At 46.2% G+C, this 127,899-nt stretch overlaps 1 protein-coding gene and 1 long non-coding RNA gene across 6 annotated transcripts; one reads left to right on the top strand and one right to left on the bottom strand.

Annotated features, from left to right (window-relative positions):
* Positions 1-17,040: 17,040 nt before the first annotated feature.
* On the bottom strand, positions 17,041-119,033 carry Ube4b (ubiquitination factor E4B). Of its 5 annotated transcripts, none has more exons than XM_013120007.3 (28): positions 118,278-119,033; positions 88,401-88,587; positions 78,281-78,416; positions 76,478-76,565; positions 75,177-75,321; positions 73,059-73,287; positions 72,019-72,630; positions 63,557-63,698; positions 62,023-62,123; positions 59,904-60,018; positions 56,412-56,495; positions 49,389-49,445; positions 48,491-48,607; positions 48,320-48,418; positions 47,584-47,697; positions 46,102-46,300; positions 44,352-44,490; positions 39,507-39,606; positions 38,136-38,263; positions 37,321-37,419; positions 35,927-36,162; positions 30,993-31,119; positions 29,644-29,788; positions 25,699-25,833; positions 22,260-22,451; positions 19,868-20,042; positions 18,730-18,876; positions 17,041-18,355 (listed from the first exon to the last, which is right to left on the bottom strand). In XM_013120007.3, the coding sequence occupies exons 1-28, from the start codon at positions 118,299-118,301 to the stop codon at positions 18,294-18,296; spliced, it is 4,134 nt and encodes a 1,377-aa protein (XP_012975461.1). In that variant the 5' UTR covers positions 118,302-119,033; the 3' UTR covers positions 17,041-18,293. The 5 variants fall into 5 exon arrangements, with proteins under 5 accessions (XP_012975461.1, XP_012975460.1, XP_021088198.1 ...); XM_013120006.3 differs by having other exon boundaries at positions 73,059-73,290; positions 118,278-119,032; XM_021232539.2 differs by lacking the exon at positions 72,019-72,630 and adding an exon at positions 65,366-65,539 and having other exon boundaries at positions 73,059-73,290; positions 118,278-119,030.
* On the top strand, positions 108,622-115,595 carry LOC110342675. The gene is made up of 3 exons (XR_002384816.2): positions 108,622-108,714; positions 113,441-113,552; positions 115,437-115,595. It is a non-coding gene; the product is annotated as an uncharacterized LOC110342675 (long non-coding RNA).
* Positions 119,034-127,899: the final 8,866 nt, after the last annotated feature.

Raw genomic sequence — 127,899 nt, 5'->3', positions numbered from 1 at the left:
GGGGTACATAGTGAGACCCTATCCCAAAAAAAACAAGCAACTAAAATAAATCCTCAGTGGACGTAGTGGGACAGTAAAAACAGACCCGTTACTAAAGGCAGATGAGGCTGCCATGTGCAAGCTAGACCCTCTGACGAATGAAGCCGTTCTGCACAGTCATCCAATTGCTCAATTGCTCACCTCTAAAATCACAAATACTGGGAGAGCGAATGCACCATGGCCTGATGGGGCTATCCCTGAAATGCAAGGAAATAAAATTACAAAGAAAGCCAGAGAAAAAAGCCATTTGCCCGTAGTTGAGAGACTCTACGTTGCACAGATTAGAACTCGGTTGTGCTGACACACAGACACACACTAGAAAGGGAACATAGGAATCAGAGACCCACAAGCCGGATACCATGATAGCAGCAGGGTTACAAGTCAGTCATTGGGCAGTGTCAACCTATACATGATAATGAACGATGCTGGAATAATCGAGACGGAATATGGCATAGCAAGACATGATGGTGTTGCAGACTGACTCTGGAGGCTGAGTAAGAAGGACCAGGAGTTCAAGGTCATCCTTGAGTTTGATGACCACATAAGCTACATGAAGTTCCATCTCAAAAAGCAACCATGAAAAATGTAGAAAACTTGATTTTTTTATACCATACAAAATAGAAATTCACGTAGATTAAAACTTTCAATAAAAGCCTAGTACAGTGACTCAGGCCTTTAACCCTAGCTCTCTGGGAGGCAGAGACAGAAGTGTTCTCTCTGAGTGCTTTCTACACAGTGAGTTCCAGGATAACCTTGGAGCTACATAGAGAGCTAACCTTGTCTGGAAACAAACAAACAAAAAATAAAAATAAAAAAACCTAAATAAAGAAGAAACAAAAAGATTAAAACCCTAAGTCAAAAAAGGCAAAGATTTAATTATTTTACAAATATCTTTATAACTCTGAAATAAAACATCTTTTTTTTTTTTTTTTTTTTGGTTTTTCGAGACAGGGTTTCTCTGTGGCTTTGGAGGCTGTCCTGGAACTCGCTTGGTAGTCCAGGCTGGTCTCGAACTCACAGCGATCCGCCCGCCTCTACCTCCCGAGTGCTGGGATTTGAAATAAAACATCTTAACAAACCAAAGACACTGGCTGCAAAAGACTGGTGAATTCTATTACAATAAAAACACATTTATGTTTAATCCCAGCACTTGGGAGGCAGAGGCAGGCAGATCTCTGAGTTCGACGCCAGTCAGGACTACATAGGGACAGTCTCCAAAGCCACAGAGAAACCCTGTCTCGAAAAACCAAACCAAACAAAACACATTTATGGGGACTGGAGCACAGGTGGCTCAGCAGTTAAGAGCACTGGCTGCTCCTCCAAAGCACCAGGTTCAATTCCCAGCACCTGCATGGCAGCTCACAGCCTTAAATAACTCCTGGCCGGGCGTTGGTGGCGCATGCCTTTAATCCCAGCACTCGGGAGGCAGAGGCAGGCGGATCTCTGTGAGTTCGAGGCCAGGCTGGACCGACAGCCTCCAAAATAGAGAAACCCTGTCTCGTAAAACCAAAAAAGAAAAAAAAAAAAAAAAGAAAAAATAACTCCTGTTCCAGGGGATCTGATGCCCTCACACAGACATGCCTGTAGGCAAAATACCAATACACATAAAATAAAAATAATTTTAAAAACCCACATTCACAAGATAAGCAAAGCAGAATTGCAAGTCCCTTAAGGAAGTTCATGCCTGTAATTCCAGGCTGTAGAGTTCAAGGTTGTCCCTGGCTACATAATTAGTTCCAAATCAACCTGGGAGACAAGAAAGCTTGTTTTAAAAAGGAGGGAGAGAGGGAGGGAGAGAGGGAGACAAGAGGAGAGGGGAGGAGCTTCAAATTGTTTAGGACATTCGCATCAAGTAAAGACCCAGGAGAGCCATAGTCACCAAATTCAGGATGGTGTTACCCCTGGAGAAAGACGAAAATAACACCATGGAGCAGGGCATAGAAAAATGCATTTTACCAACTGAGCTATGTCCCCAGCCACTAATGTTTTATTTCTTCAGAGAGAGAGGGAGGGAGGGAGAGAGAGAGAGAGAGAGAGAGAGAGAGAGAGAGAGAGAGAGAGAGAGAGAGAGAGAGAGAGAGAGAGAGAGAGAGAATGCTCAACGGGTGAAGTGCTGCCCCACATGCATAAGAACCAGAGTTTGAATTACATATGGCAAACCAAGACAGGAAACCCCCAAAGCAGGCTAGCTAGGTTCTTAATGAATAAGGCAGAGAGTATAACCAATGGAGGTCTCCGACCTCAGCCTTGGTCCTCCAAAGGCATGTGCCCACACACACGTGTGAACACATACACACGTACCACACACAAACACATTAAACAAGACACATGGGCCGGCTAGATGGCTTGGTAGGTAAAGGCACTTGTTTGATCCCAGGCCCACACGGTAGAAGTAGAGAACAGTCTCCCATAAACTGTCTTCTGACCTCCACAGAAACACAGAACCCACTCCCTCACTAAATAAATAAACATAATTTTTAAAAATTACTTAAAGACCAGGCATAGTGTTCATGCCTTTACACCCAGTGCTCAAGAGTCAGAGGAAGAGCTTCATGAGTTCAAGGTGAGATTGGTCCACAGGTGAGTTCTAAGCCAGCCAGAGGCACAAAGTATGACTCTGTCTCATAAAAGAATTAAAGTTTTGTTTTTTTGAAAGTGGAGCTGGAGGCCTGGGGAGATGAGTCAGTGGTTAAGAGCACTTGCTTCTCAGGAGGAAGACCCAAGTTCAGTTCCCAGCACCCACATGGCAGCTCACAACAGTCTGTAATTCCAGTTCCAGGGGAACTGACACCCTCACACTAATGCACATAAAATGAAGTTAAATCAATTATTAAAGAAAATAGTTCAAGCCGGGCGTTGGTGGTGCACGCCTCTAATCCCAGCACTTGGGAGGCAGAGATCTGTGAGTTCTAGGCCAGCCTGGTCTACAGAGCGAGTTCCAGGACAGCCTACAAAACAATGAGAAACCCTGTCTTGAAAAAAAACTAAAAAAAAAAGAAAGAAAGAAAACAGTTCTTGGGTTGCAGGACATAGCTCAGTGGTGGAACATTTGCCTAGAGAGTCTGAGGCCCTGGGTAATAAAAACACCACAATAACTTATGAGCTATATTTGTCCAGAAGCATCTGAACCATGACACCACAGTAATCCTCCGTAGATTAGGACAGCCACTGGATCACAGTGCTTGGGGGCCATGGCAGCTGGGCCGGGCCTGAGAGGGAGACAGAAACTATAGCCCTCCTCTGATGGGACTTTAAGGCACACGAGGCCACCAGCCTACACTGTAAAAGCCTCTGCATCGTGCCCAAACATTTAGTAAAATGTGATGGGCGTCCCCATCCCTTCTGATCACGGAAGGGACACAGATGTCCTCCCTGGAGCTCCAGGAACATCTGAGAGTGGACTGAAACAGGGGCCTTGGCGTTTCTAATTTTGCTTTCACCCTAAATTGACACAAGCTGCCACTGCCACAACCATTTGAAAAGCCTATTTTTACTTTGGGGAGGGAGGATTTTCAAGACCTCTGCTGAGCTATCCAGGCGCCTGAGGAGAAAGTATCCTCCAGTCACTTTACTGAAGGTCAGGTAACACATGTTCACTCTTGGATCGTGTTGCATACTTAAAATAGGAACTACTTGTATTTTTGGACCTAGGAAGCTAGAAATCTCTACCCTGTTAAGTCCCCAAACTTTACTTTACTATACAAAGTCTTTATAAACATTACCCAATAGTGACTCTATGTATGCACGACTACCAATTGCATTAAGCCCTGTATTAAATTATCAGGAGCTCCTGGGCATCAGTTAGTTAGTGTCCCAGTGTTTCCAGTGAGTATTTTAACAACAGAATGTAATTTGGGTTGACTCATTAATATTAACATATGGTGACACTACACATGCCAAGGTTATTTGGAACCAGAAAATCAAAACCTGAACATACTGTGGAACCAGTTAGTCTACTCTATCAGAAGAGGAACGATGAACAGAGCAAGCCTCTAGGGTATGGGCCTCTTCTGTTGTTTTTTTTAATTTATCATTAGTGGGGTGTGTGTGTGTGAGAGACAGTGGTATGTGAGTGTGTGTGTGCATGTGTGTGTGAGTGTGTGTGCTGTGTGTGTGAGAGAGTCTGTGTGTGTGAGAGTCTGTGTGTGTGTGTGTGTGAGAGAGAGAGAGAGAGAGTGTGTGTGTGTGTGTGTGTGTGTGTGTGTGTGTGTGTGTGTGTGAGTGTGTGATATGTGGACGTCAGAGGACAGCTTTCAGGAGTCGGTTCTTTCCTCCCATCATGTTGAGGCAGGATCTCTCTTGGTTCTATTGTGCTGTATACAGGAGGCTGTCTGTCCACAAACTTTGGGGGTGATTCTACTGTATCCATTTCCTATCTCACCGTGGAAGTGCTGGGGTTACTGATGCAGGCCACTGAGTAAGAGTGTGTTTGTGGGTTCTGTCAGACCTCACCCACCGAGCCATTCCACTGCCTGCCCTTTTCAGCTTCCCTCCTCCCCGCTCCCTTTCCTCCTCTCTTAGACTGTCTCACTATGTATCCCTGATACCTAGAACTCAGTACCCACTATGCAGACTAGGTTGACCTTGAACTCATAGAGACCCACTTGCTGGGATTAAAGGTGAGCTTGGTTTTCTTCTGAGACAGGGTCTTGTTAAGAAGCCCAGGCTAGTGTGGATCTCATTGTGCAGTGGAAACTGGCCTGGAAGCCTGGCATTGGTGGCGCCCACCTTTAATCCCAGCACTCGGAAGGCAGAGGCAGGCAGATCTCTGTGAGTTCAAGGCCAGCCTGGTCTACAAGAGCTAGTTCCAGGACAGTCTCCAAAGCCACAGAGAAACTCTGTCTCAAAAAACCAACCCCCCCAAAACAAAACAAAACAAAAACTAAAAGTGTTATTATTGGGCTGGAGAGATGGCTCAGAGGTTAAGAGCATTGACTGCTCTTCCAAAGGTCCTGAGTTCAATTCCCAGCTACCACATAGCAGCTCACAACTGTCTAAAACTCCAGTTCCAGGGGACCTGAAACACATGGCAAAACACCAATGCACATGAAATGAATAAAATAAAAGTAAATAATAAAAGAAATCCATTAATTAATTAATTTGAAACTGGGTCACAAAGTAATATCTCAGGGTGATCTTACATAAACAACAGACTCAGAGTCTGTTTATCAGTGTTTCAACACCTCTCTCTGTGTGTCTGTCCGTCTCTTCTTCTCTCTTTCTCTCTCTTCCTTCTCTCTTTCTTTGGGCTCAAAGCAAAGCTAGGCAACTACTCCACTACTAAGACCTGTCCCAGCCAGTCTGAAATTTTAGTTAGGTAAGTTAGAAGGAAACTAAAGATGAGAGAGTTTAATGTTAGGAGAATTTAAGATTATTTACAAAGATTGACCTTAATTTAATTTTTCAAATAATTTTATGTGCATGCCAATGTATGTCTGTGCACCATGTACACGAAGCGTTCACAGAAGACAGAAGGGGGCATCAGATCCCTTCAGACTGGAGTTACAGACAGATGTAATTGTCCATGTGGGTGCTTGGAACCAAACCCAGGACCTCTGCAAGAGCAGCCTGTGCTTTTTTTTTTTTTTTTTTTTTGAGACAGGGTTTCTCTGTGGCTTTGGAGGCTGTCCTGGAACTCGCTTGGTAGTCCAGGCTAGTCTCTTTTTTTTTTTTTTTTTTTGGTGTTTCGAGACAGGGTTTCTCTGTATTGTTTTGGAGGCTGTCCTGGAACTCACTCTGTAGTCCAGGCTGGTCTCGAACTCACAGAGATCCGCCTGCCTCTGCCTCCCAAGTGCTGGGATTAAAGGCGTGCGCCACCAACGCCCGGCTAGCAGCCCGTGCTTTTAACCTCCCAGCCATCTCTCCAGCCCCAACAGAGACTGACATTTAAAAAGCATATAGGGAGCTGGGGTGTGGTGGTTTGAAAGAAAATGGCCCCCCTAGGGAGTGGCATTATTAGGAGGTGTGGCCTTGCTGGAGGAAGTGCGTCACTGTGGGGGCGGGCTTCGAGGTCTCCTATGCTCAAGCTATAACCAGTAGGAACAGACTCCTGCTGCCTGCATATCAAAATGCAGGACTCTCAGCTCCTTCTCCAGCACCGTGTCTGCCTGCACGCTGCCATGTCCCGCCATGATGATAATGGACCAAACCTCTGAACTGTGAGACAGTCTCAGTTAAATGGTTTCCTTTATAGAGTGGTCGTGGTCACAGCGTCTCATGACAGCAACAGATACCCCAAGATGTGGGGACACAGCTCTGAAGCTGGAGAGCCTAGGTCAGTCACCAACCAATAGGACACGGGAAGGCAGAGGCAGGAGGATCAGGGTCTACCCTGGTGACTACAGTTTAGGGTAGTCACCAGGCATTGGTGGCACACGCCTTTAATCCCAGCACTCGGGAGGCAGATGCAGGCAGATCTAGTGTCTCTAGTGACAGAAGACCCAGTTTCAACAAAAAAAAATGTCACAAAGAGCACATGCAAGGCCTCAAAAACAGCCATCTGGTGGCATGCAGGTACAAATGATTTTGTTATTTCAAAATCCAAATTAATGCTGAATGTGGATGTCTGGTGCTGGCTAAAAGAGTTACTTTACTACCACGCTGCAGACGGAAAAACACAGCTCTGGAAATTTTACTGCAAAACCTGTTGAGCAAAGGGGAGACATGACACCTTCCAGAAAGTAGAATTTTGTGGCTGGCAAGATGGCTCAGTGGGGAGCCGGGCGTTGGTGGCGCACGCCTTTAATCCCAGCACTCGGGAGGGAGAGGCAGGTGGATCTCTGTGAGTTCGAGGCCAGCCTGGTCTACAGAGTGAGTTCCAGGACAGCCTCCAAAGCCACAGAGAAACCCTGTCTCGAAAAACCAAAAAAAAAAAAAAAAAAAAAAAAAAGGATGGCTCAGTGGGTAAAAGCATCTGTCACCAAGTCTGGTGACCCAAGTTCAATCCATGGGGCCCACATGGTGGAGGGGGGAAACAGCACGCGGGCGTACACACACACACACACACACACACACACACACATGCACGCACGCACGCACTCACACATGCACACACATGCACAAGCACTAGAGTGTTACTAAATCAATAGGTAGAAAGACAAAGCATAATTAAAAAGGCTAGTCCTCGGGCTGGAGAGATGGCTCAGAGGTTAAAAGGACTGACTGCTCTTCCAGAGGTCCTGAGTTCAATTCCCAGCAACCACATGGTGACTCACAGCCATCTGTAATGAGATCTGGTGCCCTCTTCTGGCCTGTGGACATACATGCAGACAGAACACTGTATGCATAATAAATAAATAAATCTTTAAAAAAAAAAAAGGCTAGTCCTCTAGACAACCTTGAAGAGAGGAAGTGTTTGGCTTCTTGGGTCACATGTTCTGACAACCCTGAAGGCAACAGCAAATTCAAATGATGACAGTTCCTCCCTGTTCCTTCAATGCTACACAGTGAGTACAAGGTAAATCTAAGATATGTAACATGACCCTGTCTCAGAAGAGGGAGGGAGGGGGGGTGGGAGGGAGGGAGGGAGGGAGAATCAAGACCTAAACTCTAGGGTTGGAGAGATGCTTCAGTGGGTAAGAGGACCCACATTCAGAGTTCTTAGCACCCATATTGGGTGCTATACCTATGTTAGGTATATCTACACCCATGTTGGGTGCTATTACCTATAATTCCAGCTCCGGGGGTCCAATGACCACCCTCTTCTGGCTTCCAGGGATGTCTGTACATAAGTGGCACTCACATAGACATATACACATATACAAATACAAATAATTTTTAAAAGAGTAAAGAATCTTTGATGCTTTAGTAGATATTAAGTAAATGGTTTTTGTTTGTTTTTGAAGCAGGGTCTTACTCTGTAGCCCTGGCTGGCCTGGAAGTAGACCAATATGGCCTGTGGAGAGCTGGGATTGTAGGCATGGCTGCCTGGCCTGGCTGGATAGGAAGTTTTAATGTGATGTTTTCCTCCACAAGACAGGGTTTCTCTGTGTAGCCATGGCTGTCTGGGACTTTCTCTGTAGACCACACTGGCCTGGAACTCAGAGATCCACCTGACTCTGCCTCCCAAGTACAGAGACTAAAGGTGTGCTCCGTCACCACATGGCTTGATGTGTTTTCCTGATTTCCAGCGATTTATTCAGGATTTTATTCTAATCAGCTATTGGCTCTCACATGCACTGTCAGCCTCTGTAATCAGTGAGACTTTTGAATCTTGTTGGTTCCGACTGGGTATCTATCATTTCAGCCAGATAAGGGCACTCTGCATAGATTCCCCTCTTCTGAATTGTGGTGTGTGCATTATTTTTCCCTAACAGGCATTTTTACTAATTAGGAACAACCTTGTATCAATTAACTTCGCTCTTAAAGCCATGATTTGAGAACGAAATTGTTGTTTACTGGGCTTGTGCCGGTGACAGATGGCCCTGGAACACGTGGGCAAGCAACTGTGACTGAAATGGGCTCCCTGCAGCACCAGGAGAGTTCAGCCACCAGGAGGGAGCCCTGTGACACAATGGGTAAAGGAGGCTGGACCACACACACAGATGTGAAGACAGATCTCTGGAGCAAAGACTGCAGAGATGGGGACACAAAGGGATACAAGCAGCCCGGGGAGCTGGAAGAGGTGAGGAGCTTGGGGAAGCCGCCTTAACCCTGAAATACCTTTGCTCCAGCCCAGCCATGCTGGTTCCTGGCTTCTGGTGAGATGGTAGGTGAACCCTTGCGAGCCTGACAACCTGAGCTGCATCCTTGGAATCCCGGGGCAGAAACAGAAGGACTGACACCCAGAAGTTGTCCTCTGACATCCAAGTGCACACACACACACACACACACATGCAGGCATACATGTGTGCACACACAGACAGGAACAGAACTACAAAAGAATAAACTTAGGTTAATCGGGCTAGTCTGTGGCAATCTGCTACAGCGGCCACAGGAAATCAACACAAAGGTCATTTCTTGAAGGTCACAATCAACCATGGTTGTAGGTCCAGGATTCAGACTCAGGGCACCGATTCACGCTCTGAAGCACAGCACTGGATTCATTATACACAATACAAACAGAAACGAACCATTAGCCACAAAAGAAGTATCACCATCTCCAAACTCCATCAGTAGCCAGGTAGCGAATTGATCGTCTGCCACGCAAACACTAGACTTTAGATGCTCATCCTCCCACGCCCTTTGCTGCAGAATTAGGTCACCACCGCATCACTGCCAAGAACGTGTGCACTTAAACAGGAAGATGCAATTTGTACAGAGAAGGCGGTGGATATGTTTAGTTCACAGCTGAGAGTGCACTTGGCAGCAATCTCAGGCTCTTGAGGCCATCAAAGAAACCGAAGAAACAGGAGTTTCTTACCTTTTCAAAGGGTTTGTTCCTCCAAAAAAAAAAAGCCGGGCGTTGGTGGTGCACGCCTTTAATCCCAGCACTCGGGAGGCAGAAGCAGGTGGATCTCTGTGAGTTCGAGGCCAGCCTGGTCTACAGAGCAAGTTCCAGGACAGCCTCCAAAGTCACAGAGGAACCCTGTCTCGAAAAACAAAACAACAACAACAAAAAAGTTTGTTTCCTTTTGTTCCCTCCCACTGGGATTCTGTCCTTAACTTTCTCAAAAGAAAATAAGGGCTGGGGCTTCAGAAGCACATTGGCCTCTCACGCTGTGCCAGGCCCTGGCCTCAGTCCCCAGCACCGCACGTACAAACCCAAGAAACTGGTCTGACTGCTTGTCAAGAAAGTCGATTAATGGGGAAAGGGATGCAGGGCTGAATTCAGTCCTGATCTATAGATTTGTGTGTTTTGACACAGGGTCTCACTGTGCACCCCAGGCTGGTCTGGAACTCACTATCCTCCTGTCTCTTAAGTGTTGAGATTTTAGATACTCATTGACATGTTTGGACATGTTTGGGTACATGTGGTTTGTGATGTGTGTGTGTGTGTGTGTGAGTGTGTATGAGTGCACACGCATGCCCAGGGCCTCACTCTACAGTGTTAGTTTCTGAGACAGGGCATCATGTAAACGAGGCTGGCCTCAAACTCGTTATATGTCTGAAGTTGACCTTCAACCGTGCATCTTACCCCTCCACTCCACCCAGAGCTGGCATTACAGTGGTGTGACACTACACTTGCCCATGCCTAGCTTTTGATTGAATGACTTTTGTTTGTTTTTGAGACAGTTTCTCTGTACAGCTCTGACTGCCCTGGAACTCAACTCTGTAGACCAGGCTGGCCTCGAACTCACAGAGATTCACCTGCCTCTGCCTCCCGAGTGCTGGGATGAAAGGCGTGTGCGACCACTGCCCAGCATATTTTTCTATAAATTCTTAAAGTCCCCCCTTTGTCTCTGTCTCTCTCTTATCTGTCTCCACCACCTCTCTCTCCTTCTCTGGCACCAAGATGGCGCCCAGGACCTCATGCATGCCTAGGCAAGCACTTTCTCACTGAGAAACACACCCAGCCCTCATGCCTCATTCTTCCAGTGCGTGTCCTCCATTGCCTTTGTTCCTCTCATCTCCTTTCCAGTCTTTTCCGATCTTGCCATTTCAGTATAATGCAAAGTTTTTTTTTTTTTTTTTTTTTTTGGTTTTACGAGACAGGGTTTCTCTGTTTTGGAGGCTGTCGGTCCAGCCTGGCCTCGAACTCACAGAGATCCGCCTGCCTCTGCCTCCCGAGTGCTGGGATTAAAGGCGTGCGCCACCAACGCCCGGCCATAATGCAAAGTTTTAAGGCCAAGTTTTAAAAGAAATAGGTCACTACAGGAGGATGGTTCTACATTAAATATTATTTGCATCTTCGGATTATGGACATGAAACAGTGACCTTGGACAGCTATCCAGACATGGTTTCCATGGCCTTTACCAGGGAGGTACACAAGGACCATGAACACAGCCTTTTAAGACAGGGTGTGGGCGTTTGAATGAGAAATGGGCTTCCGTGTTTGAATGCTTAGTGTTTGGGAAGCATTGTGAGGTGTGGTCTTTTGGAGGAGGTGTGTCCAGGACACTCCTCTTTCTGTCTCAGTGCTTGGGGATGAGATGTGAGCTCTGAGCTGCTGCTCCAGTACAATGCCTGCCCGCTGCCATGTTCCCAGCCTTGATGGTCATGGACTAACCCTGCGCAACTGTAAGTAAGACTCCAACTAAATAATTTCTTTCTAAGTTGTCTTGGGCAGGGCGATGGTGGCAGAGGCAGGCGGATCTCTGTGAGTTCGAGACCAACCTGGTCTACAAAGTGAGTTCCAGGACAGGCTCCAGAGTACATAGGGAAACCCTGTCTCACAAAACCAAAAAAAAAAAAAAAAAAAAAAAAAGAGGAAGAAATAAAATTCAAGAGGTTATATAAACATGTAGACAAGGAAGGGTGTGGATATGGGCAAAGTACAGTTATATGTTACATATATCTGAAACTGAAAATGTCATAATGAAACCCAGTGTTTTGTATTTTAAAAATGTAATAAGAATTACAGGAATTACTGCCTGTAATTCCTAGGCTCCTAAGACAGAAACAGAGGATCCAGAAGTAAGTTAGCTAGCCAGACCATATTGGCAAGTTTTGGGTCCCGCTGAGAGACCCTGCCTCAATAAATAAGATGGAAAGCCATCCAATAAGACTGCTGCCAACCTGAGGCCTCCTCGTGTGCTTACACATAGGCACATGTGCCCACAAACACATGGAAACATGTATACATGCAGACATGTGAGTGCATATGATACATAAAGACACATAGAAAAAGAAAACAGGAGCTAGACAGGGTGGTGTTCACTTTTAATCCCAGAACCTGGGAGGCACAAGAAGGCAGATCTCTGTGAGTTCAAGACCAGCAGGGTCTACGTGGCAAGTTCCAGGACAGCTATGGCTTCATAGTGAGGCCATATCTAAAGAGAGAGCGAAAGAGAGACAGGGAGGGAGGGAGAGGGAGGGAGAGGGAGAGGGAGAGGGAGAGGGAGAGGGAGAGAGAGAGGGAGAGGGAGAGGGAGAGGGAGAGGGAGAGAGAGAACCAGAACCCCCAACAATCACTCATCTTTGTCTCTGTCTGATGAACACAGGCAAGCATGCGCATGCGCGTCCCTTTACCAAGAGTCTTAAGTTATAAGAACTGTGAAATGCCTCTGTCCTACCACAATGCAGTGCTTGCCATTTCCTGCCCTTCCCTCAGAGGCAAGTTCTCTCACATGCTTAGCTTCCAACAAAACGGCATAAATAATTTAAGCCGCTATAAAGTGATACACGATCCAAAAGGATGGAAGGTTTAGAGACTGCCTGCTGGGAACCAGTGCTGGCACAAGTCTTCCACCCGCCCTGGATCCCAGGGGGTTTGGAAATGACTGAAACAAGGCTCCCGTCCGTGTTTCTTTATTATAACGAAATACTCCAAAGAGTAGCTTAGAACTGCAGATCCCTTGCTTAGTATTTGTGGAGCTTTGGGTTTTACCCCTAGTACTCAAAGTCAAAACAAATCAAAACAAACAAAAAAGCTCCTTCGATTTCTCAAGCTATTTTTAATCCATGACATCACCACTCCTCCTAATGAGAAATGGTTTGTGTCCTCCAATCTTTGCAACTAAGGCTGTCTGTGACTGCAGCAGTTCGAGGTTGTGGAGGTCACTGCAGGTCTGTTGGTTCAGAGCCAGATGGATGAAAGGAGGCCTTCGAGATCTCTCCAGCTCCAGCTCCCGTTAGACCACAAACACATACGTTCCCTCAGCGAGAACTTCCTAAGCTCAGTCAACTCAAACCATGGTTTATGGTGACAAAAATCACAGTTCCTGGCTAAAATGACAAAAGTTAGGTGATCTGTTTAAGAATGAGACTTAGGTCCCTAGAACTGGGCAATAAAACCTAATGTAGGTGACACTGGCTTGGGACCGAGAGGCAGACAAAGACAGGAACTGAAGCTTGTTTTGTTTGGGTTTGGGTATTTCCAGACAGGGTCTCAGGCAGCTCCAGATGGCCCTGGATTCTTTATGTAGCAGAGACTGTCCTTGAATGCCTGATCCTTCGGCCTCCACCTCGTAGCAGGTGATATTCCAGACATAAGCCGTCCAATGTTTAGCTTCTAATGCTGATACTTACTTTTCTATTTCCTTTGACATGGTCCCATGTAGCCCAGGCTGGTCTCATCTTGAACTAGCTATGTAGCCAAAGATGACCCTGAAGTCCCAGTCCTCCTACATTGACCCCGGCATGTTTGGACTAAGGTGCTTCCTTCCTTGTTCCTTTCATGCACTGATTGTAGTCAGATGCCTTCAGTCTGATAGCTTTCTGTCATTCAAGAACTATCGGCCCAAATTTATGTCTCCAGTCCAGACTTTCCTATACTGCAGACAGATGTCTAGAAGACTTTCCACTTTCTTTTTGACTTTTTTTTTTTGAGACAGGGTTTCTCTGTGGCTTTGGAGGCTGTCCTGAAACTAGCTCTTGTAGACAAGGCTGGTCCTTCAATGTCACATGACTTTCTTCCTGACCCCCAGTGCACTTCCTCGGATCATTCACAAATCTCAACTCCATAACTAAACCTACCCCAGAATCCAACCTCTCTCCTGGGTCCACTCCCACTGCTTGGTTCTGAGTCATTTGCAGTTGGCTAGCTCCTGGATTATGATCAGAGCGTCACAAATGCGCACTTTATCCTCTTGTCTTTTCTATTAATAGCTGCTGGAAGGGGAGGCCCGAGATGTAGCTCAGTTGGTAGAGCACTAGCTTAGCCTGGGATTTGATCGCCAGCACTGCACAGACCAGATAAGATGGTGTAAGCTTTCAACTCTCAAATTTGAGAGACGGAGGCAGGAGGATAAGAATTCCAGGGCATTCCCAGCTGAGTAGTGAGTTTGGGGCCAACATGGATCACACAAGACCATTTCAAACAAACAACGTTTGGAAAACAACAAAAAGCCCCGTTTAGGTGGGTTACAATACCTACGATTTCATTTCAGAATAGGAACAGCTTGGCATTAGCACCATGCTGGCTGTAAAAAATAAAGAGGAGTTGGAGAGATGGCTCAGTGACTAAGAATGTGTATTGTTATTATTCTTCCAGTGGACCCTGGTTCAATTCCCAGAACCCATGTCAGGTGGTTCACAACTGACTATAACTCCAGATCCAGGGGATCTACCAACTTTTTTTTTTTTTTTGGTTTTTGAGATAGGGTTTCTCTGTGGCTTTGGAGGCTGTCCTGGAACTAGCAGGGGATCCTACCAGGCTGGTCTTGAACTCACAGAGATCCGCCTGCCTCTGCCTCCCAAGTGCTGGGATTAAAGGCGTGCGCCACCACCGCTTGGCGGATCCTACCAACTTTCTAGCTTCCATGGGCACACACATGCATGTGATTCACGTAAACTCACAAAGACACACACATAAGCAATAAGTAAATAAATATTTGAAAATAATAGGGCAGACTGTCTGCCTAAGTGCTAAAATCTGTACGTTTGCATTAAAAAGTTCTTGGTGCTGGGCATGATAGCGTGCACCTTTAATCCTAGCACTTGGGAGGCAGAAACCAGCCTGGTTTAGAGTGAGTTCCAGGACAGCCGGTGCTGTTACACAGAGAAACCCTATCTTCAAATGCACCCCCTGCAAAGGAAAAAAAAATCAGCAGCAGCTCCAGGCACCTTTTGTCAAGCCCCAGCCTGGCTCATTCAGCCTCCTTCACCCTGCAGCAGAGGAGATTCTTAGCCTTTGAGCCATCTCTTAACCTTACATTTTCCACAGGCCATATCTGGCCTACCATAGTCCAGCTCGTGCTATAGAGGAAAACTCTGTCTCGAAAACAAACACAAAAAGAGACCATTAGGCTGAGGTTTGACCTCAAGGACAAAGCCCCTTCCACGACGCTCCGCCTTCTCCTTCGTTGGGAACTATTCTGAATACAGACCTTTCTTGTAACGCATCCCCCCATGCAGCAGGAAGGGTGACGATACCAGATGAAGGCAGATGTTCTAGATTTGTGTCTCAAGGCTCATTACACCATGTCCTAACTACGACTTCTGAGGATTAAATGAGTTCTGCACACCGAACGTATTCAAGAAACGCCAATCACCCGCCATCGGCTCATGAGTTCCCATAGCTGATACAAAGCTGGGCTGGGTTCCTCAATGAGGAACACTGGTGTGGTCCCTAACACCCAGACAGCTCCAGGGGATCCTACGCCCTCTTCTGGCTTCCGTGGGCACTGAACACATGTAGTGCAGGCAGTACACATAAACATAAAGACAAATGCTATCTTTTAAAAACGTAGCTAGAAGGTGCTCAGGTCACTTTAGGGGACGAACCAAGCAGCAGGGAATTCACTATTCAACGTGCTAAGGCCAAAGCAAACTAGAGAGGCTAGGGATGTCGCTCAGCTGGGTGCTAAGTGCCCACCTAGCACGTGTGTCCCGAGTGGGAGCTTCAGCGTCACCAGGAAGGCAGAAAAGGTTTTCTATCCAGTCCCTTTTAGAACCCACACAACAGTGACTCACAGAATGAGCCTGATGTGTGTTCTTCCTCCTTTTTCTCCAATTAAAAAAAAAAGCCACCAAACAGCTCCCCCTGAGGCAAGGAGATTGGCTACATCCTTGCCCCGCCTCCCATAACATTGACGGAACCAAAACAGCACCTCCTAGGGGTGGAAAGGAGAAGAGCAATCTACAGCTGTGAAACCAACATTAGGCATGGTTCTAATATAAACACAGTCACTTGTGGATAACAAGGCTCGAAAAAAGCAAACAGAACAGAATCACCTGAATGGTGGGATCACAGGTAATTTTCTTTTGTTTGTATTGTCTAACTAATGAATTTTTTTAAGATACTGGAGATAATTGATCCAGATGTTCACACATGCTTGGCAGATCCCTTTTTTTTTTTTTTTTGGCAGATCCCTTCTGAGCTACATCCTCACCCAAATTGATGGGGGAGGGAGAAGCGAGTCTAACGAGCTCAAGAGGAGTAGGCGTTAAGGTAGTGAATGGCATGGGCCCTTGAGCGCGGGGACCTGATAGCTGACAATGGGCAAGGTACCTAATCCACTCTGCGGCACTATTCTGACCTCTTGAAAACAGCCAAACAAGCCAGAGAAAACAGGGAGTTCTATCTCCCTGAGGCTGTCACTACAGATACAAAGGCTTTCGCCCAGTGGCACAGCACGGGCTGTGCAGGGAGTGCCACCGAAGTGCCTCCTGTGGCTGGTGTCATCACTGCCGTGCTGGTAGGAATGACTTTTCAAACTGGAGTACTGGCGTTCGGAACGGGTGGGACCTGATTAAGAATGCTGGCCCTGGCCGCCGAGATCTCTGAAGCACCATGAGAGACAGGCAGAGGGCAGAGTATGACAGAGCTGAGGCCCTTCGAACCAGCAGAGAGTGAGGAGAGAACCCAGTGCTGCATCAAGGCAATGAGGAAGATTTTAAAGTAAACATTTCTTACCTTTACTTACTGTCTGTATGGTAGGGGTGTGCTTCGGCATGCGTGTGGGACAGAGGACAACTCGTGGGCATCAGTGCTCTCCTACCAGCAAATGGGTCCCAGGGATCAAACTCAGTCAGGGCAGCAAGTGAGTGAGTGCCTTTATCCCCAAACCATCTCAGGCCCAGAATGTTTTATCTTGTGTCAATTCCTGATGGGCTCCAGAAAGTTCTCCAGGGCACACCCACTTGGTTCTTGTTTGCCCTCATTCCTTTATTGTGTGTGCCCCAGTGCCCCTGGGGGTCAGATGTCCCTGGAACTAGAGTTCCAGGCAGTGTGAGCTGTAGGTGCTGGGAACCAGGCTGCCTCTGTAAGAGTAAAAAACAATTGTCTAACTGCTGAGCCATCTCTTCTGACTCATAAATTTAATTTTTGGTTTTTCAAGACAGGGTTTCTCTGTGGCTTTGGAGCCTGTCCTGAAACTCGATATGTAGACCAGGCTAGCCTCGAACCCAGAGATCCTCCCGCCTCTTCCATGAGAGTCCTGGGACTAAAAGTGTGCGCCACCACGCCCAACCTCTCCCCACCCATTTCCTTCCACAAAAAGACGACGCACAGAGGACTCCTTCCGAATGGGCATCACCGTTTATTGGAGTTTGTGTTGGGAACTGAACAGAGCACATTGTCTGTGGAGAAGAGGAGAAAGGGGAAGAAAAGAAAGTATGTTTCTAAAGATTTCATTTCCTTAAAACACTTTATGGTTTCAAATCCTTTTTGTTACTCCAAAGGAAATCCAAAGAATTCAAGTATGTTGCGTAGGGAGCGCTAATACAAAGGGTGTGGTGGCATTTGTCCAGGCATGGAAACAAGTAGACAGATTTCCACATTTCTCGTACTCCCCCCCCCCTTCCCCTTTTTTTTACTTTGGTAAGGCCAAACCCCAAAAGGACACAGCATACAAATGACCCCAAGGTTGAGGAATCTATTTACCCTCAGAGGATATTGGTATAGTTTTTGGAACTATCACATAGGATGAAAAAACAAAAAAACAAAAAACACAGCACAGCCCTCACCTCCCCAAACCCACCAGTCAGTCTCACAAGTCCCGATCACTTCAGCCGTCCTGTTGCTGCACCTGGTCTTCAAGATCTTAATCCAGGGCTCAGTAGAAGGGCCAGGCAACAGGGCTCTCTTCATTGTATTTATAATAAAAAAAAATTTCAAAGGGCTATTTCAAAAGAAAAAAAAAAGCTGAAATTCAAATTCTGAAAATATCTTGCCTTTTTTATTAATCATGTCATCTAACACCAATTAAAAAAACAAGTATGTGAATATGATATAAAAATACGATCCCAAGATTAACACTTTGTCGCAGGCACAGTTATCTCACAGAATACATGTTTGGAGGGCCGGGAAAGGAGTCTGGTTCTGTTTCTCTTTAAAAAACCCACAGCAGTGCAGGGGTGAGGAAGGGGGAGATTCTTTAGCAGCAAAATGTCCGAGTTCTCTAGTCACATCGAAAAAACGAAACGAAACGAAAGCTCAGGGGATGCTGCCCAGACCCACTGCCGTCACTACAGACTTGCGTTGCCACAGCCCCAGGATGTGACAGGCGAAGGACGGCTTTACTACACAAGCAATCGTAAAACTCGTCCCTCAAGCTTTTGACTGTTTGTCACTTAAATATATGTACAGCATTCGGGCTCCTCTTCTCATCGTGTCCCTCAGATCTCTACGGTTTGGTCACTTGGGGTGGGCTCTCGGGATCTGGCCACATCTGGTTGCAGGTTTGAGCAGCAGATTCGAGATGGATGCTGCTTCGGCCTGGCTGGCTGGCTGGCGTGGCTGTTTCTAGCAGAGACGTGCAATGGGGGACAGCTTAGTGGTCACTGCTCTGCTTCTCTCTCATCCATGCCTGAATCTGCTCCTTCAGCTCTGGCACTGAGGGGAAAAGACAGGGATTAATGGCCCAGACGGGCAGGTTCCTCGACTTGAAACTCTGTCTAAGTGGGAAGAAAAGGCCATTCATTCTCTCTGCGCACTGAGGACTGTGGAAGCAGCAGCCAGAGAGGGCGGCATTTACAGCAAAGGCGAGCTGAGTGCTTTGTGTCTTTTCCATAAAAAGAGCTTCCACTGGGTACTTTCTGGATTCAAGTCCCTGTTTTTGATGGTGGTGCTGGGGACTGAGCCGGGGGACGTACACGCTGGCAGGGAGCCGGGACTCCAGGTGGCAGCGCACCGGCTTGCCCCCAGTCTCCCTCCTGCTCTGCTGCACACACTGGAGTCAGTGCTGCAAGGCAGGCTGAGCCTCCTACCTGGTTCAAGCATGCTCTCAGTCAACATCTGGCGGTTGAAGGGGTCAGTGGGCGAGTTCAGCAGATGCCGCAGGATGATGGAGCGGTCCATTACCGTGCCAGAGGGCAGCCTCACTGGGTCAGTCATCAGGGTGTCCATCAGAGGGTCTACAGAGAGAGACAAGGCAGAGCAAATTAACCCAGTGGTGGAGGCTGACAGTAGAGCAGCACACTATTCCCACCAGGGAGACAGCCAGGGGAGCTGGGGACAGCCCCGCAGGCCCCGGCATCTGGGGGGAAAGCAGCTCACGATGAAAGCATGCACCTTGCTTTCTGCCACTGCGAGGAGAAAACAGCAAAGATGGACAGCCAGGCAGCAGGCCCCTGGGACAGGACCCTTTGCCTGAGAACAAGGCTCTTCCCTTTACAGAAGTAGAACTCCTTTAAAGTCTTCATGGCTATCTGGTGAAATCACACCAAGGATGTTCATCCTTTTAATCTACAACATGATCTAAAATTTGTAAAAACAGTTTTAGAAAACTCTCAAGAAACATCCACAGTACACCAAACCATCAACACATTGTTGGGGCTTTCGAGGAGAATGGCCCCCATGGGCTCATCTGTTTGAATGCATGGTTCCCAGTTAGACCTGTTTGGAAAGATGAGGAAACCTAGGCCGGGCGTTGGTGGCCCACGCCTTTAATCCCAGCACTCGGGAGGCAGAGGCAGGCGGATCTCTGTGAGTTCGAAGCCAACCTGGTCTACAGAGCGAGTTCCAGGACAGCCTCCAAAACTACACAGAGAAACCCTGTCTCAAAAAACCAAAAAAAAAAAAAAAAAAAAAAAGGATGAGGAAACCTAAGTAAGCCCCCAATTAAACACTTTCTTGGGGTCAGGCAGTGGTAACACATACCTTTAATCCCAACACTCAGGAGCAGGGGGATCTCTTTAAGAGTTCGAGGCCTCCCTGGTCTACAGAGTGAGTTCTAGGACAGCCAGGGCTACACAGAGAAACCATCTCAAAAAACCAAAAAGAAAAAAAAGGATTGCCTTGGTCACAGTGTCCCTTCACAGCAGTAGAGCAGTGACTAAGGCAGCCCTCCTGATGTCACACACTTCAAATGACACCGAAGATGAGAACATGAGCACACAAACTTGCCTCTAAACTCATCCGGGGCATCGCTGTAGTCAATTTCTGCCCGTGCATTCTTGGCCACTATTTCCTCCACTTTCTCAGCAAGAAGCTTAAATTTCTCTATTGCAATAGTGGATTTGATTCCTGCCTTCCGCATCTTTGAAATGACTTCTTCAAACAGTTCCTTGCTGTAGGATCTCTGTGGATGAGGAAAGTGAGATGAGAATATATGAGAAGAAAAATGTCCAAGTACAACTCATATGATCTTCTGCTCCTAAAAATTATATTATAAATTCTGCAGTCATGTCTTTCCCTTACACAGTGCCGTCTGCAAGGGTGTACTGAATATAGCTAAAAATGCATACAGAATGACACGTGCCAACTGTTCAGGGTCATCTATGGAGAGGGCTGCAGGACCCAGAAAAATTGGAATTTTAAGACTCTGGCATCCAACAACCATTTAGTTTAAAATTTAGCCACTAAGATGAGAAAGAAACCTAGTTTGTTTAAATCTTAGTGGGGCACTGTTCCCAGAGCCCATGAAAGAGGATAAACTCCAGTTTCCTCACATGATGGTGAGCCCAGATAAAAATCACACAGGCCACTGCCCCACCCCACCATTGCTCACGGAGTTGCTTTGTTGTAGTCACTGTGGATTCCCAGGCTCACTTAAGCCTGGCACGGTTGCCTCACTCAAGGGAATGAGTCAAATGGCGAGGCCCTATCTCAACAGATTGCACTAACAAACAAAAACCTAGGAAAACCAAATAACCACCAAGCACAAAAGCACACCCATCACTGACTCCAACCCTGCTTAATGCCAGATTTCTACAGCACTGAACTACAGCACCACAGAGCAGGTGAGGGCTTGGGAGCAAACACATGTGTAACGGAAGTGGGAAACGCGGACAATCACCAGTTCAGGAAAGCCCGAACCTGCCCAAGCCAGATTCCTCAGGTGTGAGGAATGGACAGGGAGTGACTTACCTCTGAGGGACCTAGTATGTATAAAACACTGATACCACAAAACATACAAGTGTAGCATGTTTTACAGTGGCCATTGGCTGACTTAGGACAGGACACAATCTCTAATCACATAGGGCAAGTGATGACACAGGAAGGAGCTGTGTGCCAGACAACCCCATGCCACCTTCCCCAGATGGCCTTCCCTACTCCTCAGTGAAGAGCCACGGGCCAGCCTGGCTTGCAGGAGCTTCTGCTTCCCTTGGGGGGGGGGGGGGGGGGCACGGGACATGACTGTCCTGGACCTCCTGCTCATGGTGTGAACTGAGCAGCATCTCCACCGACAGCTACACTGGAGTCATCACACAGCTGCCCTTCCCTCCAGGACTGGACTGAACTCCTTCCTGTCTGTCTTCTCTGACTCTCAGAGATCTACCTACCCCTGCCTCCCTGTGTTTCTTCATGACTGCACACGCTCGCTGTCTCTGCACACCCACCCTTCCCTCCACTCACCACCCCTGCAGCCCCAGCACTGGGGGAAGCAGCAGCTACACAGACAGACCGTGTCCCAAGAGAACAACAAACAGCACCAACACGTGAAGTACAGCGCAAGAAGGGCATTATTAAAACGACAAAAACAAAAGGTAGTGGGTGTAAGGTAGCACTCACTTGTGATTCTAACACTCAGAAGGCTGACACTGGAGGATCTGGGTTCAAAGCCAACCTGCCTCAAAGACTTACAAAAATAGAAGTATATACAATCCTTGTATTTTAGTATCACTCCTTTGGATGTGATACAGGTAGAGAAATTTTTAGAATGTGTAAAGATGGGTAACATGGTGTGAATCATACTGGGATATTTTATGTGCTCACAGATAGACTTGGGAACCAACATCCCAGCTTCTGGGCTTTAGATAGGTAGGAAGAATATGGATACAGGGCCAGACTGCTGGCCACACGGCCCCTCTACTCCATGCTCTGTGCTCCTCTGTCTGTTTTACAACAGAGAATTTGGTAGAAGTGATGCACGGCTAATAAACAGGAGTTGCTACTATGTGGAAGATGTCCCAGATGCCAGCAGTTCAAGGCCAGCCTAGTCTACATGAGTCCTTATCTCAAAAGACCTGGGATAAAACAGAAGCAAGACCAGAGACTACAGAGAGGGAGGAGCCCTTTGTTTTCCTGTTTAACAACTCTCAGGCTGGACCAAGGACTGGGTGGAGGCTTCGCTCATTCAGGTGCATTCCCAGCTCAACTTTATGTTCAGAGATGGTTTCAGCTGGGCACACACCTTTAATCTCAGCACTCGGATCTCTGTGAGTTCGAGGCCAGCCTGGTCTACAGAGTGCCAGGACAGGCTCCAAAGCAATACAGAGAAAAGGTAAGTTCCACTTTTCCTGCGCAGCTAAGTGACAGGATCAGGCCCCTGTGAAGGGCCTCCCTTAGCTCTCACCTGGTCATCAGCGATGGCTTTAGCAAAGCGAGCACAGTCCAGCTGCAGGTAAATATCCGTCAGTTGGTCCAATAGCTTCTTTGGCTCAAAACCGTACTTCTCAGGGTTTTCGACCTTCAGATCTCGGCACTTGGGTCCACACAGCTGCTGTAGGTTAAAGTTCAGCATGGCTGCTAGTCGTGGTCCAAGTTCCTAGGAAATGACAGGATAACAGGACAGTTCAAGCTGCTGAGAATGTTGGGGACCAGAAACTCCCATCTCATTGGAGGAACAGGAATTGGCTGGTTTAGTCTTCCGACATCCCTTAAATGTTCTGAGCAGCATAAGCTAAAGGAAGCTGGCATTGTAATCAAACTTTTTTCACCACCATTTCTTATCTGAAGACCCTTAAAACAGAATGGTATAAAATGTATATGAATGAAAGTCCATGAAACTCTTCTGTAAACACAAAAACTTTTTTTGTTGTTGTTGTTTTTTCAAGACAGGGTTTCTCTGTGGCTGTGAAGGCTGTCCTGGAACTAGCTCTTGTAGACCAGGCTGGTCTTGAACTCACAGAGATCTGCCTGCCTCTGTCTCCCAAGTGCTGGGATTAAAGGCATGCGCTACCAACTCCCAGCTGACAAATATTTTTTTTTTCTTAAGACCTATCACGTCTTTCTTTTTTTTTATTGTTTAACTTTTTCTCTTATGTGCATTGGTGTGAAGGTGTCAGACTCCCTGGAACTGGAGTTACAGACAGCAGGGAGCTGCCATGTGGGCACTGGAAATTGAACCCGGGTCTTCTGGAAGAGCAGTCAGTGCCCTTAACCACTGAGCCACCTTTTCAGCCCGACAAATACTTTTTTTAAAAGGTATTTTATTTATTTTTATGTGTACATTTATCTGTGTGAGTGTGTCAGATCACCTGGAACTGAAGAGCTGCCCTATGGGTGCTGGGAATATATTTAAAAAATAATTTATTTAACTTTATTTTATGTGCATCCCTGTAAAGGTGTCAGATTCCCCAGTACTAGTTATAGACAGTTGTGAGCTGCCCTGTGGATGCTGGGAATATATTTAAAAAATAATTTATTTAACTTTATTTTATGTGCATCCCTGTAAAGGTGTCAGATTCCCCAGTACTAGTTATAGACAGTTGTGAGCTGCCCTGTGGGTGCTGGGAGAATTGAACCTGGGTCCATGGAAGAGGAGCCAATGCTCTTAACCACTGAGTTGTCTCTCTGGCCCCAAGGTACACACTTTAAATTATGAGCATCACTCCATATTCAGTCAGAGAGGTAAAGGAAGGAAGATCACCCACAATGCTGTCACTCTGCACTTATGAAGCATTAGTTCACAATGGTCCTATAAACTTCAAAAGTCCCCGACATTCAACTATATGCCAGTCTCTCTCTCTTTTTAAAGATTTATTTATTTTATTATGTATACAGTGTTCTGTCTTTATGCGTGCAGGCTAGAAGAGGGCACCAGATCTCATTACAGATGGCTGGGGGCTACCATGTGGTTGCTGGGAACTGAACTCAGGACCTGTGGAGGAGCAGTCAGTGCTCTTAACCTCTGAGCCATCTCTCCAGTCCCAATGCCATTCTTATTTATTGCTGAAGAGAGCTCCAGAAGAAGGAGGTAATGTTTGTCAAGAGTTTCAAGTCTGGGGGCTGGAGAGATGGCTCAGAGGCTAAGAGCAGTGGCTGCTCTTCCAGAGGTCCTGAGTTCAATTCCCAGCAACCACATGGTGGCTCACAACCATCTGTAATGAGATCTGGTGCCCTCCTCTGACATGCAGGGATACATGCAGACAAAACACTGTATACATAATAAATAAATAAATCTTAAAAGTTTCAAGTCTGGTCGGTGTGTTGAATTACACAGCCAGAAAAATCAGGACAAAAGAAGACCAGAGACCCACAGGACAACAGTCTGCTACAGCTGGGCAGACACGGCTTCTGAGCTCAGAGAAAAGCTGCTGTGGTCAGGGAGTAAACATTGACCAAGAAAGAGTCTTTAAATAACGGGGTTCTCATGAAATGACTGGACTTACACAAATCTGATGAGACACACAGCACTCCAGAGCCTCCTGGTCTACAGAGCACAGCTACAGTCCAGTGTGGAGAAACCGGGACTGAAGCTGTTAGAGCTGCTGGGTTTCTCTGCTGTAAGAAGTGCTTAATCCAGCCAGTAAAGAAGGTACAAATAAAGACTGAAGATGGCTCTTAAAGAGGACAGAAATTCAGTTTCCAGAACTCACATCAGGGAACTCAAAACTGCCAGTAACTGAAGCTGCAGGGGCTCTGACGCCCTCTTCTGACCTCCAGAGGCACTGGCAAACAATGCATGGTAACCTGCCGTACATCAACTACACCACACCCACACATCAGTAAAATCAAATCTTAAAAACCAGAGAGAGCAGCCTGCTCTACAGAGATAGTTCCAGGACAGCCACCAAATTTTGTCTGAATGCAGTGATTCTTTTGTAAATAAAGCTTTATTGGAAAACAGCTAGGCTTGTGTATGTCCAGGCTGTTAACATGAGCACAGCTGGAGAATTGCCCAAGACAAGCAGTCTGCAGCAACCTTAGAGGACTTACTCTCTGGTCTGTGTAGGAAATCCCCTTTGACACCCTCCAGGGAAGCAGGTATGTGCACGGTGAGCTGTTTCTCCCCTGCTTCCCTGCTACTGTGTGGAAGTCTGCTTATCAGGAGACAGGAAAAGACCCAGGTCGCAGGCTGTGGACAGGCCACTGTGTTACAATGCCTCTGCTGGAGGCAACACAGTGAGTCGTGTGACGGGGCAAAGAAGAAACGTGGAGAACTGGAGGAAACACACAGCAGAGCTCCACATGTGCAAACAGCCGCTGACAGACCTTGGCTCCCTCTGACTTGCGGTCTCCCCTTGGACTGCCACACCACAAAGCTTCTCACTGGGGCGGTCACAAGCAAGGTCTCTCAGGGTATCCTGATGTTTCAACCTCAGTAACAGGACCCAGTCTTGGCAATCAGGTCAAACAATGAGCCTGCCGTTAGCCTCAATCATGGCCTTCAGCTTCCTCAATGTTACAGAGCCGCTTTAAAAGCAGTAAAGACCTTTTTACCAATCACTCTACTTAAGTGTCCTCCAAATTGGCATGTTACCTTACATTTTTCCAATACATAAAACACAGAAATCAGTAACAATGATGTCACAAATCCATAACCCAGATGTGCTATGTAAACAGAAAACAGAAAGCCATCTAGAGTGAGCATTTTAGACTACACGTCAAGAGGCTTCATTTCAGACGGGTAGAGTACCATGTCATGTGTCTTAATTGATATACCTAGGAACAAAACCAAACTAGAAAGAATTTCACTACTGACCACTGTGGTTAAAGCGCTCAGCTGTGCTGAGTTTTAAGTGCTGCCTCTGCCATCCCAAGATAACACGAGCACCCCACTTTCTACTCACTGGCCGGAGGAAGGGCTTCTGGACTTGCTTGGTGAGGAGATGGAACATGTCCACGGTTTCCGTTGCCAGGGCGAGATAAGAGCGTGAGACACGCTCATCCTGAGAAAGCTGAGACTGCCGGGCCTGCTGCTGATCCTAGGAGACATCAAGTGACAGTTGCCACGGAATCTCAGTACCAGCCACCCACTCAGAAAAATACCAGCACGAAGGACGAGCTCGGCCGCCTTACAGCTGCAGTGTGATAAAGCCACACCGGAGGAAACAAACAAACCGGCACTCTGTCCTGACAGCCTTCCAGGACATGTCTTCTGGCGGCCTTGGATCACACCCAGGACCTATGCATGCTAAGCACAGGCTCCACCACTGACCTACACCCACAGGCCTGGCCATCCTGACCTCTCATGAGAACACACGCTCGAGCTATAGAGGGGGTTCATTACTCTTAAAAACAACTTTCACTTAGTCATCAACATTAACAAAAAACATAGCCAGGAGGAGGTGGAGCACACGGGAGGCAGAGGCAGAGGAACCTCTGAGTTCGAGGCCAGCCTGTCTCGAAAAATGAGACAAGGAGAGGGAGAGAGGGAGGGAGGGAGGGAGGGAGGGAGGGAGGGAGGGAGGGAGGGAGGGAGGGAGGGAGGGAGAGGGGCACACACTAGGCTTGGAGAAATGGCAAGGTGGTTAAGAACACTGGCTGCTTAATCCCAGCACTTGGGAGGCAGAGGCAGGTGGATCTCTGTAAGTTTGAGGCCGGGCTGGACCGATAGCCTCCAAAACAATACAGAGAAACCCTGTCTCGTAAAAACCAAAAACAAATGTGCAGCTTGGGTAGAAAGGCCGCACACACCCCTAATGACCTTCCTGCCTCTATAATCTGAGTATTGCAGTTAGGGGGCATACAACCACACCCAGCTTATAGGATGCTAGGGTTTGAACCCAGAGCTTCATGTATGCAGGACAAGCATTCTACCAATGAAAGCTTTAGCCCATGGAGATAAAAAGGCAGTCACAAGATGGGGAGAGGGCATAGAAGAATCAAGGACAATCCGGCTACCATAGAATGAAGCTGCCATTTATTATGGTTGTTGATTGTGACTCAGAGGATTTAAAGGACACGGCAGACAACTCAGGATGAAGACAGTAACAAGACAGCCAAAAGGCAAAGCAAGCCAGCACTGCTCAGAGGTCTGTAGGCAGACATGCTCTCAGCCACGGAGCTATATTTTACAGTCTTTAAAATACAGATATTTAAAGCCCTGGAAAAGATGAGATCACCTGGCAGTGATTTCCAGTAGAGACATCAGAGAATGTGGAGCAGTATATTTGGCTGTGTGAGGAGTGGGGGGTAGGTGTGTGTGTGGGGGGGGGTTGGGTGTGATCTCGATGGAGACATGCTAACACGGGCAGACACATCACTGGTGTTAAATGAACACAGTGTCAGGCAGTTTCTTGTCACAGAGCTTGCTAAGACATCAGACATCATGGCTTCAATACATTTCAGCACTGAGAAGCACTGCCTGGGGCAGGGATGCAAACCACTTAGAAGAAACAAGGGAGTGAGCTCTGAAGCTACCACTGCTCAGAGGCTGGGGGATGGGGAAGTGAAAGGCAGCCAGCAACCTCAGGGTCAAGGGTCAAGAAAAAGTTTGTGAAAAGACACCTTAGAGATCATTTGTGCCTTAAAAAATCCTTTAAGAGAAGAATCAATAGTATTTATTTGTTGTCTCAAACAAACGCACTAACTGGACAAAGTGAATGTACTTCAGGCCTGAGCCCAACTTTAAGAGATTAGCGGTCTCCACGGGAGGAGGGCTTACAAGCACTGAAGAGGAGCAGCAGAGTGAGGTGGGGTGTGCAGGACACTGGCTAGGAACAGCCAACCATTCGGCAGGGTTTGGACAGAGTGGGGAGCAGTCTCACAGATAAACTAAGGATAGGATGCATGCTGTCTGGAAAGACCAAGGGAGGCCGAGTCTGTCCTGGCTACTGCTCACAGTGTACCTGCAGGCCACAGACCCAGTCCGCCATGGACACAAGAGCTGAGCCTCTTTTGGCTTTGCCTTGTCTGCTTCCTCAGCATGGTTCCAACAGTCTGGAGACTGACTGGAGCTGGGGCTTCAAGAATTCCCTAGAGTCACACTAGGAAGGTGTGGGGCAGCAGGCCTGTGTAGATTCTACCCCAAGAGAAGAGTGTTTAGAAGTGGGTCAGCAGTCAATGGGCAGGAGACACATGGGACAAACATGGTCCAGTGGAAAAACAGCATCAGGGGCAAGGGCTGTGGGGACACGGATACCGGGAGACAGGCATCCACGGAGCCCTGGGCAGAACCACGTGGAAGGAACAAGATCTGAAATTCCCACCATAGCTGCAGGGATGAAAACCTTCCCTGACCTGGGATGACAGCACACACCTTAACATTAGCCATTAGAGAGGCAGGCAAGTGCACTTCTGTGAGTTCCAGGCCAGGCCAACCAGGCAGGGACCAGGGTCATGGGGGGGGGTGTGCAGAGAGAGAGGGGGAGAGAGAGAGACAGAGACAGGTTTCCATAAATGTCCTTCAGTGGCCTACAGTGGTAATGCTTTGGACTCTATAACAGGACGTCAAAACTGTCACTGTGAGCTCAGGCCCCCACAGGTCTCTCAAAGGGACGGAATCCCGTGGAAAGTGGCTTTGACTCTGAGCCAATCCATCTATGACATTCTCGGGAGTTGTCAGGCCTACTAGGTGTCAGAAGAGGGATTGTCACTGGTACAGCATGAATTTCTCATGGAACCTGGCAACTAGGCCTTTTTATTAATAGTAACTGAACGTGAAAGCAAAGATCAACAAAAAAGAAAAAGCCCCAAGAGAATCCTAGGAGATTCTCAAATGTGTACAGAAACCCAAAACAAGGCCAATTTTCCCAATAGACAGAAGCCTGGAGATTATTTCCTGGCTACCACACAAGTCAAAAGCCATAATATATACAATTAAACATTTCTCTACACAGCCCTTTACATTAAAAGGCAGGGAAGTGTCCATGACACATTGGGAAAGGCTCCTCATTTCTTGGACTTAAGATTTTATTTTAAAAATATTTTGGTGGGAGTTTTAGAATCTAGAATGTTCCCACAGGGTAAGCCTGTGTCCTACCTCTGAGTTTTACCTTCACCCTTTGATAGCATGTATATATTGACACGTATATAAATCTGTTTTTATTTACACGAATACGTGTTTGCCTGCGTTTATGTGTGTTTCGTATGTGTAGGAGTCCCAGGAAGCCAGACGCTCAGAGCCTCCGAACTGACTTAAAGGCATTTGTGAGCTGCCTGGTGAAGGTGTCGGGAACTGAACCTTGGTCTTCTGGAAGAGCAGTAAGTACTCTTAGGCGATGAGCCATCGTTCCACTTCTCACACTAGATTACTTCTGACAATGAGAATCTGGCTTTGAGGAAAGGCCCGACAGCCACTCTTTTTTTTTTTTTTTTTGGTTTTTCGAGACAGGGTTTCTCTGTAGCTTTGGAGGCTGTCCTGGAACTCACTTTGTAGACCAGGCTGGCCTCGAACTCACAGAGATCCGCCTGCCTCTGCCTCCAGAGTGCTGGGATTAAAGGCGTGCGCCACCAACGCCCGGCCTGACAGCCACTCTTACTATGGTAGGGAACATTCTTGCCTGAAACTCAAAGCAGAGCGTGAGCTTTCTTTCTGGGGCTTGGGGGACAGAACTGGGGATCAAATGCAGGACCTAAGGCACGCTAGACAATCACCCTACCACTGAGCCACAGCCTCCACCCCAATTCTTAGCTTCTGATAAAAACCTTTAAGCGGCTGTCTCCTATCTCAAACCTGAAAAGTTACTTCGCAGCCGCCTACAGGTAGGAATGTCCCAGCAATGAGTCAGATCCAGCGTCTCCAGGTAGCCCCGTGGGTGCAGCCCGGAGGCGGTCCCCAGGCAGACGCTCACCCTCGGCAACTGGTCCCACTGCTCTTTGTTCTTCATTTCTTCCTGCACTTCATGGATGCGCTTCAGGGACTCCAGACTCTCATCCAGCAAAAAGGTCGTGTCATTTATCAGCATATTGATGTAGCGGACAAACTGCTTTCCAGAACTGAAAGGGCAATGACACTGTGTGGTTACACGTTTGGCTGGTCAATGAGAAAGTGAGCTTCTGCCCAGTACCAACCAGACGGCCTGGGAGACTGCAGACCCTGGCGCCTACACCGGGGTTTAAGGACAACCATATCAACTCTGCTTAGATTTTTGTTGCTATGTTGCTTTGTTTTGTGAAGGGTCTATGTAGCCCAGGCTGATCTCAAAGTACTCTCCTGCCTCAGTATCACGGAGTTAGGACAACAGACATGGGCCAAGCTCCAGCCCTACTATTCTTTTAATTCACTGTGATAAGCTCCTTCTAGTGGCAGGCTGAACCAGCCCTGGATGGCTGGAATGAACCAACTGCTAGATATGCCAGCATGTTCTGAGCTGATTTCCCTGGCAGTTTGTATTTGGCAACAATTTATACAGTTACACTACTGAAAAGTAGCAGATGTTGAAATTGCTCCCCCTGGAGGAGGCTCCCAGCACAGCACTGGCTCCACTCAGGGTTTTAGTGGAGGACACACTCTTCCAGGCTGGAAAGGGAATGAGCTTGACTCAGCGTGACAAAGCCAGCACAAACAATTACCCAAATACATAAGACAAGGAAGTACTGGTAAAGTTACTCCTTATCACAAAGAAGATTCACTGAAGAAAAACAGGTTCTGTAACATCGATAAAGGAAGACACATTCCATAGAAGCCAAAGCTTCAGGTCCAAGGGGTCCCCGCCGACTACACTGTAATGATCAGAGACAGATGTATGGAACAGCCCAGTGTACCGTTACATTATGAAACTGACAAATTGGTGGCAAAAGAGAAGGCCCAGGTGTACTCAGGGGTAGAAAGCACAAGCTGGCACATAAAGAGTTATTAACAAGGCTTGGCACCTGAGCACACCCAATCAACATTACTGGCAACCTTAACCTAAGTGCTTCTAAATCTTGTTTTCTCAACATTTCTGGGTCAATCTGATAGCATCATTCATTTAACAGCATCACCTCATATGTGCATTTCCCAGGAACATTCCCTCACATAAGTCATGCCTGGAGCTGATAACTCTAAGTAAGCAGGTAATCACATAAGTGGCCACAGCGAGCGGCTCCTTATGGGAGCTGAAACCAAGAAAACCACCGCAGGAACCTCTGCCAAAGCTTCTAGCAGTTTCCCATGTCATTTGCAGACAGCAAGCTGTGCCACCAGGCGCCCAATACTCACTTGAACTCCTCCATGAAGGTGCCATGGTGAGCAATGTTTTGCCAAAGGCTCTTAAAAATAGTGCTGATGTGATAGCGAATTGTGAACTTGTCATAGAACTCACTGGTGGCTCCAGTATGCTCGACATCTGAGGAGGGAAGACAAAGAGAATCAGACACATGTCTGTCTGACCTTCCAGATGCAGTCACACTAAGACAATGACAGGAAGGACGACAGAGCGGGTGAAATGTTGCCTGTATCTCATGTGGGAGGCATAGGAGAAATTATGACTTCATCTTCTCTCCTCGTCTTCTTTTTAAAAGACTGGGTGTCACTCGATAGCCTTGGACAATCTGGAGGTCATAGACAGTCAATTCCCTCTGCCTCCCAGAGTGCTGGGATTAAAGTGTATCTCTCCCCCAATAACCTGATTTTAAAGACCAACGTTTCATGATAAAAGTCTGCAATGGATACATCATCTTTCAGAATGTGAGAAAGATGGGCACTGGTGGCGCACGCCTTTAATCCCAGAACTTGGAGGGCAGAGGCAGGCGGATCTCTGTGAATTTGAGGCCAGTCTGGTTTACAGAGCAAGTTCCACGACAGGCTCTAAAACAATACGGAGAAACCCTGTCTCGAAAAAAAAAAACCAAAAAGAATGTGAGAAAGTCAGCATCTTTGGGACATTATCAACCTGAATGATGATAAATGGTTATTTATCACATCTCCACCCCATTTTAAGCCATTGGTTTAAGGAAACTCCATAGCAGGTTCATATATGTATCTCTGAGCAGAAAAAAATAGACTAAATTTTCTATGTACCTATCACATGCCTATTATTTTGAACATGTTTTCCAAGCACGTCCTAAAGCAGAGAGAGGTACAGTGACTGCCCACACATGGCTCATGTCACTGGCACTCCTGTAATAGAAGACAGTGAAAACCAAACATGGTTATGCAACTTGCTAATTATCATAAGCATGAAAAAACTACAGTTACAGCTTAACAATGACAAAAAAGGGAAATTAAAACGAGCTACATTTGAAAGCATTGCTTATTGGCAGACATTAAAACATAAGACTGGTAGGGTGACAGTGGCACAAGCCTTTAATCCCAGCACTCGGGAGGCAGAGGCAGGAGGATCTCTGTTGCAGGGTATCTGATCACACTATGACACTTCAAAAATGTGCTAATGACGTTAACCTTGAGTCAGGGGGCAAAACCAGTGACTAACTGACCGGAATTAGCCATAGAGAAGCCAGGAATATGGACAGAGAAGATGGGACTTGCCTGGTCTACAGAGCAAGTTCCAGAACAGCTAGGGCTGTTACACAGAGAAACCTTGTTTCAATCAACAAAAACAAACAAAGGATAGTAATAAGACTGAAAAGGGGTGGAAGTTTGGGAAAGCAGGGACCCTGCACATGCTGGGGGAAACAAAGAGACGTCATCTCTCTGGAGACAATTTGGAAGCAAGGTGTGGTGGGCATGCCTGTAACCCTGCACTGAGGGCAGGCAGAGCAGGAGCTCAAAGCCAGCTTCTGTTACACAGCAGTTTGGAGGCCAGTCTGGGTACATGAGACTGTGTGAATCATAACAATGACTTTGCAAACTGTAGCACAACAATCAGTATACTTTCCACTGGCCTCTGGATTCACTCCAGAAAACACTCACAGGTATGTACAAAGATGGACTTCCAAGCATGCCCAACAAAATACTACATCTATTTTTACTTTTACAATACTGGGGATTGAACCCAGGGTGTTGACATGCTAGGCAACTGCTCTATCACTGCACAGAAATACTGTTTCTGACTAGAAAAAAAAATCAATAATCCAAATGTCTATGAGACAATGTTATACACACTGGCTGAAAATCAGAGACTACAAAAACAAACGTGCAGCTTGGGTATAATGACAGCTTTTTAAAAGTGGCTGAGGGCCAGCAAGATGGTTCAGTAAGAAGTGCTCGACACCAAGCCTGAAGACCTGAGTTCAATCCTCAAGACTTATACGCTGAAAGGACAGAAATGAGCCTGCAATCTGTCCTCTGACCTCATGCAAAACACACACACACACACAACAGATCTGCAGTAATGTATTCCACAGACTCTAAGCGCATATATAATGTAGGACCTTTATATTCTGCTTGGTAATGCGTTTGCTGCGCTGTGGGTTGAACCCAGAGCCCAGTATGGATCACAAAGCACTCTAAGCACCAAGCCCGCCTTGCTTCATAGTTTCTGCATTTTCCAATGTTTACATTTTGCAGGATGAAAACCAGTTTTTTAATATTTAAGGAAAAGGACAAAGATAGCCCTCCCATGCTAGGATCTGAAAGTACTTATGTATACTCATTAAGCCCACTCGTCTCTAGATGAACTAGGTGCCAGCAGTGACTCAAGCGAAGCTAGCAAAAGACAGAAAACTGGAGGCCAGCACAGCTCCATTAGCATCTAAAGCAGCCCCATTCTGGGCTGCGTCCCAGACACACCCCAAGCAAAGCCACTAGTGTTAGCTCACCGCCCACCAGTAGCATCTCTCCCAACACTTATGTTTCTTATTTTGCCTAATGTTTCCTCAAAAATCATTCCTACCCAGGTTCTAATTACCAAGGCTTTGCCCTTAAATGAACTTGACCCTTGCTAACCTCACAAGCCCTGCCCTATCTGAGCAAGGCTTCTTTTTTTTTCAACTCTTTCTGTAGATCAGGCTGGTCTGGAACACAGAGGTCCATCTGCCTCTGCCTCCTGAGTCTGGGATTAAAGGCGTGCGCCATCATGTCTAGCTTGAGCAAGCATTCTTGCTGCCTTCTTTCCAGGTTCACTTTACTGCCTTGTTTTTCTGCCACTCTGCGGCTGAGATCTACCGGTGCTCATGTGTCTATCACTCTGCGGCTGAGATCTACCGGTGCTCACGTGTCTATCACTCTGCGGCTGTGATCTACCGGTGCTCACATGTTTATCACTGGCGGCTGAGATCTACTGGCGCTCACTTTGCATCACTTCCTCAGAGACCTTACCCAATCACCTTTCTTGAAGAAGTACATCTTTTGCCACTCCCCCAGATCTCCCAAGTCGGCCTCCCGATGAGGGATTCTGGAGTCCTCCCACAGACCTTGCTGCATTAGTGACAGAAGCTGCCCTGCCTGTAGGCTTTGAGCTGCCAGTCAGCTGTGGGGAAGGAGAAGCCTTGAAATACGTCGAGCACCATCCAGAGCCTTCCTGTCCTAGGATCTGATGTCTAATTTTCCTTTTGAAACAAGAGTTCCTACGCGGGCGGCTCTGTGGCCCGAGAGGTGCTGGCTCCAGCAACCAATCCACAACATAACGAGATCCAATGGGCAGATCGTGGTGGGGTGCTGGGCAGAGCTGTGGGGAATCTATGTGGGGCACCCTGCAGGGACAAAGCTCCTGTTACCATGGAAGAACAACAGAGCAGTCAGGCACACTTGTGCTGGCACCCAGCTGCTGGGCACCTGCCACTCACTGGCCGTTAACCTTCAACAGGCTTCTTGACCTTTCTAAGCTCGAGTTTCCTCAGTTGTAAAATGCATGTATTTATAGCACACATCTCTGCGACAGCTATGTAGATCAAGTGAAAGTGACCATTGAGTGGCAACTATTTTTAGAAAAGGTGTCGTCTATTATGACTATGAAGGGGGCTCAGGCCAGAGGGGGTACACTGCTCCATGACAAAGGAAAAGAGCAAATAATACCTACCCAACCACATGCTTCTCAAGTGTGTCTCCTCCCCGCGCCCCCCCTCAAATTCCTTATGCAGACCAGGCTGGAATCTAACCGGCAGTATGTACTGCTTCACACCTGTCCTGAATACACACAAGGCATCATTTGTAGCTAAATAACCAAGTCAACCCTGGCCAGGACTTATACCCCAAAAGGGGCCTTCTATCCATCAGTGGACTGACTGGACTATCTCCATAGGAACAATGTTTACAAAACATACGAGGCAATGTGTGCATACTTTAGACTTCAGAGTCTGAGTGGGCTGAGAAGAAGCTCTTGTCAGATGGAACAAAGCACAGCGTAAAGGGGAAAGCAGGAGGGTCTGGGACCCCCATTAGAAGTTGGGAGACACCACTAACACAGTCAAAACAGACAGAGGGCAATCACTGCCCCTGAATATTGGGCGTCCTCAATCAGGTCGCCCCTGTCAACAGCAAGGGCATGTATTGTAAGCAACTGTATTTTCTATAGAAAATGGTGGGGTCTACTGTTGTGGGATTTCGATCCATTTAGCCAATGATTTTGGGGACAGTAAGCCCTAAATAATAAATATTAGACTCAGGAATCTCATTTAAAACTGAAAAGACAGGGGTAGATAAAATACGCCAGTAAGATAGCCGAGTGCTGGTGGCGCACGCCTTTAATTCCAGCAGAGGCAGAGGCAGGCAGATCTCTGTGAGTTCGAGACCAGCCTGATCAATGAGAGTGAGTTCCAGGACAGGCTCCAAAGCCACAGAGAAACCTTGCCTTTGCCTCTGGAGTGCTGGGGTTAAAGGTGTGCACCCCCCACTGCCCAGCCCAAAAGTCAAATTTTAAAGAAAGTGAAGAGGCGGAACCCCTCCGCTTTATCCAGTTTGGAAACTCAATTAGAGGATGGGGCTACATATCAAATGCTATAAATTCAAAGGAAATGACCCAGGTAATTTTACTCAGATGAAAACACCAACTTGAGCTACTGGAGTCTGCTGAATCATCAGAAGCCAGCACACGCAGTGCCTGTGTCATCTCTCAGACACATGAGGAGAAGACACAGGACAGACAGCACATGCTCTGAACTGGGGCAGGTAATAAGCGGATGCCAGAGTCCAGAAGGCAGGATTATTTATCTATCTATTTATGGATTTTAGGTCACAGGTTTAGGTTTAAGTTCACTCTGAAACAACCTTATCTGCCATGTGGCCACATGCCAAAGATACAATCGAGAACCTACCTGTATAGAACTTCATGAGGGAAGGTACCAGCAACTTGGTAGAGAGAGGATGGTTCTCAATCATCTCAAAAAACTTCTGAGTCCGAGGCTGGACAGAGGGGTTGGTCATAAACATGACCTCCACCAGCTTGGCCACTAGGTACGGGTTGCGGATGTAGCTCTGGTTGCACAGCATCACAACGAGGAACATCACAATGTCCTGAGTGCAGGGCTCATAAAGCACCTGAGGAGAGTATCTGAAGAGAGACAGGGACACGCCTTGAGTCGCCGGGAGCCACGGGAGAGTTTGTTAGGCAGGGAAGGAAGGGGGACAGGGCACAGCGGAGGACAGACACTGGGTCCCTTTGAATGGTTCCAGTGACATGCACCCTGGAACGACACAGATGCAAAGCCAAATGTGTGTGCTGGCTGCAGCAGGCCATGCTAACTGCGCTTCACAAAGTTATTTGAAAGAAAATGTCTCAAAAAGCTCACTACACAGCTTAGGCCAGCTTTGAACTTGTTATCTTTTTCTCCACTTCCCAACCACTGGGATCACAGGGATGCTTGACCATGATGAGCTTTAAAAAGGTTTTGATGGAGTTAATGTCTAACCTGAAACCTTCTAGAGCCAGCAAGATGCTGAAGCTGGTGTGGGCACTCCTCGGTGCAAAGCCTGACAACTCAGTTTGGTCCCCAGGACACACAGGGCAGCAGGAGAGGGCTGGTTCTCACAAAGAGATGCTTGGCAGCATGCAAGGTACCATGACACACAGGAGTAAGTACATGCCATTTTAAATAATTTATGCTATTGTGCTTGCAATAAATGACTCAAGATACTTAAACTCTTTTTTTGTTTGTTTGAGATAGGGTTTCCTCCTTGTCACAGCCCTAGCTGTCCAGGAATTGTTTAGGTAAACCAGGCTGGCTTTGAACTCACAGATAACCGCCTGACTCTGCTGGGATTAAGGGCATAAACCACCACTGGTCAGCCCAAGCTACTTAAATTCTAATGCTGGATTTACTCAGAAACTGAACTCTAATCAGCTTTTAAATTTCTTGCCATTCATGTATCATTCCCCACTGACTGGGCCTGTCTGGGAACAGTTTTTCTGTTCTTCTGTTATCGGAGGGATGGTGTCACTATGTAGACCTAGCTGACCTGGAACACATTCACCTTCAAACAAGCAGCTCGTATTTCACACGGAGCTGGCCACCTACACTGCTTATCCTGCTTTTGTCCTGGAGATGGTATTGCAATTGACTGCTACTGAATATGGTTTACATTGCCAATTTTTAAGCAGCATTTGGGTAAAGGAAATCATACAACCCCAGGCTTAAATGAAGGTTTGAAACACAGCTCATAGCACCATGTACAGCATACAAGCAGAGCATACATTATGTGAAGTACTTACTGTACAATAAAAAATAAAAATTCAGCAACATCTTCTACATAAAACTCAGGCAATGCTGCAAAGGCCTTGGGGACTTCTGAATTTAAAGGCAGTGTTACGCTGTAGAAGAGGGGAAAAAAGCACAGTTACAACATGAAACCATGGAGTGTTGAGTACAAGGAGTGTCAGTCACACTACTCAACAGCTCATTTTGGAAGGAGGAACCCAACTGTGTGAAGCGTGCACAGGCAAACAACTGTGCCTTTCAGAAGTGAGGAGAGAATGAAGGAGACGGGCTGACTGAAGTGTTTACCTCATCAGAATTTCTAGTTAGAATTAAGGCAGTAGGTAAAACGGGAAGCATTCCAAAGTTCGTATTTGGTCATTTTGAGCAACTCAAACTGAGTCCACAAGTCATGCATGTATTTTATACAACCATCCCACTATTAGGGGTGCAGGCCAAACCTCACCAATACCTGTGACCCAGGAGTTCAAAATGAACATAAAACAGCCATAAATTAAAGAGCAGTGGCTATCAATGTCTGGCTTTCCTGGACTTGGTGCTTAGAAGGACTCAGTTAATTCTAGCATTGTGCTTCTAATTTATAGATTTGCTTTTCTACCCATCCAGTGCGAAACCAAAGTTTTTAAAATGCCACCAATTAAAAAACACACAGGAAATGTTAATACCGCTTCATCATCTATGTAATAGATATAACCTGGGAAATGAAAGGCAAACCCTTGAGAAGGTAAGGGTCTGGCTTTAGCTATGTCTGAAGAACAGCAAGGACGACACGGCAAGCACGGTGAGACGGGCAGAGGGAAGACACACTCACTCGGGATACGCAGGGTCCAGGACGCGCAGCATCAGCTGAATGAGAAGGCCATAGAAATTCAGACATCTTCTCAGGAAGCTCTCGTCAAGTAAGCCAGCGTCAGCACAGGCCTTGCACCGTACCAGTTTCTGTGGAAGCAGGTGTGCCCCCACCCAGAGATTAGCCTGGAGCCAAGACACCCTTTGCATGACTAGGCAGGGAGAGGGGCTAGGAGGTCAGACACGTAGGTTCTAGAGTCTCCAGAACATTTTAACTAGCTACAGGACACTGACTGGTGTGTCAAGATCTTTCTTTTCCTGTAGGAATGCCATGCAAACCACTGAGCACGAAGGATGGATGCAGTTAGTGCCTGAGGTGGTGCACTGATACCAGTTCTCAGTAACTTGGATGGGGATGGGGCTGACAGGGAGCCCTCTGGGTGTCAGGACACTTAGTGGAAAAAAGCCAGACAAACTGGGTCTGCATTTCAATACTACCACTTTATGTGCTACCCTCAAACAAAGCGCCTGCCCACTAGGACTGCCACGAGAATAAGATAACAGAAGCACACGTGATGGGAGGATTCTAACAGCGTATTACAGATCCCTTGAACACAACTGGAATATAGAGGGGGCTACGAAGCTGAAAGGGGAGCCCTGGCTTATTCTGCATCCTGTAGCCCAGGATGGCCCCGCATCTTGACCTCCCAAGTGCTGGAGGTATAAGCAGGAGCCACTATGACCATCTCTATTTTGTTGTCTTAAAAGCAGTCTAGTTTATTAGCAAGCGAAAACCTGAACGTTTAGCTTGTCACTTTGCTCTATAATCCCACTAAGCACAAGCAGCTAACATAATCCGAGCATAAGCACAGAAAACATACACACATGCTTCTCTGCCTTCCCACAAGGCCAGCCAATGCTTGTGCTTAGCTGAGTTTCACCAGTAGGGATATTTCCATTTATAGGTAGGTCTATGTAATAGATCATTGTCAATTAGAAATGAAAAACAAGGGGTAAGTGAAAGAGATCTGCTACCACAATGTGCTCTGTCGAACACCGTGACAGTGTGTGGCTGTGTGTGCTGGAGCAGGAGTGTAGACAGCTGAAGGGTCTTTCACAAGGTTGGGCAAGGGAGGAGAGGCTACAGTGAGGATGAGAACACGAATTAAGAACTCACAGGATAAGCATACGTGTATTCTCTACTGGGATTTAAATAATTATATACAGAAATATGCAAAGTATCAACACTTTTCAAATGATCCTATTTTACCTTGAGGGAAAAGAACAATGAAGAAACAATAAGGACAAACACCTGCTCATCAAGGTGCTTACTCTGGTGGAAATAGCACGGTTATGATGCCAGCCCACAACTAGGCCTATTAACCATACCAACCTTAAGCTGAGTTTTACAGCGTTTCAGCATTTCTCGGTGTCTGGTGGCCAGTGGGGAGTCTTTCCACTGGCTTTCATTATTCTTCAAATCTTCCACGGTTCTGAAATTAACAAACAAAACATACTAACAATCAAATCAAAGAAAATCGTCAAGTCCATTTTACCAACTCACTTCACAGACTCCCTGATATAATTCTCTTCCCACATTAAGTATTTTAAAAAGTAGAGCAGAGGCAGGTGAATTTCTGTGAGCTTGAAGCCAGCCTGGTCTACAGAGTGAGTTCCAGCACAGACTCTGAAGTTGCACAGAGAAACCCTGTTGGGCGAGGGGGGTGGTAGAGCACACAGGCCAGGCATGGTGGTACATGACTCCAATCCCAGCACTTGGGAGGCCCAGGCAGGTGGATCTTTGTGAGTTCAAGGACAGCCTGGTCTACACATAAAGTTCCAAGACAGCCAGAGTTCCATGGTGAGATCCTGTCTCAGAACAAAATAAAATAAAACCAGATCACATTCCACTACAGTGAGTTCTGGTTTAATTGACAGCATTAATAATAATAATGATAATAATAATAATAATGTGTATTTTGGGAGGAGGGATGTTTCAAAACAGAGTTTCTCTATGTAGCCCTGGCTGTCCTGGAACTCACTCTGTAGATCAGGTTGGGCTCAAACTCAGGGAGCCTCTATGCGTGTTAAAGAATGTTTGTCACAGAACTTGGGAGGCAGGTGCAGGCAGATTTTTGTGAGTTCAAGGCCAGAGCTACCTGGTGAGATACCATCCATCTGTCTGCTGTCTACATCTACCACCCCCTGGGCAAAAACGCACGTTAGACATGATGAAATATCATCATCTTCTTAGTTACCCTGCTGCTCCGATAGGTTAAAAGATCGTTCATGTAAAAATTCTAAGCTCTTCTGCCTCATGAACTATCAAAGCAAATGGCATTTTCCTTAGAAGGTCCTCTCTCTGCATGGAGTGGTCCTCCCTGTGGCTGCCTGGGTCCCTTCTAGGTGATGGCTTAACATCTATCATGGAGGGAACATCACCATTACACACTGCTGATATTAAAAACTTGCTTACTTCCCAGGATTCCACAATTTCCTCATGGTATTGTGTAGAAACTCAGAGATTGTTGAAGGTCTAACATCACAGTTCCCTGACTCCTAAACTGACGATTCTCATGAAGGCAGAATCACTTCTAGCAGGAAACTTGCTGGAAGACTTCTGAAAGTATGGGGCAGAGGGGGTTTGGGCTGAGGCTATGGCAGAGGTCCCACTACTAGGCAGAAGTAATTTCCCTGTCAAAGCATCCTCTAGAGAACATCACCAAGAGCCCTTTCCACTATGCTAGAGTTCAGAAACAAAACACTCCACACTTCCCTTTCTCATTATCTCAGAACACCTGGATTCTTTGGGCTAAGACTAGAATAGTAGACAGAACAATGGCTTCTTTTAACAATGTCACATCCAAGGACTGGAGAGATGGCCTAATGGTCACCAAAATCCATGCTCTGGCAAAGGATATAGGTTCAGTTCCCAGCACCAACATGGTGGCTTACAGCAAAACATCTTTTTTTTTTTTTTGGTTTTTCAAGACAGGGTTTCTCTGTGGCTTTGGAGGCTGTCCTGGAACTAGCTCTTGTAGACCAGACTGGCCTCGAACTCACAGAGAACCGCCTGCCTCTGCCTCCTGAGTGCTGGGATTAAAGGCATGCCCAACACAGTACAAATTCTAATTGGGTATTAATAATAAAAGCACAGACAGAGACAGATATCAGGGTTAAAGCTGAAGATCAGAGATTCAAATCACTAGAGTTCTCACCTCTACTAATGCTCAGACCACAGGATGATCCTGTCCTCCTTCCGCCCAGCCATACCCCTTCCTGTCTCTACTCCCTTGGTACTGGGATTAAAGGCGTGTGATCCCAAGTACTGGGATCACCTTTGTGTGAGTCAGTCTGTGAGTCAATCTGTGAGTCAGTCAGTCTGTGAGTCAGTCAGTCAGTCAGTCAGTCAGTCAGTCAGTCAGTCTCTCTCTCTCTCTCTCTCTCTCTCTCTCTCTCTCTCTCTCTCTCTCTCTCTCCTCCCTCCCTCCCCCCCTCCCTCCCTCTCTCTCTGTGCTGGGATTAAAGGCGTGCGCCACGTGTGAATTCTCTTTTAGACTTAGTCACTCTCATGTAGCCCAGGCTGGTCTTGAACTCAGAGATCCGTCTGCTTCTGTCTCCTGAGTGCTGGGATTAAAGGTGTGTGCCACCACTGCCTGGGCTCTATGGCTAACTAGGGTGGCTGCTTTGCACTCTGATCTTCAGGTAAAGCTTTATTTGCTAGGTCATAAACAAAATATCACCACAGTGGCTCACAACAATCTCTAACTCCAGTTTCAGGGGATCTGATTCCCTCCTTTTGACCTCCAAGGGCACTAGTGGCACACAGTCACATACAGGCAAAACACTCATACACATTAAGATAAATAAATCTAAATAAATTATATAAAGACACTGCACCCTAGTCCTGGGAGCCTTCCCTTACACAAACACACACACACACACACACACACACACACACACACACACGAAGAGAGAGAGAGAGAGAGAAAGAGAAGAGAGAGAGAGAGAGAGAGAGAGAGAGAGAGAGAGAGAGAGAGAGAGAGAGAGAGAGAGAGAGAGTTAGTTTACATCATACCACTGCATCTCCAAGTGGCACAATACTGTTAGCACTGAAAGTGACCGGTGGGATCAGCGGGAGTCATGGGATCGCAGATGACACACTATCCAGAGGGGAAGAAATATACTAATCTACAATCATAGCTTGACATGTACGGAAACCTCTCTTGGTGACTGATTTTTAGTTTTCATTATCTTATTTGCTTATTGTGTAGGCAGAGGACACCTAGGAAGGTGTCAGTTCTTTCCTTCCACGATGGGGTCTGGGCACTAGAGTCCGTGCCAGGCTTGGTCACAAGATTTTTCATCCACTATGCCATCTCCTCAGCATTCAGTGGCTGCTATTAGCCAGGGTGAGGAAAACTTGAGAAAGAGATGAACAAGCTTCAAGAGGCCTAAATCACACAGACCATAGTGCAATTCAGCTAGAAAATATAACAAGAGACAACCCTGACTATAAATGCAAAGCACTGTGGATTAAGTAAAATAGGTTAAGTTAGACACACCTCTAATCCCAGCAACGTGGTGTCAGAGGCAGGTGGATCACTGTGAGTTCCAGGGCTATAAGTTAGACTCCTTACAAAATACAAGCAAACAAACAAAAAACAAAAAGGAAAGGAAAGAAAGGAAAGGAAAAGAGGAGAGCATAGGCAGAGGCACTGGCAGAGCCACATTTACCACCCAGCTTTAGGAAGTCGTCGGGTCCGTGCTGCCACTGAGTACAGGGCAGCTTGCTGCCCATAAACCCAACTAGGTGTTTGGTGGCAGTGCCTCTGCTGTTAGTATCAAGTGCACCCGAGAAAAGGAGGCTATCAGGATGAACATTTGGCCCTGGTTTTGTATGTTTAGAACCTTTTAAAAGGCTCTAAAGCTTTCTGTGAATGTAGGTGCCCACATTCGGTGCCATATGTAGGTGGAATTAGCATTCCATCCCCAGCACCAAAATAGAGGGTCACAAGTGTCTGTAACTACACTGAGAGGATCCAATGCCCTCTTCTGGCCCCTGAGGGTACCCAGCACACATGTCACGCACATACATACATGCAGGCAATACATTTATACATATACTTTTTTTTTTTAAAAAAACAAAACTCAAAATCCTGGGGCAGGAGAGGTGATCTTTGCAAAGGATTTGGTAAATTCTCCAGCATTCACCTGTAACCCCGCTCCAGATCTGTCACCTCCTGTGACCTCCATGGGCACTGCACACATGTGGTACACAGACACATGGAAAGAAAGCATGCGTGCATATCAAATCACACTAAGTAAGCCTTAAAAACCTAACAAGTCACTTCAGAAATTAGGAACCAAGGAACTAAACATAAAAGTATAGAAAGAAGGACTGTGACAATTCCATGTGGAAACCAAACTTTTGGTTTTCTTTTCGTGACAGGGTTTCTCTGTTTTGTTTTGGAGCCTAACCTGGAACTAGCTCTTGTAGACCAGGCTGGCCTGGAACTCACAGAGATCCGCCTGCCTCTGCCTCCTGAGTGCTGGGATTAAAGGTGTGCACCAATGGCAGATCTCTATGAGTTTGAGAGTGGTCTACAGAGTGAGTTCCAGGACAGGGGAACAATGGAAGCCCTGTCTTGAAAAAACAAAAACAAAAAGAATCTACAGTGTCGGTATTAGAGTGAATGGTCTGGGATGTGTATTACAGACATGCAACGACAGTCTCTCTTTGTACTGGCCCAGAAAAGAACTGGACAACGCATGCGTGTTCCCTGGATGCACATGTTTGCAGAAGCTACAGCATCAGGACACAGAGTCACAGCAACCGCTGTCATGATTTGATGACTGACAGCTAGAGCTGGTGGACAGTGTTTGGGCTTCTCAGAGACAACAGGGCAAAGGGCAATTACAGGGTTCCTTGATTATCATAGGAAAACAGGGTTTGCATTCTAGGGCAAGAAGGTAAGCAGAGAAGGCAGGGGATCCCGAAAGTGGTTCCTGGTAATCTTCACATACAGAGACGAACACCAAGGGTTCTGAAATCAACCTCTGCATCACTTCATCACGGGAAGGACACTGGACAAACGAGAGCCCCTGGCATGGCAATAGAGGCAGACAGCATGTGCATGTATACATCCTACACCCAGAGCTACTGACCCCATCCGACTGCTTGTGCCTAAGAGGCAGCAGTAACAACGCCGGGACAGAGACTGTGTGTGGCACATACCGATTGAGCTCTCGGATGGCTCGGAGTCTGCGGATGTAGCGACGACAGCTAGGCAGAATAGAGAGATGGTGAGCATGCAGGGTCAGAAAGAAACACTCCGTAGGGAATTTTGGCTCAGAAAACGGAGACTGATCTCCATCTAGAAAAAGAAAAGGAAAAAAACCAACATGAATCCTAACTAAAATCAATTATAAGAAACAAGGAAAGGGTTCTATTCTGAAGGAAAATAAATTAAGAGTATTTTCTCTCTCTGTGTGCGTGCGTGTGTGCATGTGTGTGTTGTTGTGTAAGGACATGGTTCTGCATTTGTATATGTGAAGTTATTTGTGTCTTTCTATATATTATTTTTGAAACTGGATATCTCAATGAACTTAGATGTCACAAGTGACTAGGCTAGACAGCCAATGATACAGGGACCATGCTGTCTCCTTCCACCCAGTGTTGGGGTGTCAGATGTGTGCTGCCACACCCAGCTGTTATGTGGGTGCTGGGAAGCTGAGCTCAGATCCTCATGCTTGTGTTTCCACAGTCGGGGAATTTTCACATCGTGTTGTTTTTTGAGACAGGATCTTTTTACATAGCTCTGGCTAGCCTGGAACTCTCCACGTAGATTAAGCTGTCTATGGAGCTCCGCCTCTGCCCCCTAGTGCTGAGATTAAGGGTGGGTACCACCACTGACCAACTGTAAGTGTAGTAGTTTTCAATCAGCACAGAACTGGACTCCTTTACAGGGCAGAGTCTGCACAGCATGTCACACGCAGACAACTTCCACACTGACCATTTCTTTGTGTCGGAAACATCCAAATCCCCTCGGCAGTTTTTATGAAATACATACTGACTGTTGCTGACCATGGTCATCCTCCTGTGCTAAAGACCATAGGGGCTATATCTCCTTTGCAACTGTACCCCTTAACCAGCTGCATTGCTACAAGGGCACAGTCTTGTTATTTAGGAGACTGAGACAGGAGGACTGCTTGAGTCTAGGAACTGAAAACAAGCCTGGGCAACACAGGGAATCTATGACTCATAAAAACTAGTGCTGCCCAGTCAACTGCTGCTTTATTAATCATTCTCTGTGTATCCCTTAACCCTTCCACAGTACTATTTTATGTCAGATACTGCCAGAATTCACTTAAGACTGAGGAAATGAGTGTATGAAACAATGCGTCTTTCTTTTTTTCTTTTCTTTTCTTTTTTTTTTTTTTTGGTTTTTCAAGACAGGGTTTCTCTGTGTAGCTTTGGAGGCTGTCCTGGCACTTGCTCTGTAAACAAGGCTGGCCTCAAACTCACAGAGATCCTCCTGCCTCTGCTTCCTGAGTGCTGGGGTTATAGGCATACACAAGTAAGACTGAGCACCAAGTAATTACTTTTCTAGAAGGTGTACATTCGATCATGGTATTTCCACTTTGAGGTAAATAGGAATTCATCTTATTCCACACATAATTTTAAAATACCACAATAACCAAATTGGCGTGGGATTTTGATTTTGGGAATTAAATGTTATCAAGAAGCAAGATCATTACCATCACACCTTAAAATAGTGAGTGATATTTTCAACTACTAGAACACAAAATCTACAATAAAGTTGTTGTTTTTCTTTCTTCTTCTCTTTCCCACCCATCTGTTCCATATATCTGTGTTTAGGAACTCAAGGAAGAAATTTTGCTATGTCAATTTTAACTATGCATCTCTATGTCCCAGAGCCATACAGATGAAAGAGAAGGGACCTAGCGACAAACACATCACTCACAGAGCTCAGCCAGCCACCCATTCACATCCTCCATCGTTGCATTTATCCGTGTCTCATCATTTGGGAGAGTAATCCGACATTTCGGGTGGAATATGTAAGTGGGGTCAACTGTTTCTAACTTGATTTTTGTACTGAGTTGCTGCAGGACCCAAAGGAGATTCAGCATAAAACCATCTGTTGACACCAACCGATCATCCGCCTGTGACAAAAGACAAGAGCAATGGAAACAATTGTTAAGTACAAATCCCGGACATTTCCTTAAAAGCAAATGGGACATTCAAATGTGACCATGCCCCAAAAGCAGAGACAGGGGTGGGATGTGTGGTGACCACTGTCAATCAGCTAGTAGACGCTAGCCAAGGAAGGTCCCGCCAATCCACTACCCTGTCCTACAGAGGAACTGAGGGTCAAGGAACAGGTTAGTAAGCAAACAGAGAATGAACGTAGCTTCCTTTCTCGCTCTCATTTCTCAAGAACACCAGCACAACTCCATGTGACAGCTTCCCCATCTGAACAGGGGCCACCACACACTGGGAACTCATCTAATGCTGTACACATGAGAAGCCCACGGGCTAGCTGCCACTATCAGCTGCATTTGCGAGGTGAAGAAACCGAGGCATACAGGAGTGACTATCAGGTGTGGACAACTCACAGACCACATGCAGCTGAGGCCAGTCGTGAAGTGGCTCGATATAAAACTGCAAACTCACATAAAACCTGATGAAAGTTTGTGTGATCTCTTCAGACTGCCTGATTCTTGGGTGCTTACTTACAGATGACAACACCAAGTGACACTGTCAACTGACTAACACAGCAGACATTGTGAGCAGCACCAGAAGTCGCAGGGTTCTGCTCCTCTCTATTCTTTTCTTCTTTTGCTTCTGAGTTACTATAATCTAGAATTTCCCCTCTCTTACCATGAGCAGTCTGCTCGGTTGCCATTCCCTGTGGCTTCCTTGCTGACAGCCCTCCCATTCAGTGGAGTCTAGTATAGTCCTCACCTATAGACTCAAGCCCATGGCTTCTTTTTTACCTGCCCGTTTGCCCCTTGTCACTAATGCCCGTGTCTTGGGCTTACAATAAAGCTGGCTCACTTCTGCCCTGAGACCATAAATGTATCAAGAAGGTTCTATTCTCAGCCTCGTAATGACCAGCTCCCCAGTCAAGGTTTTAATAAAATGCCACCTCCTTAGAGAGGGCACCCTGCTACCTGAATAAAATTCCCTCCTGCACCTCCTTCCTTCCGGTCTCCACAAGTACTCCCTAACCCTCTGCACTCACAGCAAGACTCCATTATTGTCTGAACACTGACTGCATGACCACTCCCTGCAGAGAACTCATGCTCCACACAGCGGCAGGCTTGCCTGTCTGGTCGCATGCTGTCTTCCGGGCGCCTAGAACTCAGCCAGGGAGGTGTGGCATTGAGGCTGAGCTGGAAAAACAGGTGCAGTGAGCAACTGAGCGCATATCAGGGGTTCCTACCTGCATTTGGGCTTTCTTCATGTTGGCATTGACGACGGCTGCCATGTAACTGAGAGCTGCTTCACGAGTTTCACCGTTCAACAGAATACTATGCAGAATCTTGAAAAGCTCTTGCTGAATTATTTTCAAAAAGAAAAACACAATTGGCTTCTTTATTAATAACAGCCTCCCACGCCCCATGTCTGTTTCTTGTGGCAAACCCAGGACAGTCAACACACAGAAGTGTGCCCATGTGACCAGGAGGAACACGGAGAGCAGCAGCGGCTGTGGGGAGGATATTGAGCAGCCCGCTTTAATAAACCAGCCTCTGACACTCTCTCCGTTCCATGACCAAATGCCCTCCCTTAGCGAGGCACTTCACAGTTACAGGACAAAGGACACATTAATTAGATTTGGGACCAGTGGTTCAGCAAAGGGTGCCTCACACTAACAGCTTGTGCTCATCCTCATGATTTCCACGGCTACAGGAAAGATGGAGGGAAAGCATGGCCACAAGACATCACTCCAGTCCCCAGTGGCATTCCCAGAGAAATAACATAGCTGGGCTCATGTCACGGGTGGGGCTCTCTGGGCTTCATCTCTGCCCAGAAGCAACAGCAAGTGCTAACAGTGATAGGGGTTGGCTCTACACGGAGTACCCTCTGTGACTGAGTGACCTGGGCAGCACTGGCTCTAGGAAACACGCCTCTCCTCCCTAGGGAGGCCCTCCCCTCTGGCTTCCCTTCTGAAGACCTACCCGTCCCAGCTCCAGGTAGTGCTGCAGTGACTGGCTGACGACTCGGGTGTTCTCCAGGGTAATGGTGGGCCCCGAGAAGTACTTCTCAACCACCTTTGCCTGGAAGGAGAGGGCAGCCATTCAGTCAGCATAAGTGACTATGGGAGGCTCAAGTGCATCAGGTATACTCACGTCATCCTCCGCGAAGACCGAGAAGCTGAAGAAGACCCCTAGGTAGGACAGTCTCTGCAGCTCCCGCCCGGATCCAGGGCTTAAGGACTTCGGCAGCCACAGGGGCAAAGAGGCGACCTAGACACAGCACAGAGGACCAGTCAAGCTGCTGGGGAGGCTGTCCTGGCAGGAGCTTAGAGTGCCCAGCCAGTTCTGGTCAGCTAGCCCCCCCAAAACACAAGGCACAAACAAGTCAGGTTCCTTTTCATATTCTTTTGACCCACAACAGAGGTCTCCAACGGTTGTATAATAAGTGTGTGTGTGGTCTGAGGTATTTCTCCTCATTGTCCCTTTTGATCATCTTCTCCCTCACAAACTCCTATTCCAGTGTTTTCTGTTTCTGTGTAGCACACTGCACCTAAGTGAGGATGTTTACTTACATGGGCATGCGTGGGGCATCGTTTACTTTGTGGCAAGGTTACCATGGCAGTAGGTAGACTACTGAGGACTATGACCCCCCCCCCCCCAAACCATTAACTGCCTATAAGAGGTCAAGACACACATAAGTGAAATTTCAAAGGACCCTTCTGATGCTACTCAGAGTCTGCTCATTTTCCACAGCACCTGCTACTCTCACAGTACAGTACTTATCCCCCCAGAAAAATCAGACAAAAGGGAAACACATCACCACAGAAAATACCACACATAACAGACATAGTCACAAAAATACCACATGACAGATGTGAGCATAAAAAATACAACATATAACAGCAATTTAAAAGCTTAGCCCCACACCCTGCCTATATGCAAGTCTTTATGAGAAATCTGTAGCTGACACTACTTTTAAAATGGCCTCTGCGTGGTGACAAAGCAGCTGCCTAGAGAATGTCAGCACACAGGCTCGCCAGGTCACACTTACCAAACTGCACACAGGATGTGTCTTCCCAAACTTGGTTTCACAGAGCTCACCTAGTGCCTGGAAAGAAGACAGGATAGAATCACTGGGATGTGTTGTGTCTTACACTGCTGCCACCTGTAACAACGAGGGACAGCTTCCATTTCCACTGCTAATGCTTGGCGAAGTTCTTTGTAAGGTCATCCACACCTCACTACTTTTACCACTTAGTAACTGAATGCCCAGCACTACAAAAACAAACAACAAAAAAGCAGTATCCTGCCTAGGTGGCCTGGCGCACACCATTAGTCCCAGAACTCAGGCGACAGGGGCAGGCTGATCTCTTCGAGGTAGAGGCCAGCTTGGTCTACAGTGTTCCAGGACAGCCAGAGGTATACAGAGAAACCCTGTCTCAGACAAACAAAACTATCTTTGTGGGAAGGGACGCACTTGGAGGACAAATACAAAGCGCACATAGAAACCACTCACACTTCATTTGTAGATATAATGCCCTCTGAGGCCCTTTCCAAAGGTGTGCACCTAGCTTGAAAAACTGAATTTTTGCTTCATATTATGTCATAATACAAGACTGTGTGTGTGCTAATCTTACCAGCACTACCCAGGGCGTTACTCTGGACCCCAGAAACTATCAGATGCAGAACACATGACTACCAGATACAGGGAGGGTGCAGGAACTCGTCTTCAGTGTTGTCTTCGTCCCACGGTTAGTCATGATCAACAGTCTAGCCTGGCAACTGATCTACAATGAATATGAAATTACTTTCTCTGTGACTCAACAGAAGCTGCGGAACAGCCATTGAGTTTGGAAGTCACTGATGTAGAGAACTGCTGAGAAGTTGAAGTTTTCATAGAATAGTGGGATATTCCATTAGTACCACAAGGAGAGCCTAAAACAATCTCAACATAGGGCAACACACCATTCACGATGCCTCCTGAGTGCCACCAAAGCCCAGCAGCTGTCATCAGTTTTTGATCTTAACCATTCTGACAGGTTTAAGATGGAATCTCATCGTTGTTTTGATTTGCATTTCCCTGATGACTAAGGATGTTGAGCATTTTCTTAAGTGTCTTTGCACAATTTGAGATTCTTCTTTAGACAACTCTCTATTTCCATTGGACTATTTGTTGTTTGTCTGGTGTCTAGTTTCTTTAGTTCTTTGTATATTTTGGAGATCAGTCCTCTGACAGATATGGGGTTGGAAAAGATCGTTTCCCATTCTGTAGGCTGATGCTTTGTCTTGTTGAGGTCTTGGATCCATTTGGACCTGAGTTTTGTGCATGGTGATAAATAAGGATCTATTTATATTCTTCTACATGTAGAAGTTATTTGTTAAAGATGCTTTTCCGCCCATTTTATAATTTTAGCTTCCATGTCATCAAAAATCAGGTGTTCATAGGTGTGTGGATTAATATCAGGGTCTTCAATTCCGTTGGTCTACCTGTTGGCTTTTAAACTAATGCCGAGCTGTTTTCATTACTGTAGCTCTATAGTAGAGCTTGATGTCAGGTATGGTGATGCCTCCAGAAGTTCCTTTAACGTACAGGATTGTTTTGGCTATATGAAGTTGGGTGTTGTTCTTTTAAGACCTGTGAAGAATTTTGCTGGGTATTGAATTGAATCTGTAGATTTCTTTTGGTAAATTTGCCATTTTTACTATTACTGGAGTGAATTATGTATGCTATCACATCATCAGCAAAAGACTGACTTCTTTTCCAATTTGTTATCTCTGGATTTCCTTTTGTTGTCTTATTGCTCTAGCTAGGATTTCATACTGAATAGATATGGATAGAGTGAACAGCCTTGTCTTGTTCCTCATTTCAGTGAGATCGCTTTGAGTTTCTCTCCATTTAGTTTGATGTTGGCTTATGGCTTGCTGTATATTGCCTTTATTATGTTTCGGTATGTTTCTTACAGCCCTGCTCTCTTCAAGACATTTATCCTGAAGGGTGTTTAATTTTGTCACAGGTGTCTTCAGCATCTAACGAGATGATCATGAGGCTAGTTTTGTTTCTTTCAGTTTGTTTTACATGGTGGATTAGAGATTTTCATATGTTGAACCATCCCGGCATCTCTGGAATGAATCCTACTTGGTCACATTGGATGATTTTTCTGATGCATTGTAGGTTTCACTTTGTCAGTATTTTACTGAATTCTTTTGCATCAATGTTCATGAGGGAGATTGGTCTGTAATTCTCTATCTTATTTTTGTCTTTGTGTGGCTGAGGTAACTGCAGTCTCATAAAAACAGTTCGCTAATGACCCGTTTCTTTTTCTTTTTTTCCGAGACAGGTTTTCTCTGTGGCTATGGAGGCTGTCATGGAACTAGCACCTGTAGACCAGGCTAGTCTGAAACTCAAAGATCCCCCTGCCTTTGCCTCCAGAGTGCTGGGATTAAATGTGTATACCACCACTACTCAGCGATCTTACTGTTTCCGTTATGAAAGAATGAAGAGTATTGACAGTAGCTCTTCTTAGAAGTTCTAGTAGAATTCTGCATTGAAACCACCTTGCCCTGGTCTTTTTTTGGTTGGGAGACTTTTGATGACTATTTCTATTTTCATAGGGGTTTATAAGTCTACTTAATTTGTTTATCTGGTCTTGATTTAATTTTGGTAAGTGATGCTTACTTAGAAAATTGTCCATTTTCTTAAAATTTTCTATTTTTGTTGAATAAAGGTTTTTGAAGTGTGACTTGATTTGTTGGATTTCCTCAGTGTTTTATGTCTCTGTTTTCATTTCTGATTTTCTTAATTTGGATCTATCTCTCTGCCTTTCAGTTAGTTTGGATAAAGGTTTGTCTATCTTGCTGATTTTCTTGAAGAACCAACTCTCACTGAGTTTTTGTAGTTTCCTTTGTTTCTATTTTATTGATTTCAGGCCTCAATTCGATTATTTCCTCCAGGGTGAGTTTGCTTCTTTTTGTTCTAGAGCTTTTGTTAATTTCCTAGTGTGGGATTTCGCTAGCTTCTTCACGTAGATATGTCATGCTATGAACTTGCCTCTTATCGCTGCTTTCATTGTGTCACTTAAGTCTGGGTATGTTGCCCTGTCATTTTCATTGAATTTTAGGAAGGCTAATTTCTTTACTTCTTCCTTGACCCAGTGTTGATTCAGCTGAGCACTGTTCAATTTTTATGAATTTATGGGCTTTCTGCAACTAGTGTTGTTGCTAATTTCTACCTTTATGTCATGGTGATCCGACATGATACCTGGGTTATTTCAATTATGTTTGTATCTGTTGAAGTTTGTTTTGTTAATAAGTATGTGGTCAATTTTAGGGAAGGTTTCATGGGATGGTATGTGTGTGGTTGGAACGTTCTATAGATGTCTGTTATAGGCCCATTTGAATCATTACACATTACACATTAGTTCCTTTATTTCTCTATTAAGTTTCTGTCTGGAAGATCTGTGCAATGGTGAGAGTGGGGTGTTGACGTATAGGACTTAATGTGTGACTTAACCTTTAGTAATGTTTCTTTAATAAATGAGGGTGCCCTTGTATTTGGGGCATAGATGTTCAGAATTGAGAATTCATCTTGGTGCATTTTTCTTGTGATGACTATGAAATGCCCTTTATCTTTTTTCATTTTAATATTCTAGTATCTAACAAAAAAGTCTATTTTTGTTAGATACTAGGATATCTACACCAGCTTGTTTCTTGGGTCCATCTGATTGGAAAGTCTTTTCCCAACCCTTTCCTCTGAGGTAACATCTATCTGTGAGGTTGAGGTGTTTTTCTTGTAAGCAACATCAGGATAGATTCTGTTTTCACATCCAATCTGTTAGCCTATGTCTTTGAGTTGAGTCCATTAATATTAAGGGATAATAATGATCAGTAATTGCTAATTCTGTTGTTTTTGTTCTTGGTATTGTGTGCGTGTTTCTCTTCTTAGGGATTTGCTGGAGTGGAATTACCTTTGCCTGTGTTTTTGCGGATGTAGCTTAACTTCCTTGGGTTGGGGTTATCCATCCAGTTTGTTCTGTAGGGCTGGATTCGTGGATAGGTATTGTTTAAAACTGGTTTTGTCATGGAATATTTTGTCTTTTTGGTCTATGGTGAAAGTTTTGTTGAAGATAGTAGTATGAGCTGGCATTCCTAGGTTTGGGTTTTCTTTGTTTCCTCTACCTCAGTTTACAAGTCTTGAACCATTTCCTTCATCTGTTTGATTGCTTTTTCTTTAAGGGCTTTGCTGAGCTCTTCCAATTTTTCGTTTGTCTTTTTCTCCACTTATTTGTTTTTTTTTTCTTTCTTCTGTACATTTCTTTAAGGGAAATTTTCATTTCCTCTTTAAGGGCCTCAATTATCCTCATTAAGTTACTGTTTTTATTTTTCTCTTTCTGGTTTTTCGAGACAGGGTTTGGAGACTGCCTTGACACTCACTCTGTAGACCGGGCTGGCCTCAAACTCACAGAGCTCCGCCTGCCTCTGCCTCCTGAATAAAGGTATTTTTAATGTGTGCTTCGTCTGTGTTGTTGTGGAACCACTAGTCTGGTGCTGCTGTTCTGCTCATTAGGTTGTAGTCTTACTTGTCTACTCATCTCTTCCTCTATTCAGTAGAGGTGGAGCCTGTGCTTCAGGGGACCCCTCTCCTCCTCCAATTGGTGGAAAGCTCCTTCAGGTACAGGGAGGGCTGAGCCTCTGGTGGAGATGGGCACAAGGGTCAGAAGGTTGCTCTTCATGGTGCAAATGCGGCCACATTTTGCCCACTTGGCTGCTGACACCTTCTCTTACCCAGTCAGCTGCTCTTGTTTTTTTTTTTTTGTTTGTTTGTTTGTTTTTTTAAAGACAGGATCTTACTATATAGTCCAAGCTTGTCTGGAACTCATCATGATCCTCCTACCACGGCCTCTTGGGTGTTAAACTACAATACACATGTTTTTTGTTGTTGTTTGTTTTTCCTGGGACAGGGTTTCTCTGTACACAGCCTTGGCTGACCTAGAACTTGATTTATAGACCAGTCTGGGCTCTAACTCACAGAGATTTGACTGCCTCTGTTTCCCAAGTCCTGGGATTAAAGGCGTGCACTACCACCGTCCTGCATTCAAACTTATTAATTCAGAGAGGACTGTGAAATATTCCTTAACACTTTATGAATATATGTCGTTATGATTGGTTTAATAAACAAGTTGACTGGCTGATAACTGAACAGGATAAGTTGAGTTGGGAGAGAAAAACTGAGAATGCTGGGAGAAAGAAGGGTGGAGCTGGGGAGTCACCAGCAGATGCAAAGAGAAGCAAGATGCACATGCTATACCGAGAAATGGTAGCAAGTCACATGGCGACGGATAGATAGTATGTGCTAATTTAAATGTAAGAGTTAGCTAGAAGCAAGCCTGAGCTATCGGCGAAGCATTTACAATTAGTAGTTTTTCTGAGCCATTATTTGAGAAGAAACCTCCACCAACACAGGATTTCTTGTACCAGGGTAATCTCACCCACTATGCAATCGAGGTGGGTGACCCTGAGCACCCGATCCTCCTGCGTTGACGTCACAGTGCTGGCATCCCAAGTGCACTGATACACCTGGTTCGCTTTTTAGTCTAGGTTGGCCTGAACTCACTGAGTGGCTGGGTTACATGAGATGGCTCCCACACTTGGCTAATTCTCACATCCTCATTCCAGCGTTACTGTGAACTTTGACCTTGTTATGATATGACAGTTCTGAGTCTTCTAAATGCAGATCTTTTGTCACCTCCTTGAGCACTTATCACATTATAACTGTCAAGATATTTTGTTGTGATGTCACTCTTACCATGAATCATGAACAACCTAAGGCAGCAGCTCTCAGCCTGTGGGTTGTGACTCCCTTGGGGGTTGAAATGACCCTTTCACAGGAGTCCTCTAAGACCTTTGGAAAACAGGTATTTACGTAACAGTAGCAAAATAACAAGGTCACAACAACATGAGGAACTGTACTAAGGGTCACTGCATTAGGAAAGTTAAGAGCCACTGTGTTAAAGGACTGCAACATTAGGAAGGCTGAGAACCACTGTGTTAAATAAAGGGTCACAGTATTAGGAAGGTCAAGAACCATTGTGTTAAAGGATCACAGAGTTAGGGAGATCAAGAACCACTGTACTGCAGCATTAGCTACAATGGCAGAGGGCTTGTTCTCCTAGCTCTGTGATCTGACACCAAGTACAGGATGCATTGCCAGATACCAATCAGTCATGACCCGAAAGAATCAAATCAATAGATACCTATTGTTGACAAAATTTTAAGTATACATAAAGTAAAGGAGTTTCGTGGTTTGGCATTTTTTTCCATCACAATCTTGTAACAAAAAGGAATACCTGAAGGCATTTGTCTTCCAGAATTTCAAATTCCAAACAGAAAGAGCCTCTCATTGGTTTTTTCCATTTTTTGAGGCAGGGTCTCTACAGAGCCCTGGTTGTCCTGGAACTCACCCTGTACACCAGGCTGGCCTACAACTCACAGAGATCCACCTATCTCTGCCTCCTGAGTGCTAGAACTAATGACATGCACCACGATGTCTCTCACTGCATAGCTGCCTGATCCAGGGATCCTCCAGACCCACCTTACAAGGCTAGAATGGAAGGCAGGGCATGAGACACACCCAGACTTATGTGAGTTCAGTCTTCCTGCTCTCATGCAAGCACCTGGATTGCTGAGTCATCCCCCAGTCTCTCTTAATAGACAATTAAGACATTCTTCACCTAGTGTGAGGATTTATTTTTAAGATTCATTTTTGTTAATGTGCTCATGTGTCTATGCCTCCTGAGTACAAGTACTGGTGTAGGTCAGAAGAGGGGTAGAGCACAGAAGGCTGGACAGTGCACTCAGCAGCTCAGGACACAAGTGCACGCTGTGCCCCTGATCCACAGCTGCACTCAAGCAAGCACTTGAAAGGTGAGGCAGTAGGATCAGATTAAGGGTTATCTTCAGTCTGGAAGACATGAGACGATCTCAAAAAACTAAAAATTTTGAAGACAAGATTGAACACAGATCTAAAAGGAAAATATCTACTTAACTAAATCTTTTAAAAAAGGAAAAGGATTTTTACCATGAGGGGATACTTGAAGTAGTCACTATCGAGGGAGCACTCTTTGGCAGCAAGAGCCAGGCCTTGTAAAATAGGGATAAAGATCTGTAAGGAAAAAAAGAAAAGCACAAGCATTAGGTCTAAGGAAAATGAAATCTACAAGCACATCAGACAAGGTCCTGGGTGTGGGGGTCCAGGAATCCTGCTCTTTCCCCAAGGAGAACCATACCTTTCTTCTGTAAAAACCAATGTGGAATTTTGAGTGTTGACCCATTGGACAATCAGGCTCACCATAAAGGAATGGAGCTTGATTTTCCAGAAAAGGATGTTGACGGACACTAACGCTACTTTTTAGTAGAGTTATCCACTAATGCAAAAAAGAGCTAAGCTGATAACAGACAGGGAAAATATGAATAAGCATAAAACATTTCCCACCATCGAGAATTTATCTTTCAGGACTCAGTACTATCCTTCTCTTGTGGGCTCAGGAACCAAACTCAGGTCATCCGGCCTGCACAGCAAGTGCTTTTCTCCACTGAGACAAGCCAGCCAGGCCTAGCATCATATTACTTTTGTGACCTGCACAATGCAAATAATTCGTTTATTTTCCGAGTAAGTACCTACTGGTGTAAATAACCATTTCGGGTATTCATCTCCAGTCTTACATGTGTTTCTGTTTGTTCATCTAGAAGCATCACCCAGACATTAAAAGGAAGAGGAACGTCCAGTTGAGGACTTAGCAAATTGTGTCAGTCATCTTGTTAGGTGGAAAGGTAGACTGTGACCCACAGTGGCCTGAAGCCAGCAGCTCCCTGTCATGCAACACTTCCCTCCAGATAAAACTCATGGTTTGGTAGCGCACACCTTTAATCCCAGCACTCAGTAGGCAGAGGCAGGAGGATCTCTGTAAGTTCCAGGGCAGCCTGGTCTATATAACGAGTTCCAGGACAAGCTCCAGAGCTATAGAGAAAACCTTGTCTCAAAAAACAAACAAACAAAACAACTCACGGTAACACAGGAAGGACAATGGCATTCAAGCCAGCTAGCCCAAGAAGGCACCAGCCTCCTGTAAGCCATACAGACCTATCTGTTCTGTTAGCTGCTACTGAGTTCAAGCCACCTTCTTGATAAAACCGCCAAAGGTAACTTTGTAGCCTCTGTATAGCATGTCCCTTTCAGGTGGCTCTTAGCCTGATTTTAAAACTACTCTGGGTTCCTTCAAAAGGAAACGTATTGGTTAATGTTGATCACACCCACAGAGCAAGTTCCAGGACAGCCTCCAAAACAGGGAAAAACCCTGTCTCAAAAAACAAAAACAAAACAAAAAACAAAACAAACAAAAAAACAAAAAAACAAAAGAAAACAAAACAAACAAAAAAAAACAAAAGGAAAAAGAAATAGTATAAATAGTCATCTATGATAATAGTTAACTTATACTCAGGTTTGTCAATTTTTCTAGATGTACAGAGATATATTTCAGATGGATAGGTACTTTAGAGACCTATAGAACATGACATTCAAAATGTTGAAAGAACTTAGGCTTTCCATGAAAATGAGACATGTCAGCTCCTAGAAACACCAATCTAATTCAATGAAGATGATGGGCAATGAAGAAACTACATATGGAGCTGCTTTCTTTATGGCAAAAGCTGGCCAGTTGGACAAGAAACTGCTCTTGCCTGGACTGCTTGACTGTTGCTGTATAAACTAGACATGCAGGACCGACATGAACATGACCGCTAAACAAGATGGGACAGTCCTTCGGGGTTCTTGGCTATAAAGAGTCTGCCACACATTCTACAGGACACAGAAGAAATCAACTGACAAACTGCCAGAACAAGGCAGAAGAGATATTCAAGCTTCACTGAAAAGTCTGCCAGATACTCTGGGGCCATCGGCTCAGGAGGGATGCCCAATGTTGCAGGTGAACTCTGGGTGACTGTCAAGGCAGCCAGATGTTTTGTCATTTTCAGAACTTTGGAAACTGCTAGCAATGTACTTCCTGTTTACTTATGTATACCCTTCTGGGGTCTTTGGTGGAAATGAAGATAGTTACAATTTTCCTTTGGTATAAGAAGATAAATTAGATATAAAACTTTAGACTCACAGAGATAGGATAGATGATAGAGTATTTACTTTAATTTTGCCAAAGGAAAATTCTTGCTTGATAACTGTTTTGTTATATGTAATTTTACTATGTCAAAATTAAAACCCTCCTTTTTTTAATTAGTTAGAAAAGGAAAGATGATATGGGATGTCCTTTTATATGCTGTGAACATGTGTGGCTTTTATTGGTTGATGAATAAAGCTGTTTTGACCAATGGCCAGGCAAAATATAGGTAGGTGGGAAATCCAAACAGAGTAACTGAGAGAAAGAAGGTGGAGTCAGAGAGATTCGGAAGGAATATCATCCTGGAGCATCTCCAGTAAGTCACAGCCTTGTGGCAATACACAGATTAGTGGGTTAATTTATAAGAGAGAGCTAGCCAGTAATATGTCTGAGTCATTGGCCAAAACAGTAACCCATATTCCCAGGCAGTAGTACGGGGGGTTGAGAGAGGATCTCAGTCCCTTTGGACGGAGGAAGGGTAGAGGTAGAAAGCCACTGTGGCTACTGCCTGCTTCTCTAATCTTTGATGTTTTTACCCCAATATCTGACTCCCCATTTTTATTGGTAAGGATTAATTAGACTTATGTTTCAATGACGTTCTTTTTTTTTTGGTTTTTCGAGACAGGGTTTCTCTGTATTGTTTTGGAGGCTGTCGGTCCAGCCCGGCCTCGAACTCACAGAGATCCGCCTGCCTCTGCCTCCCGAGTGCTGGGATTAAAGGCGTGCGCCACCACCGCCTGGCTTCAATGACGTTCTTATTGGTTTCCCTTATAGCATACATATTATTATGTATGGATTTCATTGAGGTTTTCATGCACACACACAATAATATATTTTATTGTATTCACCCCATTACACTCCCGTCTCCCTTTCCCATTCCTACTAGTCCCTACCCTATTTTCATGCCCTGCTGACCTCCTTTCTCACACCCCGCCCATGCACATTCTTTCTTTCTTCTTATGACCCAATGAGTTTACTTAGGGGCTACTTGCAGAAGCATGAGTGAAAGCTGTTCATAGGAGCATGGAGACTTTTACCAATGGCTGTATCACTCTGGGCGTTGGTGGCACACGCCTTTAATCCCAGCACTCGGGAGGCAGAGGCAGGCGGATCTCTGTGAGTTCGAGGCCAGCCTGGTCTACAAAGTGAGTTCCAGGACAGCCTCCAAAACAATACAGAGAAACCCTGTCTCGAAAAAACAAAAAACAAAACAAAAACAAAACAAAACAAAAAAAAAAAAAAAAAAAAAGAAAGAAAGTATCTTTCTAAGCCACAACAACATCTATTGCATGGGAGGGGTGGAGTTTCAAGAGCCCCTCCCCTACTCCATGACATGATAGATCTGGACATCAGTGTAGACACACACTTACGGAAAAGCTGGAGTATTGATTGGGCCACTGTACCTGCTTGAACACCTCCTCATCCTGGTGAGTGGTCCTCACCAGTTCTTGAATGAAGCCGTACGGGAGATTCCTGCACAGCATATACGGCACAAGGAAGGAAGGCTGTTGCAAGGACCTGCGGGGCCAGGAAAACCAAGGGCTGTGATGGAAGCATGAGGGATGTCATGGCCACATAGGCCACCCAGTCACGTAGAACCTAACCAGTATTCTGCGCAACCATTCCTTAGGCAAAGCATGACCTTTTCTAACACTGGGGACATCTGGAGTTCTAAATGAGACAGACACCAGGAGAAATCACAAAAACAGCTTTTCTTTGCAGAGAGCTTTCAAAAGGAAACATCAGGGCTGGGAGGTACTTTGGTGACAAAGCTTTGGTCTAGTGTATGGAAAGCCCCAGGTTAGATCCTCAGCAATGGAAAATAAATAGTTCTTTAAAAATGAATTATGGGGATCAGAGAGACGGCACAGTATTAAGAGCTCTTGTAGAGGACTTGTTTGATTCCCGGCACACAATTCAGAAGACCCAACACCTTCTTCTGACCTCCAAGCGCACCCCAGGCATATGGTACAGCTACACACAAGAAAGCAAACGCCACATATGCACATGCGGATTTAAAACCCCTTTGAATAATGAAAAGAATTATTTATTGCCTAGTTTATTTGTTAATGCCTCATCCACACTGGAAAAAAAAAAGATTAGCAATAAACTGTTTCACAGTTTTTCTTTTTTAATACTTTTTTTTTTAATTTGGTTTAGTTTGGTTGGTTTCTCTGTGTAGCCCTGACTGGCCTGGGACTCGCAGAGATCTACCTGCCTCTGCCTCCCAAGTGCTGGGATTAAAGGCATGAGTCACCACCATGCCTCTTGCTGTGGAGCTCAGGAAGGTTCAAACTAGTAAGGGATCCTAAACCTCCACCTCCCAAATCCTGGGATCACAGGCACATGGCACCACACAGCCTAATTTTCCCTCATTTTGAAAAGATTTTAAAAACATCAGTTACAGTACGGGGGGGATAGCCAGAGGGAAAAAATGCAATCTTTCCATATTTTTGCATAAGAAATATAAAACATAGGGCTGGAGAGCTGTGATATCAGTGACTTCAGAGCACTGACTGCTCTTTCAAAGGATCTGGGATCAATTCCCAGTGACTAACAACTGTCTCTAACTCCAGTTCCAGAGGGATTCAATGCCTTCTTCTGGCCTCTATGGCCACTGGACATGCATGTGATACACACATATACAAGCAGATAAAACACCCATACACATAAAATTTTAAAAAATATGCAATCTTTTATTAACTGTGAAAGTTCTATAGAATTTTCTAAAAACAGGCAAATCACAGCATTTTTGCCAATTTCCAAATCATTTTCCAACTACTGTATTTTGTTTCATCTTGTTTTCATGAGGGTGTCTCACCATGAATCCCGGGCTGGCCTAGAACTTACTGCACAGGTCAGACCGACTCAGCATTAGCAGTGCTCTGCTCTTGCTAGCATTACAGGTATGTGCCCCTCACCTGGCTTCCTCCCACTATTCTCCAATACCCATAACAGAAACCAATGTAGAGACACATGGAACATGATCGTTTTGTCACAAGCATCAACTAACTTCAAACATTAGGTTTTAAATTAAATTATTAATATTATGCTTTGTTTTAATATATTTCAAAAAGTACACAGAGCTCTTCAAATATAAATTCTTTTTAAAAATATGCTCTGTACTATTTAGGAGATGGAGAAAACACTACTTCACAGTATCAGGTACAGGTCATTAGATGCAATCTACTTTTATCTTATGTGTCCGTCTTTTCCTGCATGAGTATCTATGTACCACTCCACATGCATATAGTGTCCTAAGAGGCCAGAAGAGGGCATCAGATCTCCTGGAACTGGGGTTACAGGATACCATGATCCACTTTTAGATGCTGGGAATCAAACCAGCAAGAGCAACCAGTGCTCTTAACTTCTGAACCATCTCTCCAGCCTGAGGCTTGATAACTGAATCAAAACGCATTCCCTGTACAGGTCAGAGTTAAACTGACACAATGTAGAACAATTAGAAGATGACATCCTGAGACAGTACTCTACCAACAGCAGAAACGTGAGTGTCCGGCATACCTGGGCTGCGTGAGGGAGCCTTGCAGCACTAGTGCGGTGTGTGAGATGCACTGCGAACGGATGTTGCTCAGAAGCTGGCTGACGGCTGGCTGGCTGCACATCTGGAGAAGAGAGCTAACAGTCAGGACAACACAACTGGAGAGGGTTAGAGGAGAGTGATGGCTAGAAGATGCCCTGCGTCCCTCTCCCTAGGCTCACAATGGACAAACCACAGCAAGCGTGTCACTGTCCTGTGTCCCCGACCCGTGCCACCTGTCCTGAGGTGTGTGAGGGACACAGAGCAGCGAGTACGGCACACCCATCCTGCTTCCTTTTTGGGGGGTGTTACACCATGCTTTGAGGCAGGGTCTTTTATACCATAACCTAGGTTGGTTTCAAACTCACAGCAATCCTCCTGTCCCAGACGACCAGAGTGCAGAACTGATGAGGGTGTACCACACCTACCTAGCATTTCTTTGATTTTGCTAAGATTAGGGACATACCTGAAGAGGCCACCACAACTTTGAATCTACCATGGGGCAACTGATTTCTTTAGTGGGACTAGAATTAGACCGAGAACCATGAATGAGAAGATAAGGAATGAGATGGTGCTGGGCATAGTGATGCATGCCATTGATCCCAGTTGCCAGAGGCAAGCAGGTCTCTGTGAGTTCATACAGAGCTACATAGTTGAGACTCCATGGGGGGGGGGGTAACACTTCTTAGGTTTAGTATAGTCCTGCAGCTTGTTATTTTATAATTCTGACAATGATAGCTCAGAGGGTCACCACTTACTCATGCATGGCTGATCGGATTCACTAAGCAATGGTGAAAATCCAAGCCCATGGTCTAATTACACGTTCTGCAATCCACAGCATGGATTTGGATGTTTTCATAATGATTATATCAGGCAACTGGCATTATTGATTCAATATAAACATGCTCCTTGAAGGCGCCCATGCCACAGGCTTGGCAGCAAGCTGATGGGCCTTGTAGGGGTGAGGGGCCCAGGGCTGTGGCTCCAGCTTCAGCAATGTGCTGACTGTTAGGCTGGCGAGTGAGGTCTCCCAAAAGGAAGTTGGTCAGAGTGTGACTGAGTAGGATAGCTCATCTGGGACTCTTCCTCTGTTTTGGTTTGCTTCCTGGCCACCATGACAAGAGCAATGTGGCTGTCCACCATGATGATGTTCACCACATCCCCAAAACAACACTCAGCTGATTATGTGTGCGAGCAAAACACACTTTTCTTCCTTGAAGGTTCCTGAGTATTTTGTCCTAGCAATGGAAAACTGACAATTATGAGCAATTACCAGGAGCATGTGTGACACAGGCAACACCCGTCTAAAGGACAGACAAAGGAAAGGACTCTGGGGCCAAGGCTCTCAGACTCGTGACGTGAGCTCTGTGGTCACGGACAGGTCCTAAGCTGCCAGCACACTGCCTGGTCCCAACAGCCGCTCCATCACTCCTGACTAATGCACAGACAACTTCTCCTTGGCAAGCACACACGACACAACAGGCTTTCTTTCTTTCCAGTCAGTCCACCTCCCATTACCTTTGGTGCTTTTTTTTCTTCTATTCCAACTCGGTCAAAGCACTCGATGAGGTAGTTCAGCATGTCTGTCTCCTTGCAGGGTTCAATGGTGAAATGATCACTGTATGAATCCCAGTTACTTGCTCCGCCAGAGGCTCCCAAACTTTGGACAAGAGAAAAAACATTGACAATGCTTACCTCTTCTCGACCATCTTCATGGAGAAACTTGTCACTCTGCAGCAGAAAGCCTGTTAGGAGCCCTGCATCCACGGCGAAGCACAAACACCCATGCAGCCAGACTGGAGTTAACTCATGTTTTATCTGCTCCCAGCCCAACCAGTGGTCGCTTGTAAACCTATTCTAGCCTGTCAATGGGGCTGGGCCTTTCTGGGGGTGGCAACTTAAATCTGAAGGAGTTGGAATTGTTGCTGACTACTGAGCAGCTAGAAACAGCTACAGGCTCCAAAGTCAAATCTAGCAGCATCCCTTGGGCAGACATGAGCGGCCAGACAGTGGACATTCTCAGATACTATCTCTCACCCTCAGAATGTCTACACAGACCTGAACAGACTTTGCTCAGCACTGACAACAGGCCGGAACTTACACAAAATGCCAAGGCAGAAGGAGACATGAATGTTTCTGCTATTAAAATTTCAAATGAATAAGGAAGAAACAAAATAAACAAAGGTCGTTCACAAGGAGTAAGATGCTGTCATTCTGAGTTTGTTACCTGCACTGTTCTGAACCTCCACATCACCAGCAGGGGGCAGTGTGACACAGTCATTTATAATGACTATTACCAAACAAAGGCCAAACATCACACTGGTTAGGTTCAAGGATATGGAGTAAAGCCGAGGTTAACCTTGAACAGACTCAAACCAAACTGGGTGTTTAACTGCCACACTCATCTGTTCTATACAAAGATTACAAAGAGATTAAGACAGAGGAAGAAGCAAAGGCATTTAAAATAAACAGAGTTAGCAAAAATGTCACATATCACTTAAGGAAGATGATAAGGGAGGAAGCATACCAGGACTCTGATAGACACAGCTAGCTCTCCTTCATCCTCACACAGACAAAGCGGAGGACCTAAAAGGCCCAAAACTGAGATAGCAACAATATGCTATACACCCTGAGGTGTACTGGCATGGAGAGGAACTCCTCAGAGCAGGCGTGAGATGAAAGCAGGGTGTGGAAATAACTTGGGGCACAGGAAGACGTTTATAAAGCAAAGGCTTTCAGCTGAGAGTCCAACAAACCCGAATATTATAACGTAGAACCCAGTTTGATAAAAACTTTAAAAGAAGGGAGGAATGAGGCCAAGGGGCAGTCCAGATGAAAGGAAAGGGCAGGCCTCTGGGCTGCAGGGCGGGGCGCCTCACTAGACCCAGGACAAAGGCAGCCTGGGGACCTGAAGGAGTGGGAGTTTATGAGCAAGGCAGCAGTGAGTTTTTGGTGCGCCTTAGTCACCCATGGCATGTCTGGTAGGTCCTGACCAGCTAGACAACGGAAACGCGCAACATGAGACAAAACACAGGAGAAACTCTAGCAGCAACAGATGAAGACCTGTCCCTTTGTGCGGAGTGAAGGAGTCCTGGGAATAACCGAGGGACCCCTGTCTACCCACAGCAACCTCAGTTTATCTGTGACCCCCAGTTATGTTCACTGCACAATCCAAAGACGAGCTTTGCAGCAGCTCTCACAGATGTCAGTGAAAACACACACTCAGGGTTTAAATTGAAAATTTTAAACTATTTTCCCCATAAGTCCACATTTCAAACATTTTCTGAAATTAAAAAAAAGGTACATTTGCTACCAACAGCTCCTTACCAGCTGCAAGCAGTCAGTATGATGCAATCCCAGACTAGCACGTGATCCTGTGCCTGAGGAAACGCAGCATGCACGGTGCTGGTGCATGCAACTGCAGCTGCGTCACTACACATTGCCAGCAACACACTCCAACTGACATTCACTGTTGCTTCAAACATTTCTACAAGTGTCCCGCTGGAATGTGAAGAGCGACAGGGGACAGGGACATTAGCATACACCTGTAATCCCAGCATTCAGATGGCAGAGGTTCCTAGCAGTCTTGGACAACATAAAAGCAGCTAAGAATGTATCAAGGGATTTCCAAAGATGTTTCATGAATCAGACAGCCAATTAGCTGGTTTACATCAGAAGAAAGAAGTGAGATGAACCTTACCCCAGCACAGAAATATGCAGAAGACCCTGTGTCTATCAGTATGGTGCTTGATGTGCCCGAGACAACCATGACCTCAGGGTTACTCTCATCAACACGGAGAGTCAGTGGTCAAGATGAGTGTAAAGATTCTCAATGCATTCAGAGAATGAATATAGCACCAAAAGAGAAAGTAGTGTAATTATATACCTGGATTCATGACATCACTAAACACAAAAATATTTAGGCGAGGTTCAGTGGTCTGGACCTTTAGTCCTGACTGTTTGGAAGGCTGAAGAGAGAGGATAGATGGCATCCTGGAGTTGAAACCCAGCACCAACAACACAGTAGATTCCCCCTCCACCACACTAAATAACTCACTTTTATTACTAAAAGGTGGTGGTTTATAATTCTTTCAGAACTCTGGCATTCTAAAACCTGGAAACATCCCATATTTAGTTACAAGGACAACTTAAAAACTTCCAGCACCATTTAAGAAGCTGTAGGTCATTTTCTGACAACTGAATTAATCAGGTAATCATCACACATGACAGGAATGTAGCAGAATGCTCTAAAAACAATGAAAATATTTTTGAAGAAAATAATACATGCTCCATATCCAGACAGACTGAATTACACTTCAAATGCACAAACACCTGCTTCTAATTATTTTTTTTTCATTTTTCGAAACAGGGTTTCTCTGTATTGTTTTGAAGGCTGGCCTCGAACTCAAGAGATCCGCCTGCCTCTGGGATTAAAGGCATGCACCACCTGCTTCTTAAAGGGCTCATTCACTTCCTTCTTGAATGGAAAATCATTTTCCCATTTACTAAGCTGCGAGCATGTGTGCGTGCATGCGGTCACCACTGAGCACTATTCCTCAGGAGCATGGGGAGTTCTTAGAGCAACGTGGAGGCAAGTGCAGAGAGCAGCGGTTAGTGCCCAGGCTGGGGAGGGGCCAAGAGGGAGATGGAAACTTCCTCTTGGATGCTCTTCCCACGCTGCACCCTCTAACAAACCTCAGTGCGCACATCAACCAGCTGTTAATATTCCCTTCTCTGCTCATCATCTTCACTGGGATAACTGGGCAAACAGGTAAGAATGCAAGCAAAATAAAGCATCAATTTGAAGTTACCACGTTACAAGAAACACTGAGAACGCTTTCCTGGTGGTGTCTGAATCACAAGGTCTCTTCCCTCACTGCCTCGTCCCTTAGAACAGTTCTTCCCATAGGAGTTTTCCTTCCCTCACTCAATTACACCTGTGCTCCTTTATCTTAAAATTACAATTTATTCATTAAATGTGTGAGTGCATGTGAGTACATGCAGGGGTGTGTGTGTGTGTGTGTGTGTACATGAAACACAGCACCACTAGGGAAGTCAGAAGAGATCTTCAGAAGTCAGCTCTCTCCTTTTCTCCTTCCACTGGTCCTTTGCCAGAGTAGGATGCTCTTGAGGTGAAGCACTCCACCCCCACAATTCCTTACTTGTAAGTCTAGACTCTGCATATGAGAGCCTGGATCCCTATGCTTACTGCAGTGATCTGTAAAGCATGAACTCGGCTGACCCTCAACTCTTGGGGTACTTTCTTTCCTTTCTGTCTTTGAGTTTTAAAGGTTCAGGTGTAAAGGTCGTTCCTTTCGTAGAGGCTGGTTTTCTTGGAAGGCACTTTGCTTCTTAACTGTGTAAGAGTCATAAGGGATTGTTTTCCAGGTTTCTTTCTTTCCTTCCTTCCTTCCTTCCTTCCTTTTTACTTATTTGGTTGTTTGAGACAACCTGGCTGTCCTGGAACTCTCTCTGTAAACCAGACTGAACTCAATTCAAGAGACCCACCTGCCTTTGCCTTCTGAGGTGCTGGGATTACAAGTGTGCGCCACCATGCTCGGTTTCGCTCTTAATGTGATCATTACTGTTACATAGAAAAATGATTCATTTTCCTGAACCCTGCCACCTCGCGGAAAGTGCAGACCTCCAGACCTCTATGGTGAGCTAGTGGTAAGCTACATCCTCTGACATTCAGACAGGCTTTACATGTACAATAGACTTCATAGTTTTCTAAGATAAAAAGAAGGCTCCATGGCTAAAGGCATTGGCTGTTCCTGCAGATGACCCAGATTTGGTTCCCAGCACCGACAACGGCTGCTTAAAATCATCTGTAAGTCCAGGATATCCAAGAACATCTACATGTTTGTGGTACACACACAAACACTCAGGCACATATACATACACATAAAACAATAAATGAATATAGCGTTCAAAAGGTACAGAATCAGGCTGGAGCAATGGCTCAGTGATTAAGGAGCTGTTATTAAAGAGGACCTGAGTTCAATGCCTAGCACCCTTATGTCAGTTAACAACTGTTGGGAGCACAACACAAAGATCTTAGAGAAACCAGGAATGCTAAGCACACAGGATTGTCTTTCCAGGGGGAAAGATGAAAATACCCATTCTTCCCTCCAGAAAGCTGAGACTGGACGTGATTCACAGCCTGGTGATCTGTATCATCTGCTGGGCCTGGCCGCAACAAGCTCTAAAAAAACAGGACTAGGGATGGCTAGAATCAAAATGACACAACCAAAGGCTCCTCCAGGTTCCGACAACCAGGACCAGGGGTGGCTAACAGACCAAATGACCTCTATAGTATCTGCATGGCCAAGACTAAGGCAGACCCTTAGGCTCTTATGTTGTAGGATATTTGTGTACTATGTGAAAGGAGAGTCTGACTACATATGGCGTTAAGCATGGGGGGGTCGAATATCCAAACAGGGCCTGGGAAAGTGGTCTCTGGGGTAGGCCCCGTGTATGAAGGCCCAGATCTTTTAAGAGGCCGTGCTGTGAAGCCGAGCACTGAACCACAGCGAACCAGGTAAGAAAGCTGCGGGCACACAGTAAAGCAGCCCAGACCAAGAAAACCTCTAAACAGATACTGTTAAAAAAAAAAAAAAAAAAGTGGGAGCCAGGCGTTGATGGCGCATGCCTTTAATCCCAGCACTCGGGAGGCAGAGGCAGGCGGATCTCTGTGAGTTCGAGGTCAGCCTGGTCTACAAGAGCTAGTTCCAGGACAGCCTCCAAAGCCACAAAGAAACCCTGTCTCGAAAAACCAAAAAAAAAAAACTGTGATTGGTTTAATAAAGAGATGAACAGCCAATAGCCAGGCAGAAGGTATAGGTGGGACTCCTCCTTAGAGAGAAGCTTATGAGAAGATAATGGAAGCTGGCAGAGGAGACGCCAAAGACACATAGAGGGAGTCTGACACACAGAATGAAAGGTAAAAGTCACATGTAGATTATATAGAAATGGGTTAATTTAAATCATAAGAACTAGTTAGTAACGAGCCCAAGCTAGGGCCTAGCTTTTGTAATTAATAACAAGTCTCCGTGTGTTTTTTGTTTTTTGTTTGTTTTGTTTTGCTTTTTTGTGAGCCTACAGGGACTCCTCAAACAACTGTCTGTAACTCCAGACCCAGAGGATCCAAGGGCACCAGGCAGGCACCAATGTCATACATACAGACAGGTACAGGCAAAAGAGCCTACCCATGAAATAAAATAAACTTAAAAAAAAAATCAAATCTCCTACACTTCTTCCTTTCTTAGTTATAACCCATCTACTTACTTGTTGCATTATTACTCTGGCCAACAATCCAATATCATAGCAGGAGGATTGAGTTACAGGACATCCTCAGTTACATAAAGTATCCTATAGATAACTCAAAGCAAAACAGATGAACTCCTTTTATAAAGCATGGCAAGTCATTCCTATGGGTGGCTCGCCACTCAACAAATTAATGAGTTCTTTTGCTATCTCTTGCTGCTCTGACACCCATGTAGTTTCAAGTTCCGTTTAGTGTTACATGTTCTGGGACCATCTTTGTCCACTTTATCTGGTATCTATTAGTAATATTTTTAAATGATTTATTTATTTTTGTTTTGTATGCATTGTTGTTTTGCCTGCCTACATGTCTGTGTGAGGGTTTCACGTCCCCTAGTACTAGAACTACAGACAGCTATGAGAGGCCATGTGGGTGCTGGGAACTGAACCCGGGACCTCAGGAAGAGCACCCAGTGCTCTTAACTGCTAATCCATCTCTCCAGCCCTCTGTCAGTAATCTACAATTAGACTACCGAACAGATAGTCGAGGATCTACTAGTCACCTACAATTAGATACCTGACGGACAATCTAGATCATCTCATCTCAGTGTGGCAAAAGAAGGTTATGCAAGTGTTGGTAAGGATAGAATCTTCTGAACCTAAAGACAGTTGTCCCTTCAGCACAGGAACAGAAAGGACACAAAGACTCCCAGCAGGAAGATGACTAGTAAAGAAGCAGAGCAGACACAGAAGAACAAAGGGTCAGAAACAGTGCAGTGGGAAGGTGCAGAATGTGGGCTCTGACTCTGGCTTTGAGTCCACGTCCCAGCAAATAGAGCAGAGGCACAATGCTGGGCGACGGACGTCAACCCACCAGGACAGACAGCAGCTAGCACAGAGCCTGGATCTCAGGTGAAGTCAAATGCCAGGAATCTAGGAAGAGGCATTAGTAAAAGCAGCATGTGACTTAAAGAATTAAAACACGGCTCCCACGGAAAACTCAAGGCAAGCGCATTAGAAGTGCTTTCACCACGTATGGAAAGCCATTCCTGTGGATGTCTGCCTTGTGAGCTGTAGACACACGAGACTTTGCAGGCATGAGAAAGACACTATTTATTCTCTTTGGGGAATGTTTACTTGGAAAATGGTAATAAAATATTCAACCTAATATAAACACCAACCTTTTGGAATCAATATCCAACGACATTCTTCTCTCTCTTCACGAGCTGTCAGGGTTTATCAAGTGTACCTAGCTCCTTCTGCAGTCTCTATTTATAGTTTGAAGTTATTTGTGAGCAGTGCTGGGCACAAATACCAACTGGGCCCAGAGGGAAGTTCAGGAAGAGAGCAAAGTTGTTAAGGCAATGAAAGAGTCAGAGGCGTTACTTTATTTGTGTGCTCAAATCATGTAGAAACCAAGCGCTTTTAACTCAGTTTTCAGGAGGAACATTCAGTTGGACGCTGCTTCACTGAGACACAGGAGATGTTCAAGGAGACTCAAAGTCAGATATAAGAGAGAATCCCAGTTACACTGGACAGCATGACCCACACATTTGTCCACATTGCCCAGACAGAACCTGATGGAAGGGATGGACACACACACCGAAACCGCAGTGCCATTCCTAAACACCTGCATTCCATGCAACCAAGCTCACGATGGCTAACTGGGGCCCCTAGTTTCCTTCCTAAGGGTGGGTGAACTTAAGGACGAGTGGTAGCTCATCTTTCTGTCACTTCATCCCAGGGTAAGGTCCTCACACCAGCGCACACTTGCTGGCCTTCCTCACTGAACACTGCCCTGTGTGGATGGAAAGCAGGGCTCACTACAGTTAGTTCCTAAGCACCTAGAGCACATGCAGGGGTGAGACTCCACTCTTCTGATACCTGGACCCAAACTGGACACAAGAAAAATCATCACCACCACCACCACCTTCATCATCATCATCATCATCATCACCATCATCATCATCTTCTTCTCCATCTTCTTCATCACTACTGTCCCCAGAGAGTGCGAGGAAGAGGAAGGAGAAAGGATTGTCGTACATACTACCACAACAAAAGCAAAAAAGGTCATCAGGGAACAAAGGAAACGAGAGGGAGAGAGACGCTGCTGCATCGCTGTCATTTAAAATAAGCCTTACACTTAAGCTGTACTGACATGCAGAGACACAAGTCCCTGAATTACAGAAACAGGCGAGTACATTTGAGAAAGGGAGGGTCACGGACTCAGGGCTGCTGCTGCTGCTGCTGCTTTCTGAGAGACTGAAATTGCATGCAATCAGACGTCAAGGCATAAAGGCATGCCTCACAGAAAGAGCAGACACTGCCCCAGTCCAAAAAGTCATCCTGTGAGCCCCAGTTCTCAAATGCAACACTGACCACAGTCTCTGAGGTTCATTTATAATGAGGGACCCATGAGCTAGGTTGCCAAAAATGCAATTCTTTGGTTTTTCTGCAGATGACAGGAAGTGTGATGATAAGGAAGGGAAGACAGGAGCGCACAACACTGCGATCTTCACTTTCTAGTGGATAAAACCCTGGTAGGTCACGGAAGCAGGGCACACGCCCACCAGAGAGCTAACGAGCAACACAGGTTAAGACCCAATGACTCCCAGAATTCAACTGAGGTCAGTGTCACACAGCAGTTCTTTTCAAACAGTGTTAATTTTCTTTCCCTGCACTGCAAACACACACGCAGCTCTCCTACAAATAAATACCTAGGAGAGATCCGCAGGGAGGAGGGACGTCTGCTGGCAGCACTGGGCGAGGCGGGTGGGAAGGCGGGGCCCCTGCTGCGGGGCCTCTGTCTGGAGGAGCTGGCAGGTACTGCTCGGGGACTACTTGGGCGGGCAGGGAAGCCTGGGGAGTTAGCCAGAATGGAGGACCGTGGGGTGGGGCAAGTCGAAGACCCCCATGGGTGTGTGACAGTATAGGGCCTATACCTTGGGGATGTGGGCTGGCTTCCAGCCACAGCTCCAGAAGCTACAGTGTAAGGGCTGAGGGATGTGGAAGGTACAATGACCTGAGGGGCTGTAGAAGGCACAGTCCACTCGGGGACTGCACTGTGAGGGCTGAGTGCTGAGGACACAGCCTGCTCGGAGACTGCGCTGTGAGGGCTGAGGGATGTGGAAGGCACAGCCCACTGGGGGGCAGCGCTGTGAGGGCTGAGGGCTGAGGACACAGCCCGCTGGGGGGCTGTACTCTGAGGGCTGAGGGCTGAGGACACAGCCCCCTGGGGAGCTGCGTGGGAAGGTGAGGCAAAGGATGGATTCAGCACGGGCACAAAGCTCCAGAACCTGGCAGAAGGAGCAGGGCTAGTGTCATAAAGGCTAAATTAGTTGAAAAAGGGAGGAAAGAAGAGAAAAATCAAAGAAAAACTTGAGATAACTAAAAATGGATAATGTCAGATTTAAAGGGTAATACAATCATATTACAAATTCTAAAAGATTAAGTAGGTAAGCATTTCAAAAAGGGCCAGAATCTAATTGTTCCATTCATATGGAGGTGTCATGACCCCTTTCAAAGATTAACATAGCTCACAGTCATGTGTGTCTAAGATTTAACCTGCCAACAACGTACCCACAGAAGGCTAAGAAATTCAGTCAAGAAAGGGTAACACCACCTCCAATGATCACAGCCACCCTCTCCCCTCATACAAAAGACACCATAATGTCGATGACACAGATCAGCCCTGTGGAGTGGCACTCCTGAACACTGTTTCACTACGAGAGAGATGTGCAAAGAGGATCACACTTACCTAGACAACGAGCCGGCACTGAAGGAGCCCAAGTTGCAGAACATGGGGCTTGTTCCTGAACTGGAGCCGGGGTTCAGCGCGAGACTTCTGTCAGGTGAGCGAGCTGCCGTGGCAATGGGCTGGGACGTGGCCGTCAGACTCGCAAATGGGTTTTCATCTCGCGTCTGAGTGGACATCATCAGCACTTCCATGAGAATCTGACCAATCAGATCCTTAAAATCAGAGAACACTGCTGGGAAGACAGAGGGAAAGCAGGTTACTCATGGATCTTCATTTACACAGTCCTCTAGTAAGCCAAACAGAACCAGAGTAAGTCTGCCTGATACCCTGAATAGGATTCTCAACAGTAAAAGGATATTAGCTGAAAACCCAAAAATTGTCCGGGTGTTCTTCCCAGGAACTTTTCTTTTAAAATTATTTCCCATTTATTCGTGTCTGGGTGTGTCTGTGCACATGTGTGCCCATGTTTGTGTCAGAGGACAACTTTCAGAAGGTCTTTCCATCCACCATGTGAGCTCTGGAGAAAGCACTCAGGCCATCGGGCTTAGGGGTACAGATCTCTATCTACCCACGGAGCCTTCTTGTCGGTTCAGTCCATAGTCATTTCCAAGTCTGGGCAAACATACCATAACTGTATAAAGGAAACACTGGAGGAAACTGAGCAAAGCTTGTGCAGAAGCTCCTTGTGCTCTCTTTTTTCTCTATCCAAAAATTAAATTTTATTTGAACCAAGTTAAGAGTTCAGTCAGGGAGCTACGCTGATAGTTATTTACTGTAAAAACTAACCAGTCCCTTCTAGAATTGCCCTTGCCATACTACGACAAATAGCAAGGCTAGTGCCTCTTGGACAGCACACACTTCACAGCAAGTCAGTACAAGCTCCAAAGGCTCTAGGAAGGGCTCCACACTCAGTCACCATCTGGTTTCTGGAGCAGCTTCCAGCTTCTTTCTTGTTCTTCACAGCTGTTGATCTTGAGATACATTAACTAAAGCCCTGTTCCATGTCCATTTCACCTAGATCGTTAACGATTAGCATTGATGTGTACAAGGAAGTCATGGGACCCTTACAGCCCAAGAGTGAGAGCATGGCGTGGCAAGTCTTTAAAACCTATAGCCACTCGGCTTTTCCCAGCCAGAGTTACTAACATGAGAAACCTACCCACCTTCCAGGGACACAGGGCTTCCAGGTCCCCCAGAAGACAGGCAGGATGGTAAGGGAACAGTAACCACGCTAACAGTGATGGTCTTGGTGGAAACGTAACGATTGAGCACTCTTTCACACAAAACACCTTCCTAAAGATGGGTATCAATGAGTAAAAAGGCAAACGATCACACAGTCTAGACAGCTGTGTTCCAGTGATGTGCAAAGTCAGCACATGTCTACCTCTCCTCTCTGCAAGGGGTTCAACAGCGAGCCACAGCGCCAATAACACAGCATCCCGCAAATACTTTTAAGTATAGTTCAACACAGCTAACCTCTTAAATAGAATCCTAGGAAGACAACAAATTGTAACTATATCCTATTTTGCTAAGTAATTCCACTTGGCTATCTACACATCACTTGGTAAGCACTGAGAGCTTAAAATGGCAAGTGACCTATAATAAGAGCTCTCCTCAACTATGCCTGAGGTCAGGATGCTACAGATGCAGCTGGTGATTGTCTGAGTCCCAAGGCCACCCAAGACAGTGAAAACCATTCATATACATACATACATACATACGTATACATAGTTTCCTTCTGTAGAAATCACATATGGGGATGGGGAGATAATTCGGCAGTCAGTTTGCCACTCTTCAAGAGGGCCCGACTTTGTTCCCCACACCCACACAGGGTGCCTCATAAGAATCTTTAACTCCACCAGGGGACGGACATGATGTACAATACACATGAACATAAACATAAATAACAACAAATTTAGCAATAAGATCGGTGGAAACAGAAGAAAGTGAGCATACAGCTGTGTCCCCAGCAGAAGCAGCGCCCCACACGCACGCACAACACACACACACACACACACACACTGCACGCACACACTGCACAAGGACAGAGACCCGCTGACCCTCACATCCCTCACAAATGCAGGTGCCCTGAGAAAACACCCCCGACAAAGAGCCCACCTTCTTTTGGGTTCTCTTTAAACTGTGCAGAAAGAGAAGAAAGGAAGATGACGTCTCTGTCCCGGTCCTTCCAGGAGACACGGAAGATCTTACAGACCAGCTGTAAGGCCTGCTCTTCAGACACTTCAGGACCTGAAGAAGGCTCCTAGTGGGAAGATTGGAGAGTTAATCTGCAGAAGGACAAAGGGCTGAAGACATTTGTTCCAATTTAACTCATTTATTAGCATGCTGGGTGGCACATGTCTGGAAGCAGAGGCAGACGGATCACCATGAACACAAGGCCAGCCCGTCTCCACAAAACAAGCTTCAAGCCATCCAGAGTCACACGTAAGATTTTGTGGGCTGGGGACCTCAGTTACAAAATCAAGGTCTCACTAAGCTGTGGTCATCATTCATGGGAGAACATGTCTGAACAAAGTCATTATGAGGAATCAGCAGGAAAAATGAGGCACAGGATGTGCCTACATCATCTGCCTGCTGTGTGAGCACTGAAGACCAGCTTAGTGCCCGTATGTAGTCACGTTCCTTGAAGGATGTTTACAAATGTTAGCGTGTCTCACTAGCTTTCATGACAGGAGTACTATCTCATGTAAAACCATAAAGAAATACATGAATAGAGACTGCAACACAAGGAGGCTATGGTCTAACTAACAACCATCATGATGTCACCAGAGTGGTTCTGTGAACTTCCTGAACAGAATTTGGTGTACTAACCTATGCCACACATGACACCCACATCCACACCCAAAAGAAGAACCAAAGCTCGGGTGAAAACAGATAGAATGACTGCATCAAGTTTGTACTTGTTTAATTCAGAATATAGCCAAAGATATAATGATCTGCTGTCTCCGTAAAGGCCCACAAAAATTAAATTTCACTGACAAAAAATATGGACAGTCGTGGTGGCACGTCTTTAATCCCCACAACAAACAAACAGACAGACAGCCCAGGATGACCAGGGCTATACAGCAAAATTCTACCTCAAAAAAACCCAAACAAAACAAGAAGCATGGATCCAAGCCGAGCAGAATGGCGGGATTTTACTGTATGAAAGGGCTGCATTACGTTGCCTCTAAGAAGAAAGACCAAAGCTGGGATGGAGGTGGGCGTCTTTAAGGTGCAGACACGTGAACTGACAGTCCCATGTCAGCTTGGACTATGTGGTTACAACTTTGGGGACACAGAGGGGGCGAGGATAACGATTCCTCAAAAGGAAAACACTACCCATACAGACACATGCCACCTAGCAGTCTGCAGATAGCAGCCGGGGAACAGAGCACGGCAGTGTCCTCTTTACTAACCTTGTCACTCAGGCTCCTTTTCTCTCTTCGGTCGTTCTCATCCACTTCCATATTTTCAATTCCCGAATCCACGTCCACCTGGGACATGCTTTAAGTACAAAGGACAAACAAGGCTTTCATCTTTTCTAAAACTCCCAGTTTCAAAGCTGTGACGAACTTTAAACTATCAATTAACATTTGTCAGGAAAGAAAAATCACATTGCTTCCCCTTCTCATCCTGCAAATCTAAGAGCCCCTCATGGACTGGCATAGAAGCATCCACTGTATGTGCTGGAACTGTTTTTTTCCCAAGGTATTGTTTCCTTGGGCTCACTTTCAAAAACTAAGGTATCAGCAGAGTGGATTTTCAGGAACGCTATTTTTATACAATGCATGCTGCAAGCACAGCCTGCTTACATTAAGTGATTGTCCAGCACCATGTACTAAATCACACAGCACTTTCACATTGACAAGAATGCTCTTTTATCATGCGTCTCATTTTCACAAATATGTGGTATTTGGGGTACTACTCGATCTGCCCCATAGACAGCCATTCTGTCTCAATAACTAAACCATCTCAACACGTCTTGCTTTGAAGCCCCCATGCCTTGCTCTAGCTCTGAATACATACAAATTTCCACTATGATTTCCCCTTGACAGGTATTTCAGTTTTCAAATGAGGGTAATTTATTAAGTTCTATGCTAATTTTCTGGATTAATATACAAGTCAAAACCCATGACCCTTGTGTGTCTGACTCTTAACTTTCTGCCTGGTGAAACATAAAGTTCAATGCTGTCCAATCAGATGAAGCTCACTAGCTGTGTTGCTTAATGGACGCTTACTCTCGTTCATTCTCTCCTTGATCTATTTCTGGCTAAAAGAGGCATGTGTGACGCCCTTTAGGATGGTTGTATAAATGGCAATTGCTTCCTAGCAACCCCCTAAGCGCTTACTGACATTGTCTTACTAAGTGTGCCCATATTGGGACTGTCACAGCTGCTGCTAAACTCATAATTACAGAATGCTTCCTTCTAGTCACTGAATTGGGTTACAAGACAGTCCGTGGTTTTCCTTTACCTCCAAAAGTTTCAGAGGTGTGCAAGTCACAAGCTTGAACTACATGCTGGTGAGCAGCATGGTGAAAGCCTGTACCTGCTCCAATGTGCCCAGAAGTACAGTGTATGCTATGGCTCATCAGTCATTTGGTAGCTTGGTAACCAAGCTCATAGTCAAGGTGCTGCCACACTTGTCTTCAAGTGACTCACACTTTACTCAGCACTGGCCCCAAAGGCAAGAGTGGTGACATTACGGGAGCACCCGGGCATAGGACATGGCAACAAAGACAGCCCTGCCTCTACATGGAGGGCTGCGGAGGGAGACCCTGTCTCAACAAGCTCACCTGCTTGCTATGGCTTTCCAACATTTCAAAGCCATCTAATCTTTTTGTGTCTGTTTCTCACACTGGTGTCATTGTTTACACACTGAGATTTGTTCACATGTAACATGTTTATCATGAAGCCCTTCCGCTTAACCACCCATACCTTATGTCTCCTAGAAGACTCAAGTTTTGTAGAATGGTGCCACCTGCTTATAGCTGCTGAGCCATCTCTCTAGCTCATAAAAGACACATGACACAGACAACTATATAAGGAATATTTCATTCAGAACAGAAAAACTTCAAGTGAAGAATGGAATTTGGATTCGGTTTGATAAGGACATGGGTCATTGTGTTGTCATTTCAGTCATTTCAGACTACTAGAGACTAAAGAGTGCGGCTTCTCCTTCCTCTAAGTAAAGGAGCAATAATGGTGGTATCAAGTCACCTTTTCTCACAGGAGACACCATCGATATCCATGCTCTGGGAACGGGAGAGGGACTGAGACTGTGTCTCAAGGCTGTTGGACGGCGAGCTGCTGAGAGAGCTGACTCCTTCGCTGCTCTGGCTCCGATGGGCAACTCCTACACAGGAGAGGTGAGACAGAGAAAGACCCACGTCACGATGCTAGCCCAAGAGTAAAGGCAACAGCAAAATACACACCCTGATGATGCTTAGCAACAAGTATTCCTGTCTGATGACCCTGGAAGTGTCACCAGGAGATCATGATCCATCATCGTGCATCAGGTACGGTCAGTCATGGCACCACACCGGATGCCTGGAATGACTCAGCAGTTCTGACTGCGCCCTCAACAAACTGACAGCACAGCAAAGTTTTAGTGCGGGAGGGAGGGAGGGAGGGAGGGAGGGAGGGAGGGAGGGAGGGAGGGAGGGAGGGAGGGAGGGAGGGAGCCCATTCATGTGTGCTGCCTGGAGGTCAGAGGACGGAACGCAGGTGTCCCCAGTCAGCCATCTCACCGATCCAATAGTACAGAAAAATCCTGAAATGCACTGGAAAGAAGATACATTAATAGACTGACTCGCAAAAAAGCCAGCAACAAATATCAATGGCAGAATCCAGATGGTGTGGGTGCATGTGTTTGTGGCCAGTCTTTTGACTTCAAGACAAAACTAAAACTCCCCAGCATGCTGAAAATGCAGCTTGGGTTCACTGTTCCATCTTGACAGTACGGTTCCAATCATTTTTTATTTTGGTTTTTGAAGACTGGGTTTCTCTGTGTAGCAGCCCTGGCTGTCCTGGAACTCACTCTGTAGACCAGGCTGGCACCTGTCTCTGCCTCCCAAGTGCCGGTATTAAAGGCGTGCGCCACCAACAACTGGCATAACTCATGATCCTCCTGCCTCTGCCTCCTTTAGAGAATCCTACCGGCAAGCTCCACCGCAACCAGCTCCCCCATTATGGATGGAATATGCTAGAGAAAATAAAGAGTTGACACCGCACTTGTCCCCACAGAGCTTATGGTGGTATGAAACCAGCATAGGGTCAGAGGGACAGAGGGACAGACTACTTCTCAGAGAACTTTGCTCATCACTGTCTTAAAAATTATGTTTGTTATATAACTTTAAAAATCACCTTAGCCATGTGTGGTGGTGCACGCCTCTAATCCCAGCACTAGGGAGGCAGAAGCAGGAGAATCTCTGAGTTTGAGGCCATTGTGTCTATAGAGTGAGTTCCAGGACAGCCAAGACTACACAGAGAAACAGGCACTGTTCCAAAACCAAAAAAAAAAAAAGCAAAGGACTCGAAAATGTTGTTAAGCAAGCATTTACAGTACTTACCACTGGAACACTTAGCCAGTGGGGGCGAGCATGAGAGAGCCATCTTAGTGCCCTAAGAAAGAGGCCATCTCCAGTGTCCCATCACAAAACCTCACTCACTCCTCGACGTAACTTGAAACTCATACCAACTCATTAAAACTAGTGCAAGATTCACAAAAGACATGAGAAACCATTCACTGTTCCTAACAAGACCCAAGTAAAATACACAATGACGCCTCCAAAAAAAAAAAAACAAAAAATGTTTTCTAACCTACACACACACACACACACACACACACACACACACACACACACACACACACACACCACAAATAAATAAATGGAGGGATGAATAAATACCAGGAACTGACAAAAGGAATCACAAAACCTTTAACAACAAGCAACTAAAAAGTAATTTAGACTTGGGAGGCAGAGGTAGATAAATCTGAGTTCAAGTCTAGTCCGGTCTATAGAGCGAGTTCCAGGACAGCCAGGGCTACACAGAGAAACCCTGTCTGGAAAATCTTTACAAGGGGAGGGGGCTGTCTAGCAGATAGGGGACGGACTGAACAGATGGCCCAGTGGTTAAGAGCTCGTCTAGGGGACCAGAGTTTGATTCTTAGCACCTACATGGAAGCTCACAACCCCCAGCTACTCCAGTTCCAGAAGATGTGATGCCCTCTTCTGGCCTCCACAGCCACCAGACATCTATGACACGCATGCAAATTACACACACACTCACACACATAAAATAATAGAGTATTTTTGTAAAAGAAGACAGGGACATGGGTTGATCTTAAAATCGAGATCTCTGAAGCCACGGGTGGTGGTGCCTGCTGTAATCCTAGCACTCAGGAGGCAGAGGCAAGAGTGTCTAGAGCAGAAAAGGTTAGGTGTGATTCCCACTTGGGATCCCATGGATAGAAAATGGGACTCAGTGACAGTCAGGTGGCTCTCTGGAAGCTGCCTGGCCACTTGGCAAAGTTTTAGGTCAATGAAGCCTATCTTAAAGCAACAGGAAGGTCCCTAAAAATGACATCTGAGTTTATCCTCTTACCATCACACAGATGCGTATGTGTGCTGTGTACGCACACACACGCACGCAAGCACAAGCACACGTGCACACAGATGCACACAGGCTTTGAGAGATACTTTCTAACATTATGGATACAGCATCAAGCAGATGATTTTCATGAACTCTGTAATTTCTCATTTAAGTTTAGTGTGTCACTTTATTATCTGTACAATGATGGGATTAATGGAGAAAGATCACTAGCCCCTCTAGTTCCAGTAAAATTAAAAATGTCCTCTTCTGGTATTTGTGAGTCTGTACACTTGTGTGTATGCACATATAAAAGAAAGATTTCTCCAGGAATTCCTGTGTTCAGTATTGCTCCTTGGCCCTTACAACACCTGCAGGCAAGGTAAGGGAAAGACAGCAGCGCCATGCACAGCTAGTGCCAGACCAGTCTGGGGAGGCTGTCACCGCAGAGATGGCAGGACCATGGAGACAACTAGCATAGACATGCCTGTCACTTACAAGAAATTGACACCTGCTCTGGATTCTCAGGAGGATTGTTGATGTGGCCCCAAAAACAAGTGTGCATGCTAAAAAGAAAGGTTCCAACCAGGAGGAGGCGCTCCAGGGTCTGGGGTTCCACTGCAGCCCTCGGGCCTGGGGGCTTTGTTTGGCCGGGTCTCTGCCTCTAGCCAGATACACCTTTGTTTGCAATCTCATTTTCTCAGACAGATCTCAGTACACACCCTCCATTGCCCAGAGCCTCCGCCTCCGGCTCAGGCCCCCAGGTTTACAGGCATAAAACCATGCCCAGCTATTTGATTTTATTATTTGTTTGTTTTAACTGTTTCTATTAGCAGATGGAACCCAGGACCTCCCAGATGCAAAAGCTTTTTCACTAGTTGCATGACCAGCTGCATGCCAGCTTCTACACCACATACAAAACATTCCCTCTCCCAAGTCTGAACCAAGAATAAAAGGAAAAGGATTTTAATATAAGCAACTGGTAACTGAACAAAAGATTACAACTCTGCTGTCGCTTAGACAAAAGCAATGTGCTTCAAAAGAATAGCTTCCGCTTAATTGAAATTCCTAAAACGCACAACTACCATTGTTGGTGACCTTCATAAAAAAACTCAAACTAGAAGGAAACAAGATGGACTTCTCTGTCCCTTGCATCAATCACCCAGCCCATATTGACCTAGAATTCTGCCTCTGGTTTTCTCTCAAAGATCAGTAAGGCCTGTCTACAGCCTTGCTCCCTGACGTCATTCAGGCCTCAGCTGACCACACCTCATCAATTACTGAGGCTTAAAGCTGACTAACACTAGAGCAGACACATTCTCTCCGGCGGTCTCCTCAACATTTACTCCAACACCCTATCTCCCAATAAACTATAAGCACTGAGCTTAGAACTGATCCTAGGGTGTGGCATGATTTAAATAAATGTTAAGTGGGGGCTGCATGAGTTTACAGCATTTGGCACATCACTAACAGCCTAGAGACACTAAAGCGTAAGGTAAAACATAACAAGAGAATTCAGGGGAGTGAGAATAACACCTGTAAAGAATATACAAGGATTATCCGATTTTCTAAGTTAACAATGCTCTTTTCTTTGTTTAAGGCCAGCTTTGTGGTTGGGCAGGGTAGCATATGTAGCATTGGGAATGCAGAGGCAGAAGGATATCTGTGAATTTGAGACCATCCTAGTGTAGAGAAATCAGGCCTACCAGGGCTACAAACTGAGACCCTGTCTTACAAAAAAACAAGGTAACTGAGCATGTGCCCGCGCGCGTGCGTGTGCGCCTGTGTGTATGAGAGAGAGAGAGAGAGAGAGAGAGAGAGAGAGAGAGAGAGAGAGAGAGAGAGAGAGAGAGAGAGAGAGAGAGAGAGAGAAAGAGAGAGAAAGAGAGAGAGAGCGCGCGATATGAAATTAAAGGAGGGGGGCACAACACTGAGACTAGAAATTAAATCCAGGGCCTTGCACATTGATAGGCAAGGGTTCTCTCAGCTATACCCTTAGCCCAGGGGCAGAATTAAAAACATATACAGTCCTAATTAGAGACTCTGTCTCAAAACACAAGGTGGAGGACCTGGGGAATGAGACCTCAGACTGACTTTTGGCCTACACACCAGTGCGCACACAGTAACCACTGGCAGTGACAGTCTCCCAAATGCACGCGTGTTATGAGACTCAAAAGCAGTGTCGTGTAACTTTTAGTCTTTCACATCAAACCCCATTCAAGGTGTGGCCAGAGAGACATGAGGGAGACGCACCCACACACTCACACCTTAACAAAATCCAGAAGTCTCTGAAAACCATGTCCTTGTTAAAAGGCCACGGCAACCTTTTCATGAGGACAGTTGCCTAGCAACCACCGCCGTTAGCCTTTGACTGAGGTCTCCCTCTTTATTGATCCTGGTGGCCAATGATAACTCTAAGCAACTTAAATAACCTTGACTTTACCTGTGAAATGGTCTTCCTTTGCCTCCTCAGACATGAGCACGCTGCCCACAGCACACATGCCCCTTTCACCCTTCTGTCCATTTCCAGTGAATTCACTTCCTCGGAGGGCTTTTTCTCCATTGTTAGGTTAAAACAGCAGCAAAGTGAATACTGTACAAAGTCATAACTTTAAGGTTCACGGTGGTGAGAGACAGGCAGAGTATCAGGACCTCCACAGAGGGGTTCACAGGTATTGGTTATGTTTCCATATCTATCTGAAGTATTTTGTCCTTTTTTAATTTCAGAAGGAAACGCATAGTACAGAGATAAATTTCTCTGCAGGAGAAACAGCAAGGTAGACTGGCTGGCTACAGGGAAAGGAGGGACCTGCATAAAATTCACCTCTTCTACTTCTAACACTGTCAACAAAACCATTGCGGCCACCCCACCCCTGCAGCCTGCTGTAACTTGTGGCTTCTGACAGAGAAGCAGTGTGCTAGCATCGGGCTTGGGACGGGGGATAAACAACATGACGAAGGGCTCTCTTGTAGAGGTCCTGGTCTACTTCCCAGCACCCATGTCAGGAAACTTACAATCATCTGTAACTCCAGTGCCAATGCCCTACTCTGGCCTCTGAGGACACCTGCACACATGTGCACACATTCACACATAGACACAAACACAGATTTAAAATAAAATAAATCTAGTCCCAGCACTCAGGAGACAGAGGCAGGATCACTGTACATTCAAGGCCAGCATGGTCTACACTTTTAGGTCTCACACCACATAGTCCATAATCCTCCTGCCTCAGTGCTTTAATCAGATGAGCCATGTTGCTGGCCCCTAAGTTTTCTTCTTTGTGTGTGTGTGTGTGTGTGTGTGTGTGTGTGTGTGTGTGTGTGTGTGTGTGTGTGTGTGTGTTTTCTTTTTGGGTTTTTTGAGACAAGGTTCTCTGTATAGTCCTAGCTGCCCTGGAACTCACTCTGTAGACCAGGCTGGCCTTGAACTCAGAGATCCTCCTGCCTCTGCCTCCTGAGTGCTGGGATTAAAGGCGTGCGCCACCACACCTGGCAATTCTTCATTTTTAAAATAACAACTGTCATAATTTCTGGAAATTTCTTTAAGCTACACAAGCCCATGTTGTTCTAGTCATTTTCTCTTGGTAATTCCTGCACTAATTCACCACATCTTAAATTCTATGCCAGGCTCTAGTGACAGCACTGGGGACACAGGCTCAAGTTCAAGGAGCACAACTTCCTGACCCAGAGTGTCTCCATGCCATCGTGGGAGGCAGACATGACAGGGCACACAGCCAGACATGGTCCCGTGGGTGTGGAAAACCACCACTAAGGAGGTAAAAGCAGGTGGATCCCAAGATTAAGGCCAGCATGGGCCCTACACAGCAAGACTATGTCTCAAAATTAAAACGAAAACCCAAGATGTACGAGCAGCACTAAGGCAAGAAATGCTGAGAGGAATACAACCTACATTAGAATGCGATTTCAGACAGCAGCCAAGGACAGTTTTCCTGAGAAAGGGACACGAAAATATTTTGTTTTGCTTGGTTTGGGTTTTATTTCTTCTTTTTAAAAACCACCTTCACTGATTTATGGGTGAGGGAGGCTGCCACCGTGGGGGGGGGGGGGGCATGGAGGTGAGTGGGTGTCTGTGATATGGGGGTGGGCTGGGTGTTAGCGTGTGTTGTGTATATGTACTATGTACGTGGAGTGTCTGGTATGTGTGTGTTGTGTGGTGTGTGTGTTGTATGTATGTGGTGTGTCTGGTATGGGTGTGTGGTATGTATGTGGTGTTGTGCAGGGTGTGGGGTGTGTATGTATGTGTGGTATGTGTGGGTGGTGTGTGGGTGTTGGGGGGGTAGGTCAAAGGATAACTTGGTAAGGTATGCTCCCTCCTGGGACCAAGTTCAGGCTGTCAGGCTTGGCAGCCAGCACCTAATTTTGGTTTTCTATGCTTTTGGAACTTATGTCCAGCAAGTGTAGGCCTCAGGTGAGATATGAGGAAATATGACAACTTGATTTTATTATTCTTGTGTAGAGAGAGTCATGCACACCACAGCATGTATAAGGAGGCCAAAGGATCACCCTGCAGAGTCAGTTTTTTCCTTACAATTTTACATGGGTTCTGGAGTTTGATCTCCGGTCATCAAGTTTGCTTAGTAAACACATTCACCAGCTAAGTCATCTTACCACCCCCCTAGACTTGGATGTTAAGGAGCTGGGAATGAGTCACTAAGAGAAGTACTTGCTGTGCATGGGTGAGAACCTGAGTTCAGTTCAGATCTCCAGCACCCACATAAAGCTAGGGGTAGCTGTGCACAGTCGCAATCCCAGTGCACAGGAGACGGAGCAGGGAGGACCTCAGGGTCTTGCGGCCAGGAAATTTAGCCAACTCCCCAAGCTCTGGGTCCAGTAAGAGACTTTGTCATAAAATAAGGTGAGACACTTGATATCCATTTCAGGCCTCCACACACAGGAACAGGCACATATACCTGCACACACAAAACTTAGTTTTAATATTTTAACTGAGACACTGATTAGATGTGAAAGTAGAAGTCAAATGGGTCATAAGAGTCTAAAGCTCAAGATGCAGGTCTCAGCTCGAAATGTAAACTAAGCACTTATCAAGCTGGAAGGAATAATTAAAGTCGGGAAACTAGATGAAATCAATGAGAGAGTACAGATAAAGAGTCCCAAGTGTTTAAACAGTGAACCCTAACATCCTGCCGTGTGGACACTAGGGGAGTGAAAAGGAACCCTGCAAGGAACTGAAAATGGAGAGGATGAGCCGGGCGTTGGTGGTGCATGCCTTTAATCCCAGCACTTGGGAGGCAGAGGCAGGCAGATCTCTGTGAGTTCGAGGCCAGCCTGGTCTACAAGAGCTAGTTCCAGGACAGCCTTCACAGCCACAGAGAAACCCTGTCTTGAAAAACCGAAACCCTGTCTTGAAAGAGACAGAGAGAGACAGAGAGACAGAGAGAGACAGAGAGAGAGAGAGAGAGAGAGAGAGAGAGAGAGAGAGAGAGAGAGAGAGAGAGAGAGAGAGAGAGAGAGAGAGAGAGAAAGAGGGAAAGAGGGAAAGAGGGAAAGAAGGAAAGAAGGAAAGAAGGAAAGAAGGAAAGAAGGAAAGAAGGAAAGAAGGAAAGAAGGAAAGAAGGAAAGAAGGAAAGGGAAAAAAGAAAATGGAGAGGATGGTGACCAGGACATGAGGGTGTTCTAGAAGCTACAAGATGTTTCAGGGGAGAGAGGGTATAAGCGCAAAGGCACAGGAAGAAGGACTTATCCCAGAAGGCTTGCTGCCAGCAGATGGGTGGTGGCTGGAGGGAAATGGGAAGAACGGACATGATCACAGCAACCAGATTGGAAACAAAGACTAAGCTGCTCCTGCTGCATGTGTGTTTTCACCACAAACCGAGTGTGTGCATGGACAATGATGTGTTGCACACTTGGGTGGGGAAGGAGAATAGGGAAACATGGCATAGCTGATGTATTGGGGTCTACTTGAAATTGTGATCATGGATTTTAACTCAGACAGATGGACCACATGGCTGGGTGAGCTCTTCTCCAGCCTTGCTCCAGGGCAGGAGACAGACATCAGGTGGGGAATGGATGTAACTGTGAAGCAACCAGGCAAGAAAAATAAATTCCAGAACTGCAGCTCTGAGCATGTTTCCAAAGACAAACTTACTCCTGGAATCCTGAATGCTTATCAGAGAACTGCCATAGCTGCTCAAATCATGTACCCACACAGTGTTCTTTGCCACCAACTGATGCTTTGGTCTCAATTTCTGTTATCACTAAAAGAATGATAGATGGGCATTTAACCAGGCAGAAAGAAGCCTCCACTGAGGTTTAATGACTTAAGGCCACAGAAACTGCAAATGCTCTCAGGGACAAGGATGACTGGATGGCTACGGCAGAGTACATCCATTCTTATAAACAACACACATGGCTCTCACAGCACCTCTGTACCTTTCCTATAACTATAAAAACAGTAATTACGAGATTACCACGTTTGATAGAAAAGTCACGTAGGAGTCAGGCGTTGGTGGCGCACTCGAGAGGCAGAGGCAGGCAGATCTCTGTGAGATCGAGGCCAGCCTGATCTACAGAACGAGTTCCAGGACAGCCTCCAAAACAATACAGAGAAATCCTGTCTCAAAAAACCAACAAGAAAAGTCATGTAGGAAAAATACTTCAGGTACACATGAGTGGATATCATCAATTCCTAAGACAACCCTGAGCATCACCTATAAGAGTTAAGTCGCTCCCAAGGAGACAGCTACAAATATCATATAGGTAGAGCTGATTCCTGCGGTGCTGGGGATTGAACCCAGGGCCTCACACAGGCTGGGAAGTGCTCTGCCAACCACAGTATCCAATGTAATTCAAAGAAAAAGCTCTGTGTCCAAAGACAAGACATCTGTAACCAGAGGGTCACCATTTGACCACTACTTCTATCTTGATTTGCAGATTTTTTTTTTTTGCTTGCTTGTGTGTAATCATGTGTGCGCGCCCGAGAGCGCATGTGTATGCATGCATAAGTCAAAAGATGATGGTGAAGCCGGGCAGTGGTAGTAGTGCACACCTTTAATCCCAGGACTCGGGAGGCAGGCAGAGGCAGGAGGATCTCCGTGAGTTCCAGGTCAGACTGGTCTACAAAGTGAGTTCCAGGATACTCACGGGGAAAACAAAGAAATCCTGTCCCAGAAAGAACCCAGAGTTGATGGTGGGTGTCTTCCTCTTGTTTTGAGACAGGGCCTTCCTTCCACTGGAATTCACCTACTGGCTAGACCAGCTTGCCGTGAGTCCTAGAAAGTCCCTGTCTCTACCTACTCAGTTGTCAGTTACAGGCACAAGCTCCTGAACACAGCTCTTACGTGGGTACCCAAATTCTGGTCCTCACACTTGTGCAGGAAGCACCTTACCCACCAAGCTCTCTCCGAGCCCCGAGAACCCTGGCAGAACACATGCTTTCAGAAAGAAATAATGGGGGTAAGGGGAGGCATCAACCAAATTCACAAAATCAGCAGAATCAAATTCAGTCTTGGGCAGCTCCAAAGGCAAGGACTGAGCCTGCTGGGAGGAGAGGAGGGGAGACAGGGGTGAAGGGGGGGGAGAGTGGGGGTGGGGGGTATTAGAGGAAGGAGACAGGCTTGCACAAGTCTTCCCCGGCACTATCAAAATGAACAGAAACAGTGAAACACGCTGCAGTGACCTGTAGGCCACTGATTGCTTTCATTTGTGTGGTGACATTAGTGATGACATCAGAAGTACAATTGTTTCCAGGTTAGAGGCTGAGGCTCACCTGCTGCACCTATGGGGGAGGTAGCTGGGGTCATGTTGTGGACATTGAGACCAAGGCTCTGGGAGGGGCCTGGGGCTGATGCAGGTATCGGAGGTCCCGGAGGGTTCTCCCTCTGGGGAGACGTAAGTGGGGTGGTTGGTTGGGAGGTCTGTCCACCAGCAAGTCGTGCCAGGCGCCTCCTGCGAATCTACAAAAGGGAGAGAAAAAGGACACTCTGTAATAACTGGGAGCAGAAACTCAACTACCTGCAAGAACAATGACATCCATATACTAAAAATCATTGATAACCACTTCCAAGCTTAGCAGCCAAATAGTCCTTGAAAAGAACATACTGAGGAATGTTTTATAGAAGTTATCCTAACACAGGCAGTGTGTACTATTAAACCATCAAGGGATTATTGCTAATGAAAGAATGTCACTCTTCCTGCCAATCATATCCCCAACACATGCTATGGGTGACATATCACATTGAATTTCTTTTATCAATTACAAACAAAGGAGCAGTGTACTGTGCTCCTGATAATGTCAGTCATTAAAAGCTACAGGATGTGTATAAAATTATAAGATTGACACATTTAAAACTAATGAGACTTGTGTCTTCCATTTGAAGAAAGTAACAGGAAGATTTATCCCAATGAATTAGATAGCCCCCAAAAAATCAATTTTATTTTGAAGTAGATATTTTCTAAAGAACACAGAACTTAATGATTAACATGTACTGGTACAGTACTTAGAAAAATGATGACCCACTTTAAATCACAAGCAAATAAAAATGTATTAAAAAAAGAATATTCTGAGAAGAAAAACAAGGCAAAGCTAGTGTTCTAGGTTTTGGTTCTCTCTCTCTCTCTCTCTCTCTCTCTCTCTCTCTCTCTCTCTCTCTCTCTCTCTCTCTCTCTCTCTGTGTGTGTGTGTGTGTGTGTGTGTGTGTGTGTGTGTGTGTGTGTGTGTGTGTGTGTGTGTGTGTGTGTGTTGCATGTCCACATATGCATGCACTTGAGCTTGAATCTGAGAAGTCAGAGGCCAATCCCAAATGGTAGGCCTCACCTTCCCCTCCTAACCTGGGCCTCCCTCTGTTGTTCCCCACTGCTCAAGGCATCCTAGCTGCCCTCTGTCCTCCAGGATATCTGTTGGGTCTCAGCCACTCTCCCCCCCTTACCCCCTCGTGTGTGCGTGTGCGCACGCTAATTCAGGACAGGATTTCTGGTGGTTAGATAAAAGCCAGCATTCCTCAGGAACGGACGGATTGGTTTTCAATCCTCAAAAGGAGTCCCTCCCCCAGCTGCTCGGCCTCCTCTCCAGCCTACCTCACTGCTCTCCGGCCATTCTGGCTATCTCCCATCCCCCACTCCCCGCTCTCCCACTTCCCTAGCCCGGCCCACATCCAGAAGGCTTTCTTTTCTCTGCTGGGCTCTCCTCCAGATGCCCTGGGTATTTTCTCTCTCTAATCCACAATAAAGTGCTTCCTCCTAACCTAGCGATCAAACAGGCAGCTTCTTTACTGCACACTCACAACATTTTTTTCTCTGCCCTCTACTCACCACAGGAGCGAGCGCGGGAATAAAAGCACACTACTGCACCTGGCTTTAAGGGTGCTGGGGACCCGAAATCTGGTCCTCAAGCTTGGACAGCCAGGGCTTTCCTCACGGAGCCATGGCCACAGCTCCAAACTAAGAGTCTTGGAAGCTGCGCCCTTACAGTAAAAAAAAACTGTACTTTGATTGCCTGACCAAGGGTATTCTAGCTCCTTGACTGACACTGTAAATTTCCAATATGCCCACTACCCAATACATCAAACCCTGTTATTAACAAAACAGCATCATGTAATAATTGTATAAAGATTAGATTTAGATAAGGGCAGGAGCCATGGCTCAGCAGTTATAGGCACTTTGTTCTTACAGAGGACAAAGGTTGGATTCACAGCATCCGTGGTGGCTCATAACCATTTGTAACTCTAGTTCCAGGGAATTTTAGGTCCCCTTCTAGTCTCTGTGGGGACCAAGCATACATGAAGTATACAAACACATATGCAGGCGAGACACTCATACACAAAATAAAAATAAATCTAAAAGTCCAGTAAGACAGATTTTACTATACACTCCAAGGGCAAAAAGAAAATATAGTCTGTATTCTTCCCTGAATACTCCAGTTACCAAGTGATGGAGAAGAGAGTGGATCCCAGTAACGTTTCCCGTTTCAGTCATTAACTCCCAACTAGGCAGTAAGTTCACATGCACCTCCCACCCTCACCCCCCTCCCACGGGGCAGCTGTTCAGTTGCACAGGCTATGTGTGCTCTGTGGGACCTGTGCTGCTGTGAAACAAGCCAGCCCCTAGGCACACTCCTGCCAGGAACGAGGAGGAGAATAAAAGCTTCAGCTGTGACAAACGGTAACAAGGACAGACTCACTTGAAGCTAGATGTGTGTCATTCTCACATGTCAGGACCCCTGCTCCTTTTATCATTCTTAGACCAAGGAAATATCCTGAGTCCTCTCTGCAAAGCGGAGCAGCTCCTCCTACCTGTGCTGCAGACATGCCTATCGCTTCACCCCTGCAGACGATAAGCCAACCAATCACTTCACCCTAAACCCTAGCATGTCACATGGTAACTACTGATATTTACTTCACTGTATCAAGCCATTTGAAGAAGGGATTAGTAGAGGCTAGAACAGTGGTTCTTGGCATTCCTAATGCTGCTTTAACACCGTTCCCATGTTGTGGTGACCCCAACCATAAATTTTCATTGCCACTTCATAACTGAAATTTCCCTCCTGTTATGAACTGCAATGTAAATATCTGATACGCAGAATATCTGGTATACTACCCCTATGAAAGGGTTGTTCAACTCTCAAAGGGGTTGTAACTCACACACAGGTTGAGAACTACCAGGCTAGGGATCCGGCACAATTGATAAAGTTCTTGCTTGACGAAATATGAGTACCTGCATTCAGATCTCCAACCCCTGGCTCGGCTCCTCCTCCCAAGCTGCAGGAAGAGCCACCCCAACCACCCAGGCTTTATCTAGATGCTGGAGATTAGAGTAGTACTTCACCCACTGAGCAACCTCCCCCAGTCCCAATTTTCCTTTTCCTTTGGTTGCTTGATTAAGGCTGGAACACAGGCCTTCCACATTCTAGGCAAGCAGCCTGCTTCTAGGCTATCAGTCCCAGCTCATGTTGTGATTTACTTTGAAAATTAAGAGATAAAAACTGCATCGTGAAGCTGGGTGGTAGTGACCCACGCCTTTAATCCCAGCAAATCTCTGAGTTCGAGGCCAACCTGGTCTACAACACTATACAGTGAAACACTGTGGGGGAGGGGGGGTGGACGGGCTGCATCTTGAAATGATATCAATGATGGGACTGCAGAGATGGCTCCAAGGTTAAGAATGAGCACCGCTCTTAGAAAGGGCTTCAAGTTAGTTCCCACATTGGATGATTCAAAACTGTCTGGAACTCGGGTCCCAGGGGATGCCTCTCATCTGGCCTCCTCGACACAATTTTAAAATTTTTATTATATATTATATTTTACTATTTTGTGTGTTTTGCCTACATGTCTGTCATTGTACCACTTAGGCCGGTGAGAGCCCTTAGAGGCCAGAAAGGGCAGATCTGCAAAGACTGTAGTTAGTGATGGTTTTAAGCTGCTATGTGGATACTAGAACTGAACCCAAATCCTCTGGGAGAGAACCAGTGATTTTAACCCCTGAGCTATCACTCCAGCCCGAAATAAGAATGTACCTTTTTTTTTTTTTATTTAAAGACATTACTAAAAACACTTTACATTGATATGAATAGTCCCCACTCAAAGTCGCTCTGGTGTCTTGGGTTACATGCTTCATTTGGCTGTTCTCTTAGTGACTCTTGTATATCCTAATTTTCAAGCAGTTATCCTTCTGTGTTGCTATGATCTGTGATTCTGCTTTTGCCTTTACAGCAACCAGTACTTTCAGAGCTTAGCACTGCACCTCATCACCACATGCATCGCCACATGCATACCCTGCAAACTCATCACCACATGCCTGGCCTGCTTTAGGTTTGAATGCTGGCACTACATGTGTTGCACTTGTGACGGCTTCACCAGAGTACTCAAAAGTACTTTGTTTTGGTGTTTTGCGACAGGGCTCTTGTAGTTTAGGATGACCACAAACTCATTATTTAAAGCTGGCCTGAGATTACAAGCAAGGGTCACCATGCTCAGAAGAAAGAAGTGTTACTCTCCGCTCTTGCAGAGGACAAGAATTCCCTTCCCAGCACAGCGCTGTGTGATCTCACAACTGCTCCAGCTCCAGGGCATCTGCTGCCCTCTTGTGGAACCACAGACACCTGCACTCAAGTGCACAAACACAAATACAACCAAAAAAGGATTTTACGTTGGGTGGTAATGGTGCATGCCTTTAATCCTAGCACTAGAGGAAGAGGCAGGAGGCTCTCTGTGAGTTCAAGGTCAGCCTGGTGTACACAGCTACACAAAGAAACCCTGTCTTGAAAGACAGAAGAAAAAAATTTGTAATACTAATAAAACTTTAGAAGTGGGAAGAGCCTCCAGAAAATGGCAATGTAAATGTAAACAAAAGCCACTTAGAAGAAGCCTCAAAGAAACCAGTGGAGGCTAAACCCCAGCAACCTGAAGACTGGCGAGTAAGGACCTGCTTCTGTGGAAAACTTGCGGCTTTCTGCTTTGGATGTAGTAACTGACAATGTCAAGGAAGTACACAGAGGTCAGTAAATCCCTCGGAAACACTGAGACACAAGGGGACCCTTTACTTCTGTGACCACCCTGGGCCAGGCTGAACTTGCTTCAGGGGGTTGCAGCTCTATCTGAAGCCCGGCCTAACAGCCCATCCCTGTGATCCCAAAACACCAGAACTGATGCAGGAGGACTGGTACATACAGTGAGTTTCAGACCAGCCAGGGCTACAGCAAAACATTCAGCAATTGAGATACCGCAGTACGTATGTGACAGTTACAACTGACCATTTCTGTAGGTGTGAACACACAAGTCTGTGTCAGCACTGTCACAATGGGAGTCAGCAATGTGTGTAAAGGCACTGGAGACAGAATAGGACAAACTATTATCCTGCAAACTGGGGGATGAGCTGTCAATCAGGTAGCTGGTGGAGCAACCACTCCAGTTTTTAAGGGTCAACCTTTGCTCATTTTGAGTCTGCCTAAGGTAGTCCAGGCTGATTCTAAACTCACTGTGAAGCCAAGGATGATCATGTATCTGTGATTTCTCTGCCTCTACTACCAGAGAGCTGGGATTACAGGCCCACAACAACATGCCTGTTTTATGTCATGTTAGGGATATAACTGAGCTATATCCCCCAAGTACCAGCAAGAACTACTCTGGGGGCTGGAGAGATGGCTCAGAGGTTAAGAGCACTGACTGTTCTTCCAGAGGTCCTGAGTTCAATTCCCAGCAACCACATGGTGGCTCACAACCATCTACAGTTCAATCTGGTGCCCTCTTCTGGTGTGTAGACAGAACACTGTATATGCAATAAATATAAATAAATCTTTAAAAAAAAAAAACTACTCTGATGGGAGGTAGGGAATAATATAGGTTGATCAGAGTGGGTTTAGGAAGGGGAAGGGGGAGACAGGAAGTACAATTCCTTCCACACCACAGCACAGGTAAATGGCACAGGGAAGCAGGACAAAGGGAGACTCCTGCTGGTCTCTTATAGACAAGGAAGAGGGCAGCAAAGCTGCACCCTGGAGGGCAGAGGGCAGCACCTGTGCCAGGTCCTCAGCTAAGGAGAGCAAATGGCCACTGCTTCCCTGAGGAGTGGCTCTCCTGAGCAGAGGCCCTGCACAGCCAGCTGCACAGGGCTCCACGCAGAAATACGTAAGAGCGCAGGAGATGCGGCTGCAGAAGACAGGGAGTAGGGAAACCACCTACTGAACTGAGCATGCACAGAGATGTGGTAAGGAGACAGCTGGTGACCACCTAATCAATGAGGCCAACTGACACGGCTGTGTACCTGTCTCCAGCCACAGAGCTTCGCAGAGACACTGTGGGCAGAAAGACAAACTCAGCCCCAATCAGGTGATGCCAGACACAGAGGCTGCTCAGAGGCCGGGGAACAAGTAAATATCCCAAAAGCCAGAGACTTCAGTTTATAAAAAGAACTAATTGAATTCTCTGTCATATAATAAAGATAGCACCAATTTCTGAAGCACCTACATCCTATCCTATTGAAAATAAATCAGGAAAGGCAGGTTGTAACTCAGGAAAGTTAAGTAAAGTAGCTAGCTTATGATTCAGAAATCAGAATTATATGCTACTTTCATGGTATTGTTAGATTTCCCTGAACCTTACTTTGTTTTTTGTTTTTTTTTGGGGGGGGGGGAGTTGAGACAGGGTTTCTTTTGTTACTTTGAAGGCTATCCTAGAACTAGTTCTTATAGACCAGGCTGGTTTTAAACTCACAGAGATCGGCCTGCTAAATTTCATAAATCTTAACATAAAAGGCAAGTGGTCTTTTTTGTGGTCCCAATTCAATTAAAAAATGAGAGCTGGCTCTGGATTTGGAGCACAGTGCCCCCCTCCTCTCCCCCTCTCCCCCTCTCCCCCTCCCTTTCCCTCTCTCTCTCTCTCTCCCCCTCTCTGAACCCAAGCATGTTTGTTACAGGAAAATCCACAGTTTCTGTCAGAAAAGCCACCTGGCTTGAGACAGAATCGAAAACAAAAGAACTATTCTATTGCCACTAATCTCATGATCCTTTGGTTTTATTCTGACTCTCTAAATTTATATATATTGAAACTTTCTATCGTGATATACAGCACTAACTAATTTTAGAAATAGGCTTCATCTGGCTTCCAGTATGCGATTTTGGGCCTGAGTCTGATGCAGGTAACTAGAAATTAAGCTTATGTACCCCAGATGTAGTTAATAGACTGTGGTCCTTTAGCCTCTCTGAGATCTGCTGCATATGACATTTAAAATGTTTTAAGTTTTCTGCAGTGAACTGTGGCTACTCCTAACAGTGACCTTTGAAGTTTCCAATAGGATGATGGGGCCCCACAATGACAATTCCGCCTGGATGGTGGTGGTAATGCCATTAAGCTGATAAAGATCAGCTTTGAACTACAAACTGTTTGGGACAATTTCAAGGCAGTTAGATGAGATGGTCCAGCCTCACAGACGGTTCCATCCAGGACTTGAGATCAGCCCTGCACATTCCCATTACATACAGACCTGAACACTATCTCAAAAACAGACAACACAAGCCGAATGTATTTCCTTCCATTTCATGCAGATGCCCTCATACAGATACACTTATAATTAGGAACAATGAGACATTGTGTTCTCTATAACTTGCATGTTAAAATACAGTCTGTTGTATATTTCAAATAGGATATAATTTTTATAAATCTTTCAAGGTGTGACTGGAGAAATAGCTCAGTTAATAGAACTGGCTGCTCTTCCAAAGGACCCAGGTTTGGTTCCCAGCACCCAGATGGCTGCTCACTGCTTACAGTCATTTTGACTCCAGTTTCAGGGACCTGATGCTTTCTTTTGGCTTCTGTGGTATGCACGCACCCACATACATAAACAAACACACACACACATGAACATAGTAGAATTAAAAAGCAACTTTCAAGGAGCCCTAGAAGGGCTACTAGTTGAGAGTTTATGGTTTTCAATTGAATATAAACTAAAATATTTTCTACAAACACTGTCCGTACCAGCAGGGAAGAAGCATGGGGCAGGGACGTTACTTTGAACTGTGACCATGGCACTTAAGCCCTCCATGGACTCCTACAATGCTGGGAGTTTGCAATGGCTTAGCAGCCTAGGCACTAAAAACAGCTGGCTAGTAGAGTCTGGAGAGGTTGGCTGTACAGAGAGAAGGCAGGGGGCTCATCTGATAGTAGAGACATGGCAGGAGATGTAGGCCAGAGTAGAGTACCTGCCTGGATAGCCCTGGGTTGATTCCCAGCACCACAGGGGAGGGGGCAATGTCACCTCACCTTTGTCACAGAGTCTGGGGACAGCTCAGCAGTTAAATAGCATTTGCTGATCCCAGAGACCCTGAGTTGAGTACATAGCACCCACACCTAGCCATGGTGGCTCACAACCATGGCTAACTCCAGCTCCAGGGATCCAACAACCTCTTCTGGCCTGAGAGGACATTTATACACACCTCTCCTACCACCCCCCCACACACACCCCCCACGCAGCCGGAGATACCAAGTAACACACAATAAATAGACCTGCATTCCAAAGTATTACTAACTCCTTTTCCTTATCCAACCTACTTGTTTACATTGAGCACAGAGGACTGGTAATCTCCTTTAGTCAAACTTAAGTCCTTTTTAAAGGATTTTTTTTTAATGTCACAGAGCGAAAAGCCAAAAGCATGAAAAGGGAACTGTGTGGCGGTTCCGCGGCTAAGCCTGAGCCCAGACACTGAGCAGGAGCCGCATTCCTAGAGCATTTCTGTCTGCTCTGCTTCAGTTTGCATTTCTAAGAAAATGCTACAACAGGGCTTTCCCTAATGGCTCCTCTCTCTTAAAGCTGTACTTCCCATCCCCCTCCTCCAGATTTACCAATACTAGACTCAGAGCAGGGAAGGCCCTGGAGAGAGGTCAGACAAGCAAGGGCAGGGTAGATTAAACTTTGAGGGGGTGGGAGCATCCACAAAATATTGTTTTAAATTTAATAAAAGACACATCCTACAAAAATGCCTTGCTTTTCAATTGGAAAATTTTAAAGTAGATTCCAACAGAGAGACACCACTTACAATCCTTACGTTGTGGGATGGTTTCCTAAAAATGTGCTTCACATTTGCCCATTCCACACAAGAGATCAATGCAGGCCTACCCCTGCCCTTTCCTGCCAAGGGGAAGGGGATCACTGACTATAACCTTTCTATTTACAATGTCACAGACAACCAGTTCTGGAGGTTACTGGGGATCCTAACACAAAACAGCAGCAGATACCGACCTAACCCAACCCTACTTCTGTGAGCCAGAGACCAGCACACTCCTGTTCCATTTCACAGGTGAGGACCCCCCCCCCATTAGTGACTTGCTCAAGGACACACCTCCAGGGTGACTGAGGGTGACTTCTCACCTCTCTCTTCCCACACTAGACCTGTCTCCACAGCAGGACACCCCTTCGATGACTATGGTGGCACGGTGACAGCAACTTCTTCCTGGAACCATGCCCTTCTACTGGATTTTAAAATGGGGTGAATATTTATGCTTTTCGGGTTTACTCTAGACTTTAAGAAGCTGAACTGAATGAAAAGCAGGCTGCTACCGACAGGTATTGATCCCCTCTACATTTAAAAGGATGCAGATATACCTTGCAGCAGACACTACTATTAGTGACAATCCACATAATACAAGTGGCACCTTTTTGGGTTTTATTTCTTCTTTCATAGTTTCTAATGACAATAATGAAAACCATTATCATCTCCTACTGCATCTCTAAACCCTGAAAACACTTGGTCATTGCTATGCTCTATCCTGTCTTCCCTGAGACCAGGATGACAAGGCAGCTCCCACTGGAAACACTATTAACTATTTGGGCAAAGGAAACAAGTCATGGTGAATTCTAGCCAAGCCAGAAGTGATTCCTGGAACTGCCACTAACTGCCATCGGTGCAGGGGGAAATACAGCCTCCCCAGGAAACAGTGTGCCCACGGAAGGGGAAATGGTCTTGATCTCTCAACACACCTGGTGCCAGGGCCCTCTCCGGCAAGCTGCCTCTTGTCCCGACATGCTCCCCCCCACATAACTGTTCCATACCACACGACCTCCTCCCCTGGTTCCGGATCTTGTGTTACCATCTCAATGAGGTCTTCAGCCACCACTACCCATCTCCCACATCTCTAGGCTCACCAAACCTGCAAACAGTTCAGCACAAATCAAGTGTGTTTGTGTGTGTGTCTGTGTACACAAATGTATAAACAGAGAAAATGTGAAAAAAATTAACAGCTGATAATTGCAAACAATTTATTCAACCTGTCTGCAGACATGAAGATTTTCAGAATAAAAAGTTGAGAGCTGATGGGGCTGGAAGATGGCTCAGTGGGCCAGGGTTCGATTCCCAGCACCAACATGTAGCTTACAACCATTCAGGGCACCCTATGCTTTCTTCTGATTCTGCAGATACCCACTTGATGCAAATACATGCATTCTGGCAAAACCATAAAACAAAAATACCATAAAATAAAAATACTTTTTTTATTTTTAAATTGAGAATTGAGTACAGCAGCATACACTATAATCCCACCACTTGGGAAGTAGGGGCATAAGAGTTAAATTTAAGGTTATTTTACTCTCACTCATAAAAACAAAAAAGACAAAAAGGGAAAGGGGAAAACTGAGCCTGTGTATGTATACACTCTAGCCTGGCCATGCTCGGCTGCACATAATGGAATGGAGTAGAACCAGCCAGGTTGTCTGAAGGTAGCCTGGAGCGCTAGAGAGTGCAGCCCGTGAGCGTGCAGCAGGGACTATGACAAGACAGAGGGAGTCTCTCAGCTTTCTTTCTGTTTCTGTGATTCAACCACCTTTCTGTTCCAAGTTTCAGAAGAGGACTGCCATCCTGAAATAGACCCCGCTGCTTGTTACGCTCCGTAAGCCGGGCTCTGACTTACAGGGTCTGCTTATGAGCACGTCCATCGCCCGCCCGGAGACGCTCAGCAGCGCTGGACTGCAGCACCTCAGACTTCTTCACAGCTGGGTTTTCAGGGTTCCAACTCTGACACTGAGTATCAATGTCAGTCATACTTAAATCATCCCCAGGAACAGCTGTGAAGATCGCGCGCACTCAAGTGCCTGAGCTGTGCTCATGTCTGACCTGGGTGTCTTCACGGAAGAAGTAGAAAGTAGCCAGGGTGAGTGCGGGATGAAGGTGAACTGTCAGAAGCAGGTGGGTCTGCAGGAACCCGCACTGCTTCCCCGGCAAAGGTAAGTGTGGCCAGACAAGGGAGTCACAAGTCACGCCACCCCCCTCCCTGAGGTCTGGACTTGATCACAGAGAAGGCAGGGAAAAGAGGGAAGCATCCAAGCAGGGGAGGGACTGGGTCAAAGGACCCACCACTCCGGCTACTATGAGGACATAGCTCTAAGACCACCAGGGCAGTGAAGACATGGAAGAGAGTGACAATCCAGAGACACTTTTTAATAAGTACAACAACAGGCCTTGGTCATTCTTTAGAAGTGAAACATGAAGAAGTACTGGAAAGTGTAGATTCCAGGCCTCGCTGTCTACACCGAGACAAAATTCTGTAGGATGAGACTGCAAGAGATTTCAAGCAAGCAGGACAGCCAGAAATGAGGCCAGTACCAGCTCCCTGGAAACCCGGGGGGAAACTGTTTTGAGCCCAGAAGTTCATGGCGGCTTGCATCTGTATCCCAGCAATGGGAGGCTGGAAAAAGGTGATTTCCAGAGATTCCCTGGCCAACCAAAGTGTCAAGCTCCAGGTTCAATGAGAAACCATCAGAGCCATAAACAAAGATAACTGATTTCAACCTTTGGCTCCTACGGGCTTCAACACACACACACACACACACACACACACACACACACACACACACACACACACACACACACACACAATAACAACAGCAACAGTTAACAAGTAGCAATGAAAAAATTTTTTATGGTTGGGGTTACCCCAACATGAGGAACTGTATTAAAGGTCACGGCATTAGGAAGGCTGAGAACCACTGCTCTATGCAGACTCTTCAAAAAGTACTTGAGCTTGGTGTGGTGGCACACTCCTGTCATCAGGGCACTCTGAAGGCTGAGGCAGGGAGAGCCTAAGTTCAGGGCAGTCTGACCTAGATAATGAGTAAGGGAGGGAGAGGGAGGGAAGCTTTTCACCTTTCAAGCTGAAAACATCTGCCACAAAGCCAGTGCTAGCTAGGTCCAGCCACACAACCTTAGCTGCACCCATGTCTACCAGGGTCACCTCTCTGAGACCTGAGTTCCTGACTGGGGAGAGGGTGACAGGGAACCCTGGCCTTGCATGGTAAACACGAAGCTCCCTCTCCATTAGCGCTGTTTACTCATCCGCACAACCCAAGCTCTGCGTGAGCAGAGTTTGCTTGATTTTATTCACCGATACACCCTCAGCAACCTTAACAGTGTCTCACCCAGAGAGTAGTCGGTAAACAATTGCTGAACGAATCAAGAGTGGCGCCCCCTAAAGACTGGCGGCAACAGCCTTCTCAGAGACACACTCACGCCCCGATACATTTCAACCTGGAGCCATCTCCATCCTTTTGCTCTTTACTTTCTTTGAATCTCAAACCCTGTTTTCCCCTGGCTTAGGTTCTGTGTCAGCATGACAATGGCGTGTGCCTTGAGCAAGGCTGCTGCGGTGAGCTGACTGAGAAACAGCGCAGGAGAGACCAGGAGCACCCAGAGCCCCCACCTGGCAGGAGACTGCACTGCATCCCGGGCTGTTCATTTGGGGGGTTTTGTTGGTGGTGGTTTTTTTCTCGTTGGTTTGTTTGGCTGGTTTTTCTTTTCTGAGATGGGCTCACTATGCAGTTCTGGCTGGCCTGCACTGCTAGGAACCCAGGCAGCCTGTTAGCTCGGAGACTGCCCACCTGCCCTCTGCTTCACTGGTGCTGGCTTCCCTCGGGGGTTTTGTTTGGTGCTGGAATTCAACCTGGGTTTTATTTTCTGCATTTGGGCAAGAGGTCTCCCACTGAAGCTACACCTCAGCTCCATTTGTTTGTTTTGCTTTTCTAAAACAAGGTCTCACTGTGTAGCCCAGGCTGGCCTTGAACTTTCAGTGATCCTCCTGCCTCAGCTTCTCCAACAGAGGAATTACAAGATGGGTCACCATACCCAGATGTCCACACCAAAACCATCAGAAGGTAACCCTGTGTTGCCATGCACATTTCTCATCTCACTTAGAGATGATGAGCCAAGACCCAGCAGCAGCTGCTTCTAACACTAGTCCACAAAACGACTCTGGTAAGCCCAGGTGAATCAAACAACACCAATTCCTTTTAAGGTACCAGGGAAAGGATGGCTTCCTAGGACCTGAGCCTGTGTCTCTGGCACTCACATAAAAACTGGACTGGGGCTTGCATCTGTAAAGGTGGGTTGCCCACAGGCAGGCTCCTAGAGCTCACTGGAGAGCCAGTGAAGACAGGGGATGGGTTACAGGTTCAGTTGAGCTCTTGTTCATGAAAATAAGGTGGAGAGCAAAACGGGGACACACTAACCCTGACCTCTGGTCTCCAGGAACACAAGTATACACACACACACACACCACCACCACCACCACCACCACCACCATTCACATACACAAAAATAATTTAACTGGACATGAGAAAGAATGAAGAAAAAAGTAAGTTAGTGAACAGAACTTGGCTGCGTAGGGGAGCACACACCTGTAGTTGCAGGTCTATCTCCTGAGTCCAGAAGTTAGAGGCCAGCCTGCATCATACAGCAAGACCTTGCCTTGAAAGATTAAATCAAAAAGAATTTTTGGAAACCCAGCTACGGGCTGGCAAGACTGCTCAGTGGATAAAGGTGTCTGCTGCAGAAGACTGATAAGCCAGGTTCTAACCACGAGACCCACACGGAGGAAGGAAAGTCATCCTCTGTACCCCCAAGCCCCCACACACTGTGGTACATGTGCACCAACACATATACACACTAATAATGAATGTAATATTAAAACCAAACCAATTATTTAGAAATAGTTGGTTTTTTAATTGACTCAAAATTATTTATAATGGTACACACCTATAATCAATCCCAGCACTCAAAAGGCTGAGGCAGAAGATGAAAAGTTCTACACTTCTAAGACAGCCTGGGCTACAAAGTAAAAGCATGTCTCAGACAAACAAAAGGTTTTCATCAAGATGCTACAGAAATGATGGCGAGTCTATATCACAAGCACATAAGGCTAGACAAACACTAGCATATAAGGTCAACGTTACTATCCTAACACAAAAATGCCAAGATGTTACTTAAATTGTCTCTTAAATGAGTTCAAACAGGAATTCAAAGAAGCTATGCATTTCTTAGTGCAGGTTTAGTGTTAGCCTGTTCCTGGGAGGAGAGTCTGAGAACAAACACTCACTAGAACTTGTCCTAGAACTCACTCTAGACCAAGCTGGTCTTGAACTGACAGAGACCTGCCTGCATGTGCTTCCCAAGTGCTAGAATTAAATAAAGGTGTTTCCCAACACATGGTATTTACATGCTTTTAACTGTCTCACAATTTGATCACAGTTTAGACCCAAAGATACTTTTCCTGGAGGAGGGGGCTGGGAGGTGCAATGCTTGCCCAGCATGTGCAGACCCTGAGTTTCATCACAAAATGGCAAAACCAAACCCCTTAGAGAATCTCTATGTAGCCAAGAAAATTATTTTTGCCGGGCAGTGGCAGCACACGCCTTTAGTCTTGGTACTCAGGAGACAGAGGCAAGTGATCCTCTGTTGAGTCTGAGGCCAGTCTGGGCTGTTACACAGAGAAACTCTGTCTCAAGAAAAAAAAAAAAAAAGAAAAACTACACAAAGAGAAGTCTAGTGAATGGCTGATGTGGCGGTTCATCACAGTAATTCCACTACTTGAGAGATGGGCCAGCCTGGGCTACAGAGTGAGATGAAGTCTAAAAAATAAATAGATAGATAGGCAGATAAATAAATGAATAAATAAAAAAGATGAATATAAATAAAAGTTATTTTTTCACTTTCTGGTAATTTTTATTTCCTTCCCCAAAATAAGTTTCCACATTAGAACATTCACACATTAAATTTTTCTCTGTAAATGTAATTTTTTTTTTTTTTGGTTTTTTGAGACAGGGTTTCTCTGTGGCTTTGGAGGCTGTCCTAGAACTAGCTCTTGTAGACCAGGCTGGTCTCGAACTCACAAACATCCGCCTGCCTGCCTCTGCCTCGGGAGTGCTGGGATTAAAGGCATGCGCCACCACACCCGCTTTGTAAATGTATTTTATTATTTTTACAAATCTGTACTCTGAGCTGGATGGTGGTAGCATCCAACACTCAGGCAGGAGGATCTCTTGAATTTGAGGACAGCCTGGTCTACAAAGCAAGTTCCAGAACAGCCAGGGTGATTACAGAGAAACCCTGTCTAAATAAAGAAAAAAAAATTTTTTGAGACAGGATCAAAATAGTACTATACATGATAAAGTGCAAAAGTTGTACTAAGAGGCTGAAGAGATGGCTCAGTGGTTAAGAGCACAGACTATTCTTCCAGAGAACCCCGATTCAATTCCCAGCAACCACATGATGGCTCACAACTGTCTGTAACTACAGTTCCAGCGGACCAACACTCTTACACTAGCACCAATGCACATTAAACAAACAAATAAATAGGGGAAATGAGAGGTACAACACTGGACCTCAGTGTGAAGTATACACATCTATAATCTTGGTGGTCAGGGGGCTAAGACAGGAAGGAGGCTAGCCTGAGCTACATACACAGTGATACTTTGCCTCAAAATTTTTAAGATGGTGGGAGGGGGCTAGAGATGTGGCACCTTTGTGAAGAAATTGGCGTGACACAGGCAAAGCCCTGGGTTTGATCCTCAGAGCCCTAACAACAGCCTCACATGATCAGTTTGCTGAAGAGCTACTACATCACGGCAGTATTGCCAATGGCTTCACTTCATACCAAGGGTTTGTTAACACCAACAATATTACCAAATGCATACAACTCAACCCTCAGGAAAGATAAGTAACCCACTGGAAGGACAGGCCAGGAGACAGCGCTGTACAGTCATCCACACACGGGGAGAAGCCCACACAAACAGGTGATCCAAAGGAAACACAGGTGTGTCTGACTCTGGATCACAACTCTGATAAAGGGTTTCTTCCAAGCATCCCCTTGACATACCTAATGGGCCTTTATGTAGCAACAAACCAAAGCCAAAATCTCCCAACACAAGGCAAGACCTGGGGCCACAGAGAGACACTGTCTTGTTCCGTCACCACGCACTCAAATAAACACTTGTCTGGGCCACTCTGTGCCCAGCCCTATGCTAAAAACTGGACAAAGAAAGGGCTCAAAACGAGCACGAGCTGGGAGCCCATGTTCCAGTGGGAGCCCCGTCAGCGAACAGGCCCTTCAAGGCAAGTGACTCGTACTAGGACAGGAAACCAAAGTCTAGTGAAATGCCTTTTCCTTCTCCTCCCAAGTCCTCCCCTCAGCTGCTTGGTGGTCTGGGGAGGTGAGGCGGGGGTCACAGGCTCACCTGTGCCTCTTAATCACATCCTAAAACCTTTCAGAGTCTGGCTTGATGGTACACACCTGCAACCCATCAACACTTGAAGACTGAGGCACCCACCCGACAGCAGCCTGAGCCGGGAGTGAGAACTGAGGCACCCATTACATGACAGCAGCCTGCCTCAAAAACAAAAACGTCTCAGATCTGCTCCCGATGGGGTAAGCCCTTCTGTGTATATGTTTCTCTTATTGGTTGATGAATAAAGCACTGACCGATGCCCAGGCAGGAAGCATAGGTGGCCTACCAGACCAGAAGGCGGCCAGGAAAAGGAAGGCAGAGAGGGACTGCAAAGAGACGCCATGCACCAGGCGTTCTCTGGTAAGATAAGGCCATGTAGTAACACATAGATTAGTAGTTATGGGTTAGCAATTAAGAGAGTTAGCCAGCAAGAAGCCCTAGCTATTGACCAATAGTTTTATAATTAATATATAGTGTCTGTGTGCTTATTTGGGGCGAATGGGCTGCAGGACCAGGCTGGAAAGAAACAGCAACAATCCTCCTGCACACCCACATGCTCCCTGTCCCCACCTCAGATCCCCTTGGCACAAACAGCTGCGCACCCATCCACAGCACACTCTTCCATCTACTTAACACATGAGCTCCAGCTGCCTGAGCCTGTGCCCGGACAGGAGCGCTGGCGCACTAGAGGACCGGGACTCCCTCATCCCTGACCTCAGCATGACCCCCAATCAGAAGGCATTCTACATATATGTGAAATTAAACTAACTATAATCAGATCTTTCACCATTTGCATGGTTGTCATTTGTTTGTTTGTTGTTGTTTGAAAACAGGGTCACAGGCAGCCCAGGATGGGCAGAAGAAGCTCACTATGCGGCCCATGGTGGATACTGCTAAAGTCTCTCTGGCTCTCACCTCCTAAGAGCTGGGATTACAAGCATGAACCCCCAGAACTGGCTTTTCTAAGTCCATACAGCAACAACAGCCACAAGGTCAAAGCCAGGCTGGTCTACACAGACAGTGCTGGGTCAACCAAAGCTACATAGTGGATCACTGTATCAAAGCAAAAACTGAAAAGTACAATATAACTCAGTGTTCTCCAGGCTGATTCACTATTTATGGATGGGATTCAGGCCCAAAGCAGCAGACTAGAATAACATAAATGAATTTCACATTTACTTCCTTCCTTGATGGAAAGGAGAGAAGTAGTCAACAATCAATACCTGCTGAATAAATAAATAAGTTAACCCAAACTTGATTTTATGTGTTTAAATGTTTTTACCTGCATGCATGTTTGTACGCTATGTGTTTGCAGTGCCTGCAGAGGCCAGAAGGGGGCATCAGATTCCCTGGAACTGGAATTACTGATGGGTGCTGATAAAACCCATCCTACCCCATTCTCCGGAGGCACTGCTTTTTTTTTTTTTTTTGGTTTTTCGAGACAGGGTTTCTCTGTGGCTTTGGAGGCTGGCCTGGAACTCACAGAGATCCGCCTGCCTCTGCCTCCCAAGTGCTGGGATTAAAGGTGTGTGCCACCAACGCCCGGCGGAGGCAATGCTCTTAACGGATAATCTATCTCCAGTCCCCACCACCCTATCCCCATTTTAACTTTCTTTTTAAAAACAGATAAAATGAGTGATTAGAATAATGAAAAATAAAATTTAAAAGAACCTGCCCTCCACATTTTCTTCTCCTTTAAACCTATGGCCTCCACCACTATCTACAGGTGGGTTCCTAGCTCACCCTCTCCATTCTCTTCTAACTTAGGCAACGATGCAACTGGTTCTATCAAGATCGCATGGCCACCACAGTCAACTCTACATTTTCCCTAAGTACTTGCAATGTAGGTCTAACAATGTAGGTCTGTCTAACAACCTGAGTTCAAGGCCCAGAACCTACATAGAGGTGAAAGAGAACCACTCCACAAATGTTGTCGTCTGAGAGAGAGAGAGAGAGAGAGAGAGAGAGAGAGAGAGAGAGAGAGAGAGAGAGAGAGAGAGAGACAGAGACAGAGACAGAGACAGAGAGACAGAGAGAGAGAGACAGAGAGAGAGAGACAGAGAGACAGAGAGACAGAGAGACACAGAGAGACAGAGAGACAGAGAGACAGAGAGAGACTCCAACAGCTAAGCTTCTATCCTGCTTAGGCCATTACTATTCTGCAGTACCAGCTAAATCACCATTGTAACTACCATATAGATGCTAGAAACTGGAAGTTGCTTACCTTACTAGTAAATATTAATGACCCTGACTTAGGGGTGACAATGGAAAGCAGGCGACCCTCATTTGGTAAAACTTAGGCCACCTGGGCCACTGAGCCGGCTCCACAGGTAGAGGCACTTGCTGACAAGCCTACAGACCTGAGTTTGGTCCCTGGATCCCAGAAAGCGGCAGGAAAGAGCCAACTCTAGCAAGTGTTTGCCATGCCAATACACTGTGCCCCTCCCCAACACATAAGAAATAAAATAAAATGTTTTACATCTCTGACATCTTAGGAAATGGCTCATACACCAACACAGCCAACAACTGTAGGGCGGTCAGCTGAACAATTCAGATCTGATTATTTCCTGGCCTCAGGCTGCTTGAAGGAAAAGCACCAGGGATAAAAGGAAGTATGGGTCTGCCTAAGGAAAGTCCGTGCCTACAGTTTAGGTTTCCTCAGAGGAGGAGAGCCAACTTTGTCAGCATCTAGGGGTAGGGAAGTCAGAGAAACTGTCCCATCTCAGGAAGAGGAGGTGTCTAAGCCAGCTTCAGACCTGGCCCAAGAGAAGAGTAAGTGGTATTCTAGCTAACTTTATGTCAATTTGACACAGGCCAGAGGCATCAAAGGGAGGAAAACCCAGTTAGGAAAATGCCTCCATAACACCAGGGTGCAGGCAAGCCTGGAGAGGATTTTCTTAATGAGTGATTGATGGGGGAGAGCCCGCCCTTTGTGAGTGGGGTCACCCCAGGGCTGGTGGTTCTAGGGTCTATAAGAAAGCAGGCTGGGTGGGCCATGGGGAACAAGCCGGTGAGCAACACCCGCCACAGCTTCTGCATCAGCGCCTGCCTCCAGGTTCCTGTCCTGTCTGAGTTCCTGTCCTGCCTTCCCTCAGTGACGGTCTGTTACCTGGCAGTATAAACTGAAGTAAACCCTTTCCTCCCCACGTTGCGTCCTGTCCTGCCTTCCCTCAGTGACGGTCTGTTACCTGGCAGTATAAACTGAAGTAAACCCTTTCCTCCCCACGTTGCGTTAGTCATGATGTTTCACCACAGCAGAGGAAACCCTAACCAGGACAGCTGAGACATGGAGGTGCCAAGGCACCCCCAAACAGGGCTGCTGGCTGGGAGAGGTCAGAAACCCACACCAATGCAAACGTGGACGGCCCCCACCCACATGAGGCCCTAGCAGGTGACAATGGCCACAGCCCAGAAAGGGCTGTCCTCACACCTACATTCCTTCCTCTCCCAGCAAGTCTTCATTCCAGCATCCGATCCCTACCACAGCATATGGGGGGTGGATCGGGGAAGAACTGGGGTTCCTGGACTGGAATTTAATGTGGGGCTGCCTCACTCGGGAGGGTGCAGTTCTGGGTCTGGGCAGAGGGTCTAAACGGAAAGTTTCTAACGTGAAAACTTTTGGCCGAGCATGTGGCTGTCCAGTAAAAACTATTTCTCAGTCTTCCCAACAAGTAGCCATGGCTGGTGGCTCAGGCTCTGCCCAGTAAGAGGTAAACAAAGCGATATGTGCCACTTCCAGGCTGTGCATGAAAGAGCCTGACCCCCTTCCTCTCCTCTCTCTGACTAAACACAGGTGGACACATAGCCAAGAGATGAAGCCTCAGTTAGGGAACCGAGTACCGACAGTGGCTGGGCCCTAGTGAGCAGGGTTGCCACAGCCTTAGCCTCCTGGCCAGACTTCTATCAGAGACATCAGCAGCCGTCACGCTGCAGCAACTCCATCTTAGAACCATCAACCGGCTAACGGGTGGACTCCTCCAGCACCCCAGCTTCTCTCAAGCCCACAGCCAGCCCAGCACCCAAGCCTGCCTGCTCGCTCTTCTCCACCACCAACCCTGGCTACCCCACCACCACCGCTCCCTGGGACTTCTGCAATGACCTCCCAACCAGTGAGTGCCCCATTTCCCCGTTGATCTATTCTCTTCAAAGAACACATAATGGATTCTTTGATAACATAAAATGCGTGCTAGTAGTTTTTATTGTCAATTTAACACAGCTTAGAGTCACTTGAAAAGTCTCAATTGAGGGTTTGCCCAGACCAGATTGGCTGATGCTAATGTCTGTAAAACTTTGTCCTCACGGATGGCCGACGTAAGAGGGTTCGGCCACAGTGAGCAGCAGCATCCGCTTGGCAGGTGGGCCTGTGCTGTGGAGAAGGCTAGTGTGCAAGCCAGACAGCAAGCCTGTAACTGCTGCTGCTCTGTGGCTTCTGCCTCAGTTCCTGCCTCCAGATTCCTGTGATGGTGTGAGCTGTGAGCTGTAAACTGAAATGAACCCTTCCTTCTCCTCAAGTTGCCTTGGTCATGGTGTTTTATCTCAAAGGGACCCTAGGACACAGTGCAACCCTCACATGGGTAGAGAATTCCTACTGTTCACTGGCGTATCTCCTTTGTCTAAAACCATGCACAGGAGTCCAGAAAGTATGAGCTGTCAGCTAGACTTGTTGGTGCACACCGTTGATCCTAGCATGGGGGAGGCTAAAACAGGTGAATTCCTGAATTCAGGCCCAGACTGGTCTACATAGTGAGACCCTGTCTTTTTATTTTGTTTTGTTTTTCGAGACAGGGTTTCTCTGTATTGTTTTGGAGGCTGTCCTAGAACTCACTCTGTAGACCAGGCTGGTCTTGAACTCACGAGATCCGCCTGTCTCTACCTCCCGAGTGCTGGGATTAAAGGCGTGCGCCACCAACACCCGGCCCAAGACCCTGTCTTATGGTGAAATCTTGCTTGTACAAATAAAGCCTATCTGAAGATCAGTAGATGGAGCTGCCACTAGCTAACCATAGAGTTCTAGAGGTCTGTACAGACAGACAGAAGTGAGACGGCTGGGTGGAGAGAGGATATAAGCGGAAAGAAACAGGAACACTCTCTTGTCCACGGAGAAGGTAGGAGGTAAAGGTGCTTCGGCTTGCTCCTTCTGTCTGATCTTTCAGCATTTTCTCCTATATCTGACTTGGGTTTTTATTATTTAGACCAATTAAGAACTCTTTTTGGGGCTGGAGAGGTGGCTCAGACGTTAAGAGCACTGACTGCTCTTCCAAAGGTCCTGAGTTCAATTCCCAGCAACCACATGTTGACCCACAACCATCTGTAATGAGATCTGATGCCCTCTTCGGGCCTACAGACATACATGTAGTCAGAATACTGTATGTATAATAAATAAATGAATCTTTTTTTTAAAAAAACTCTTTTTACACTGTCTCAAAAAAGAAAAGGATAGGAACAAAAGTATGAGATGTCACCGACTTTAAGTTGTACCAATATTTTTTGTATCAGCAAGAGAAAAACAAATAAAACCACCCATGAAGCCACAACAAAATGCCACATCTACACACAGGGACAAGCGGGACATGCTGGTTTACACCATAAGGCAAGTGCTTAGGAGGCTGAGGCAGGAAGATTGACACAAGGCCAGCTTGGAACACAGTGAGATCCTGTGCAAAAAAGACAAAAGCAAGTAGTGATCACTTTGCTTTGAGATCTCTTTCTAAACAGTGTGGGGTCTACGGACGCATGGTCTGATATGAAGGCATGCCTTAATCCCAGAACTCTGGGGACCAAAGCAGGCAGATATCTGAGAGTACGAGGCCAGCCTGGTCTACAGAGCGAATTCCAGGACAACCTCCAAAGCAATACAGAGAAACTCTCCAAAAACAAAACAAAACAAAAGGCAAAACAAAAATGCAATTCTAACCATATGTCCAGTGACCAAGTATAGTCCGGCTTCATGAGACTGATTTCTGCCCTTCTAAGCTTTGACAACACACGTGGTTGTTGCTTTACAATGCAAAGAATTGGTGACAAGACTCCAAGAGCAAGCAGACACCCCAGTGCTACCATCTCTCTCTTCATACAGAGTGAAATTCACTTACGGGACGAAGCCAAAGCATAGTGTGTGTGATGTATACCCCACATGGAGGTCAGAGGCCTGCTGCTGGTGTCCATACTACTGCCTTAGTTTTTGAAACAGGGTCTCTCACTGAACGTAGCGTTCCTCGAAGTTCCTCAATCCAGCTGACTCACTGGGCATCAAGTCTGGGGGATCTCGTGTCTCCACTTCTCAGTGCTAGGATCGAGACCCATGGACCACACCAGCTTTCTATGCGGGTGCTGGGGACTCCACACTCCAGTCATCATGCTTGTGTAGCAGGCACTTCAGCCTCTGGGCCACGTCCCCAACCCCAGCAAGCTTGTGTTTTAAAGGCACTCAAAAAGGCAAGCCAAGTCAGCAGGTGCACTGCTCAAAGGGGACAAGAGCGTCAACAGGTATAACCAGATTTGCGCGTGGACAGGAAATGGCCACGCAAACACCAGTTGGTCAAGAATAATTACACCAGCCACAGTGGGAAGATCGCAGCTGCAGACACTGAAGCAGGGAGGCATGTGAGTGGACTCGGGCAGGGGAGCGCTCTCCAGGACTCCAGCTCTCAGCACTATATCCCTCGCAGAGCGAGCCCGCCTCCCTGCCTCTGTCCCTCCGCCAGGTACAGAATGCATCCACGGCAAGGCCCCGACACCCGCTCTTCCCTTTCCCTAGAAAGTCTCCCCCAGCGGCCCCTAAATTGTTCTCAAAAGACATTCTCGGGTGGGGAGATGGAGTTATGGCCAGAGTGCTTGCTATTAAGACATAAGGACCTGCCGGGCGTTGGTGGCGCACGCCTTTAATCCCAGCACTCGGGAGGCAGAGGCAGGCGGATCTCTGTGAGTTCGAGACCAGCCTGGACTACCAAGCGAGTTCCAGGACAGCCTCCAAAGCCACAGAGAAACCCTGTCTCGAAAAAACAAACAAAACAAAAAAGACATAAGGACCTAAATTCAGATCCCCAGCACCCACATAAAAGCTACATGTACCGCTACTCTCAGTTGTCAACTTGACTACATCTGGAATTAACTAAAACCCAAGGGTTACGGACACCTGTGAGGGGCTTTTTTCTTTTCTTTTCCTTTTTCTTTTGGTTGACACAGGGTTTTTCTCTGTGGCTTTGAAGGCTGTCCTGGAACTAGCTCTTGTAGATCCGCCTGCCTCTGCCTCCCGAGTGCTGGGATTAAAGGCATGCACCACCACTGCCCCGAGAGGGACTTTTAATTAAATCATTTCAAGTGGGAAGGCCCACATCAAATCTGTATCTCTGAGGTAGGAAGATCCACTCTTAATCTGGGCCACACCCTCCGCTGGCAGTCTACATAAAGGACATGAAGAAGGAAGCCTGCTCTTGCGCTCGATAACAAGTCCATTTCTTCACTGGCTTTAGAGCCTACTTCTTCAGGGTTCCAGTGTGTACTGAAGATGGCTGAGGTACCCAGCCTTGTGGACTAAACAACTACTAGATTCTTGGAGCTTCTTTTGATAGACCCATTGAACTGGCTGGACCACAGCCTGTAAGCCATTCTAATAAACTGTGCATGCACTCGCGTACATACACACTCCTTAAATTCTGCTCCTGCAGAGAATCCCAACTAATACATAATGTGTGACAACACACCTTTAACCGTAGTGCTGGGAAGCCACAGACAGGCAAATCCCAGGGACTCAGTGGCTACTCATTTTAGCTGAAATGATGTTCAATGATGTGATCGTCTGAATAAGAATGCCCCCCTGAGCCAGGAAGTAGAGGACACCTTTAACCCCAGCACTTGGGAGGCAGCAGCAGGCAGGTCTCTGAGTTTGAGGCCAGCATGGTCTACAGAGTGAGTTTCAGGACAGCCAAGGTTACATAAAGACCCCGTCTTGGGAGAAAAAAGAAGAATGCTCCCCTATGGCTTCATATATTTAAATGCTTTGTTTTTGGAGATGGCACTGTTTGAGAAGGATTAAGAGGTGTGGCCCTGTTTTCAGAAGTGCATGCCAGGGCTTTCAAGTTTCAAAAGGCCCATACCAGGCCCAGTGCCTTCTTCTTTCAGGATACAGCACTCAACTACTGCAGCCATGTTCCCCTCCCTGATAACCATGGACTGCTGCAACTCCAAGTCTTCAATTAGATGCTCTTTGTAAGTGTTGCCCTCACCATGGTGTCTCTCCACAGCAACAGAGCAACGATTAAGACAAATGGGAAGGCCTATCTCAGAAAATAAAGAGGCAAGCAAGCAGAGACACCTCTGGTCTTCATACATAGAAGACACCCGACACCCGCATGTGACAACTTCTAAACCAAGTGTCCTGTCACATGCCTGCAGTCTCAGCTTCTCAGGAGGCTGAGGCAGGAGGATCTTCTGAGCCCAGGGGTTTGGGGCCAGGTTGAATCAATAGCAAGGCTTCTCGCCCCTCAAAAGCCAGCTGTGATGATAGCTACTTCAATCCCATCAGGCAAGCAGAGGCAGGTGGATCGGAGTTTGAGCCCAGGCTAGACTAGAGCTCCAGGTTTGCCAGAGCTACCAAGTAAGACCCTATCTAAAATTTTTTAATTTTTTTTTAATTTCCCCAATGTGTTGGGTCTGGAGAGATGGCTCAGTGGTTAAAAGCACGTACAGCTCTTGACCACCCAGGTTCAGTTCCTAACACCTACATGATGTCTCACAATCACCTATGCAGATCTACATTCAGGCATACAAATAATAAAACAAAAGAGCCACAGCAGTGTGCTCTGTCCTTCCAGGATACTTTATTTTCCTTCATAGGGCACATCATGAAAAAGCACCTGCTGTGCCTACCTACCCTGAGGAAAACGAAGCTCCCTAGAAGCAGGTCTCCGTGGCAATGGACAGGCAGCAAGGAACTATCAGCACAGAGGTAAGTGCAAACATTGCCACCAGCCCACACAGCATGGAGGGCTAGCTGAGGCCTGTTCTCTCGGCCATAGCAACTGAAGAACAAAAGTCTACTACTGGTTTCCACTGCCTCCCTCCCCTACTCATACAGGGACATTTCTAATGGTGCGCTAGATTGGAATCCAGATCCCACATGTAAACCAGCAGTATGCCTTAGAGATGAGGTGTAATTTTGCTGGTAGAGTGCTTGCCTGCTTACATGCCTTTCAGCAAGCTAACTAATCTCTAATAATCTTTATTTTCTTATCTGTAAAATAGAGACAATAATAGGAGAGGTGTCGGGGAGTTCAGAACTTAGCACAGGGAACTCTCTGTCAGCTAAATCACCTGTTTTAGAGGAGGCAAAGGGCCAGGCAGGGAAGCATTTAATCCCAGCACTTGAGGCAGGGGCAGGCAGATTTCTGAGTTCAAGGCCAGTTTGGACTACAAAGTGAGTTCCAAGACAGCCGGGACTGTTAACACAAAGAAGCCCTGTCTCAATTAATTAATTAATTAATTGAGCAAAAGGCTGATGGGACTGCTCAACAATTAGAAGCTCTTGCAGAAGATGCATTTGGTTCCTAGCACCCCCATCAGAGGTCTCAAAACATCCAGGTCCAGGAAGAACTGTCTTGTCTCTGAAGGCAACAAACTACATGTACAAACTGGTGTCCTCTCCCCTCTCTCCTGCTATCTTCCAGTATGTACCACCTTCCCAGCAGCTAATGCTTATCCCCTTGCCATTCATCTTAAAGCCTTAACACCCTGCAGGGCAGGGTAGAGAGACTGTGGTCTTACAGAGAAATGAGGAGATCTGATGCCTGCGCTAACCCGCAAACAAACTCCCAAGAGATGGTGCTAATTTCCACGTCCCTATCTCTCACACCCAGCTCCCAGTACCCTTTTGAGGCCACAACACAGAATAACATTTTTCTAATGTCTTAATTAAGACCTCATTCCACAATGTGTCCCTTCTGAGTGTCTTATGTATGCCTCCACAATATGCATCACACAATAACTATACTGTACATTAAGATAATTTTTGCCAGGCGGTGGTGGCGCACACCTTTAATCCCAGCACTCGAGAGGTAGAGGCAGGCGGATCTCTTTGAGTTCGAGGCCAGGCTGGACCGACAGCCTGCAAAACAATACAGAGAAACCCTGTCTCGTAAAACCAAAAAAAAAAAAAGATAATTTTTATGTGTATGAGTATTTTGCCTGCATATGTGTATGTACCACATGTGTGCCTGGTACCTGCAGAAGTCAGAAGAGGGTACCAGATCCCCTGGTGGCTAGTAACTGGAGGCTGCTGGGAACTGAACCTGGGTCCTCTCCAAGAACAAGTGCTTTTAACTGCTGAGCCATCTCTCCAGCCCCTATATTGTACATTTTAGGTTCCTATCTCTATCTTCCAACTCAACCCCCAAATTTATGGAGTGAACCATTTGAGGCTAGGTTTGGGAGGCATTGTTGAGGGAACATTATTGCACACCAGTTAATCAGTTCCAAAACCACCAGAACACATCATGAATACATTCATACAAAACAGCACTTTACAGAAAATGGGGTGTATCAGACAGGGTATTAATACAGATGCTGTGATAAATCTATGTCAACTGTTAAACAGTGAAATGTAATAAAAGTGGCTTTGGAATCAGGGGTGAGTTTGAATTCTAACCATGTGACTTCAAAACCAGGTCACTTTTGCCAAATCATTTAACCTAAATCTGTTTCCTCACCTATAAAATACACAAAATGGTTCCTACTTTATTGCATTATTTTACCAAATGAGAAATGGCTGCACCATGCCTGACAAAGTGCAGGCTTCTAGGGCTGTTCATAACTGTCGATCCTTTTCCACTTACAGAACTCTGCTGATCTGTAATCCCAACACTTGGGAAGCTGAGGCTGGAGGATTACAAACCTAACGTCAGCCTGGAACATACATCCGTACCCTGTACTAAAAAAAAAAAAAATCCAGACTGGGAGGTGATGGCACACACCTTTAAGCCCACCACTTGAGAGGCAGAGGCAGGTGGATCTCTGTGAGTTCAAGGCCAGCCTGGTCTACAGAGTGAGTGCCAGCCAGAACAGGTTCCAAAGCCACACAGAGAAACCATCTCAGAAAAAAACAAAACAGATAAACAGATAGACAGATAAAAACAAATAAAAAGCCAAGGTCATAATGCTGCATTTGGGACGAACACTTAACTCTTCTAAAACCTTGACCACACCCTGAGTCCCAGGCAGCCATCTCTCAGAAGTAGGTCAGGAAGATTTAGGAGAATAGGGGGAGAAAAGGTACAAATCATTTCAAAGCAATTTCATCACCACTGCTGAAAAGCAGTTTGAAACGCCTGCCCTACTTACAGCATTCATTGCCTTGGTACACGAAAACAACACGTGAGTAGCTATAGCATGAAGATCTTGTAAACAATGATGCTGTGGAATGTAAGAAGTCTAAAAGAGGCTGAACTTAGTCACAGCTCTACTCTGTAAAGTACCACATAAATAACACAGCAAGGCAGCTGAACCACCCTTTCAAATACGAAGAAAAAAATAAAAGAACTCAAGGTGACCTATGAGAGAGGGACCTAGTCTGGTTAAACCAGTTCTTATTCTTCTAGCCTGCATTCACAAATATTTTCATTTTGCTAAAATATGAAATTCTGATTTAACCCAATTTCCTAACTAACAGTGAGGTCACTGGCATGACTGTTTTAAAGTCTGAAATGTATCCTTCAACACACCTGTTATTTTTTAACCAAATCAACATCACCTGCGGTGATACAAGTTTCTACTAACAGAGTAACAATACAAAGGCAAAAAACCTTTGGAAAAGTATCTGTTGAGAACCCAGTATTAAAGGAACTGGTCTAAAGCTAGGCAAGTCAGTACACAATTCCCAGCAGGAATAGCAGAGGCAGAGGCAGGTAGATCTCTGTGAGTTGGAGGCCAGCCAGGGCTACACAGTGATATTCAAAAAGAAAAACAAATTTTAAAGAGATTTTTTTTTCTAGCTTCTAATGAGAAAAAGAATGACCAGTTATTGTTCTGCCTTTGTAGTCAGGTCAACTAATTTGTTGACAGAAACTTTATATTAACCCTGCCCTGGAAAATTTAATTTTTCATATATGTTTTAGTGTTCTGTTGACCTTGAAAAAAAATCTCTGTTTCTTCCACAAAGGTTGTATGTGTTCCTTTTACGGTAACTAAAAGAGTTACACCATCTCAAGAACTGAGCAAATATGAAAAGGCACCTTCTGAATTACACAGTATCTTTGGCCAGTCTGTATATTTTACTATTGGTGTGAAAAAAAATGAGTAAAACAAATCTGTAAAGGCCTCTAAACCACTAGAGATCGTAAGAAAAAAAATGACTTTCTAGAAGTAAAGGACTACATCAGTTTTTCAAAACACAGACTGTGTCTCTTTAGAATTAAAAAAAAAATGGGGGGAGGGGCTACTCTTAAGAACTACAAAAAAAATGTTTCCAAGGCAGTATTTATTTCTGAAACTGCTCAGGACTTTTCTGATTTAAGATTACACTCCTGCTGTAGTTGAGGAAGACCAAGTTAGCTGACACAGAATGACTTAACAACTGAAGTATCACAATCCACAAAATTGTTTCTTTTCCTACCTGACCCTTCACCCACCCGTGTGCATGTTCCATCGCTGGAGAATTTGAGGGACTAAAAAAACATGAGAAGAAAGGCCATGTCCAAAAGTGGAGCAAGAACCTCTCCCAGCCAACCTGATGACAGATGGCTACTTTCCTACTCCTGCAGGGGAAGTTTACATGAAGCAGGGATAGAAGGGGTCTTGAGAAGAAGGCCTCGCTTTGTAAAAAGACTGGGAAAAGTCAACCAACCAAGTCACAGGAAATTCCTTGTGCCCTGCCACTGCTTTTCTGACAATCCGACACACCACAACCCAAGTCTAAGGGGGAGGGGAACTAAAAATAAAAAATAAAATAAAAAGTAGAAGACCAGCAGTCATTAGGAGTCTGTTAAAATTATTACAATTTAACTGGAATCTTTAAAACTATTAAGGATATACACTCTGTTACAAATCAAGGAATCTGTAACTACCTCTCAAACACAAAGGTACCTTTGATCAACTTATACAATGAAATCGCCACATGTATCTGGGATTTCCAGCACTTCCTTTTAAAACTGCCATTAAACCATTATTTTAATCCACAATTGTCCTTTAAATCCTCGAAGACACGGACACACACAATATACCACGATCTCAATCTTGCCCCTCTTTCTTGAAGACCCTTTTAAAAAGACTGAACACCTTCAAGATGCTCTCCTAATATTCAGACAGTAAAAGACAGCAGCAAGTGGAGTTCCGAATGAAGAAGCAAGGAAAGAGAATAAAGGAGAATAAAACGAGAGACCCTCTCCGAGGTCTTGCATTCTCTTATCTCTGGAGAATATGAGTGGCTGAGTAAACATGCTGAGGACACCGTAGCCCAAAGTGGGAGCTCCTTTCATTACAGCCAACCTGATGGGGATGAATGACTACAGCCACAAAACCTCATTATCCTTGAAAAAGGCCGTCCCCGCGGCCTCCCAGTCCCAAAAGCCCGACACCACTAGCGCAAAATCGTCCCCGACCAAAGCCCCAAAGAGTTGCCAAGTAAATCCTTTCAAGGTGCCCCCCCCGCCGCCACCGCCGCCCCCACGCCCCAGCTCCTCACCTCGTCAGCGCTCAGCTCCTCCATCGCTTTCCTCTTAATGGTGAAGGGCGTTAGGGAAGAGAGATCCTCAGTTCTTGAGGCCGGGGCGGGAGCGAAGCAGGCTGGAAGGTTTCTAGCGGGCTGCCTGGGCCCCCGGTGGGGGAGGTTTCAGAATTGCATAGTCAGAGGTGAAACACTGAGAACACGAGGCACCGGATCGCCTGGGCTGCGGCCGCGCGGATCGCCCCAGCCTCCTCCAGCTGCAAGCGCCCCGAGCCGCCGCCGCCGCCTCCTCCTCCGCCGCCTCCTCCTCGGGCCGCGGCCGCTGCTCCGGGGTCCTCTCCGGGCGCCGCCGACTCCCCTAGCTCCCCAGGTTACCCAGCTCGGCTCGGGCCCCGCCGCGCGCCGTGTCTTCGTGGCGGTGACGCGGCGGCCGCGTGGCTCTCCCGCAGACCCCGCTCCGGGTCCCGCCCCTGGCCCCCGGCGGGAACGGCTGCTCTGCACCCTGGAAGCTCCCCGAGGCGCGGCGACCCCTCCAGCAGCCCCCGGCGGAGCCCAGCGCCGTCCCGGGAAGCCCCTCCCCTCCAGAAGCAGGCCCGGCTCGCCCCGCCTCCACGCAGGAACCCCGGCAGGGGGGAGGGGAGCGGAGGGCCTGGCGAAGCGCTCGCTGCGGGCCTCGGTCCTCCTACCCCTCCAAGCCGACTCTTACCCCCTCGCCCCACCAAGTATTATTCATCAAAACAACAGGGCGGCCATCTTTGAGGGGGATCACGTGACCCTCGCCGCGGAGGCGGGGCTTCTGGCTCCCGGACGCGGCGGCCAATGAGCGACGGGAGCCGCGCCGCCGATTTCCTCTTCGCCTGCATCCTGTCCCCGCCCCCCTGCCCCACCCCCCTCCCCCATCCCTGCCCCCACCCCCGCCCCCACCTCCCCTAAGCAAGCGGCGCCAGGCGAGGGGGGGAGGGGTGAGAGAGAGCTACCAGGCTCCGCAGAGAGGGAGGCGGGGCGGGGCGTCACCATGGAGACGGCGCGGAGGCCTGGGGCGCGGTGGGCGGGGCTCAGGTAGGCTCGCCGAGGGCTGGACGCACCCAGCCGTAGGTGGGCCTGTCAGGGATTCTTGTCGGCGCCCCGGGGTGACCGCTGTGCTGGTTTGTTCTCCAGGTTGCCCTTGCTGTCTAGTGACGTGGGAATCCTGCCACCCGCACCTCCAGGATGCTGCAGGCTGGCCCCAGAAACTAGGAGAAGAGAGGAGTCGGAAAAAATTAAAAAACGTTTGCTCTCTTGTGGGGAGCATTTAGCACCAGGATGCAAAAGCCTTGCTACACTCTCCGCTTCCCCCAGGAAAGCCCATGGAAGAAAACTAACATGAACTTCCATTAATTTTATTTTACCTTTTTCTTTTAGAGAGGCGCTCTTCTTTGTGCTTGAAATTATTGATAATACCTGAGAGTGTCAGTGGATGACAGACTCAAGTAATTGAGAAACGGTGTTGTATTGAACAACTATTCAAGGAAGCCCTTTGTACGGCCAGATCAGCCAGACAAAAACTTCCTTACTATATTTAAATTGAGCAAAGTAACAGTACCATGAAAGTCCAGAATTTGCCACAAAGTATATATTGTCTGGCGTACGAAGCCATAATCTTGTTCTTAACTGTTCTTAGGGCAGGAATTTGCTATGTCTCAGACTGCCTCGAAGTTGAAATCCTCCTACCTGAACGCCGAGGTGCGCACCTCCATCAGAGACTACCAAATTGTAACATTTATTTATTTCTCTTTATTTATTTATTTGAAACAGGGCCTCACTGGCTTGGAACTGGCTATGTAAACCTGGCTGGCCTTGATCTCACTGAGATCTGCCTGCCTCTGCCTCTCGAGTGCTGAGATTAAAGGCGCACACCACCAACGCCCGGCTAGACTATAATCTTTCACATTCCACTATAGTTTAAACGAGTTACACTTGATCCTAGCCAAAAGGCCGACAGGTGACTAAAATAGTTACTATTTGTTTGCTATATACTAAAAATGGGAACATGACTATTAGATATGCAAAGAATTTGTGGGCCGAGCGTTGGTGGCACACGCCTTTAATCCCAGCACTCGGGAGGCAGAGGCAGGCGGATCTCTGTGAGTTCAAGGCCAACCTGGTCTACAGAGCGAGTTCCAGGACAGCCTCCAAATCAATACAGAGAAACCCTGTCTCGAAAAACCAAAAAACAACAACAACAACAACAAAAAAGAATTTGTCAGTAAAATTAAACTGCTATAGACTTTTCAGGAAGGCAAGTCTACTTTGCAGGAAAGGAATTCTGTGCAAGTCATTCTGGACCTCTAGTTACACTGATGTTTACTACACTGTCTTTTTGGTTTTTGTTTTGTTTTTTTGGTTTTTCAAGACAGGGTTTCTCTGTAACTTTGGAGGCTGTCCTGGAACTCGCTTGGTAGTCCAGGCTGGTCTCGAACTCACAGAGATCCGCCTGCCTCTGCCTCCCGAGTGCTGGGATTAAAGGCATGCGCCACCAACCCCCAGCTCACTGTCTTTTTAAAAACATCATAATTGCCATTGTAATCTCAGATTAAATCACACATTTAAATGCAATGACTTAAAAATAATTATAGTTTAGCCGGGCATTGGTGGCCCACACCTTTAATCCCAGCACTCGGGAGGCAGAGGCAGGCGGATCTCTGTGAGTTTGAGACCAGCCTGGTCTACAGAGCGAGTTCCAGGACAGCCTCCAAAGCCACAGAGAAACCCTGTGTCGAAAAACAAAACAAAAAAAAAATAGTTGCTTAACAGCATCACTCTCTAATTCCAGAACATTTAAATCACCCAAGAAAAGAACCCTCCAACACACTAAATGTCCCTCCTCATCCTACCATTACCTCCTATAACTAATCTGCTTTCTGTCTGCATGGATTTATATATTCTGCATATCTCACAACAACAAATAAATCAAATATTCTGCTTCTTGTGTCTTTTCCTCTTTTTTCACTTTTTCTTGCATTTTCTCTCTCTTCCATCCTCCCTTCTTCCTTTTTCTTAATACATCTTATTTATTTTAGATTTCCTTTATGTGTGTGTTTTGCCTGTACGTGTGTACACAACGTGTGTGCAGTGTCTGAGGAAGGCAGCAGAGGGTATCAGGCCCTCTGGAACAGGAGTTAACAGGAGAGCCACACACGGGACCTGGGAACTGAACCCAGGTCTTCTGTAAGCAACAAATGCTCTTGACCACTGGACCCTCTTTCCAGCCCTCTCTCTTTCTTTCCTTTGCTCTTCCTGTGTAGCACAGATTGAGCTCTCCCGGCCTCCTGAACTCTCTTCACCACCACAACCAACTACCTAACTCATCTGGTCCCAATGGGTCATGTATGTGTCTTGCAGCACACAAGTCTAATCTCTTTAATGTCAAACCATTCCTAGCCAGGTGTTGGTGGCACACACTTTTAGCCCCAGCACTTGGGAGGCTGAGGCAGGCAAATCTCTTTGTGTTCGAGGCCAGCCTGGTCTAAGAGTGAGTTCCAGGACAGCCAGGCCTATGTAGAGAGACTATGTCTCAAGAAACAAAAACGAAAAACAAGCAAAAAAAAAAAAAGGGGGTTTTGGGTTCACAAGGACTTGGACCTATTTCTTCCAGGCTTATGATGAAGGAGCACACTGCGGAAGGGCCAGAATTCCCGATAAGCCATTTAAATTCTTATTATATTCCTGTTGATACTTTTTTTTGTTTGTTTTTTGTTTTGGTTTGGTTTGGTTTGGTTTGGTTTTTCGAGACAGGGTTTCTCTGTGGCTTTGGAGGTTGTCCTGGAACTTGCTTTGTAGTCCAGGCTGGTCTCAAACTCACAGAGATCCATCTGCCTCTACCTCCCGAGTGCTGGGATTAAAGGCGTGTGCCACCGCCGCCCGGCCCTGTTGATACATTTTTGTGGATGGGTGGGCAGGTGGACATTGAGGTGGCACCAACAACTTTCATGTTAAAGGCTTGGTCCCCCACGTAGTAGGCACTTGGTGGCAGGTCTTAGGTCTCTCTGGCTGTGTCCCTGAATGAGCTGCTGGTCATCCCCCCTTCCCCTCTCTGCTTCCTGGGAATGAAGCACGTAGTTTTATTCACCAACTCTTCATCATGAGGTCCTGACTCCCCATGGGCCCCTAAAACAGCAGGACCAGTCAATCAGTCACAGAGTGGAGCCTCCAATCTGTAAGCCGGATGAACCTTCTCTCCAGCAACATGACTATCCCATTTGGAACTGCTAGAGAGACAGGGCGCTGCCTAATTCCAGCCTCCACTCACCTAAGCCTAAACTCCCTCTCAGGACCCGTACGTAGTTCCGCTGAGTCTTAGCTTCCGGACTCTCTCTGGCCTTCTCTTCAATCCTGCAGCCTGTCTCCAGCAGTACTTCAACTCCACTGGCCTTCATGGTTCAGGAAGATTTTCCCTCCTTGAGGCCCCACACCGGTGTCTCCTTTGTCTGGAAGACTCTCCTCCTGGGCTTTGTATGGTTTATTCCCTCTTAGTTTTCAGGTTTTAAGTTAAATGTAGTTTCCTCCGTGCATTCATTCATTTACCAAAAACATAAACGTATTAGTCTTCTGGCCCAGCAGGTCCCACAGCCCCAAAGGAACACACAGACGCTTTATTATGAAACTGTTGGCCGGTGACTTGGGCTTCTTGGTTAGCTCTGTCTTAATTATTAACCCATTTCTATTCATCTAAGTGTTTCCACGTGGCCTTATCTTACCAGGAAAGGGCCCGGACCTCTTACCCCTTTTCCCATCGAACATGGCATCTAACTTTGACTACGTTTCCCAGAATTCTCATCTCCTAGACCTGCCTATCTTGTTGCTCTATTGGCCAACAGTGTTTTATTCATCAACCAATAAGAGAAACATATGTACAGAAGACAGCCCATCAGTATATATGTGTGCATTCCTGTACCTGCAGGTGCACATCTATGTTTGTGTGTGCTTGTGTGTGGAGGCCAGAGGACAACCTTTAGCATCATCTCAAGGACACACACATCCACCTCCTTTGAAACAGAGTCTCTTTGTTGGCTTGGAACTCAACAGTTAGTTAGGTTAACTGCTGGCCAGTGAGCCCTGGGATCCTCCAGTCCCCACCTCCCCAGTCGTGGGCTTATAAGCAAATGCCTCTATGCCTGGTATTTTTATGTGAGATCCGATAGGTAGGTGAACTCAAGACTTCCTTCTCGCCAAGTCGCACAGCATTTTACAGAAATCGGTGCTTTCCTTTCCCTGCATGGGTTTCAGGGTTGCATTCAAGCCAACAGGTGGCAAGTACCTTTACCTGTAAAGCTGTCTGCCAGATGAACTCGTGTTTTTCCTTTGCACAGGATTGGGGATAGGCCTCTGATACATTTCCCTAGGAAAGAAAAGAAAAAAAAATCTTCCTTTGGATATTTCCCATGCTTTCTCTGAAAGCTTTCCTGACATGTTGCTAGCATGTATTCTAGCTCTCTGTATTTTCCCCCTTCTCTGTGTGTATGTCATAGGCAAGGTCATGACTAGCATGACTTAACTGACCAGCCCAGCTCACCTCTGTGTCCTGTATGCCCTTGATGCTGCATGATGCGTGGCCCCCACGTACAAGAATGGATCAGGGCTTGAGTCACCAGCACTGGCTTATTTCCTGGGTTTAGCAACCACACGTGCCTATCATTAGGCAAAGCCACACAGTCCTGTGGCGATCAAGCTGTAGCCAAGCATGGTAGCTTGAATGTAATTGGCCCCCATAATCTCACAGGGAGTGGCACTATTAGGAGGTTGGCGTTTTTTTTTAGAGTGGGTATGGCCTTATTGGAGGAAGTGTGTCACTGTGGGAGCAGGCTGTGAGGTTTCCTAAGCTCAGGACACCACCCAGTGTGTCAGTCGACTTCTTGTTCCCTGAAAGATGTAACTCTCTCAGCTCCAGCACACTTCTGCTGGCATGCCGCCATGCTGCCTGCCATGATGATAATGAACTGAACCCCTAAAGCTGTAAGCCAGCCACCCCAATTAAATGTTTCCCTTTATAGCAATTGCCGTGGTCATGATGTCTCTTCCCAGCAATCAGAACCCTAACTAAGACATCTAGTAAGAGGAATACAAGTAGTTAACACTCCAAGGCTTGAACTCCATTGCTGGTGTTGCCTATAAAGATGGCCAGAAATGATGTAGTCTTGCCCAAAAGACTTCCTCCTCGTTCCTTGACAGGCATGGTGCTTCATTTTTCTGCAAGAAGAGCTGAAGAGAAGACTCTGGTTTGGAGCATTGGCTACCCTTGAAGAGGACCTGGGTTCAATTCCCAATGCCCACACACGATGGCTCACAAGTGGCGTGGCTCCTATTCCAGGGGATCTGGTGCCTTCTTCTGACCTCCACCAGCAGCCAAAGGGCATGTGGTGCAATACATACACATAGGTAATAATAATTCTCATTAACACAATACATACACACTAACAATAATTCTCATTGGGGGCTGGAGAGATGGCTCAGAGGTTAAGAGCACTGACTGCTCTTCCAGAGGTCCTGAGTTCAATTCCCAGCAACCACATGGTGACTCACAACCATCTACAATTCAATCTGGTGCCCTCTTCTGGCCTGTAGGCAGAACACTGTACATTAAATAAATAAATAAGTAAATCTTAAAAAAAATAATAATTCTCATTAACACACAAGATATAATTTTTCCCACTGTCACTTTGGGGCCAGGGAGATGGCTCAGTGAGTAAAAGCACTAGCCTTGCAACAAGACAACCTGAGTCCACTCCTCAGAAGCAATGTAAAAAGTCCCGCGTGGTGGCACTCATCTGTCATCCCTGCACTCCTGATGTGAGGTGGGGCGCAGACACAGGAGAATGGGCCAAGGCCCAAGGACCAGCTAACATGGAGTATAAAATGAGGCATCCAGAGAAACAAGAAAGACCCAGCCTCAACAAGGTGGAAGGTGAGAACAGACTCCTGAAAGCTGTCCCCAGCTACACACACACTTGAGGCACACACGTGTCCACACGATAAATAGGTAAAATTTAAGGAAATACTTCTATTTCTTCCTCCAACCTTGATCTTGTTTCTCTTCATTCTCCTGTTCTTCTCACACCCAACCACTCTCGTTTTCTAGACAGGGTCTCACGTAGCACAATCTGGTCTCAAACTTTCTCTGTGTCTGAGACCAGTCTTGAACTCCTGATCCTCCTGCTTCCATCTCTCAGGTGCTGAGATTATAGACATGGAGCAACATGCCTGGGGCTCTTTTGTCACAGGTCTTCCTAGGAGACTTGTCTGTTCTTGGCGGGTTAAATCCGGACCGCACATAAAACTCCACTCCTTGTCTCTCTTCCAGGTCTGTTCTGTGTTTTGTCTCTTCGCCTTAACCTGTCAGCTAATTTCAGGAAAGACAGGCCAACCAGCACCTCTGTTCTTATGGACAAGTGGGCCTGTGTGCCAAAGGACCAGAGGATCATTCCCTGTTCCTATTTCCAAAGTCAGTATACGTAGGAGGCTGAGACACATGCACACACACACACACACACACACACACACACACACACACACCACCACCACCACCACCACCACCAACAACAACAACAACAACAACAGCAAAACACTAAATAGTTAAAAAAAAAAGTTTGGAAGGCATAGCTTTCAACAGATGAACATAGGCACACGCCTTTAATCCCAGCACTCTGGAAGCAGAGGCAGATGGATCTCGGTGAGTTCGAGGCCAGCCTGGTCTATAGAGCAAGTTCCAGAACAGCCTCCAAAACAAAACTGATAAACCCTGTCTCGAAAAACCAAAAAAAAAAAAAAAAAAAAAAATTAACATCAGAGCATTCTGTCTGGGGGAATCAATCTGGCTTCAGCTTTGTCGCTAGAACAAAATAAGAAGCTAAAACATTCTGGGGACAATGTAGTGTCCCGTATATATGACTCACGCACAAGAGTGCAGACTCCACAAACTGACTGACAATACCCAGTAACCATTGTCTCTAGTGTCTCTAGTGTCACAGTCTCCAACTCTCTCATCTCCCTACAAATAAGGACTTCATAGAACCATGAGAAAAATCACTGTCTCCTTCCAGAAAAAAAAAAAGGTTCCTGTAACTTAAAATGTTATCACCACCGGGTGTTGGTGGCGCACGCCTTTAATCCCAGCACTCAGGAGGTAGAGGCAGGCGGATCTCTGTGAGTTCCAGGCCAGCCTAGTCTACAGAGCGAGTTCCAGGACAGCCTCCAAAACAATACAGAGAAACCCTGTCTCGAAAAAAAAAACAAGAGCACTGACTGCTCTTCCAGAGAACCTGGTTTACTTCACGGCACCCACGTGGCAGCTCACAACAGTAATGTCAAGATCTGACACCCTCACACAGACACACACACAGGCAAAAAACAAAAAACAGTGCACATAAAAATAAAACAAATATAAAAAGTGTTTTAAACAAGAATAAAATGGCCTTACACTAATTTATTTGATGTGTGAGTATGTATGTGTGGGTGTGGGCACGTTATAGCATTGTGTGGAGGTCAAGGGACTACTTCCTGGGGTCATTGCTCTCCTTCTACACTTTGGGTTCTGAGAGTCAGACTCGGGCTGTGAGACTTCAGGACAAGCACATTTACCCCACAGGCCCTTTCCTACAATTTTGTAAGTTTTTTTGTAATTGTGCGGGCCTGAGACTCAAACCCAAGGCCTCCACATGCTTGGCAAACACTTTACCATTGAGTTCTAGGCCCAGCCCAAAGCATTTTTATCAATATTTCGTTAGTTAAGGTCTCACGTTGCCCAGACCATTCTCAAACTCCCTATTTAGTCAAGGATGACCTTGAATTCCTGATCCTACTGCCTCCACCTCTCAAACCCTGGGATCACAGGAGTGTACCACTGTGTTTATTAGAGGGCATGCCTCTTCTTTGTCTCACTTTGTAGCCTTGGCTGGTCTGGAACTCTCTCTATAGAGGAGGATAGCCCTGAATTTCTGATCGTCGTCCCCCACCGCACAAGTGCAGGGTTGTACTCTGATTAGTGGCAACCCTCTGAATTGACATAAGCATCAGCTAATTTGGCTTTGTCGTCACCGTGGTACAAGGTCATTGTGTCATCAATGTCAATATTGTTTTGTTTTGTTTTCGTTTTTGGTTTTGGTTTTGGTTTTTCGAGACAGGGTTTCTCTGTGGCTTTGGAGGCTGTCCTGGAACTCGCTTGGTAGTCCAGGCTGGTCTCGAACTCACAGAGATCCGCCTGCCTCTGCCTCCCGAGTGCTGGGATTAAAGGCGTGCGCCACCACCGCCTGGCGAATGTCAATATTGTTAACTACACATTTAAACCTTTTGTTTCACATTCTTTTATTACTTAAATTATGAAACAGTCTTAAGAATTTACTCACTGTACCTATTCCCTATTCGTATAATAAACTATTGCTTTTGGTGTGACCTAAAAAATTTCCTTTTCAGTGTCATAATAGTATATATTAAATTCATCATTCTTTTTTGTCTTCTCTTTCATATTCTGGGGACTTAATAATGATTCATGGTGAACCTCTACAAATAAATGCAGAATTGAGTTCAACCTAAGCAATTAGGATAAAATAGCGTCGTGAGGCTGGGGATGGCTGGGGATGTAGCTGAGTTGGCAGAGCCCTTGCTTCCC

The sequence above is a fragment of the Mesocricetus auratus genome, unplaced genomic scaffold, assembly GCF_017639785.1.
Source record: "Mesocricetus auratus isolate SY011 unplaced genomic scaffold, BCM_Maur_2.0 Super-Scaffold_100042, whole genome shotgun sequence".
Classification (NCBI taxonomy): domain Eukaryota; kingdom Metazoa; phylum Chordata; class Mammalia; order Rodentia; family Cricetidae; genus Mesocricetus; species Mesocricetus auratus.
This window is presented reverse-complemented; position numbering and strand designations above follow the sequence as displayed.

Coding starts and splice junctions, on each gene's coding strand:
- Ube4b (XM_013120006.3), bottom strand. CDS start 118,301: ATGGAGGAGCTGAGCGCTGACGAG. Junction 88,588..118,277: donor AGGAGCTGAGCGCTGACGAG/GTGAGGAGCTGG, acceptor TCCCTTTTGTAG/ATTCGCAGGAGGCGCCTGGC. Junction 75,322..76,477: donor AAAGGAGCCTGAGTGACAAG/GTTAGTAAAGAG, acceptor TCTTCCCACTAG/GAGCCTTCTTCAGGTCCTGA.